A 144,179-nucleotide genomic window follows, 5' to 3' on the forward strand; every position below is an offset into this window, starting at 1 on the left:
ATTAATATTTGAGTAGGCCTTTTTAAACATTATCTTTAAATTTGTACGTTTTCCTAATACAACTTTGCACCTGAGACTAATATTAACACAAAGTGAAGCTCCTTCATTGATTAAAAGAGAAAGTAAAAGTGTAGTTAATTTGAAAAACAATTAAAAAAATGTAAAAGTTAAATATGTTTCTCTGTCAAACCAGTTTCAGTTGTTTTCTTTCATACAGAAAGAAAGTGCAAGAAACTCTAAAATATGGAGATGCCATAAATCAGTTGCCTTGAAATTTATTGCGTTCACAAACACTCAGGCATCGTACATTCACAGAAAATGTGTGACGGATTGTTTTAACGTACGTTCAAAAGAGAAGTGAAATAAAGCTTATCTGTGGCTCGTGTTACCAACAAACTGCGCGTGCAGAAGGTTGATTTGGCCCTACTACCTATCTAAGTTTCATTTTACTTACAGCACTGGTATTCACATTCTGTTCGAATGAATATAGGAAAATTGTATAATTTATTAGATTTTGTGAATACCTTTTAATATCATTGTTCGGCTTGAATTTACGCATAGGGTCAGTTAAATTTATGAAAAGTGGAAAAGATGTTTAAAAGAAATGAAAGTGTACGAATGGTTACATAAAAAAGTGTTTTAAAAGGAAGGAATAAGCATGGTGTAATAAAAGTTTCTTTGTACAACTTAACGGTGGAACGTGTCCCACATCGTGTCTTTGCCAATCTTCGTTTATTTTACCAGTTGTGAAAACATTAAGTCATATGAATTAAACTTATTAAACGTTCTTTTGCTTGTCATATAATGATTAGAGACTCCTCGAATTCGAAATTTTGGAGGCAGTACGTGTACTATAAGTTATATTTATACGACGCTTGAAGAACGAGACATTCGTGAAGAGTCGTAACTTCTGGTCTCTTCTCTTGTAATGGCGTGAAAAGTCAACAGGATTTCGTACGTTAGCTTTGTAGGTGAATTAAAATGCGGTGAATAACACCCATAGTGTTTTCAGTGTTTAAACATCGTCGCTTAGTTACTGTCCTTTCAAAATTAGAAATATCACAGAAACACTTTTGTATGCACCCGTAAACAGTGTAATATCATGAACCCAGAAAAGCAAAGAAGGCATAGAGCGGCTATTGGACGAATTCACGTGTGAGGTTGTACATAGGAAGCTTTATTACAAAATGCCTTTTCCCACTTTAATTCCTCAATTTGTGATGCACTCATTCCTACACTTTCAATTTCTTTACATATTTTGTTCTCATTGTCTTGAGCTGTCTTCATACCGAGCCCAACGATTTATGCGTTTTCAATCGTTTGTTTCCGTATACAATATGTATAACATTATTGTGGGTGTGCGTCGTAATTTTACGTTACGTGCAAATAGCAGCGTGTTTGAGAACATATTCTTCGCTTATGGTGTGTGTGCATATTTGAAGTGTGCACGTGTGCTGTAAATGGGATGAAAAGTCAATGGATGATGTATTTTTCGTTGTGGTTTGTTAACTACCAGTGGTTGATAAATAATGTAATAAACTTTTTTACGGTAGCATTATCATGTAATTCGTCTATTTGGTGCACTTGAGACTTTGGTGAGTTTCATCGCTAGGAGCTCTTATCAAAGTCGGACAGTCAGTTTTTGTGAATATTTAGTATATGCTCGCTTGATGTTTTCAATTGGCTTTCTGACTTGTTGTTTGGTTCGTGTGTCTTTATCACCTTCTGGTGTATCTCAAATCCGTTTGAAGATTTTATATTTGGTTCTTTAATGTGTATAAGAGTTTGTGTTGCAAGTTTTGTGTATCCGCCCCATTCCTACGCTAATTAGTAGTGAACTAATGACATCGTTTCAAACCACAGGACCACCTGATACAGAAATATGTGTAACTCAATTGGACGTTAATCGTTATTAAAACAACACGATAACTAGACATATTTAAGTAATAACACAACCGAAGAAATATGTTCAAAAACGTAATGTCGAATTTGACAGCGTCTTTCTTTTTCGTTGAAAATGCTTTGTTGCATCTTGTTTAACGTGTATTTCATTTTGGAAATTAACAGTAAATGGTTAATGAACTTCGTTTTCGTTTATCACCTACATTTCTATAAAAGTATCTCCGAACGTGCGACGAGGATGGGATTCGAACCCACGCGGGCATTGCCCAATGGATTAGCAGTCCATCGCCTTAACCTCTCGGCCACCTCGTCCTCCTTCACCATTTTTAATAATAGTTACTTATTATTTACCTTCCTTCTCTTATCTGGTATTTTACACTTTCTTAAAATGTGATGCTTTTGTGTTTGTGAAAGAGATAATAAGTAAGTGAATAATAAGAAACAAAATTTCTATTCATCCTTAGCTACGTGCAGCAAACGAAGCTCATGTTCTCATACTTTCTCCGACAGGAAATTTTCAAATAATCACTAGGAACGTTTTACTCGCAGACTTTTATTAAAAACATTAAGAGTATGTTACTACCCCTACGCATTAAAGCTTGTATTCAATATTCATTTTATTTCCTGTACCTGGTCGTTAAAATTCCAGATCGTTCTTTGATTAAAGTTCACTAAGAAAGAGAAACATTCTCGATTTGTAGAGAAAACTCACTAAGAAACGTAACTCGTTACGTGTCTTCCAATACTGATGTCGTAGACGTTTCACCACAGCAAATCACTTCCTCGTAGGAGCACTGAGAGAGCTAAAGTCTCTCCTTTAACACTTTAAATACACTTAGAGAGAGACGCGTTTACAAATGACAATTTAGAATCAGCTGAATCCAACGGGTTCACTTATTGTCCAAATAGAAATCAAGATAAATTTTATTCGTTCATAACGGCTCACTGTTTTTAAGTAATTATGACATAATCATATTTCTATGTACACCTTCCTATGATAGTCAACAATTTGTAATATAACAGTGACCAACTACACACATATGTTGAACCTGAAATAATATTATTTAATAGAGCATCTTTCAAACAAAATAGATATCAGTTAACTCCACCAAAATACGGAAATACATTTATCAGGCTCCGTTTGTAAACACTAAACACGCGGCCTCTCTGCCGAAGGACTGAATATGTGACGTAATTTTCTTATCAGTGATTTTAATGTGGGTTACAGTTTTGTGAAATTTTGAATTCATAACTGTACGTCCCACATTAAACCGCTTTTGGGTGTTTCTTGGTCGGTACTTATTTCACACATAAGGTCTTTTCGATTATATATCTCGACTTTTTTGTCAGTTATCACCAACAAATCACAATAAAAAATGAGAAAGTGATACTCGCTAGCAACACACATTAGCTTTAAATTCGCAACGATTTTATACGGAACACACCTAACTTTACAATACCAACAAGATTCTTTAAAATGTATGATGGTAGATATTTCTTTCTCAAACAGTGCTTGCTACTTTCTTTCTAAAACCGTCAAGAAATTTATATTTTTCTTGTCATCATTCCGACATCAAGAATCGTTATTTATGCCAGTAGCTTAAGATGATATGACGTGACGTTAAACGCTCTTCGGTTAGGATATTTTCATGAAATTTATTAAATATCTCTTGAAAAGTTTGCAAAGAAAAACCGTCCACTCTTACGATTGTTTTAAAAACTTCAGCTAGAAACTTCAAGTGTTGTTTGCTTAGTCTAACCAATACTGATGCAACGGCAACTCTTTTCTCTTAATAGTTTTGTTATTTATAAATCTGCTGTCTTTATATCAGAATGGGAATATCTTACAATGTTCGGGCTTACTCCTACTTCGAGTTGTAGTGAAAACGTAAGACCGACAGTTCACATTAATATTTGAGTAGGCCTTTTTTAAACATTATCTTTAAATTTGTACGTTTTCCTAATACAACTTTGCACCTGAGACTAATATTAACACAAAGTGAAGCTCCTTCATTGATTAAAAGAAAAAGTAAAAGTGTAGTTAATTTGAAAAGGAATTTAAAAAATGTTTAGGTTAAATATGTTTCTCTGTCAAACACAGTTTCAGTTGTTTTCTTTCATACAGAAAGAAAGCGCAAGAAACTCTGGTTAATTCTGGTCATGTGGGTGGGATAATTTATATTGAAATGAACCATAAAATGTTATCTTATCTTCCGTTTACTTGGAGGAATAAAATAGAAAATAAATAACTTTTTAGAAACTTCAAGTGTAATTTCGGTGCGGTGCAGAAGATTAACTTTGACAAAAGACTTAAGAAAAATTAAAAGTTTAATTACAAAGTTTAAACATTATAATGTTGGGAAAAATGAGACTCTGGAAGAGTACAATCTAATGTTGTTGAACGACTAGGACACAGGGTTGTATGTTGTGATAATAATATGTTTCTTTCACTAAAGAAGTTCATTAAGATTTGAAAATTTTATAATACATACATAATTTTTAAATTTAACACTCATATATATGCTATAATGATAATCGCCCTAAAATTCACTTAATCGATCTTACAAATGATATAAAACCCTTTTAAAATGTCTTATTCTGTACAAACATCCTAAAAATTTTTTTCATGCAACATGTGCAATTTGTGACTCATTTTCATTTCTGCTTATCTATATAAATATCAGCTCAACTAAAACCCAAATAAAATGAGATATATAACCATATGTCTTAAAATACTGTAAACTTTGTTTTTCTTAGAGTTGCTTTGATGGTTTACAAAACAAATCTCGCAGAGTAACATTTATTTCAAAACTTACTATTTTACAAAATGTTAATTTGTAATGCTCCTATTAATTAAGAAGAACTGATCTTTCCTAAGATTTATGATGCAACTCTTAAAGGAATACGATGTAATGATTATTATTAAAAATATTTCCTTAAAAAATCTGTAAGTGTAAAAGATCAGAGATGTGTAGTAAAACGAGTAGTAAGTAACTACTCTTAATATCCTATTAATATTGTGTCAGAACATTTTGTATGAAATATTAAAGTATGTCAGGCCTGGTATAAACTGAAAAAAACCTGGAGTTAAAGTTAAAATTCAAATTAATTACATTACTATCAATGGAAAGTTTAGAAATGCGGCACAATAATTTAAAATTGACACACGGGATTAGCCATTCTTCAGTAGTATGCACCATCAAAATAAAGTTGTGGGACGGTAAGAAGTCAAAAAGCAACAAAGAGCCTAATATTTATTATTCCATTTGTTTAGTTATTTTCTACGTAATGAATAAAATTCAGAGCAGGAGTTTTTCTGATGGATTGCAGAAAGCAAAACAAATGAATGACAGGATAATATTTAATCAAAACATACAGCAAATATTTAATTTCAATGTATGGCTCTATCAAGAGGTAGACACCTTACTATACAAAAGTCCAGTCTTAACAGGCTATACTGTCATGATTGGGCTTGTATTAGTTTGGGTTTCTACATATCGCCAGGGTCTTGAAATGAAACACTGCAAGAAAAAAAAATTCACTGGATACTGGCTGTTTCTTTTCATTAAATATGTTTAACTCCAGTGTCCACAATGCTATCTGAATCATATTGGTATGAACATCATCTTAGATGTATGTTACAGGCCATGCAGGGATAAAACGAGTTGATGAGCTAACCAACTCACATGAAAAGCCCTTTATCAAATCCAGAACAATTATACTGGCAGAATTCTTATCTCCTCTGTATCAGCAAGATAAAGGCAGCAACCATGGAATGTACTTGTTGGCATTAAGGGTGGTAATCATTAAGGGAATACATAGCTAGAAGACCACTGATAACATCAGTAAAGGAACTCTTCTTTACCTTTATTTCCTTTGTGCACAAAAGGAGTCAGGACTCAATGGTGCAACCCTAGGATTTTCGCATAGTATTTAACTCTACTATGTTCTTCAAGACTTTTTTCCAGTTTTTCCAATTCAAACAAGGTGATTTTCCAGACTGAATAAATTTCGCGTTACTTATTTCAGTTGATTATGTCAGGCCTGCTTAGAGCAACTAACATTAGCCACGTGACTAGACATTCTCATTCAAACATTAAGAGTGACTGTAACCTTAGAATATCACCTGATCTGTATGTGGAGGACTTTGCTATAGACCTTCTTGTACAAGTTATATCTTCACAAATATTTCTGCACAGATAGACATTACCTCCATGGAATGACAAAGGCTAAAACAATTAGAATGAAATCAGTTTGACTTTTGATCATGTGTTATCCAAAGGCTATATGTCCTCAGAAAAAAAAAAAATCAATGTATATATGCATATGCATTAAAATGGGAAGGTATAAAATGCTTTATATACCTGAATACCTCAAAGTGTTAAGACCTGTCTTTTGTCATATTTTGAAGCTAACCTTTTCATTTTGAGGTGCAAATGTACACCATGCAAAAGAATAATCCACTGAGTAAATCAACTGTTATGTTATATATACCATATTTATCAGCTAATGAAATCGCAAATTGTTTAGCAAAGCCATTCGTATGGTTGTAAAACATTTTGCAATGAAATTGAGACACTTTTGAAATTATGGAATCAATAATAATTTACCACAATTGTTGTTAGCGAGACACCAATCAGTCATGCTAAAGAAACACAAAAATGTCATATGCTAAGTGAAGTATTGGTCTAAGGTAAAAAACGTGCAGGGAAAGAATACATAATGATACATTATAACTACCATCAATAGTACAATTAATCCATACACTGTGTACCTGGTTATTCCCACTCCAGATGACAATAAAACTGGTGGAAATGAACCATGGTATGCTCCTTCTCCGCATTACACTCCTTATGTATTTTCAAGTAAGTCAGATCGTCGAACCAATTGTATTACTGGTTTATATTTTCTACTATTATGTGCTCATAATATTTGAAAGAACTAATCAAGAAATCCAAAGCAGTAATTAAGATCCCAGATATTGAAACTTCTGATAAAATTAAGATAACATAGATACTAAGTAACTAAAGACTAATTACTAATAAATAAATAACTGCAGCTAAATATCAGTTCTTAACCATACATAACAGAACTTAAATTCTGTCCCCGCAGTCATTCAGGCCAACTTTGTGTCAAGTGAAGAAGTCAAGAGAATATTTGTTCAAAATGTAAGGGCTCATTTTAAAGCAAGATCTGAAGTATGTGTCATACGTGGTATTTTCATCACTGCTGGATTCCAGTACTGTAAGAATACACATCTAGAGAGATAACAGCTTGTGCCTGATTCTTACTAGTAGTCTTTTACCAAAATTTATTTATCAAGCTCTCCTATTTTATTTTGATGTGATTTTAGACACAGTTGCAAATACAGATGATAATGTAACAATCCTAATAACTACGTTTAATTTTCAGTGACGTCGAGAAAATCCACTTGTAGAGAAATATATATGTAAAGACGGCTCGTTTGGGATGAGAATTTTTTTTTATGTAGAAGAGCGAACAAAGGAGAAGGTCGAAACGTTGTTCGCTCCTCCACGTAAAAAAAAATAAAAAAATTCTCAACCCAAACGAGCCGTCTTTACATGTATATTTTACGTTTAATTTTAGTTTGTTGCTAAACGCAAAGGGCTATTTGTGATGCAACCATTGTGGGTACAGAAACCTGGTTTGAAACGTTACAAGCCTTTAGAATTGCCGCTAAGCCTCCAGGAGTAGGGCAGTTTATAAATGATTATAAATTATTACAAAAACTAAATTTATAAGAAATTTGGTAAATTAATGTCTTCGTACGCAAAATGATAGAAGAAAGAGTATCTATATCTACATGTAAATATTAAAAGAAATCCACAAATTGAATATCAATTGACAACTGCTTTTTGACCAAACAATAGTAAGCACATGTATCAGAAACAAATTTCGGTACTAGTACCGTTTTAAAAATAAGTTCCAGCACTCATTGAGCAATGTTATGCTATCTTGAATTTGGGTATACCTGCCATAATAAATGACATCTAGACATCCATGTCCTCTTTTTACGAGTTTTTATATAAAAAGCATTTGTTTGTTTTGAATCTTATGTGAAGCTACACGCAAGCCGTCCCTAATTTACTTGTGAATGACAAGAGGAGAGGCAACTTGTCATCAACATCCACTGTCAACCTTGAGCTACTCTTTTACTAACGAATAGAGGGTTGGCTATGAATTACAATACCGTCATGTCTGAAATATTAAGTATGTTTGCTGTGATAGAGACTTGAACCTGCAACTATCAAGTTGCAAGTTAAGTATCATAACCACCTTGTCACATAGAAAAAGTGATGGCGCTCTAATCCCAGTTTTAGATGGCAAGATGCACTTATGTACAGAAACAAGGAAATGCTAAGTATGCACAAGCACCGGAACTTGTCAAATGAATAATTGTTGTATCCAGTGATAGGTGCATTGTGTCAGTCTTTATTCTATTGATGGATAAAACAATGAAGCACCAATTATTTATCACGTATTCCAAAACACATGACATTACTGTCGTGCGTTGACGAACAAGGATGTGAAATCTCAAATGTCATTCATTCTGCAAATGGACTGTAACTATACTGAAGAACTTAATCTTTCAACGCTTATTACAAACATTGTTGAGCGGTAAATATTAAATAGTTGCATGAAACAATGGAAGTTATTAGGCCTGGTATTCAATAAATTTCAAATTCCTCTTTATATAAGTATATAATTAAAACGTGTTACTGTACTTTGCAACTACTAATGATCTCTGCTCTGATATTAAAAAAGGGAATCGTCTGTAGCCGCTATTGTATTAAATCTTAAAACGGTCAAGAAATGAAGCTACAAGCTCAAAATTTGTCCTTAAAAGTCATGCGTGGAGTAGGGCATAAAACAAAATTTATTTTATTAGTCATCTCGACCTCTACCAGTCTCGCTTCAAATTGAAATTCTTTCAGGCAGGATTAAAGTAAATTAATCTACAAGACCTTTGATGTGGTCAAACATGTCAGTCGAAAGGGTTTGACCTCTCATGTTTACAAGTGAATTAGTTCTCAAATTAGTGAAGGAAAAACAGAACTATGAGCTAAAAATTTCTATTTGAAAAACTTAAAACCTTTCTATGAGCAGTTAAAAATAATGGGATCTGTTGTATGATACTCATTGAAATAATCTATTCCAATTGGTTTTCGAGGTCGATAGAGAAAGAGAGAAACAGCTTTGGTCTTTTCTTTTTTTTTTAATTTATGGTAACTAATACCAGTACGAATACTAGCTGATACAAATATCTTTGATATTAGGCTAACTGATGAGCGAATCATTAGTGAAAGGATGATTTTCTCTTTGTAAAAATTTAGTCTTGCCATGTTTCAAGATGTACCTACTAGATTCAGCACAACAATAATGATTGTTGCTACATCCTGTATACCTTCGGTCATTGACACTGGACTTTTACTTCTGTATCATTTCAATCACACCAACTGTACTACTAACAGTATGTCTAACAGTTTACTACACCTGCACAACCCTAGACAATAACTGAATGTGAAATGTTGACATCTTAATGTGTAAACTATGCGAAACCTAGTATTTTCTTTATGGATAAACTACGGATAAAATTGATTTTCTGCCAGATTTTTTGGTTTTTAATATTTATGAGACAATATGAATCCAATATGTAAAAAGTGGTATAATTTATTATAATATCTTTTTCTTTTATCTCTACACTGTGCATAAACAAGAAACTAACGTATTTTAAATTTAAAACACGCCGCTTCTTTTTCTACAGGGTTTTCAAAACTTCATACTATTTTAAGGTAAAACAAATGCATAAAAAGCAGATTTAGTTTACTTAATTAAGTAAACACAACCATTTTTAGCCGAAGTCACTGATGAATGTTCTTGAATTTTTTTTAGGCAATTGATGAGAATTGGACTCCAGGTGTCTTGAATTTCTTATTTTGATTTTGTTTTTTTTTTTAAAACAACATGGTAACACACACTGTTAACACATTATTTTTCTTGGTCGATTTTTTTTTTTTTGGAATTTCGCACAAAGCTACTCGAGGGCTATCTGTGCTAGCCGTCCCTAATTTAGCAGTGTAAGACTAGAGGGAAGGCAGCTAGTCATCACCACCCACCGCCAACTCTTGGGTTACTCTTCTACCAACGAAAAGTGGGATTGACCGTCACATTATAACGCCCCCACGGCTGGGAGGGCGAGCATGTTTGGCGCGAACCCGCGACCCTCAGATTACGAAGCGCACGTCTTAACGCGATAGGCCATGCCAGGCCTTCTTGGTCGACTTCAATACGAGTAGTTTCCTAAGCTCTGTAGCAAGACAGCTTAGATTTACATTCGCTGCTCAGTGAAATAAGCTTAAGATACATCTGAGTTGGTAAGCTTACGTGTTTTTTTGTACCATTTAAGTTGCATCCTTTGATTATTATTTTAATGTCCAGTTTTTTATAATTTTGTTTTGCACAAAATTCCTCCTGAGATGGTCCTCTGTGTAAAAACTTGTACATGATATCTTAGTTCATCATAAACTGTCCACCAAGTAGAGTTGTGTACCATAGAATATTTTATGTACTTTTCACAAAGAAAATAATAACTCTTAATAAATAGGTGATTTTTTAATGTTATCATAGAAAATTCCCAAATGTGTGCAATGCTATTTGATATTACACCATAGTAAATCAGCCAGAACATTACATCTAAAAGCTACATGCTCCAGTTTTTAAAAACTATTGTCAGTTCTGACATTCTATAAGTTTATACTGAACACCTTTTGCTTAAAAGACTAGATAGTGGTCTCAGATTTATCCACGGTAGTGTACAGACTAAAACTGAGTCAATTAGTTCAAATGATGATGCATTATCAACGTTTCCATTTTATTCAATTTTTAAAAGAGCTTATGTAGTGTTAAACGTCAGCTTTCAGGCTTCATACACTTTTCAAAATTACTTTAAAACTTTCACGAGCAGTTAGTTATAACGTTCAAAGTTGGTTGATGAATTAATGCATAAAACTTAACAATTCCCAGAAGTTAAAACTCTTATATAAAACATTTATCATTATATCTGTCATCCCTTCCAACATGTTAAAATTTAAAATTCTCACAAAAATATCGTTTGTATCAAGGGCAAAATAATTATTTTACAGTCAAACTTAACTCGTTTAAATAAGACATAGTATTAAAGCATTTCCTTATTCACTTTTTGAAATGCCAAAAATAAAAGCGTTCTGAAATATACACCCATGAAAAGAAATCTAATAATGACTTTCATACAAAGCTATAATAGGTTATTTGTGCGAAACTGATTTTGGACTAATAAATTAGAGAGAAAACAGCTAGATAACATTACCAACAACCAATTCTTAAGATACTAATATCTGATTGACTAGTGGGATTTGGACATCACTTTTATAGTGCACTCAAAGCCTACTTACCACACACCCTGGATTCACAGAACCAAGAACGAAATTATTTGGTTATAAATGTTTTTCAATGATGGATGCTAACAAAAAAAAATTACTAGCTGAACTTTACACTGATAAATAGATATTTTATCATTGGTAAATCTAGAAATTAATCACTGCTACAGTATTTCACCTTACCCATAAATTCAAACGTTTCAAGTTTTTCTCGTTTTTATTTTTTAGCAAACTTTATAAACGACAAGTAATTTTGTACACTTTAAAAATGTGGTGATATTGGTATTGGTTATTTTCACAGATACAGTGTAACACAAAACAATTCTTAGTAAATAATATAAGACAATGTTTTCTAAATTATTGTGATTTGCTAATCCCAATGTTTCTTTACATTACACACCACAGACCTCAATTGAAAGCCATTTATAGCTTACATATTCTACCACTATGTGCACGTACTATCCAATAAAAAAAACTATCAAGGAATTCTGCACTTAAAACAAATTTCTCCAACATAAAACTTGCCAACCATTGTTAGTCCATGTAAATTCAGGTATTATGATTTCATCTAGGGAAATCTCTATAAAAAATGAAGATAATACACCACCTAGATACTGTAAAATAACGGACATTTTGGTTTTATTTCTAATTTGAATGTTAAAACCAAAAATAATTAAGAATGTAAACAAACTACTATGTAAACTCAAGGAATAACATTTACCGATTTTATTCAAAAAACTATTCAGTCAGTTGTTTTGCCTTTTCCTATATAATAATTTCTTTCAATTAAAATGCTTATTCAAAATATACCAGTGTCTACTTATGGCCCTGAATTGAAAACAATTATAATTAAATCACTAAAATGTATTTCAAGATAACTGCTATGGGTGTTAAAACTTTTTTTAAAGTAAAGAACAATGTTTTGACCTTAGGTTTTGCACTAAACAGGTGAGCCTGAAGATGACCTAAGAAGGTTGAAATACTGTTCTCTACTTTATTTTAATAAAAGTTTTAATACTAATACCAACCATCTTAAAATACATTTTTACTTCAAGTGGGTTTCTCATCATCATGAATTACATCACAAACTCCAATTAAAGTTTTTGTCGTTTAGTAATAGAAACTACTTATCTGATTTAAATTATAGGAAAGTAAAATAATACTCTGACAAAGAAAACTTGAAACTAAATTACAATGAATGATTGTGCTATAAATAGTTTTTTTTTACAATAATAATACAGCTGAAAGCATTATTTCAAGATATACATTTGAACATTGTCTCATTCACGTTGGAAGAGTTTTCAACCACAACCACTTTTCTTTTTATCCATAGATGTGATTCAATAAGTGTACCTACACAAGGAATATAATGAAAAAAATGAATTACACCTCTGCAAGCAAACAGTGGTCTAAACAGTGTAGTGTTGGGAAAAGAATGAGATTTCAGTTTAAATATAAAAACTGTTGAAGAGAATACTACTGGTGGAATACTACAATCTAAAGTTGTTTAATGACATGGACTAGCACACTGGGTTGTGTTCTGTGATACGAATGTTTCTAGTACTAAATAAGTTCATTAAGATTTGAACATTTTATAACACATACACAGTTCTTAAATATAACATTTATATATGTGTTATAATGTCTGGTTGTTTCTGCTAGTAGATATATATCCATAGAAAAATAATTTAGAAAAAGTGAACATTAAAAAAAAAAAGATTTATTTCTGGGAAGTACTGCACCTGAAAAGTGTTCTGATTGTGGTCGTGATCATATGCACATAATTGCATTGAAATGATTCAATGTACGTAGCTAAAAATTTCATAAATTCTACTGGTATAAACTGTAACATTTTATACATTAAAAGGGGGACCACTTATTGAAAAAATAATAATTTAAGAACTCCAGTTTCTAAGTGTTACATTTAAAAATTACATCATAAAATAAAACTGAGTTCAACTATAAATAAATAATTGTTGCACATACCATTTACTTTTATAATCATCTGAATCTTGAATACCAAAAGCATGACATTTTTTTTTTTAGAGTTTTGTTTGTGGTGTTATTCAATAGACAGTGCAGGAGTTTTGGTTACATACATAGATACTGACATACATGCTACATTTATTATAGTAAGATCATTTCTTGAAATAGTAGCAAAACTCTCACTGCTTTAGCTCATCTTAAGCACACTGGAACTCATTACTGAATATTTAATTGACTGTTTAATTAATGATAGTTTACTTTAATTGGATACACTAACTATTGTTTGTGGATTTGACATAAACCATCATATAATTTACTTACAGTAATATATATGTTTTTGTTTATAATGCAAACTTGGCATTCATAATAATATGACTATTTTGAAAAAAATGAACCTACTGACTTTATTTCAGAGTAAGCTTTTAAGAGCACTTTCTTCAATCCTGTTTGTTAATATGAACAATACAAGTAAAAAAGGTAATGTTCTCAACAAATTAATTTGCTACAGTGAAATTTTCTAGAAGGTCCTTAACAACTTACTTTATGATGCCAGACAGAATTTTATTTAGAAAGTAAATATTTCAACATTGTAAACAAGATTTTCATTTTGCATCTCACATACTTATATTTTATTTCAAAACTGAAGTCATCAAGTTGTTTAAAATTATTGTTTTAAATCTATATGAAATGCTACACCTTTGGTGTTATTTATACTCAAAATAAATTGCATGTCATGCTAATTTATCTTCATCATCAGAAAAGTTGATCTGATGTGCTAAACAACCTCTCCATGCTATATGTTACTGCTTGCAAAAACATTATATTTTATGTCCTGAAACGTTTAAAGTTCCCATCCTGGGAAATTCAGTCACTATCACTAGCACTTCCAAAGATCTCTTCCTCATCACGACGTTTCTTGGCTTCTTCTTCTTCAGCTTCACTTTCACTAGAAGACTTGTCACTTTCACTGCTGCTACTACTGCTACTGCTGCTACTACTGCTGCTACTGGCCTTAGATTTGACATCATTCTCCTCTTCACTTTCTTCATTCTCCTTTTGTTTCTCTTCTTCCTCCTCTTCACTTTCATGTTTTTGTTCATCCTCATTTTTCTCAGCTTCCTCTTCTTCCTGTTCTTCATGTTCACTCTGGTCTTTCTCTTCACCTGAAAAAAAAAAAAAAGTCCATAAATATTACATTCAACCTATAATTACAAGAGAAAAAGTTGAAACAACAAATAATCTATTAAAAACATTAATAAACAAATAAACCATACACCTGCAAACAATGGCAATAATTATGTTAATTTCTAACATTCATCCAAAACCAACTCTCAGAACTATACTGAGTAACTAATTAGACACGTGAGAAAACTAAAAACTTCCTATCATAAATGTAATATAAGACCTTCTTTTTAAGATGGAAATTTTGCCAATTAAATTTTAAGAGTTTTTAAAAGTATATTTAACAGACAATATTTATCAACCTTCTTCTTCCTCTTCAGCTTCCTCTTCTTCTTTCGGAGGTTCCAGCTGTGTCATCCTTATCTCCTATTAAAAAACAGATTTAAGTTGGCAGTTACATTTAATAGACAACATATTCATAAAAATCACTGATATACTATCAATACCAGCCTAATTTCAAAATTTCTCCAGTATAATCAAATCAAAGGATATTCATACTTAAGAATTTGTTTTGGTTGACTGTTTATTTCGTACAATCTTATTTTGATAAACCTATCTGAAGTTTTTAAAAACATTTTAAGCAACAATCATCACTAGGTGCTGCAAGTACTTTTTTAAAAGTAAATAACAGTAAATAACTTATTGCTTTTTACAGTACATTATACCAAACATTTACAATTAAGATAACTAATGTTACTTTCTTCCTATACATATGTAAAATAAATATATGAAATACAAATAACAGAGCTTTTAAATGACAAGAAATGGGTAAATATTTTAAAATTATTAAGTTTTATCCCTTAAATATGACTGACTTAAATAACAAAACATTTATGAAATGCAACTCTCTTGCAAAGACGTGCTTAAGAAAGATGATTAACATTTATCAAAGGTTAAATATATTATTCAAAAAGTACCACATTAAACAAAGTAGTAAAGTATGGTTTATGAATAGTAATGTACAATAGATTAGAAAAGCAGATAAACTTAATAAAACAAGTGTATGCTATTTGCAAATATACATTATTCCAAACCACAGTGAAATTTTGCTCTAGTTTGTGAAAATTTAAATACAACTTGATCTCAAGATACTAAATATTTTTGCAAAATCTATACACACATTACTCTAGACAGATCACTGTTGAGTTTTCCAGTACACCATAAAGTTTTTTTGTGAGCAAACTTCATAATTTACCTGAGTCTTCATCTCTGTTTCATTGAGTGGACGGTGTTGTACAACCAACCTTGACTTGCTGGGCTGAGTACCAGGCTTAAGTCTTCTTTTACTTAGACGAACCCTGTAAAGTATATTTTAACTAATTAATTGTCAGTTCTTAGAAATATATCACTTTTACTTGATGTCTCTTTTAAGTTCAATTTTTAAAAATATTGGTGAAAAAAACCAACAAAAAACAAGTACATCTCTTACAGAAATTATCTATTTAAGAAGCATACATTTGAATATAGATTTTTCAAATAATGTGGGTTGTTCACTATAAAAAAACAAATGGTTGTGGTATCCATGTAAACTACTGTCTTAGAGGCAATGAATACAGTAACTATCCATAATATGCATCAGAATCAGTAAGTGTTTTGAAAAAGAATAAAATGAACCTGAATGACAAAGAAAAATGACAAGTGAATGTAGAATGGGCTATTCAACAAAATGTCCAATTTTGATGTGTTCTAACAGAAATACTGTGGTTGCTGGAATCGAAACAGGGGAGATATTTATATCAGAAAAGAAGGTAGCAAAAACCTGTTTTGTCACACTGTTTCAAATATATCATACAAACTTAGATTATCTACATTAACAATAATGCTATTTCACATATTCATAAATTCCCAAATCACATCAATTTACAAAAATAAGTATGATCAACTTCCAAAGGTAAAAATAAGTATGATTTACTTTCAAAGGTAAAATTAAGTATGATCAACTTCCAAAGGTAAAAATAAGTATGATCAACTTCCAAAGGTAATGATGATACAGAATTAGGATTAAACGTTTAATCTTCTACAATGGCTAACCAAAGGATTACAACCTTACACACCATATTTAACGAAACATCAACTAAGTGAATAGCATCTGGACAAACATTTTCACAAATTTAACTGAATAAAGATATATTCTTTACGAATTATAAGAGGATGAAATATCAATTTTTTTCAACTGCAACAACTTCCCCTTTCCTTACCTCTAGCCCTGACTCAAAACAAAATATGAAAGGAAAAAATACAGATATTACGTTCTGGTACTTGCACATATACAACAAAATCAAACCTGATTATGCCTATAGACACTAGCAATCAGTGAAACAAAATTAAATTACTAAAATAAATCAAAATAACAAACTGTGTACCAAATCAAAACAAAAAGTAAAATAAAGCAGATTCAAAGTGAAAACAAATTAAAGAATTAATAATATATAAAAACTGTAGAAAATACAAAGATAAATGAAACAGAACTAAAATAAATGATATACAATCAGAACAAAATGAAAGAGAGAATGTATGAACAGTCAGTTACTCTTTCAATAAAAATGTAAAATTAAAAACAGAGAATAACAATGATATACAAGTAATAAATGAATATAAGTTATAAGGAACTAGCAGAAAGACTGTCTTATGGGCAGCTGCTTGGTTAGAATCTCTGTTAGCAATTTTCAATTTGATTCTGGCTTCTTTGCACTTAATTTTGGCTCATAAGTTGGTAAGAAAGTCTCTTTCTTTCTGTAACTTGTATCATGACATTTCATTTACTTTCTCAATGTTTCAGACTTCCTTTGTTCAGCAACTTTAGGCATCATGATTTTCAATGTTGTTGATCCCTTTAGACTTATACTAAAGTAAAAAATGTGTAACTTTAAATATCTAGTTACTACAACATTTCTTAATGTTTCTATGCAACAAACTCGGTATTGAGGACTTCTGATTCCTTCAGTTACATAACAATTCAGTTCATAGCATACATTTGGAACTGATACAGAAAATAATCAAAGTAATACAAACATGAAGCTCAAACATAACACTAATCAAACTATGAAATGCAAGAGTAATTAAGAAAATATAATACAGAAAATTGGATAAATTCAAACAAAAACAAATAATGACCTAGATGTAAAAATAAAATGCTGTTAATTCATTAACATATTGAATGAATAGCATACTTCACTTACAGACACAGAAACACTAACTGTTAAAGTATCTTAAATAAATATTGTTTGTTGTTGAAGAGCGTAACACACCCATATGACCATGTATGAACAAAACATTTCATAATCCTTCCTAAAAAACACCTTTTGATGATGAAAATCCACTAAACAGCTACAAAACATTTACATTCAGCCTCTAGAAAGTTGTGTGGGGTCCTGGAGACCCTGTAGCACTTTGAAGTCTACCACCTTCTTCTGGAGTCAGGAGTTCTGAGCCAGCTGTTCTTTTTCACTATTTGTGGCTGTTCTCTGCAAGATACGGCAATTGTTAATTTCCTAGAGCAAACATGCTGAGTTTTTTGCCTTTTGGGATTATGGATAATGTTTCACTAGGCTGTTACTGACCACAGTGATTTGCACTGGAGACTACAACTGGTCTGATTCATTCAAAAGACTTCAATTTTCTTCTTGACTTGCATAGGCAGAATAGACTGAAGACATTTCACAGATGAAGGATCTTATGGATGTGGACATCTTAAAGGTGTCTTTGTTTAGCCCCCTCAACAGAGCACTGGTACTAATACCACTTCTAGGTGTCAACATTTATTGATGTTGGACCTAAGATAGTAAATAAAGCCAAAGTCATGGTATATACTTCCACTGTTTTGCACCCTTCCAACAACATGGGTTTTGCTACATGCTGCACAACCAGGTTGAGCAATGCCACTCTGATAGGCACCAGACAGGTTTTTTCTCACTAGTGTTACAAGCATCAAGAGTAGATTTTCATTCTAACCTGACAGGTAATCTTCCAGGTTAAAAAGTTATGAGTTTAAGGTTTCTTTCTGGTCATGATGTAGTTACAAAATAGCAACATTTTAGAATTTTGGCTTCATACAGAAAATGTCATGACTGCTAACTTATCAAAAGTCCAATTAACAATGTAGGGATGAAGGTCAAAGCCACTTAGACCTAATCTTATCCAGATAGAAGCTGTCAAGTAGGAGGTACCACATAAGTTTCATATTAAATTAGGAATGAAAATTTCAAAGTCACAAAATTTTCCATCACAAACATTAATGAAAACAATGAGTCCTCCACATTTTTCACTTAGTGTGGTGTAGATTATCCTAGCAACCTTTTGTTTATTTCTAAGAGTAAAAACATTTGATTATGATAATGAATATTTTGAAATACGAGAGATACAATATTTATCTTTTAATTCAGTATTAACTGACCACTGTGGCCTTTAACAAGTACACACACATCTCAGTATCTACACAAGTTCTTCATTTGTCATAAAATTGTGCACTGGTATACTTTAATTTTGTGCAATTAATCACGTATAAGAAAGTTGTTCATATCCAACATATATTAACATACACACACACACACCTTTCTTGAGATCACATATCAATCAAGACAGAGTTGCAGAACATAATATCACTATGCACCAGCGATCCTAACAGCGACAATTTATACCAATATCATTAACATTTTCCACACCTATAGAATTCCTACTGAGGTAATATACATCATATTCAGAACTTACAAAGTATATGCACATACAAATTAATTAGCTGATAATCTTGTGTTGGCAGTTACAAAATATATGCATATAAAAAAATCACATTTTGAGTTGACAGATACAAAATATTTGCTTACACAAATAATCTAGTTACTTATCCTGTTATAAAACAGCACTCAGCCCAACTTTAAATGCTTTTCATGCTACCATAATACCACTAGGGATTACAAAAAACATCTTTCCATATGTATGTATGTTGTAGCTGTCAATGCAAAATATAATTTGTATTATTATAACAAGAATGGTGATTTTTACTCAATTCTATACATAGCTACTTTTATTTTGTTGAAAACTTTTGAACTGAAGTTATTTTAAATAAATACACACAAAAATATTTCAGACAAAAACCTTCAGAAAGACTTTTGAAACACTGTCCACTACATTTGAACTACACAAGCAACCAATAAATTTCTACAAGTTTCTATAATGGGCAGTTGCCATCCATTTCACAGTCAACATCTTGTATCTTTCTGCATAAAATATTAAAGATATCAGAAGGCTTTTCCAAAACACAAGGAAAAAAAAGTAAAACACATCAAGTTAGAGCAATAAAGGATTCAGGTAACTTTGATAAATAAGATCACAAAAACTTGAAAACCTATTTATCAAGAACAACTGATTTTCATTTTCGATAAAAAAAAATATTATTTTGTCATAAAGTTAGAAATACAAAACAGAATTATAATATTACTAAGCAAATAAGAAAAACCAAATTGAGTAAAAAGTATGTTATGTTTTGCATAGTTGACCTTACCTTGTTTCTAATTCATTATAGTAAGCTTCAGAATCACGAAATACAAAGAAATAATTCTCTTCATAGCCTCTTGAGGCTTTGTTTTTCACATTCCAGTTATACTCTCTAGCCATTCTGTAGTCATATCTAAAAAAAAAAAGAGGAAAATTTAAGATATTTAATTTCACAGACAAGGTAGCAAAGATGGTTTTAAGAGAGATACTAGTTTCATAGTTAAACTCTCCAATTACTTATCTTAAACTTGAGAAATGTCTCTGATGTAAATTATGTACGGAAAAGATGCAGAATGTTTAATAACTAGACTGTTTTGTTTTTATACATAAAATTCAACCATGACTGGTTTCAAAAAAACATTTATGTCATGTGTATTAAGTATGGATCACATTGAAACAAAACAAAGACTATAAAACCCACCCTTAAAATATTTGAATATTAACAATGACTATTTCCTATTTAACAGTGTCTGCTGAACAAAAATAAAGCTTATTGTTCTTAAAAAGCCACCTGCTGGTGCACAAAAATAACTAATAAACAGGAAACAAGTATAACAATAAATGTATCTCTATATGGCTCAGACTAACATAATTACAGTGATTTACCAGAGTAAAGACAAACATTTTTAAATTATAGATAACTCAGATTTCTTATTTTTGACATTTAGTTTCAAAACTTTTTAATGTTAAGACTTTCTACATTACTATAGCTAGCTGGGTTGTGGGTATGTCAATCACTAATTGTCGTTATGAAATTGACAATTTTGCTATAGTTGTTTTTTCCTAAACATTTTTTATTTTGTTATGAAAATTATGTTCACATTAAATTATGCACAAATGAAATTCTTTATCAAAGCACATTAGTGCTTATGAATGTTTATGCATATATTATTAGTTTTTTTCACAAATATTTACTTTTCAGTTATTTTTGTTAAAAGACAAAACAGTAAGTAAGAAGGAATATATAGCAAAATTATTTCTACTACTTACAATATTACAAAATTGATGTGCATATCTTTCATACTTTCCTGACAAATGGTGCAATATTTAATTATTTTGTTTTATGCCTTTATTAGTGGCATAATAATGGAATAAATGTTGAAAATGTTCATATAGATTTGGATTCTATTTTTGCTAAACAATGTAACATTTAGATTTTTATGAAAGGTACTTTCAAAATCTGCCTTACATTTACTATTAAGAATTTTATTTTAGTTTTCATGGATTTTTTTCATTATTGTAAAACATTGTTCACTTTTACCTACACACTTTTAAAGCAGGTAACATACTTTGAATATTTTCAATTATATACACGTAAGTGCAATACTGGAAACATGAAATAAAAAAGTATGAAATAAAAATATTAAAAATTGTTTCCCACCCACTGTATGCTAATGAACTGCACTAGTTCCTTTACATCCTCAACTGGTTTACCACTGGTCTACTGCTACAGACATGTTACTTTAAAAATTATACCTGTTACACTTTCCTAGCAAATAGCATCCTATCAAAAACACCTTAGATGTGAAAAAAAAAAAAAGATGTGACCAAGAAAGGATTCAATGTGAAAACATAAAGGATTGGACTCAAAAGTAGTCAAAATTAAAGCTACACTTATAAGCATTGATATGAATTTTACTACAAATATTCATTCATTAGTTAGCTAGGCCACATTTTTTTTACAGTTTGTGTTAAAATGGTGGGTAAAACAAAGTATGCAGTCCAGCTAACTAATTAATGAATATTTGCTGTAAAAACCTTGTCAAAGATATAACTACCAGTCTTGCCACCAAGTTTGATTTTATTTCTTTAAACTGCACACTCGCTCCTTTTTTGGCTGCACATTTTTTCACACTTAAGGTGTTTTTGATTAGATATGTGTTTTTGTCTATACACACCAATAAACCATAGCAAGTAAGAAAGTCATACATGATAATTACCCACATTAGCTTTAAGACTGCAATCATATTATTTGGAACAGACCATTACTGAATCAACCAGATTACTTAAAATATAGTGGTAGTTTTACCTCATTAAAACAGTGTTAAGAGGTTCCTTTATAGTTATGCCACGGAATATATATCAACAGTTTCTTGTCATCACTACTGTGCCCTTGGCACAGCTGTATCAAGCCTCATTATTCATGCCAATTGTTTAAGCTAATATTTTGTGATGCCCTACACTCTTTAATTATGATAATTTCATAAAATTTAGCAAATGCACTGAAAAGTTGGCAATGAATAATAACATTCTACCCACATTATTCTTTTGAAAATTTTAACTTGAAACTGTTAATCATTTTGTTTGTCCAAACCAATACTTATTTATCTTCATATCCTGTCAGCTTATAGTTTTACTGCTTTAAATCAGCCATATTTAATCGAAATGACAAAAACTTAAAAAAGTCCACTTTTACTCTTAGTTGAAGCTGTAGTAAAAATGTCAGGCTGATAGCTTGCTTAACTTTTAGGTAGGTGTGAGCAAAAATCCTTATCAAATCTGAGTAGTTTTTGTTGAATCACTTTACACATGTGGCTTATATTTAAACTGAATGAGACTCCTAATTGTTGGTTGAAAAGTTCTATCAGTGTACCAAATTAAAAAAATAAATCCACAAAAGTTAAGAATGTTTTTTTTGGTGCAAAGAAAAAAAGGAATAAATTCAATAAAACTTGAAGATGCTATGTCTCAGATATTTCTTGATGATTTTACTTCTTTGAAAATACTTTTTGAAACAGTTGAAACACCTAACAAGTACAAAATACTAGTGCATTATATAACTTTACACTCTTCTTTTGTAATTTCTGAGGGTATATATTGTACCAGTGATAATTTTGTCATTTAGTTGAATATACTTACTGTTTGTGACTCGTACATCACTTCAGTTTGTATAACTATTTCCAATACTGTAATATATTATGAAATAGCAAGAAGGAATGTTTAAACTTCTGTATAGCTAGAATAATTTTCTTATTTTAGGTACATCTAATACAACTTTAAGGATGTATCCAACACTATTCATTTTCTAGCACAATTCAAGACAGTCTGTTGTAAAACCCTCTATCCTAAAAATCCCATTTATCCACTACTTGTATTTAAAAATGGTGTAGCTACAAAAAGTAATTTTTATTTTCATCTGAAATCTAACAGAAGTAAGAATTGTTAAAAGTAATGTGATGATAAATGTTTCACTATTTATTTACCAGTGACAAACTACTGTTATGGAAAAGTGCCTTTTTACAACCTTTAACATCATGAATGATATAATTTCAATGATGTCCTGTACTTTTTTTGCATATAATCATGATGTTAAACAACCTGAATGATGATGAATTTGATAGAAATCATGAGCCAAGGACTAGAAAAGTTTATAAAGACATTGCTGATATTCAACTATTTGGCTTAAATAGTAACTGAAATGTATCAGATAGGAAGTAAGAATAACCTGAGTAACATGTACTAATAATATACTTCATTACAGTCACAGTTTGACTAGAAGTTAATGAAAGAGTTAATTAAAACTTCAAAAAATAAAAGCCAATCCATGATTTTTTAACACAGTTTATAACAGAGTAATAACTTTAACAACTTAATATTTCACAAATCCCAATTTGTTGGTATAATGAAACATGGCTGTGTTTTGCAGAATAATTGTTCTCTAAATGCATATTAGGTCTGAATGTTCATGTTTTATTTGTGAGTAAAATAGTCGACTAATAATTATATGTTCAAATGGCTCAACATAGTAAATATCCTTTCAAGATGTAGCAGGTTTGGATGCCATAAAATTATAATTCATTGATTGATATGCACTATTTTACTTGTCAAGTTAATTGCATAATATAATTTTTTCTTTTGTTTTTTTAATACCAACCACATATATCAAAGAAATGCAGTTTATTTTCATTTTATGAAATACTGATATACCTACTACATATGAAAATATCAATTATTTTTGATTTCAGATGTATTAGTAACAAGAAGCATGATATATAGATGATAATGGTAAGTAGTTTCTTTGCCAACAACTTTTTATTACATATCACTCAATAGAACAGATTCCCAAATTCTCAAATATCTTCTGTTTAATTATGAGCACTTGTAACATTATATTAATTAGCTTCCTTTCTGTATAGCTATGAAAAATGTTCTAGATGATTTTAATAAAATAGATTCAGGCTTTTGTCATCAATTAAAGACACAACACTAAAAAGATACTATACGAGTGTAGAAGTATGTTATGCAAAGAAATAAAGCTTATTATTCAGTAATATACTTATCCTTCATGAGCCTGAAATACTGTGAAAAGGACAAATAGATATTCAAAATTATTTAAAATTAAATACTAATTATGCAGTAGTGCCTGAAAAATGAAGACAGCTGATTTTATTGAATTGTATAGAAGTCTACTGTGTTATATTTTATAATTTCAGAAGGGTATGCAGGTTCAATAAGTGTTGATATAAATGATAAACACCCTCTAACCTGTGTGTTTTTTGAAAAGTGGAACTTTTCATTTCAGGGGCAAACTGGGAATGGTGTATTTAAATAAGTGATATATATAAAGGGAGTTGGCCAATGTCATGAAGGTCATTTTGTCTTCCAGGAAACATTTTAGTACATTTTCCATGTACTGTTATAATGGTGTCTCACTACCAGTTCAATGTGGTTGGCAACAACGTTACATAAAAAGACGTTAGGGATATTTTGCTTTAGAGACAGTTAAAAAAAAACAAAAAACTAAACTTAAGTGTTTAAGTAAAATAAAGATGACTCCTGGCAATTGATTGAGAAAAGTGATGTTAATATAATTAACCTATATAAACAGGTATGAAAAATTATCTTAAATAATATGTTTAAAAAAAATTAGGATTCACACTACATGAAAGAGGCATGCAAAGAATAAACATTATTTTTCTGACAGGGATGAAACCAGTGATTCCAAGATCTAGATTAATTCCAAAAGTGTTTAGATCAGTGATCCAATAAGCTTCTTTTATTTCTCTATCAGCTTTAGTTTTGAATCCTGTTTCAATGCTGATTAGAGTAACATTATTAATGAAATGACTATGTTGGATAAGGTGTTGAACAACAGGAAGATCTTTTTCACTGCTAAGAGAGGATTTATAGTCATGAAATGTTCTATAAGAGTTGTTTTTGTATGTGCTGCATATTGTTGATTGCATTTGTAGTTGAGTTATTAAAAAGATAGCCAACCCATAACAGTTACAAACTTTAAGGTCTAATAATAGCATTATAAATCATACTAGACTGCAGATGCATTTTTTTTACATACTACTCTTAACTAATCCATTACAAGTTTCAAATTATAGTAATGTAAGAAGAGCACCTTATAACTATTTTTCATATGCCTAGAAAGCCTTTTGTTTAGTATCAGAAATTTTCAGTATTTTAAACAGATTTACCCTTCCAGAATGTCCAACCCATACGATGAAGAATGGAAACTCTACTTCAGGAGACACGTTCTATTGATCTACTCCATAGTGGCTCATTTTAATATCATGTTGGTTTCATTTTATTTTTTTAATTCTTTCTAAGCAGCCATCTTTCCACAAATGTCTACAGACAATGAAAGGTAGCACAGATGTAAGACAAAGTGGCCTTGATCATTTACATTAACATGTTATGCATGCACATTTGGGTGAAATCTGACGTATTGTGTGTCCATAATGCTTTGCACGTCCTAATTCTTCTGATACCTACAACTTAAAATATACATATATAGTTTATAAGTTAGTGTTGCCCTTCCTTGTTCATTTCTTTAGACACAATTTTCATAACTTACTCAGAAATATGTATAATTCATATTTTAATTCTACCTCAAAGACTTACTCATCATCATCCACATAATCAACACCATCATCTTCATCTCTTTTCCTTTTCCTTGTTGTCTCTTCCGTTGGAAGGAAATAAGCTACAAACTGTTCCCCACTCTCATCCATTACTCCCCTAAAAATAATTAAAAAGAAAAACATCTTCATCTACTCGTATAAATAAGTAAAATATTAATGTACATGGTAAAAGAAATAACTTGATGAAAAGAACTAAAAAAACTTATTTGGTTCATAATACAATGAAGGTAGCATATGGTTCAAATCTAAATTGTATTAATGTTTTTAGTATCACAGTAAAGAAATCATGATGACTGAATGCTTCATACAAAATATAATTCTTTAGTAAAACACAAAACAAGGATGTTTGCATAGAAATAGGCTATAATAGTGTATGTAAAGTCGTTGTCTTACAGTAAGTTTTTCCACTACTTAGTACTTTAATTTCCAGAAAAATTGAAAATTGAAACCTGCTACTTTACAAAGCTATTTGCAAATATATAGATACATTTTAAAATTTAAAAATAAAATATAAATTTACATAAACAAAATAGCATTATATTGGATTACTTTTTAGTTTGTAAGTTTTTATCAAGTCAATTCAAATGGTTAACCTACAATGAGAAGTTATTTTTCTCTAGTTTTCTTGTGCAAAGCTACATAACAGGCTACCTGCACTCTGTTCAGAACCAAACCCAAAACCTGGAAACTTACTCATAATGAGATAAAACATGTTTTATCAAATCTCTGTTGACATAATCACTTATGAAAGTTTCATAAGGTTACTTTACCTTTAAAACACATGCCTGTTAAAGAGTGCATATATGACAAGAAAAATGAGCAAAATACCAAAATCAGACCATGATATACCAGTAGAATCACATATTAGTCAACTGATATTAGTACCTCTAGTTACAATATCTACCTGTGGATTTTTTTCACATGTTTCATTATTTATTAAGAGCCATAATATTTGACACCAGTGATGCAGTGTAAAAAAATAAAACTTAATATGAACATATGTCAGACCCACTTGTAATATTTTAACATTACCCTCAAATTGCCAATTTGCTTTCATATGATTCACTACCAATGGAGTTGACAAACTGTCAGATTTTATGTAATTTTCCTTTTTTGCACATTATAACACTCATGGCAAAGAACTGAAAAAAAAGCAATCTCCCTCATTTTCTTTACAACTTCCATATGGAATTGCAGCAGTAATTAGTAGAATTAAACTGCAATATTGATTACATACAAATGCAGTTCTAAAAGACAAGAGGTTCTATACAACTCCATTAGTACTTGTTGGTCTATTCAATCCAATGTTACAAGTCATTCACAGCTCAACAAGCATAAAGTAACCAATAAAGAAAAAGCTACCATATGTGACAAACATGTTATTTTTATTTGTACTTCCATAAATCCTTTATAAAAAAGTTACTTATAAGGAAAGAGAAGCACTGGGCTGAAGAAACTTTACCTGCAAGTTTTAAACTATACTTTTCAATAAAAGAAACGCAAAAGGCAAAATTTGAAACATATTGTTAACAAATTTATTCCGGGTAGTTCTGTATGACATGTGTGAAACTTTGCACATTCACTGCTGAACATCCAATGTCTGCAAAGGCGAAGTCCACGCTCACTAGTTGATGTTTAACGTCACTCAACGTCAATAATGAGAATGCCCCCCGTGAGCATCAATAACTGCTTGGCATCTCCTGCCCATTGAAGCGATGAGATGACGAATCACATCCTGTGGAATGGCTGTCCACTCAGCCTGCAAAGCTGCTGCAAGCTGAGGTAGAGTCTGTGGTTGAGGTTGTCGCCGTTGCAGACGTCGGTCCAACTCGTCCCAAAGATGTTCGATGGGGTTTAAATCTGGTGATCTGGAGGGCCAGGAAAGAATGTTGATGTTGTGGTGTCTCAAGAAGACAGTGGTGAGTCGGGCTGTGTGAGGTCGGGCGTTGTCATGTTGAAAAACGCCGTTGACGTTCACCATGATGGGTTTCACATGGGGCCTAAGAATCTTGTCGACGGTTGCATACGGTCTGATCAGAAATCCTACGCAGCCCTGGTATGGTTGAGGCAGTAGACGTCGCAGTGGTGATCCTATCCCGAAGGTGACGTAACCGGATGTAGCAATCTTGTGCGGGCGTGGTCACACGAGGTCTGCCAGATCGTGGACGGTCACAAGTTGATCCATGTTGTTGGTGACGATTCTATAGCCTTGTGAGGGTGCTTGGGTGGACATTCACAGCTCTGGCAACATCTGATCAAGATTCGCCTGCTTCCAAGCGACCAATGGCGTTGTTATGTTGTGCTTCAGTCAGTCTTGGCGTAACTGTATTGCGTGTCGGTGGTTTAACACTGAGCTATGGAAACCGAGAACCCGTCACTTTTATAGGGATTTTGCACACGTTGCACTTGCAGAACATGCAGATCTCTCAAACAAATTTATTGGACACGGATGCGTTTTGGCAAAAATCCGATGTTTTCTTCCGTTTTCAAAGTGCACAACTTTTATTGTCATTTTGGTCTGACAATCAGTGCCTTAACACGTGTAACATCACATACTCTGAGCTTGTAATGTTATTACATATACTTCTCTTTAAAATAACAAAAATAGCCCTTTTGCATTTCTTTTTTTGAAGAGTATATTATTCATGATGATGAGAAACCCACTTGAAGTAAAAACATGTCTCAGGATGGCTGATATGAGTATTATCACTTTTACTAATAAAACAGAGAACAATGTTTTGACCTTTTTAGATCATCTTCAGGTTAACAAAGTTTGCAAACCAGCCATCCTGAGATATATTTTTAGAGGTGTTATTTTTTTAATTGTGGGAAAAACCTAAAATATTTATTGAATGACAGTAATGTTAGGAATAAATTTATAGTATTTCATTAATTATCTTAAAATAAGTTCTTAGTTTTGTTAAAACATTTGAAAAACCTTGTAGAAAGTATATACAACATCTAAACTAATATACTGTAGAGATTATGTTACATGTTATAGTTTTTCTTGAATACACACTATAAGTGGTACCTGATTTGTTTGTAGTAGTATACAATACTACTAATCAAATCATAAAGGAAAAGTATAAATGTTTTTTTTGTTTGGTATAGTATAGGGCAATAGTTTTAAACATAATATACATTGCAAATGGAACCTTTGTTTTTCTTATATAACATTCTTAAACAAATAATCAGTAAAAGTTGTATGAGTTTTCCTGTTTATTGTAATATATTGCTATATTTTAGAGCACACAGGTAGTTAAAGTGTCAGAATCGACTAACCTGATCATTGCTTGTGACATTTCTTCTAGTTGGCTGATTGGAACAGGATCTGAATCAAATGTCACTTGGGCAAATGGGAACTTCCATAACTACAACAGAGCATAATCACATTAATTTAAGCACACATAAGATGTTTCTTAAAAACTGAACATATGCCAAAGACATATTACTGAAAATTAATACTGATATTCCACAAAAGATGACTTCAATATCTATAGCATAAACAACATTCTGCAAACATAATTCTACTTTTTTACCATAAGGAAAAATCTTGTTTCATAATGATACAGGTAAGATCCTACTCACATAAATCCAAAATTTAAATTTCAAGCATACCATCTTTAAAATATATGCATAAATTCTCACCAAAGTTTTTATTTTTGTAATTTTAAGTTTTAAAACATGGATTATATATATTATGATCTATGATTAATTTATAGATTCTATGAATAAGGAAACCTGTCAAAAGCATAATGAAAATTATAATCTGTTGAAGTGTGTTCTGACTTTACTGGATAAAAGTCATTTTAATCATTTTTACAACTTCATTAACAATATATTTATAAAAAAAATTAATGCTTCTATTATTAAAACCTACATAAAATACATTACAACAAAATAACAATTATTCATAACATCTTTCCTGAAATAGTAAGTTCAGGTTTTTACATTATTTTAAAGAAACTTTAATATTGCACATTGATGTCATTTCAAAATTTTATTGTAATCACCCCTTTCAAGACAACAACTCTAAGTTCTATCTTGAAATCTTAAAACATGTTATTTTACCTACATAGTAGTTGGATCATTTGTTAAGCCTTAATATGCTGTGCTCATAGATTATTAATTGAAAAATAACTTGTATGAAGTTTTAACATACTATAAAACATTTAGCCTTTCTTTACCATGTTTACATTCTATAATCTACGATATCAAAACTTCATCAGAGGTCAGTAGACTTAAAAGATGTCATATACTTGTGGTTTCCATTTACATGTTATCTCAGTAAAATATGTTATATAGATCATAAAATTACTGTGAAGTAGCCCATAGAAATTTCAAATCATCATTGTCTAATTCAATGGATAATATTATATTTGAATTAAATTAAGAGTTTACACAGTACATAATTTTATCAAATAAATTTTGATAATAAATAAAAGACATAGTCCAAATGGCTACTTGCAATAATCATGTTTGTGCTTGAAATAATAAAAAAATATATTTGTATCTCTGACGTCTACCAATAGTTTGAGTATGGTGCTTCTCCATACTGGGTACATGGGGGAATTCACAGTTACATCATCAGTGCTTGTCAGCCAATCAGCACTCATATAAATTGGTATTTCTATTGGCAAAGAAACACCAATGTGATCGTTCACAAGATAAAAAAAAAAAAAAAAAGAGGCCTCGCTCACCAGATTGTCTTGTTTCTGGAAAATCTAAAAGGACTAAAACTGTGAATCAAAAATTTAGGAAAGGGTATAGTGCAAAATATTCGGTCATTGCATCAAAAGTCAGTGACAGTTATGCATTTTGTACAGTTTGCCATATCGATTTTTCTGTGGCACATACAAAATCAGCATCTCACCAACAAAAGGCTGAGGTGAAGACAAAAACGATGCAGATAAAGACATTTATGAGTAAAAATTCAGAATATGAAATCATAAATACAGAAGTGATGTTCATGCAATTCGACATTGCTCATAATTTACCCTTAGATGTAGCCGATCATGCAGGACATCTATTCAGAAAAATGTTCCTAGACTGATATAGTGAAAAATATGGTTGTGCTAGAACTAAAACTACAGCCATTGTACAAATGTTTGGTTGTGAAGATGACAAAATGATTTCAAGCATACTTACTAACAGTGTTTACAGTTTAGCCACAGATGGATCCACAGATATGGATGACTAAAACTGTATCCAGTGGCTGTATGATATCTTGACCCTTTGCTTGGAAAAATTGTTTGTTCTCTTTTGACAATGGTGGAATGGAAAGAAGCTTCAACGGGAAAGAATATTTAAGCTTTTGGACCATGAATTGACAAAGAGGAAAATTCCATGGGAAATCTTTCTCAGTTTTTCTTCAGACAATGGCTCAGTTATGTCTGGTACAGGTAAAGGTGTGATGGGACACATCTCAAGACGACAGCCTAGCATTTACTTCATGGGCTGTGCCTGTCACCTCATGAATATTGCTGCCCAGAAAGCATCCAGAGAACTGCCCTGCCCAGTTTCTGATATATTGATATATATCTACTATTTTCTGGACAAATTGCTAGCAGAAAACAACATTTCAAAGAGTTTCAAGGATTGTATGACAAAGAAACAAGAAAAATTCTACTATCACTTGGGGTGTGCCTCAACAGAACACTGGGCATGTGAAAGCAATTGAAGAAGTATTTTCACTGTGAAAAGGAAAAACTAGATTTGAAAGGAGCTAAGCATGCAGCTCAGTCAGGCAGCAAGACTAACAGTCAGGATATCCTCTCAGCCACACAGGGACACAGTCAAGACACCTTCTCAGCCACACAGGGACACAAGACACACAGTCAGTCTCCAAAATAGACAAAGAAACATTTGATATCACTCAATATATGTTTAGGCAGTCTGACCTTGAACAAAAGAAGAGACAATCAATGAAAAAAGAGAGAAAAAACGAAAGCTAGCAAGGAAGTAACCAAGAAAAGTTATGTGCAGAGCAAGTTAGATAAGTTGACAGTTTTCTTGGACAACAAAACACACTTGTTATTTTGTCTTTTTCTTCAGTCTGCAATTCCTCTATTTGAGAAAGCCAATTTGATAATGCAAAGAAGAACTTTGCATACACATTATGCATAGAACTCTGATTACACAAATTAAAAATATACTTGTCAGATACATCAAGCCAGTGAAGGCAACATCACTGAACTTGATTACAACAATGAATCCTTACACAAATCTGATGAGGCAGTTTCTATTGAGAATGCTACCAAGGAATACATTGTTAAATATGAAAAGGACCTGAACCTGATCAGCTTCTACACCAGTGTCAAGAAATACTATATTGCAGCTACAAATTACATGATGAAACATTTCCCTCTAAATGATGAACTTCTGATTCATGCAGAGGTTGCTGATCCAAAACTGAAAGTCAGCAAAGATTTCTCTTCTCTGCACTTCTTCACAGACAGGTATTCTGTTCTTTAAGTACACATGAGCACGACACTATTGACAAGTTGGAAGGGCAATATTTGAACTATCAAATTGATATTTTCTCAGAAACTGTCCTTCAGTTGAATGTTGACAAGTTTTGGGTTCAGCTGTCTACAGTTAAGGATGGAAATGGCAACTAGAAGTATGACTTTCTGTGTAGGGTTATGCTTGGAATTCTTACAAATCTTCCATTCTAATGCTGACAGTGAAAGGATATTTAGTTTAGTGACTGAAAACAAAAGCAAATTCAGACCAAACTTGAGCACCTCAGTTTTGAGCAGTATTATAACACACAAGATGTGTATGCAGTCAAATGGACAATGTTGTTATAACTCCCAACCATCCAGAGACATTCTCATGAAAGCAAAGGCTGCAACAGCTGCAAAACTATTACAATAGGTGTCATAAACATGATATAAACTAGTCCTTACACAAAGGCTTTTTCTGCTTACTGTTTGTGCATGTTCAATGTTGTTTTACCAGTATGTTTGTTACTCTGAACTAAATAAAAGATATAATTTCAAAATAATGTTTTTATATTTATTTATTAAATACACAAAACACAGTCATAAATGAGCAATCTATAGCAGTAATAAATAATAATAGTTATAATAATAATATAATAATAAACAGCTTAGAGACATTGGTCAGGCCTAGTAGCCACAAATGATAAAGGGCTCTGTCTACAATCATTACGCTCAGTCATTTGAAATAGTTGGCATCTCTGTGATTGTACTTTAATGTGAGAATGCTTTCTAATGATTTACATTTGAAATTGTGACTGTTGAAATTACATGGAAGCAAAAAAAAACTACTAATTTGTTCATAAGTAAAGGTTTAAAACAGGATTTGTGGCATTAAACTTTGAATAAAGAGTGATAAAAAGAAAAGGCTGTAAAATAAAAAATTAACCAATATGCACAACAATTCTTAGGCAAGATTTGCCTATTGTCATCTGACAGAATAGTGGGGTTTGAAAACCAACATTACAGCACATCAGCAACCCCAAAATGCAAGACATTTCTGTTGCAACAAAATGTAAAACACAAGCCCTCAGATTAACAATATGTCATATTACCAAAATGACCCCAAGCTCAGATAAAATTAACACCCCAGTGTAACCCTTTATAATCTGGTGGGTAGTATAATGCCACCTTTAGCCTTGGATTGTAAGAGTCAATAAGTAATAAAAGTCACAGTAACTAAAATACAGAAACTTCAAACATACCTTGCTCACTTTGAGATATTTTAAATTATAATTTTGATTTTTTTAGTTAAATGATGATTTGTAATACAATAAAAATAACTATATAACTATTTAGTATGTAGCTATGCACACAGGCGTAGATTTTTTATACCCAATGGGGGATGATTTTTGCAACCACTTATGTGGACTGTTCAATTTGCAAATTGGTAATCTCTGATTACGTGAACCTAAAAGCTGTAAACATGCAATTACAGAGTAATCTTGTTGCCATGATACTTGCATGTATACTTAGGTCTACTGACTGATACTTATGAACTATCGCTTAGATTGAAAAGCTTAGAAGCATGCCTATATTAAAGATGTGCATTTCGGCTACTGAAAAAGCCTACATCTAGGCCTAATTATGTAATTCAATTGGTAAGAACACAAGAATCACAAGAACAAACACATAACTTGTAGGCCTATGGTGCAATAAAACAATTCAACAGACCAAACTGAAGGGGGGATGATTGTATGCACTATACCCCCTACCTAAAATGAAGGGGGGATGTATACCCTCCATCCCCCCAGGATCTACACTCCTGGCTATGCATGACCTACAAAACTGTTGACCTGAAAGCCAATTTTTGTACATATACTATTGCATGCCTAGTGACATCACACTCTAGGCTATTTTGTTGAAATATCTGGATGTTTGTAATTAACCACAGAGCTACATAATGGAATATCTGTGCCATGCCCACAATAAGTACTGAAACCCAGTTTTTAGAATTTCACATTTGCAGATATAAGATTGAGTCACTGGGAGACATTGTTGAAAGAACTGCAGTGAAAAAAACTGTCTAAAACATTAAAACCAATTTAAATACAGTATTCACTTCACTATTTTAAAATGTAAAAGTTATCTATGTCCTCTTTTTCAAACTTTATGTACATGTTTAAAGTAGACCTCATAATATTTATCTTTGTTCAAAGCCAAATTTTACAATATCCTTATTCACAATGGCCTTGAAATATATAACAGTTATTTTAAATGGAAAAAACGCCCATGACAGTTACTTTTATGATGGGTCATGGGTCAAAGGATGTCACATATATATATATATATATATATATATATATAAAAAAAACAACAACTTTGTTTAATATCTTCCACATTCAAAATTTTAAAAAGCTTAGCGACCTATGTCCAGCAGCAACAAATTTCAAGTCTTAGCAACAACAGACAATTGTATGCTTTATTTCTTGACTTATTGTTCTATATTTCAATAAAAATAAGTTTAATAATTTATTCCTAAATAGTAATAATTTATATATATATAATGTACAGTAATTGAAATGTGACTGTATATTACAAAATACTACTCCACTAAAACACAGCCAAGACAGAGAAGACTAAAAGTCAATTTTATATTATTGAATACATAGCATGAGTGCACTTGCACCTCATTAATGCAATTTATGTAATGTTAGCTAGGCATGACTGGAAGGATCAACATAATACAAAATATTAAATATATACCATTATGAGACTTAATCTACTTAAACTAAACATTTGTATTTTTCTGTTATATTATGCAATCATTCCAGCATGAAAACAAAAATAATTTATATTTCCTAATTTTTTTTATGATGGTTGTGATGTTGGTCAGTTCATTGACCCCACAAATGGTATAGAAAAGAACATAAAATGTCAAATCTTACTAAAAACAAACATTTGAAGTGTATTTAGGAGGTTCTAGAGATTAAGCAAATAATATCCAAGATTTTTACAATGAAAAATAGTTTTCTTAATTATAACACAAAACCCCTTTGTACTTAGACTAGTAACAAAACAAACTATTTTCATAAACAAATATTTAGTAAAAAACATTTAATTAGAAATCTGATTTTCTGTGTACAAAAACTTCTAATTTTTTCCTAAAGTTTACCAAATTTTGTGAAGACACATGCTGTATCAAAAGGTATAGTGCAAATACTTAACACGTGCAAGTATGTGGATTAACTCATGTATATTATATTGAGTCTGTAGTGAGATTTAATAAAATAAATAAATAAACAATGAGGGAAACTCTGTTAAGTTACTACTTTTTCATGGCATAAAAATAATAAATTTTCAATAAGTTATAAGACAAAAACCCTGCTTAACTTTGAGATGTCTCAAAATGTATTTAGAAATTTGAAAATTGCAAAAGAAAACGTGGAATAGTTGCCTTTTAGAGTTTTTGACATCATCAAATTCTCTGCTTTCAAATTATATGAACTAAGATAGCCTTAAACAAATATAAAATTACTAGATTTTTGGCTTAAAGTCTTTTACTAACAAATTGCACTTGCATAGGTGTGAAATTTAATACGTACCACCAACAATATAATTATAATGGGAAAAAAATTAGGGCTAACACTTTCTATTCATTTTTAAGTACTTCATCTGAAACAAATGTTAATAAAACTTAAAATCAAATAAATAATTAAAATATCAGAATATCATTTACAGTTTTATTTTGGAGGTAATTTGAGGCTCTAAATGACAATTTTTGAAATCTTGATGTTGACATTTTGCACACTAATTTTAGGCATTGGGTATGAAGGGTTAAATAAGGGTAAGTTTCCATTCTTGTGGCTAAGATCATTATTATTTTATAAATACTTCCTATTGGTTTAGGTAATACAATTATTAATAATAATAGGGATAACTTACAGACTCTTGAATAAAGCTATTATTGATACTAACCTCAAAGTCAGGAAATAGAGGCAATACTTCCAGTGGATAGACTCCAGGTTTGCTGTAATGTTTTTCAATCTAACAAAAAAAAAAATATATATATATATATATTGCCACTGTTTGTATAGATAGTATATGCTGCATAAAATTCTATTTACTCTGAACTGTAAAACAATTTTCTATTGTATAGGTAAATGGTTTGATTCAGTGTGCTGTTTTCAAGACATACACTACAAATCAGCATTATATGATGTCCCAGTCTTATTTTTCTATTTACCCATCCCCAGAAATCAATCAAAAATGGTTTATTTTAGTGGCAAGTAAAAAATATTACATGATAAACTAGATTTACTTTTCTTCTTGGTAAATTTTATAATTTAAATATGCAAAAAAAAAGTACATAAAGTTATGAACTACAAATCAGCTGTATATCTATAGTATTATATCTTTATGCCAGATGTGGTAGAGGTTGCATTATTATGAGGGTGTCACAGGTGTTACTTGTGTCCTTAAAGTTGCACATTTACAACCCATACTAAAGTGGGTTCATACTGACACTTGTATAAAAATAAGTATAAAATACCACACAAATTAGGAATATTATGAAAAGTTTTAATCCAAATAACTGAACATGTCACAAAAGAACTACTTATATAACTTGATCTTGACAGCCATTTCACAATTTCATTTTTAATACATGAAACTGAAACCAAGTAAAAATAATATTTCTGTCCATGCACAGCAAGGATAACTGCTATTTGCCTGTATTCACAGCAGACCTGCACAAGCACACAATCCCACTGTTATCATAAAGCTTATGAAATAAATATTGTACAATACACAGGTATATTTGCTAAATTAATATAGTATTCATCAGTACTAATTAAACCATCAGGTAAAACCATGTTTCTTGTTAATGTAATGTAAGCCAACAATGTAACAAAAAACACTTTATAAACACCAAAGAAAATGCTAGGTAATACCATATCTTCCTACCAAGGCATGCTAACAAGTTAAGAATCACAGTTCTGTTTTATAAACATACACTGCAACATTTTGAAAAAATATTTTTACTGTCCAAAAAATTGTGTTCTGTATATGTATTTGATGTTAACCACAAAGCTACATAACGAACTCTCTATGTTGTGCCCATCATGAGTGCCTAATATGGTTTTTAATAGTGTGAGCCCTCTGATTTACCACTCGAGGGGTGACAAAATATTTAAACAGGTTCTTGTAAAACTACAACAAATGTAACATCACACATACAAATTAATATACCTCTTATACGTATTTAACACCCACATATATCAAGAGTACACATCACACTGCTCAAAAACCTATTTACAGTAACCATGACATCCTAACCCACAACTCCTGCCGTCTACCCTGAGAGCTGCACTAAGCATTCATTACCAATCTACTATGCTGCAGTCTACAACCTGACAAACTGAACACTTTCAGAATTAATAAAAGTAAAAATAGGCAGAATTCAGCTAAACTAAGACTTTTCAGCTAGAACTCACAATGTGTGGATTAGCATTCAAGTTCTCTACTACAGCATAACATCAACATATGAACAAGATGATGCAGGTGAAACATAATAGCCAATAACCACAGTACAGCAAGTAGTTTACTGTTCTAGATCCACATATGACCACCACCATCTGAGTTAATAACGTCACCACAAGTGCCATCAGAAGGAAAAAAAGTGAGGGCAAGTATCTAATAAAAGTCTTCAGTATGATATATAATTTAATATAGCATAAAATGTTAAATCTGTGCTTAGGATAATGCTTTTTCCCTAATATGATGTGACAAAATATATTAAGAAAGTAAAACACTACAAGTCACATCTGTGAGCCATGTCCATGTTCAAAAATAAACTTATTTGAATAATAACCAACTGAGCATTGCTATTATTCTATACACCAAAACAATAATATCAGTTGGTTATCTCAATCATTTCAACCAATATTCAATAATGTTGGAAGCATACACTTGATAGCATGAATGTCGCATTCTGAAAGACATTGGGCAGCACATAACACTGTTATGGTTGTTAAAACTGAGTCACTGAACCATCTGGTTGCTCAAAATTATGTTTTCCACTAATCAGCAAGAGACTGTGTTGAAGTGACAAAACTGACTCATTAACATAGTAACTGATAAAAACTGTGCATACTAATCTCTTTTATTCATTTCCAGTAAAAAACTATTTATATCTATTTTCTATAAAGTTGACCATACAACTCTAACAAGGAGTTTAAACTCTCTTGTAATACCTTAATGCAGGTGTAGCTTGAAAAATTAGTTCCATACATTGGCACAACTAACGGCTTTCAGTTTTTGCATCAAACAGAGTATCTCCTACCTCAGAATTCTGGGGACCAGTAGTTACATCACAGTTTCAAAACCACTACTCTATAGTATGCACTACCTGCATTTGTAATTGCTCATATAATGGTATGGGAACCAAGACTATGGTCTTCAATGTTTAATAGTTACCCTTCTTATTGTTGCATGACAAGTAACACTCAAGTTAGATCACAATCTTTGGAAAGCTCCTGCCAGATCTCTAATGTGTCATCTGTGAAGTACAACCACAAGGAAATCATCATAAAGTATATGGTTGTTGTCACTGCTGCTGCAATGTATTTCAGAATCTGGAAATTCACTATTTTGTTAGACAATCCATCTGCTTTACCCAGTGAAAATGTACAAGGTTGTCCTCATACAGCATTGCAATTCTAAATGTGGATATCTCTTACACATTATTGAAATTCATAAGCCATTTAAATTATATATGGTTCATTTGAATGGTAAACTTTATACCATACAATCAGTGATACTATGGTTTGACAAATACAAGATGACAGTAGTTAATTCTTTGTATACACAGGATAACATGTTATACTCCAGCCTGACAATGCTGCTATGATTAACTAGAATATTTGTTAACAATGAAATCCCATTAGATTGACTGAACAGTTTGGATAGTTAACCTAAAATTTACTTCAGCTGGAGAAATTGTACAATATTCTCTCACAAGATGGAGCTGTTATTGACTGTTATGATCCGTAAACATTCCAACATCCCTCAAAATGTGACTGAGAAATTCAAAGAGTACATATAAGCACACACTAACTATTCTGATATGTACTTCAAGCATGCTTGAATTGATTGTATACTGTAGTCTACAAAAAAACACTAAAATGTTATCCATATAAATGAGACATTTATCCAACTCTAATCCTCTCTGTCAAACTCTCAAAAATGGCAAGTACATTATGCAACCCAAATAGTACAACAAAAAGTTTATAGAAAAACTTTTTTAATCTGGAAGTAGTTTTACATCTGCTCTTGTTTCACTAGCAAGTTCCTGGAAGCAAGGTGTAATGCATTAGACAAGTGGACATCTTCCAGTGTGTACATGAATACCCTATTTTTGACCAGACTTTTATGAACAGACACACACTAAAGAGTTTACCACATACACTTCCTTTCAGCACTAGATACACACATACTGTTTACACTTACTTAGATACATCTATTGACTATGTAGCACATGTTACTGATATTGGATTCAGTTGGCTATAAGATCCGACATACATGTTGGAAAATTTATTCAATATTTACTATGTTCTTGTTACTACAATGAGTCCAAATTATCTGTACAATTCTCAAATAGTGATGTCAGATGTTTAGGTACCCATGAATCTGTCCTTGGTCACAGTGCATCTGAAGCAACACTAGCAACAGTTTATTCTAGTAATTTCCATTGCATTCAATGAGCTGATAATTAGTTTAGCAGCAAGATGAATAGCCATTTCCCTGTAATTACAGATTAGTACTGACACAAAGCAAGCCTTTGGTGTTGTGACTATTTGAACAAATGCAGCTTTATTTATGGACAAAAACAATGTGTTTCACATATTGGTTCCACTACCACATCAAACAGCAACTACATACTAAACTGGCTTTTTAAAAGAATCTGAAATACTACTTATAGATTGAGAAGTAATAGTGCTCCTTTCTGAAGATATTTATGTTAACATGTTGGCACTGGATTGTTTCATTAAAAGTCCAAAGCTTATTTTCACAGGTCATGCTGATTTTAATTTCCACAACAGGTCTAAACCTTAAATACAAGTGCCTAATTTTAGATTATAGACAACTATATTCATCTCTTAGAGTAGTGGTTTTACTTGAAGTACCTGATAGAAAGAAGAAACAACTAGAGTTCTGGAGGATCCTACACCAACCAAAAATTCACTTTCTACCAGTGTAATTTTATCATCATATAATAAATGCCATTCAGTCCTTTATGAAACAAACTGATCATCATATTTTAGAATTTGAATGGACTCCTATACTCCCCAACTCAATACCCAAACAACAACATGGACATCATTAATGCATGCTGTGGCTTTATATATCACCCTCCTGTGACTGTTGTGGGATTCTATAGAATTGCATGTTCTCTCTCTCTTACCTGTACACAAGTTTACAAATAATTCCTCTCAAAATGTGCATTTAGTTTACTGTCAAAGCATGGACTTCATCCCTCTTGTTCAAAAAGTCACCTGGAGATGTGGAGAAGAAACACTTCATGCTGCTATGAAACAACTAATCATAGAGGCTCTGAAAAGACCAGAGTTAAAATTCAGATGGTATTGGTGGAAGAAAAGTCTGTTTGAGTTCAAGCATTTTGAGATACTGGCATTTCTAATGGTTAATTTGGCTAAAGGAATATTAGCAAAGCTACTAATGGATACTTTTTTCTCAAGCATGGCATCCCATGGTTTTATCTGATGGATTCTCAATGAAATGGTCCATGAGTACACCCTTGAGATGTAAAGCTGGTATAGTGGATCTCTTTGGTGCTTGGCATAGTCATGACTGATCCACAGATAGCTGTGATCTCTGAAAATTATTCTGGTTGAATTCGTACCACTGAAACTACTGATGTAGGCTTCTTCCTTACATGTGAAAAGCTTGATATAACTACTGCAAATCTAGTTGACACAGAAATGGTAATTAGTGCAAGTAAAGCTATATGAATATCCCCATACAGTAAAGGAGGGTGACCCTTAAATAGCTTATAGAAAATGATATCATTGACACTTGCAGCTTCCATAGTGAAACATGTAATCCAGTTAGGAAGTGCAAGTCATCCATAAAAACAGTCAACTTTCTTGAAGTTTTTGCTTTTGAGTTCTGAACTTGATTTGAATGATGGTTCATTTCTTTATGAAGCCAAAATGTTGGGACAACAGAGCTAAAATTACCACAGTTAGTCATTAGGCTACTTATCTTCTAAATGTCTAGTTTGATCAATAGCTGGACTGTTTAGGCACAACACAAAGCATTTCTAATTTGTCCATTTAAATGGTGACCTCCTTGAAATGTTTTCCCTTTCTATACTGAAAAAATATAACTGATATCCTTGTCCTTCACTTTTTACAATGAAATATTTAGTTAAGTTGCATGAGAACAGTATAAAGTTCTATGTATAAAGATTCTGCATGCAACAAACCATATAATTTACTTCTTAGTAGTATTTTTTTGTTTTTTAAAAATTTCAGAACTTTTATTGTGAGACATTATTTTGAAAAACAATTAAAATACTTCCCCTTTACTTCAATTTTCAAATTCTTTAATTGTTGTTCTGAAAGTTCCAATTTATAAAGTAGCAAACAAAATATTTTTTTAAAAATTAAGTATAGTGCAGAGATGGCAGTGCTAGAAAGTACAGAAACAAGGTACGGTTGAATACAAAAAAAACATACAAAACTTCCTACACAAGTAGCTATGAGTTAATATTACAACCCTCCCTTGTTTGTGTATTTCCTAGCATTGCCACCTTACCTTGTACATCATACTTAATTTTTGTAATTTCAGTTTTACTTTTCCAATTTAAAACAAAGATAAAATATACATTTTTATATAATAAATACTTTACAAAATGTTTTATAAGAATGTAGAATACTTAAGCAAAAAATATTACAATGAAATCTTCTTGAAATTTCAAAGCTGCAAATTCAAATATATCACATATAAAAACAAGATATTCAAGAAAGATAAATTTCACCCAACACTTTTTTTTTATTATTTATTGACATACGTTGCAGAAGTCATTTCATAGGATATTAACCAGTTACTCTGATTTAAAATCAGTTTTTAACATATGATGCTCAAAGATCCTTGATAAAAAGCACCAGTTGAAATGTTGAGTAAAAAATATATTTTACTAAACTTGTTTCTCATCATTCTGAAATGTGGTTTCCATCCTTCAGTCAGCACTGATAACTTCAAAAATGAACAAAAAATATTTTAGTTGCAGAAGCTATACAACCTATAGAAAGTAATTCTGAAATTCCAAAGTATTTCCCCTAGAAGTTTGTTTTTGTTGTTTGTTTTTTTTTGTAATGCAATTTAACAACAGGTACATCAAAGCAGTTCACAAAAATCTCATTGAGTTAAAGTACATTAAAGTATTGTAAATATCTTGAGAAAATATGAATAAATGTAGACAAACAGTTAGAAAATGACCTTTATGATGACTTATGTCCTGAGAGAGGATGCCTCCCACAGTGCAAGTGTCCAATGGACAGTGGAACACATGCCAAAGACTTGTGTATCATCCACCATCTTGAAAACATGAGAATTCTGATCATGGATAAAATTCTGCTGGTAATAAGAACCAGATTATTTTTTTAAGGTGTTCTAGTACTGGGATTTACATCAGATGTGTGTGCATTCTATTGTTCTAACAGAAAGCTCAGAACTGTCAGAAATCAAACAACTGTTTAAAATAGCAACCAATAACCTTAAATCTCAGCAACAGGATCGTGAAAAGTTATTTGGCAGATTTGATGCCAAACATTACCAAACTAATCATTCTGCCCTATAGGGTAGAGGACTGTATATTTTATATAGGCTGTCTAATACTTTCACTTTGTCAGTGCCAACACAAAAAAAAGCAAATGGAACAGTTAAAGACAAAACTGTCATTAGGTAATTACAGTATTATGAAATGTTTTAATTTATTGTACTGATTAAATATTGCTTTTTTTGAATATTTTTATCACATTTGAATCCATTGTATTCAAACAATTCACAGAAATAAACTTATTATTTATTAAAAACTTTATTTGTTAAATATAAGCTGAATTTGACCATGAATATTGTTAGTAAAAATTACAAGTGATGTCATTTAGAAAGGTGAGATCCAAGGTCATCAATAGATCTTTGTCAAATTTTCTGATTTTTCTTGTGACTTATAGCTAAGAGTAATGACTACTGCAATTAGTAAAGTATCAAAAGAAGTATGTAAATGAATGTTAATCAATTGGACAGATGTAGAGTACATATTGAAAAATATTAAATAAGGTGTTTTAATGTTATTTCAAAACAACATCTCACAAAATTTTGAAAACTTCCCAACCTGTAAAAACCATAAAAATAAGATATAAAAATTAAATTATACATTATTTAAGCAGAAATAAGATATAATTTAGTAAGTTTGTGCTAGGTTCTTTGCATTTTGTCAAGTACTCTCATTGAGACAGGACAAAAATCAGGTGATATTAACAACATACAGAAAAGTAGAAGGATAAATACATTTACTTTTATGTGCTTGTTGACTATTTTCACACATGCACACACATATATTAATGTATTAGGAGAGTTACTAAAATGTTATTATACTACTTACAGGTTTCTGGGCATCTTCAAAAGTTTTATTAATAGCATTAATTTGACTTTCTCTGTCCATATAAAGGTTTTCTTCTTTGAACAATTTCTTGACATTGTATCCAACTCTGCAGAAAGGTAGGTGAAATAAACAATAATTGAAATACAAATGTAAAATGTGAGCCTAATGAGTGTATTGTATGACTGATCAGTAACTACAGTTAAACCTATGTTTAGAGATATTATAGAATAAGAAAACTCTTCAAGAATGTCGTTTTTTAAATCAGAGTAAAATTTAATTTAATAGCTATTTTCACAAATGTTAAAAGACAATTAACTAAACATTAAGAAGAAACAGTAAAGTAGCATATACTAAAAGTATAATTAAGTAAAAACTGCAAGACAGGTATCTCAAAACTCTGATAATACCTATTTAAATTTAACTAATAATCAATATGTTTGGAAAAACATACTTCAAAAGAAAAAGAATATACTTTAATTTCAAGAATATGCTTTTCTAATGGTTACATTAAGATGGTAAACTGTGTAAAACATTTCAGTTCAATTTCAAATACCAGAAATAGTCTAAGTCCTATGTACTGTATAACCACTTTCAAAAATTATACTGTCTGACAACTGAGAACATTTGAAGTTGAATATTTTTAGACTACATGAGGCAAGAACATAAAGTGAGCATAACAGATCAGAGAAATACCAACCAATTAAATCACTGTTTATATATACTGGTGTGTCTCATTCAGAGCTACTTACAATGAAAACATTTCAGTGTATTTGCTGATCAAGATTCAAGAATATTATCAGAAATTGAAAACATGTCAAAAGGCATGTACAGGACATACAAATTTTCTTGGTTGAAATTTACAAGTTTGCTCATTAACCAATTTAATACATAATCCTTTTACATGTGGGTGCACATATTTTCAGCTTGCAGCTCTTGTTAGACATATATAAAATGGATGTAGTTCAAAAGACAGTGACACTTCATGCTAGAACAATACATGTATATGCTAACTGTTATGACCTAAATGTTAGCCCTATTCAACATTTTAAGCTGCTATACTTTCATTACATTTTTTTAAAGTTTATGAATGATTAATCAGATGATAAATGTTAAAACTGCTATAAGATAAAATTTGGCAGACTTTTAGTAATGTAATGCAATCATGTTACCGTATCCAATAATATAAAATTGGTCCATTCTTGGTTGTGTTTTAGTGGACTAATATTTTGTATTATACAGTAACATTTAAACTATTAAACACACACACACACACATTATTACTATTTAGAGACAAGTTTTGAAACTTTTCTTAAAATATAGAACAATAACTAAAGAAGTAAAGCAAACAATTATCTCTCCCAGTTATGACCTTTGAACTTGGTTGCTGCTGGTCATAGATTGCTAAGTTTTTTTTTAAAATTTCTGATGTGGGTGATACCAAACAAAATTTTTGTAAGGTTTTATATAAACAGTTGAATAACCAACAAATCATAAATAACTATACTGATGCAATGCCAGTCAACAGCCAAAAGTGAAGACCCAGGTAAGTAATATATTTCTTATTTTTCATGAGTATTCTTTATCTATTATTATAAAAGTAACTAAAATGTATAAAAATTAGAAACTTATTAGATCAGGCAAGATTAGGTAAGATAATGAAGCAAAAACATAAAAATTCTACACAGGGTATGCTAGCAGGCAGCTCATGCATTAAATAATTTGATACCAGTATAATGGGAGCTGTTTGTTAATGGAATAATTTAAAACTTATTTGACAGAATTATTAGTAAGACATGATTCAAATATCAATAAAACAGTAAAATATATAAATTGGTGTATACAGTTATTAATTTTAAGATATTTAGAATAAACAAATACAGTTTCCTGTTACAACCTGCAGTCACTCAAGAAAGAAAAAAAGTAATTTAGATTTATTTCCTGATTTTTATTGTGGTTATGAGGTTGGTCAAATTGATCAACCCAGTTTAAAGCTAGGGTAGAGAAATTAACAGCTAAAATATAATGATTTCCTTAAAAAAAAAAAGCATACCTATTTATGAGGTTTCACAAATTATGCAAACCAAATATGACAATTCTGGGATGCATAAAAGTATTTTTAACCCTAACATAAAACTCACTTTGAACTCAGAGCAGTCAACACTGACTACACATGTTCCTGGAGAAATTTATTTTAAAAGTACTTAATTAAAAACTCTGACTTTTATCTCCAAAAGACTCATAAAATGCACTAATAGTACATGAAATTTAATGAATATATGCTTACATTATCAAAAGTTATTGCATCACTAATCTCTTGGTTACTTTGATGGTCAGAAGTTAAGTGCAGTACACCTAGCCCATATCAAAAGCTAAGTAGTTAAAAACAGATTGAGGACTAGCTCAGAAAGTAGTAATGTAAAACATTTAGTACAGCTGTCTAAAGAAGGAAAATATCTGTTACCTTACACATTTGTTTAATGAATCCAGTGAAAAAAGATCAGAAAAAAAATGGAACACTGTGTTAACGTTACAACAGCTCAAAGTTTTATAAAAACATAATGAAACATAATACATATACCTAACTGGTATGTAAATAAGCTTTTAAGCTTTAGCTTTTTAAATAACAACTGACTGTTGTAGATGAAACTTCAGTACGAAAGTTGTAATTATACATGCATTCTGATGTACAGAATAATGATCTTGAAGTAACAGAACTTGCTTTTGTATTTAATAATAATACCAGAAGCTAATACTTTTAAAATGCCAAAAAAAGTAAAGACATTAATTTCATTATACATGGAAAAGCAACAGTCAAAGTTACAAATAATATAAATGTACATAAACAGAATACTAAAAGCATTATATTACACTCTAATTTTTCTTAAGCACAAGTAAATATACCCCATTTTCAGGACTCTAAGACAGTGTGTATACTTACTTTGTTTCAGTTTTGTCATTAGAAACTCCATATCTGTTGAACTCTGTAGAAATGTACTCAGTTTTCTTCAGCCAAGGTACAGCTTTGTTGTGATGTCGTGATCTAGGCACACAATAAATTATCTTAATACCTTTGACTAAATTCTTTCAGAAAATGAACAGTAAGGTTATATTTCAATAATCATTCAGTTTTATCTTTTTACTTAACTTCAGAAAACAAAAATTCCAACTTTTGTCAGGTCTTACTAAAACAACAAAAATTCATATTATTACTTGTAGTAATGAAGAAAATATGCAACTGATGGTATCACATGCAAATGTGTTGTTATCACATGATAAAACATGATGTTGTTTTTTACATGATATACCAATGAACCTATATAACAAAGATACTTAAACCAGTTTGTCGATGAACAAAACAAACCTTTTGGAATCTTGTGGTCCAAGGTTGTCTTCTTCAAGAAGCTTTTCATCCTCAAGGTCTAATGATGCTGAAAAAAACAATAAAGTTATGGTTATCACTACTGAAAATAAAAATTATGATGGCTTTTCACCAGTATTTACTAGACACATTTTATACAAATTCAAAATTGAGATATTAATAAGGTGAAAAAAAGAGCTTCTTGTACCATTTCACACATTTACAAAGGCAACCAATTTATACAATTTGCATGTCACTTTTGTCAACTAGCCTCATTTTGATAGTATAATCTAAAACCACATCAGGTTTAGTTATTGGTTGTTTAGTTTTGTAATCATCCTTTCCACTGTATTTCATTTCACCTTCATGTATTGTAATAAGCAAAGTAACACGACATTTGTCTTTCCATTGAATTGCTAAAATATTTCCTTTCTTCTTAATATCTCCCTTTTTCAGAGGCATGTCTTACTTTCAAAGAGAATGTTGCATAATTCCAGACTTGTGTAATAATTATCAATATATATGACCTTTCCATAATATAATCAGTCATTTGCATTTGGTTTTTTGTTATTTCAAAATGCAAATATCTAAGAATCTTCATGAATCAATCTCAAGTAATGTATTTTGGAAAAACTGGAGTTCCTACAAGAGGTCATTCTTCCAATAATCAACTAACACATGCTTTTTTAAATGGGAAATAAGCATCAACAAAGCAAAAAAAAGTGTAAATTTCCTCAATACTTTGTATCTTCCCATGTCTTACTTCATGAAGTAAAGGGAGTGTTACTTTCACTTTCTTCAGAATTCAAGGATCTCTAAAACTCATAATATGTGTTTCTCACAAAATATGACATTATATTTTGATCAAATATAGCAGTAAAAAAAAAATTCATATTCTTTAGATTCATCCATGAGACTAAATTTATCTGTGAGTCCAGCATTTATACCATCAAAAGAATGAATAAATGGATCCAAATCATGACAATTTACCCATTGGGAACCAATGGATTTTGATTCACTATTTAAATTGCATTTAAAGCTTTACATTATTATATTTGATGATTATGAAAACTTTTCTTCTTCATTTGAATAGTTACACTATGAAACACAAATTTTGTTCCTGGATAGTATGGGTTATATCTTAATTGCTTATGTTGTAAAAGTACAGAAAATGGCCATTATTCCCTTCAAACTTTGCTTCAGTGACCTAGATAATGAAATTTAGAAATTAACCTATCTTCTATGTAATAATGGGCAAACTTGCACATTTTAATTTACATAACGTCTGAATAAAACAACATATGAATCAAGATTTCCATGTATTTATACTAAAGTTATATAAAAATGTTTAGAAGCAAGTAGTTTTTCGAGATTTGCAACTATAATGTAAATCCCTTTCACATACCAGCCCCCAAATATAGTTTCCCATCATGTTTTCGTTATATGCTTCCAGGTTACAAAAGCAAAGTTTGAAGAGAAAAATAGGTCTTTTCCATTTACTTTAGGCATAAGCAATTGGGAAATAACACTTTCTGCCAAGGAACAAGAAAAACTAAAAATTTTGTTACACAGTGTTATCACATGCTAATACTTCAATTTCATCTTTTGATGAAAAAAATGTTTTTGCTTCATTCCTTAGCTGGCATACCCTTCCTTTCCTGCTCCATGACTTACACTGAAAAAATGAATAAATGCAATGCTTTGAGTGGGTATGATGGGGGTTGCCAACTAATGTTTTTAACCTGTATCATCAATTAACAATAGATGTACTGAATGTAAAACATGAAATCATCAACTGATGGTGGCCATCTTTTTCTAGGAAAACATCAATTGGTGATGGCTGCTGTTTAAGGGTTAATAAGCAAAAACTTGCCAAATTTGTGGTATTCAAGTCATCAACAAGATATCTATCTTAATCTATTTGATTTAGATTTAGGTAAAAACTGCAAATATAATACAAAAAAATAGAAAATTATTTTGTCAAAACAAATATCAATGAGTTATTCTTTAAAACAAATCAACATTTAAAAAGATACATTTTAAAACACTTAACATTAAATGGAACAGATGCAAGTACCTATAAATGATATGACCTACAAACATACTGTACATACATATTAATATGATAATACTTGTGCTCAATACAGGGTTTGCTTAAGAGAAAGTTTCAGATAACTTCAAATGTTATTGATAATGTAAAACAGAGTGAGGTGATTGAACAAACATTAACTTGTAACAACCACAAGAAAGTCAAATTTGGTGTCTTAATGCATGTATTTTTAGCTTATTAAATGGCTACATAACTACAACTACTAGGGCAAAGAAAGTTAACTAATGATGTTTTTCATTTGTTTATCTGTATAGTATGCAAGTCAGCTCTTTTAATCCAAATATGAAATACACTTCTGGTCACATTAAAAAAAATATTAATATATTTTGCTAATAGTTTTCATAACAAAAAGACATATCATTAAGTTTTTTTCAGAAACTTCTCATACATATTACTGGCCATAGATGCTCTATTTATCATACACCTTAAAAAAGTAATTATTTTAAGAAAAGAGCCACCAGAAGCCCACTTTTATTCCCTAAATCAGATTATGAAATATAAGAATTTGCTAGTAATTTTATATTTTACTTTTCTGTTGAATGTATTATAACCTATTTAATAATCTACATACAGCAAAAATGCATGAAAAATTAAAAACACCCAAATGAAAGTATTATTCTATTTGGGCATTCTGTCAGCTACAAAGTAACAACAGTAACATAAGGTTTATTACTGAATGGAAGAAAGTCTTAAAAAGGTCAATTCACAGAATTATGAATAAACTGAGACCATAATTAGAAATCATTTTATGGAGGCTCAGAAATTTTGTTTTAATGGCTTAAAAATAATGCAAAATCTTGTTACTGAGGTTTAATACATACCATTCAAATCCACAGCATATGTATTTGGGTTTATTAGGTCAATAACAACACCCATATCATGTTCTGTCAAAAGGTCATGCTTGTAGTTTCTTTCTAAAGATGTCGGTTTGTATTCCACAAACCTACAAATACAATTTATAATAAGAAATAAAGACAATGTGACAATTACCTTTACAAGAATTTAACTCTTTAAACCCATAATTTTTTATGCATTTTGCCAAAATTATTTTCATAATGTTCTTATAATTATCACCCTCCCTAAGAAATTCAACTTTCTTAATTTTGTGGATAACATGTCTTGGATTAGTTTTCAGACAAAAAAACATGTCATCAGATGCCATCACTAATGATGGGTAAATTGGGATTTTTGGCCAAACAATGGCAGCATCTGCTCAGGTTTAAGGAGTTAAGAGAAAGATTTATGCACAAATGTGTGTGTGTGTGTGTGTATTTAATTGTATATTACAAAAATATTTTGCTGAAAAATATTTCAATTTTAAAATTATTAATAACAATAACAATAAAAACCTACTTTCATACTAATAACTATTTTCTAGATCTACATAAATTTACTTTAGATCTATAAGAACACAAGTACCATGTAATGATTAAAATATTTCATAACTTTAATCTTTTGGTACTTGAGCCATCATCAGCCAATTTTTTTATTTCCTATAATTTTCTACTAACAAACAATTGATGCTTTCCATTTCAATACATAGACTCAAGACTACACCTGGTACAATACATTAAGCTCGGTTTAATAAGTATAAATTAGATATAAGATTATGAAATACCATTTCAAAATTATAAACACAAAAACAAAATCATAACTGCATGCATTTAATTCTAACAGGGTCCTTATCAAGTACAAATTATTATCATATTATATTATAGTGTGAGCAAAATTTCCATGTGATGTTTAAATAAATGAAATTAATAAACACAAATATCACAGTTAGTTCAAAATGTAGAAATAACTACTGGACAATATCATTTGAATGCATTTGGTTATTTTTACAAACCATAGACCATTATGTTTGGATGAAGCCATTAAAACAATCATCTTGTTTAGTAGTTGGTGAAAATGAAGGTCAATTAAAATTATACTAAAGACAGCGACCAAGAAAAATATTTGTCAGTGGTAAACCAAAGTAAGAAACAGTCTGAAACACATTTTAAAATAAAAACTTTCTTTGGTCATTGGCAAATGTTCAACAGTTACTTCAAAAAGTATTCACATGAAAAAACAAATTTATGAGTTGCATGCCCTTCGGTAATGTCAAAAGTCATTAGAAATTAATTTCCAAGAGGTTTCGTGCTCTTAATTTCTTCTTTTATTAATAGTTTGTTTTCAAATTATATTTTTAATAATGAATAAGAAACAGGATATAAACAAAAATCAAAATAACACTTGAACATTTTGTTTACACATTCTGATTTAAATTTGGGAATCCATAATAAAAATGTGTGAGAATAATATGCAATAAAATAGTGAAAAAGACTTCTTTAGTTATTGTAGTTTGTTTTTCTCTCAAAATGGTGTGCTTGTAGATAGCTTTATTTTTTTAAATATGCTAATTATTATTTTCAAACAAATGCTAGTGCCCATTGGAAGACACTGACTAAATAATAGCACCAACTAGCTTTTTTTATTTTCTGCCAACGAACTACCACTAACTTCAGGCTATGAATGCAACTATTATTGTTTTTAGGATAAATGACTGAGCTAATCAATATTTTTGCCTTATATGTTTCTTGTAAACATTTAACAATAAAGTAAAAAGCCCCATGTCATTATTTTTCTAAAATGTAGCAAAAGAAACATAACAGGGAGAAAGGATGGGACTGTGTACAGAGGTGAGTATTCATCTGAAACACATTTTCAGGTATGAAAATATTAATCTTTGAAATGATAGCTCACCTTTACAGATAATTTTGCTAGAATTCCATGTTAAAGTAATGGAGAGACAAGTTCAAATCTACCTAGATAAACATCTTTTAGACAGCTTCCAAAGGAAGCCCATTGGTGCAACACCTGATGGCACAGGCTCTATAGAGACACACCCATAAGAGACTATTTCGTCTCATCCAGGATTTCACTCTTTACTCATAAAGGAAGAGGAAAAAGGCAAAAAAGCCATATATGTCAGAGGGACAGATGGAATGTGGTTGGTTGGTTGATTGATTTAGTGTTTTATGGCACAAAGCATCTAGGCTATCTGTGCCAAACATCCAGTAAAAAGGTAAAATTAAAGTAAATTTAGTAAAAATTCATAAAAGGAAATTAAGGTAAAACAAAGTTTAAAAAAACATAAATAACATAAAACCAATGTTTACATCTAGTTTACAACGTTCAGGAAAAAACTACAGTAATAGAAGTCATAAAGGACTTTCTGTACCATAACTGTAATTATCATAACCTGCCAGGAAGAATAACAGGTAAGTACAAAAACCACCGTCAGTTACACAAAGTTGGCCGTTCCAGTGCTGGTTCCAAGTAATTTAACATTATGGCCATTTTCAAAAAGTAAAGTAATAAAAGTTTTAAAAGACATGTAGCAAAATTTTAATAACTCATCAGGATGACTAATGGGTAGTTTAAACAGCAGTGTAAGTCACCTGAAGTTGGCTGTTCCAGTCCTGATTTCGAGTTATTTAACGTTACGGCCATTTTCTAAGTTCAAATTGAACTAGATGGACTTTGATTCTTAAAAGGGAATCACATTAAAAAAGATCTAATGTATAAATTAAAAAACTTAAATGGCATTAAAAAGATTAATAGCCTTTAAAAAACTAAAAACTTTACCAAGGTGGATAGTGTCACCATCACCAATAACATTGTAATGTTATGGACAAACCTTGGGACAGAACATGTATAAAATGGTGCCGTCGTTGAGAGTTGTAACAAGGGAAAAAAAGTAAATTGTGGCATATTGTGATGTGAGTGTTACACAGAATACACATTGGTGCATCAGTTCCAGATAAAAGAAAACGATGAGTTAGAAAACTGTGATCAATGCACAGTCTAGATAGAACAACTTCTTCTTTCCAAGCCTTACTGAAGCAAGATGGCCAAAGTCCAATATAGGGTTTTATTTTATTTGGAAAAGCTTGTTTCCACTTTGCTCACTCAAAATTGACTGCCAGCTGGCATGGAGCCAAGCCTTGAATACAGAACCATAGTCCATGTATGGAACAGGCAGAGCAGTGCAGATAGATTTAGCTGCGGTGTCAGCAAGCTAGCTTCCGCAAATACCAACGTAACCCAGTATCCAGAAAAACTGGATAGAAGTAGATGTTAAGAAGATATGGGCCAGTCAGTTCTGATTATCAGCAAGAACAGGTTATGAATCAATATGAAGCAATTCCATGGCCAGTAGAGAACTAAGCGAGTCAGTATAAATAGTGGCATTTGAGTATTACTTAGCTTCTATCTGATCCAGGGCAAGAGAAATGGCATACAGTTCAGCAGCAAACACAAAAGCTATAGAGGGGATTTTGCATGCAACCACCAAATCACAACAAACCATGGCAGAGCCCACAGAGTCACCTGATTTTGAACCAACGTGACCCAGTATCCAGAAAAACTGGATAGAAGTAGATGTTAAGGAGAAATGGGCCAGTCAGTTCTGATTATCAGCGAGAACAGGTTATGAATCAATATGAAGCGATTCCATGGCCAGTTGAGAACTAAGCGAGTCAGTATAAATAGTGGTGTTTGAGTATTGCTTAGCCTCTATTTGATCCAGGGCAAGAGAAATGGCATACAGTTCAGCAGTAAACACAGAAGCTATAGAGGGGATTTTGCATGCAACCACCAAATCACAACAAACCATGGCAGAGCCCACAGAGTCACCTGATTTTGAACTATCCGTATAAATAGGAATGGAAAAATGGTTTGAAAGATGTTCACCAAATAAATACGGTACTTCCAATCTGGAGTATCTGCTTTTCTCAGATGACTTACAGAAAGGTCACATTTGGGGACTGTGGAATGGGCTGACCAGTGGATAGAGCAATGTTATCCAAGGACAGACCCAATTCATCCAACTGCACCTGAATACGAAGGCCAATAGAAGCATTGGCATACCATCTGTTCTGAAAAAATACGGCCCACCAAGAAAGGAAAATACAACCCCATGCAGGATGCTTTGGTAAGGAACGAAATTTCGAAGCATATAGTAAGAACACTTGCAAACAGTGGAGGTGCAAAGAAGGTTCATAAACTCTAAACTGGGGAAGTGTAGAAAGTCCCAGTGCAGAGCCGAAGTCCTTGTTGATGAATAGGGTTCAGCATCTTTAATACCATGGATTTGGCAGAGCCATAGACCAGTGATCTATAGTCAAGTTTCAATTGAATAAGAGCACAATATATCTTTAACATAGAACATCAATATGCTCCCCCAGTGGTGGTAGAATGGACACAGAGGATGTTCAGTGCTATTGTACATTTGACCCATAGCTGCTTGATGTGTAGTACAAAGGCCAGCTTATGGTCAAAGATAAGCCCCAAGAACTTTGTCTCAAGGACAACAGGCAGCACAACTTCACCAATAGAGTTCAGGATCAGGGTGAATACCCAAGTTGGCAGCAAAAGTGCATGCAAATGGTTTTAGAGAGAAAGAAATTAAAGCCGTTTATTGTGGTCCACTTGAGTAAACGATGGAGGGTAGTCTGTAGCTGCTGCTCAATATACCTTAGAAATACACTGGGCAGCTGCTTGTATAATACAGTCAGTTACTCTGCCATACAGTTGTTTATTGATGGCTTACAGACGATGGCAAGATGAAGCTCTGTGAGAGCAGTGAAAGAGGGCCAGTTTGCCTGATCCAGCTTCCACTAGGGCACACGGATCTGGTGGCATTGACCACAACCAGTATCTCTCAAAATTATAGAAAAATGATCACTGCCTCGTGGATTATTGTCAACCCTGCATGAAAAATGGGAGAATAGTGAAGGGGAAGCAAATTGAGAGATTAATAACAGTAAAGGACTGACTAGGTGCATGAAAAGAAGTACAAGAACCAGTATTGAAAACAGAAAGGTTGTGTTCAGAGAGCATACACTCTACAGAGCAGCCTCTCCTATCAATATCAGCACTTTCCCAGAGGGGATATGTCCATTAGAGTCCCCCAGGATTAAAAAGGGAGATGGCAACTGTTTGATTAGAACAGCAAGGTCTAATTGATCATAAGTCTCTCCAGTTGACAGGTAAAGAGAACAAACAGTAATGGTATGATCCAAGGAAACAAAAATAGCTACGGCCTCCAAGGGTGTGTTAAGTGGCCAAGATAGGGTGAGCACATGCTGATCAACCAACAGTGCCACCCCTCCATGCACTCGTTCATCACACAATATGTCATTTCTATACAAAGAAAACTACCAAAAGATGACTGTATCAGCAGGTTTCAGAAATGTTTCCTGTAAGGAAAGACATACAGGATGGTAGGAAGCAACCAGTGTTTTGATGTCATCCAGATTAGAACGTAAACCTCGACAGTTCCATTGTATCAAGGTGGCCATTTTTATTTATGTGCAGGCAAAATGGGTGGAGAACCCTTCTGGTTATGACCATGTTTTTTCCTTTACTGTCCTTATTTGAGGGAGATCTATCGACCTCCATGTATTCTGCCCTGAGTCAATTGGGCAGGTCTTTGCTGTTAGAAGAGGATTCCAGTGATTGAGGACATGAACGAATGATTGTTTTGCATCTTGGGGTGGGAGAAGATGTATCCAAGGAAATGCCTGTACTCAGAACCAAAGGATATGAATCCTGGGATTTGTTGGAATGTATGTAAATGACAGAGATGGGTGTTGAAGTTGATTCATAAACTTTTTTAACCATGGAGGTCAAAATACTTTTCATTTGTTTTGAGAATGATTCTTTTGGAGGTACAGAGAGATCTGTCTGCACTCCCACTGTAGTAGTGGAATGAAGTACATCATCATACATCTGAGATGAAGTGGTGGAGAGCAACTTTCGAGCCTCAGGATAAGTAATGTTATGAATCGTTTTCAAATGCTGTACTTCTTTTTCTTCCAACCATTTACAACAAAAATAGGATGGGTGAAAGCCATTGCAACTGATGCAATGAGGGTCTGTTTCATGTTCATAGGCATCTTGGTCCTTGCCACCTCAATGAGCACACGTCAAGGAACCACAACATGACGTCTTCGAGTGACAGAACCACTGATACTGGAAACATTGGAGAGGGTTTGGAATGTATGGCCGTACCCTGCAATTAAGATAACCTGCCTTGATGGTGGCAGGTAGATGTGGTGATGTAAATGTAAGAATAAGGATATTGGTTGGCATCGTAATTCCATCTTTGCAAGTGGAGATACACCTCACTGCAGAAACTCTTTGAGTGGAGAAACCAGTGAGAATTTCTGACTAAAGGATGTTCTTCAAATCCCTCTCAACAATAACTCCTTATGATGAATTCAAAGTAGAATGAGGTGTAGCCTTAATAAATATATCCCCAATTGCCTCTGAATGCAAGAGAAGTTCACTGTGTTCAGATCTGGATGTTTCCACCAATATGTCACCAGATTGAAGCTTCTTTACTGACTTTGGAGAGCCAGAAAGTCTTTCTACTCCCTTCTGAATGAAAAAGGGAGACAGTTGCCCTAAAGGTTTGTCTGAAAGAGAATGTAGGATAAGAAAATGAGGTACAACAGGTGGTACAGATGTTGAAGACTACTGCTCAAAATCTTCAAAACATTGTTTACCTATGGACTGTTTTTTCACTATTTTATTTAAGTGTTTACTTGGAAGATCCATTATAAAAAAAGCAATATTTCAGTGTCCACTGACCCCATCCACCATGGATCCCTATAAGGGGATATTCTATGATGTCAAACAAGGACAATGCAGCAGCACCAGGGTTTTGTAAGCACCATACCCAAACATCAGCATCAGATATAATGTCCACAATATCTGTGGAGAACATCCAACACTGATACTTGGTTGACCCTAGCTCAAGTGGGCCAGCTGGCTGAGTCAAGGAGGGCCATCACAAGGCTACCCATCTACAGGAATTTAAGGCCAAAGTGGCATATTAGGGTTGGACCCCTCAACCACCAGGATCATCTCCTCCCCTTAACAGGTCGCCACGCACGGCAAACATGTGGGTGAATGTTTAGATCCCAGAGAAGGTAAACTGAAAAAACAGAACCTTCCCTGGAAGGTCCCCTCACCATGTACAGGAATCCACACTGAGAGAGACACTAGCAGAAGGCTACTGACCCAAAAACAGGCCCATAGTCTTCTAGATTTGTCTGAGAGTTCTACAACACTGTACTCACAACATGCCATTCAATAATAATGTTAACCATCCATGAGAAAAATATTTTAATGATATTTTAACTTAAAATGGATTATTATCATTGCATTACATCACAGATTAGATTTTATTGAAGTATTTCTTTGTAGATGAACTTATCAATGAAAGTGCCTTGCTTTTCTGTTGCAACTTCGTGAGATTTTAACTAAAGAAAGACATTTTTTTCAAGTTTGATTTTGATTATTTTATATTTGAAACTTACTCCTTTTCGTTTGTAATTTTCATCAAATATGAAATATATTTGTTGTAGAAATTTCAAATGTTTTATTTTTATTTCTCAATTATAAAAAATATTTCCTAGTTAAAAAAATATTACCCAGTTATGTTTAATAATAATTAGTTTGGTAGTTTCAAGATCTGAGTTTTGGATGTATACATTGCAAGCTTCATTATAATAAGATAATAGCTCAAAATACTGTTAAAAATTCAAGCTGTAAAAATGATTTATAACTACATGGGTTTTAAAATTTAATTTTGTTCCTACAAGTGTATTTTAATCTCCTGTGTATTTAGCAAATTATCCACAATTTAAAGTCTTTCTAGTACACACCTAAATAATCTTTAATCTTCAAATGGAAAGAGAGCATAAAGCATACATTAATCTACTTGTACATGGGTAAAATATAAACTATAATGGGACTGTGATATAACACACATCTGTTTTAGTTAGTCCTGTTTTAAAAAACTTTAAATGTATATCAAATCATTATCAGTTACTGTGTTTTTAACATAATTGTAAGGTATTAGTAATTAATTTTTATTTTTATTTACATGTATTTTTGTCAACTATATGGCTTGTGTAATTTTGAAAACCACACATACAAACATTGTGATTAACAAATAATTACAATGCATTTAATGTATTAAGCAAATACAGGTATAATTATATTAATTTCATAGCAGTCTTCTGCAACAAATATAAGTATTTACATACAATATAGCTACACAAACAGTACATAACCTACACATTTCAATTTTAGAAGAGTTAATAAATGCTTACCTATTTGACTCAAAAGGGTATGTGATGAACTTTGGATCAAAGGGAATATCAGGCAAAGTATTACAAAATTTCATACGACATACTAATTCAGACCTGAAAAAAGTTTAATAATATATTAGCAATAAAGATAAAAGATACCTGTTAAATTTACAAGAAAGCTAAGCATGTAATTTATACCCTAAGAATCCAAACTCAGAACCTAAAGTTGTCATTGTAAACTATTCCACTATCTAAATTTTCTAGTACATAAATAATTCTGTCTAAAATCATATCTGTCTCTAAACATCCTTGTTATTTGTCTACCATTTGAAAGCATTCAAGTTTTGGATCTTTTGAAATTCACTGCATCTTTTGATTGTTTGAACTAAATTTTTCTCAGACATTAATAACTGTATTCTTAAAGGCTGTATAAGCAAGCTCAGATCTAGTAAAGGGGCCCAAAGAGGACTCTAATTTATTGTTTAAGAAATTAATAACAATGTTATTTGACATTGTATCATCAGGCATGGATTTAGGAGAGGAATGCATGGGTTATAGAGGAGGGGTCTAAGGGAGTGATCTTCTCACCCCATTCCTCCCTTCCCCCCTTTTTTGTGTCTTTAAGAAATTAATTAAAAACAGCCAATAATATCAAAAATAAACATGTCAATTTTTATTTTTGGTCTATTAATTTATATAAAAAAATTTTCTGAAATTAACACAACTGGAGTATAAAACAATCTGATTACAACCTCAGTCAAATACTATTCCTAAGTAAATACAACAATATGAAATCCAATTAAACCCTTCCATGGTACATTTTCATGCCTTGGTGCCTTTGCTTGTTCCAGACACTAACATTGCATATGTGCTCTAGACCTTAGATTTATTTTTTATCAAAGTTATAGTTTTTGTTATTTGCTTTTTTAAAACTTGCAGTATATACTGAAGGGATTTAGAAATTTTGGTAATAAAGTTATTAAAAACAAAAAAGAGCTTTACTCTCCAGATTATAATAAACCTTTATTTCAACCAATGTTATGATACTGCAGCATCATCAGAAGTTAAGTATGAGAACTGTTTATAATTAGCACTTCTCAGGACACCTGTAGTTCTTTTAACATATACTTATTACAAAATTGGTTTTTCATTGTTTGAAAGTTGTAATACTTGCAAGAATGATGATTTTGTATTGTCAATATCCTAATAAACAAAAATGCAAATACTATGACAGTGTAAGTTGACTTAAAAAAACCAACAGAAATCCTGTTTACAAACACAAAATATGAATTTAGGTGTAGACATTATAATTTTATTCTATATTATAAATACTTAATTTTAATTACAAAATTTGAAATGTTTGTGTTTAACTGCTCTTATTTTCATATAAATCACATAATTAGAAATAAAGATATATGCAATGAAGCCATTAAACATATTCCAACTGAGCTACTCAAAATTATTTTATATGCTTTACTACTAACTTTAGTAATAAAGTCAGTTACAATGTGCAGCTAAAATAAATAAATAATGAAAGTAACATGTTTTTATCAGTAGTATTTGTACAGATATAGATGGACTCTCCCCCTTAAAGTATTCTGGATTGCCTCCATCTTGACTAACAGTTTCTCAAAATATGGACCTCTAATGTGATTTGAAACATTCATAAATCATACATTTAAAAAATGTTCAATGTTTGCACTCCATCTACAGAACATTGACATTTCTCTATCTTATTTTTCTTTACGAACATCATTATTGTTTGTCATATATTGTGAACTGATTTCTTCACATTGTGAAAAATAATTTAATTTTCAACAGTGAAAGAGTAATCAATTAATTTACACACAACGTAGGCATATAGCTGAAGTTCACTGTATTTTTTGTTGTTTTTTTAATTGAAAAAATTCATGAGAACTCATTTGCAAATATCACAAAGTAACATACTTATTTTCATCAATAAAAATTCAGTGGTTTTTAAAGGCTGTAGAAAGAAACCCACAAAATACAACTAATGGTATTTTCATGTTGTTACAGGTTTTGTTAACGTTGTATTACATTGCATGTAAAATACATTTTCATCTATAACAGATTAGGATAAACAAAATAACTTTCTCAAAAATTATTGTACCCAAAGACAGGACTTCCTCTAGCTTTTCATATATTTTTGTTAGAAATTTTGAAGACAATTTTATATTTTTCTTGTAAGTATTTAAACAATTTTAATTCCAAAATATTTTAAAATCAATATTTTGCCCCATGTTGATTTTTAGTACAATTTCTGAAGAAAAAGAAGTTTATATTTACATTTCTGCACAGGTACAAAGAATTTTACCTATAGAGAAACTATCTACATTTTTTTTCAGAAATTTTCTTCCAGTCCCAAATAATAACTATTTTAACTAAGAACCTATTATATTTTGAGAATATATTCTCCATTTCTTGATATTCAAGCATTTGCCTTACTTTTTATATGTGCTTTAGTTTAAAAATTACAACATTTAAATTTTAATATATACATTACTGTTGTATTGAGTTACAATGTTTGTAAACAAAAGAATTTTATGATGTTCATCAAATAAAATAAAACTGTCATGAAATCAAGTATGTTTACTGTTTAATGAACATGATAGAAGAATGAAAAATATTGTGATGACTCAAATCATTGCTGGATATTGTTTTTATGCAAATCATATTTAAACAATGTATATAAATACACTGTCTTACTGACTACTTAATTATTAATAATTGTAATTGTGACATGTTTTAAATAAAAACATCATTTCCCTTATCATAATAGTAAAACATGTTTTCATCATTTAATTATCAATTTATTTGATTTACAGAAGATCAGTGTGGGTGTACTTGGTGTACTTTAGTTTTATCCCAACAAATGCTTCTCTTCTTTGCTGATCTCAGCATTAGTATGATTTCAGGGGTAGGCAGGGAGGGCAAAGTTCCTTAATGCTTTACTCATCATAGTCCACGGAGTAGCAACCCAATATTGTATATTTGGTGTGGAACCATTTTTAACCTGCCACTCTGCACCTTGTATTTTCCAAATTATTCACAAGGACAAAAATTTCTATGGATCTCTTTCTCTTGTCATCAGTGGTATCTTCCAGATGTTTAGAGGAATGCTTCACTTCCTCCTTTGCACCAGTGAGATTCAAGCTAATCTTATGTGAAGAAGTAAGTACCCTACTGGTTTGATTGATTGATTGATTTAGTGTTTTATGGCACAAAGCAGCTAGGCTATCTGCGCCAAACCTCCAGTAAAAAGGTAAAAATAAAGTAAATGTAGTAAAATACATAAAAGGAAATGAAGGTAAAACAAAAAAGTATAAAACCAATGTTGACACCTAGTCTACAACGTTAAGAGAGAAGACAGAGTATAAGAAGTTGTAAGGTATTTACTATAGCAAAATGGTAATGATCATAACCCGCCAGGAAGACTAACAGATAAGTTCAAGAACTACCGTCAGTCACCTGAAGTTGGTCTTTCCAGTCCTGGTTCCGGTTATGTGTCATTATGGCCAGTACGAAAAGGTAAAATAGTAAAAGTGTGAAATGATATGCAGCAAAAAGTGTAATAACAACTCGCCAGGACGACTAACGAGTAGTTCAAACGGATCGTTCAAACAGCAGGGTTAGTCACCTGAAGTTGGCCTTTCCAGTCCTGGTGTCGAGTTATTTAATGTTCTGGCCATTTGCCAATGTCAAATTGAACGAGAGAGAATAAAACTGTAAAAAAAGAACCACAATAAAAAAGGTGTAATGAATAAATATGCAACACTTAAATGAGATTAAAAAGATTAATGGCCATTAACAAATTAAAAACGTTATCAAGGTGGACAGTGTCACTATCACCAATAACACTGTCCAATGTCACAGATATACCCTGGGAAAAATATGTTTAAAATATTGCCGTCGTTGAGAATTGTAACGATGGCAAGAAAGTAAAGCGTGGCTGATAGTGAGTTGAGTGTCACACAAACTACACATTGGTGCATCAGTTCCAGATAAAAGAAAACGATGAGTTAAAAAACTGTGACCAATGCGTAGTCTAGTTAGAACAACTTCCTCCTTCCGAACTTTACGAAAGCTAGATGGCCAAAGTCCAATATAGGGTTTAATTTGAAAAAGCTTGTTGTCGCGTTGCTCACTCCAAGTGGACTGCCAGCTGGCACAGAGCCGAGCCTTGAAGACAAGACCATAGTCCATGTATGGAATAGGCACAGGGGTGATAGTGCCGGAGCAGATAGATTTAGCTGCCATGTCTGCAAGCTCGTTCCTGCGAATACCAACATGGCCTGGTATCCAGAAAAACTGGATAGAAGTAGCTGTTAATGAGAAATGGGCCAGTTGGTTTTGAATATCAGCAAAAACAGGATGTGAGCCAACGTGAAGCGATTCCAGGGCCAGAAAAGAACTAAGCGAATCAGTATAAATAGTGCAGTTGGAGTACTGCTCAGCTGCAATATGATCCAGGGCAAGAGATATGGCATACAGTTCAGCAGTGAACACAGAAGCTGTAGAGTGGATTCTGCGTGCAACTACTGAACCACAGCAAACCATAGCAGAGCCCACTGAATTACCTGATTTGGACCCATCTGTATAAATGGGAACTGAATGAGTGTTCGAAAGATGTTCATTAAATAAAAGACGGTACTTGCAATCTGGAATATCTGCCTTTTTTAGATGACTGAAAGAAAGGTCACATTTGGGGGCTGTAATACGCCATGGTGGGATGGGCTGACCTGTGGAATCTGCAATGTTATCCAAGGACAGACCCAATTCATCCAACTGTGCCCGGATGCGAAGGCCAAACGGAGCAATGACAGATCGTCTGTTCTGAAAAATTACGGCCCACCAAGGAAGGAAAACACATCCCCAAGTGGGATGCTTTGTTAAGGAACGAAGTAGTGAAGTATATTGTAAAGATAGTTGCAAACGGCAAAGGTGCAGAGAAGGTTCATGAAATTCAACGTATAAGCTTTGAACTTATTAGTGTTGAATGGGGTCCAGCATCTTCAAGGAGGAGGGTCTGGCAGACCCGAAGACCATTGATCCATAGTCAAGTTTTGATCGAATAAGAGCATGATATACCTTTAGCATTGAACATCGATCTGCTCCCCAATTGGTAGAAGAGAGGACACGGAGGATGTTCAGTGCTCTTGTGCATTTGACCCGAAGCTGCTTTAAGTGTGGTATAAAGGTCAGTTTACGATCAAAGCCCCAAGAACTTGGTCTCTGGGACCACTGGCAGCAAAATTTCACTGATGTGAAGTTCAGGATCAGGGTGGATACCCCGTTGATGGCAAAATTGCATGCATACAATTTTAGAGAGAGAGAAATTAAAGCCGTTCGCCATAGTCCACTTCAGTACACGATTGAGGGCAGTTTGTAGTTGCCGCTCAATATATCTCATGTTCGACGACTGACATGAGATGTGAAAGTCGTCGACATACAGCCCATTCGCAATAGTAAGAGGGAGTTGTTCAGTGATGGCATTTATTTTTACTCTGAAAAGTGTGACACTCAAAACACAGCCTTGAGGGACTCCAAGTTCCTGTACAAAAGAACAGGAAAGTGTCGAACCCACACGAACTTGGAATCTCCTGTCCATTAAAAAATTTTTCCAACTTAATCCAAGATTCCTTCTTGCTTTGACGTCTTACCCACCTAGCATGTGCACAGGCCCGTTGGAAAGCAACAGGGTTTGAAAGTGTGGGATATCTACGAAAAGTATCCCAGGCCCGTTTTTGAGCCTTCCGTGCTAAGTCGCAAGCAGGATTCCACCACGGACGAGAATATCATGGAAAACGTGTCGAGGTTTTAGGAATACACTGAGCAGCTGCTTGTAGAATACAGACAGTTACTGCTGCCACACAGTCGTCTATTGATGGCTGATTTACGATGGCAGGATCAAGTTCTGCGAGAGCAGTGAAAGTGGACTAGTCTGCCTGATCCAGCACCTACCATGGAGCCCTACAAGGGGACGCACTACAAAGTCAAGCAATGACAATGCAGCAACACCAGGGTTTCATGAGCACTATACCCAAACACCAGCATCAGGCACAATGTCCACAACACCCGTTGAGAACTTCCAACACTGGTACTTGGTTGACTCTAGCCCAAGTGGACCAGCCGACTGACCCAAGGGGGGCCACCCAAAGGCTGCCCGTCTACAGGAATTCAAGGCCAAAGTGGTGTGTTAGGGTTGGACCCCTCAACCACCAAGATCCTCTCCTCCCCTTCACGGGTCGCCACGCACGGCAAACACGTGGGTGGATGTTTAGATCCCAGTGAAGGTAACCAGACAGAACAGAACCTTCCCTGGGAGGTCCCCTCACCACGAACAGGATACTCTATTGGAAGTTATAATTTTCCTGCACTGAAAATATATTTCTGATGAGTATCTACCTTCTTTCACACTTCCCACTCTTCCTCCACACTTTTTTTAGTGCTCACTCCTGCCAAACTTTAAAGTGAGGGTTTGGTAATGAAGTGTAGATAGAGCCACATACATCATGTGAGCACGTCATGCTCCTATTGGTTAATTAATGATACATGATTTGCACAAGAGTAGACATTGGAATCTTCTAATTCCAACGAGGGCAGTGAAGCAGAAGGCTTGTGGTATGTATAAAGAAAAAAAGTTCACATATAGAAAGCAGCACTTAATGATAATAGCTAATCTTGTGAGAAGAGGTAAGCACTGTATCAGAAGATAGATATCTGTTGCTATGTTACCTTACTATGCTGACATCTATGAATCAAACTATACACACATCACAAAATAAACAAAAACTGGTGGAATAACTTCACTTTGAAGAAATCACATTCTTTAGTGTATTGGAAAGGATCTTGTGGTATGCTTCATTAAGCTCCTGCCAACTGGCTAAATGAACAAAGTGACTCACACAAAGCGTTGAACATTTCACATCAGAAAACTACTCAAAAGATAAAAAAACAGAGGTTGAAAAGTCATTTCAGTTGAGGTTCCATACTTGAAACCATCATTTTCAGATGTGCAAGCTGTTGATGGGCTAGGTAATACATTACACCTACTAATACCAGCCATCTTAACCCTATTGAGATAGGTCTTCCTTTGGTTACAGGTCAAACTTCATGTCATAATGTTTGTTTATAAATTTTGTATCAAATTGTAAAATATAATTCTAGTATTACACATTAGTTAATTTCTTAATTTAAAAGTAAATATTAAAAAAACACCTAAATATTGATATTTATGTGTCACATGATATGATGAATGCAGCACTAGTTCAAATTATATTTTTGTGATGTAAAAATTTAGTTTCACACAAATTAGGAACTCAACTTACCAATACTGAAAAGCTAGAATATCAAATAAGAACCTTTTATCTTTTCTATTTGTTGACATATTTCTCCTGTATTGAATCAGACAATAGCCCCACTCACTTCTTTCCATTTTCAGAAATGCTCCCTTTTATACATGCAAATGAGGCTAAAGTATAAGGTTACCAACATATGAAAATGTAAATAACCAACTAGAAGCTCAGAATGTCCCCTTGTGGCTTTCTCAGCCATTTTCAAGTGTCATCATTTCCTTCTTTTAAAACAGGACTCAAGAAGGTAGTTTGAGTTTTTAATCTGCTTGAAACTGATACTTTTGTGAACTCCACTCAACCCCTAATGGAAGGGTTTACAGTGGAAATCAAGTAGATCTCATCCAATAGTTCATGAATCTCTCATATTAAAACTTCTCAATGTTACAATGTAAGGGTTGTAAACTTGTGAAATCCTTTCAGTTCAACTGTTTTTACAACCAGCAAACTGCTAACTCTAGGTAGATACATAGTAATCATACAATTAGTGCATATATTTTACCATACAACACTATCCAACAGCTTGGAGAGAAAAGAGTGCAATGTTCTACGAGTTTTTGAACTCCTATTTATCATATTCAATTGCAAAAGTCGTTGACACATGACGCATTAAATTTACTGGCACCAGCTATCCTAACTCAGCAGTTTAAAATGTAATGAACACTAGTTTCTTTCAGTCATTTAATCAAATTACTATCCTAGCTGTTGGTACAGTTAACTCCAGTTGTGTATAAAAGGAGACACTTACAAGTAGCTCAAACAATGGTTGGAACTATTTCTTGCTTCTAGATCCTTCATTTCCTCATTTAAACCATCATGAAAAATCAAGTAAACTCTCTTTTTTCCACCTTATCCAAACACTAGATTAAATTAAATTCTGAACCACAGATTCCATACAGTGATTTGTTGGAAATGATTAAAAAAGCAGTCCAAGCCTTCCTTGGCTTCACCGTTTAATGTTGAGGAGAAATATGCTTGGCCCTTGAGGGTGTCATAAGATTATCAGATTTTCGACCAACACCAAGCTAATAAAACCTGTTCCTGGAGCACTGTAATAATTACATTCAAGTAGGCTTGATAACAATGTAAAAAGGTATACTCTTGCTGTAAGGAAGCAAAAAGATAATCTGTGTTTAACAGTTTATCTCCTGGCTCTATGCAAACTTAGGTTTCTCTGTCATCTATATGGTCATCCTTACAGGATACATGTGGACTTAGACTCAAGGCTCCTACTGGTCGACATCCTCCTGCAATGGCACAGTCCCTCTTGGTTAGTCTTGGGTACAGTCTGTGCAGGACTCTGAGCCTGTCACCAACTAGAATAATACAACTTCAGCTTTTGTCAGTATTGTATGGTGGATGAAGTATGCTAATCAGAGCTATTTCTCTGGCAGATCAAACAGTACTCATCAGCAAAGACTGAAATATGGGAAAATAAAAAGCACTTTTCAACCTACTGTTGCTCTGAATGAGGTACAAACTCATCTAAGAGTCAGATCCTAAGGAAACTCCTGCTGACCCATACCCATAAAGTTAGCTACCCAACGACTACCACCACAGATACCCATCTATGAAGCAAAGCAGATTTTGTCCTTAATGTTCAAAGGTGTAATAAAAGAAGATGTAAATCATTTTCTGACATATTTCAAGTAGTTAGTACATGGAATGGCTAGTCTCAGGAGCAGCAAGAATAATGTATGATGATAAACTTGAAGGTCCAGCCCTGGATTCCATCACCTAACTAAGAAAGATGCACCTAAAAGACATTTATTTATATACAATTATGGTTACATATATATATATATCCACTTTGTATATCAATACATACATTGGTAGCTTGAAACAGACTACTTCCACCTTACTCTCAAGTTACTTTGGTAACCTACATTTATCTCCAAAGCTAGTTAATCAGTTTGAGCCCAAGAGCAATGGATTGCATGACTGTACGTAGCACAGAGATTAACAGTACCTCTGTATACACAAGTGGTGTTTAATTGTTTACTAACACTAAGTCAATTGCACTGATGTCATGTAACATGGTTACAGAAACCACATGTGAAATGAACTTTTCACACCCAGAAATTAAGCAGCATTAGCTCAGGCAATTGCCTGTTTGAAGAAGGATGAATTTTGTTGTTCTGTTATAGTGGGCAATCCGATAACTAATTTAATACTGTAATGCCCATCAAAACAGTATGTGAAAAGGATGCAACCAAGTCTGGCTGTAATACTAAGGTTTCACTCCTCTAACTTCAGTCAGAAGCCAGTGTGAGGTTACCAACATTGTTGATTGAGGACTGTGCAAACAGTTCAGATGATTTAATGAAAAAAACCAAATAACTTATATTTATGGGAACAGATAGTTGAAAGAGTTGAACAACAGTGATCTGCCATAACATATATACATGTGCAACACCTATCCAAATAAACTACTGCCAGAACTGTTTCCCTGGAACACAAGAGATGTATCCAGAGCCAAGGTACAATTAATATTAAATAATCAGATTATGAAACCATTAGACAGTGCTTGATCATCTCCAGTAGTAACTAGTAGGATAAAAAGAAAGTATACCAAGTTTCTGCAATTTTAGTTGGGTAAACACAAAACTCCCTCTGACACTTTTCACTTGGTGCAAACAGAAGAGCATATGGTCCTATTAGAAGTTCCCAACTGTTCAAAACCTTAGTTCTGGTATCTAGACAGACGAAAAGAGCAGACCTAAGATTTTTTTGGTTTGAAGGACAGCTTATATACGAAATATGTCATGCCATTCAGCCAGTGTCACATGCCAACCTATTCTAAATGCCAATGAAGCTCACACTGAAAGGTCTGTCATGGAAAAGCTGTCTGATCAACACTGATGATAATTTCATGTTTAGCTGCACTTTTGAGTCTGCAGTTGAAAATTCATGAATTGTATTCTACCATATAAAGAAAACAAGCTTGAAAATTAAACCAAGAAAATGCATGTACAGAAAAGTGGTAATTCAAGGTGATATTGTACAAAGAGACATCTGCAGTTTCTTTGGTTTGTAGCCAAGCTTTCCAAGATATCAACACCACTGTTCTCGTTATAACCGATATGAATGGTGTAAGGAATATGAACAAGCATTCAACTCCCTGAAACTTGCTTTAATGAGCTCCAGAGCTAGCATATTCATACTAAAATAATGAATTCCTGCTAGACACTGGCACCAACAATAATGATATCAGAGCTGTTTTATTATAGTTGCAGAATAGAAGAGATGATAAGCACTTGGATTACACCATTGCATTTATCATGATGTACCTCCTGGGTGCACAACATGGAAATGCAGATGAATTTTCTAATTTCACAGCAAGATCCTGTCAATTCATGGAATGTCTGGGTCCTGGACACTGTGGAAGGTGAAGCCATTTCCATCATAGCAATGTCCAGCCATACAGCTGGAGATTGTACTAGTGGTTGGGTGCCATAATTGAAAATTCAAGAGCTCCATGAATAACACCTGAAGAACAAAGTTCCAGCATGGGAATCCTACCTCAAAGTGGACCTAGGTTTATCCATTAATTAATACATTGACACAACCTGTATCTGTTATATTGACTGAACACTGAATAGCACAATTTAAAACACCAATATATATTCACACACAAAGCAGGAAGTTAATCTAAACAATAAATTGTACATCAAATTGTTTAAAGTAATAAATGCGGTGAAGATATGCATTTACTCTAATCACTCCTAATCTAATGTTAATACAAATTTCCAAGCATACGCATGCCTAGTTTGTTAATTCCAGCCAAACCACCTGGAATGAGCACTTATCTTACATTATTATGGCATACAGAGTAACGGAACAGAAGTTTACAGACTATTCATTAAACATGTTCATGCAGGAGTTTGCCCATCATTAAGTAAACAAACATAAGAAGCATTACAAGAAGACATAATTTCACTGGAGGAGATACCTGTCAAATACTAGATGACAGCTACCTAGGATGGCCAAATGATAGAACAATCATTGGCTGAAAGAACATTGGGATCCTTGCTTTCCAAGATAAAAAATAAATTATTGGATTCTCTAATGATTCAAGAGAATCATTCATCTGATCCAGTTGACTGAAAAGTATGGTAGCACACTTTGCTAGGTTTTATCCATATATTTGGAAAAATATGATATCTATATGCAGTGAGAAGTGTATTTCCTTTGAATTTACAATTGTTGACACTTATTATTTATATGTTTTGTTCACTGTTTATATTTAATTTCATATTTTTTTGTGTTGTATTCTGAGAGTAGTAGTACAAAAGGTAATACTTTAAGAATTGGTAAGATCAATGAGCTTCAGTTGATACAGTTTCAATTCTTCAACATATTTGAAACAGACTTTACACCAAAAAGCTTATTACATAAACATGAGTTATAAAAAGTCATTTCCTAACGATATAATAATTGAAAGCACATTGTTATAGCAATGCAAGGAAAAATAATGTTTTGTATATATTAACATGTCCTTTGGCATTTTTCTTTATTGTGCATTTTGATATGTTCTGGTTGTCACTGATGATAATAAGAACCAATAAGTGATAGCAAAGGAAAATATGTTACATGCCAAATACCAACTACACTACACCTGCTTCTTTATTACCAACAAGGCTTTTATCCTAACACCAGTGCTCATCAGACTGCCTGGGAAACAACAAATACAGTAGTATAGACTCTAAACATATATCCATTTTCATGAACAATGACTGTTATGATAAGAACTAAGTTATCTGAATGAATTGTAATCATCAATTTTATTTAAGTAATTTAAAATTCAGATTTTTATGTTAAGAATTCATAACACATTATTATAATCTTAACATACTTAACCTGATGACCAGTTTTATCTGCTTAAAATAACACTTTTGATATACTTTATTACAGAAATTATTTTACAATAATACACATTTTACATAACTCCCAATTGTTAGTTTTCGTAATTTTTCTGTCACAAAGTCAATCTTTCACAACACATTTCATATCTTTGTGGTATGTAGGCATTACATACATTTTCTACCTTTGTATTTTAATATAGGATTTTTCAAAATATGTCAGTTATTCTGGTCTATGCAACATTTTACATATCTTCAAAAAATGTTCATGTCACTATTATTATTTCTGCCTATATTTCTATGTCATACCCCAGTGACAGCACATGGTCTGTCCATGGGAATAATACATATCAATCTGCATCTTGAGTTTTAAAGTAGACAGCTGTTTTTTTCCAACAGTAGATCAGCTGGTATCTTGAAGTTACTGTCTATGTTATTTTCTAATGAAAATTACCAGTCATGTACAGAATATTAGTAGTTATGGGTAGTACTAATGTTACCGATATAACTAAAAAACATGAGGTTTAATCACTCTTGAGAGAAAAAAGAAATTGGATCAATTTCTCCAGCAAAATTCATCTGTCTGGTGGGAGACATAAATAAAACACTGTGTTTTGAATGAAGATTCTTCATTATGTTTTTGTACAATTGTGTCCAGTCTCTTGATTTCTCACAAACTCGAATAGCTCAAAATTACATTGTAATGTATTTTTGAATCTCCTATTATTCTGTAGACCTATCTTGTCACTAAAAGAAAACAGTTAGACCTGAAAATACCATCTTCTTCTTTGTTAAATATCTACAACTGAAGTTAATACTTTCATCTTTCACAATTCTTTCCTACTCCTAGTATAAAAATAATTTCAGTTCTCTACAGCAATCATTTTTAAAGATTGTAAAAATATATAATCATGCTATTTTAATATTATTTTTGCACATTTGTTTCATTTACATCTTCCTACCATTAGATCAATAATATATTATATAATGTCTAACACAAGAAAAAAACTAAATTGGTATTAATATTATTATTCTACTTCATACTTATAACATTGTTATGACACTAACTCATTCTTTATTATTATCATGCTTCACATTAATTAAAATTATTAGTAATTAAAAGCAACGATGTCATGTTGTTCTGTTAAAAAGAAAGGAAGAAAAAGTACTTAGCTAGATAACTTGTGTAATTTTAAGAATTTATGAGTCAAACTGAAAGCAAAGCCGAGTATGTTGCAACTTAATGTACATTATGTAACTTTACTTCCAACTTATCTAGCTAACCTTTTTTCTCCGGGCCTTAGTTTTCTATCTCGTTCTGATGTGCTTGCTTGAGATCCCGTCTGTATTGTAGGAGGCATTACTTGGATGAAAATTTAAAATAAACTAATGACGAGCTAATATACATAAAATAGTTAAGCCTAATATTAAAATACAAACAACACGTCCAACGATAACACTAAGTACTCTCGTTCAAATCAAACTTTCGCATGAAGCCTTCTCACCACTCTGGTGCGAATCTGGTCACCAAAGCTTTTACATGAAAACACCTAGATATCAATAAAAGTTATTCTAAAGCTCGAAACTTACACTAAAAGCGGTATTTTTTGCAGTCTTTATCTTTTTTTAATAAAATATTTTTTATTTAAAATAACTTTGTATGTATATAACGAGCAACTTAGCAGTCTAAGACTAGAGGAAAGGCAGCTAGTCATCACCACCCACCACCAATCCTTGGGCTCTTTTAACCAACAAATAGTAGGATTGACCGTAACATTATAATGCCCCCACGACTGAAAGGGCGATCATGTTTGATGTGAGGGGGATAAGGAGTCGGGTGCCTTAACCACCTGGCCATGCCTGGCCGTTAACACAGACATTATTAAGAAACAACAACATCTGAAAATGTATTTTATTTATCAACGATAAATATTTCTCTCTTTATTTTTTACGCTCCATCTATAACATTTTAAACATCTTTACTGTGAATATTTCTTTTAAGTTAGAGATAATATTTGCAACTGCCCCGTTTTGTTTAAAATATTACTTCTTTCGAAGGAGTCAATATAAATGAAACTTAAATTAAAAAGCTGAACTGTGATCTGTTTAGTGAACTGAATAATCATTAAACAGTTGCTTTCAGAAAACGTAGTGCTAATATAAATTCAAGTAATTTTCTCAAATTAGGTTAGCTGGCCATGAGGCACGGTTAATGCGAAGCATTTGAACTTCCTAAAAACTAAAAGTATCTATATTTTAAGTTATCATGATATATGGGTAGCCCGAATGATTTTTATTTAGCATCAAATCAGATTTTCAACTGGGGTAAAAAACGTTTTATAACATTAAAAGGATTTGGTTTGTTTTGAATTTCGCGCAAAGCTATTCGAGGGCTATCTGCGCTAGTCATCCCTTATTTAGCAATGTAAGATTAGAGGGAAGTCAGCTAGTCATCACTACCCACTTCCAACTCTTTGGCTACTCTTTAATCACCGAATATTGGGATTGATTGTGACATTATAACGCCCCCACGGCTGAAAGAGCAAGCATGTTTGGTGTGATGGGGATTCGAATCCGCGACCCTCATAAGAAGGAATGGTGGCCTGAATTTGGTGGCATTTACTGTTATCTTTAAAAAACACCAAATTATTATACATTTGTTCATAAAAAATTTACGCTGTTTTAATAAAATATATTTCATGATTTGATGAAATTACTCAAACAACCGTTTTGCTCTAAATTTAATCATCATACCCTTATAGAGTGTAATTGCCTTAACACTAGAAACAGTGGTACTCATGGTGTGGACAAGTTGTACACAAATAATTGTATGCGAATAGAGAATGACCTTTGTTAAAGTTTTAAACTTGATCTGGTCACAAACAAAATGTATATGTATCTTGCACATCGAAATCAAATCAAAAGTATCATATGTTCGATAAATTCAAATTAATAAAATTCGAGTTATTAATTAGCTCCAAAGTTTTGTAAATTACTATTTGAAAGTGTTAACAGTTATAGTAGTGTTTTAAGCGCAGGCTCAGGCCCGTACTCAGAATGTTTGAAATGGTGTTCAAAATTAAGCATGTAAAGCGTGTTTATGCTACGCGGATCTGGGAGCTTGCCCCGTCCCCTCCCGAGTATTTGTAAAAAATAAGTGCTGTGAGATTAAATTTCAAATTAATTTTGTATGAAGTATAGCTTAAATAACTGCATGGTTATTCACATAAAATCCACAAACATCAATGAAAGGTCAGCAAATGACCATTCTGTCGTAACACTTCATGGGGAGCTAAATTTAGTTTAGTATCAATATGTATTTTTTATTATAGTAAAGTACAGTACTATCTATATGAAGAGTAGTTGTTAACTGCTAAATTATACTATTAATTTAAACAACTCTGTGCAACAATAGTATATTAGCTATCTCAATCATTAGCTATCAAACACGTACATGTACTACTGAAATAACATATTAGCATGCTCTATTTTTCTGGGGTGCTTCACCATAACTAACTTACAGTTTGAATGTTGATAGTGGTGCCATAATGATTACGTATTAAAACTAGAGCACTCACTCTTACTTCGGTTTGTGTACACCTCAGATAATTATTTAACTGGCAGTTTACAGGACAGTATGGCAAAGTTTCAGTAACATAAAGATATTTAGTACAACGAAGTAGGTTTTTAAGAAGTCAGACAGTATCGGGAGCCTGTCCTGGAGAGAAATAGAAAGCCATCTTGTTTTCCATCAATGAAGTTCTTCATCAAAAAATCTAAGGATTTGACAAATCTTCCCTGTAAAAGTCTATAGCCTTCCTAATACAGAGTTAGAAGTCTCTGATGTGAGTTTTAAAGGTATAAGTTTCTAAATTGATACTGCTTTCTTTACATGTGTATCAAATTTGGAGGAAAAATTACTTATAATGTGGTAAAGAAAAGGAATTGTTACTGTTTTCTAAACGTAATCATCCGTAGAACTATAACTTGCATTTGCACATTTGGTTTCTTACTGACTTAATCATGACATGCTAACATTAATATTAGAATTGTTTGTAATAGTACTGTTGTACTTGAAGATACGATATGAATAATCATCTACGTTCACTCTTAGTAAAGACATTTCTTTACAACATTGTTCTACTGGGAAAACATCAGAAACAATGTCTTGGTTTGGACCTTCCAAATTTACAAAACCTTATTTCAAAGAGAACGTTGTGAAGCTGTTAAACAAAAGTATTTTTCTTATTTTCAGAAGTTCAACTGTCATTAAGTATTTCAAAATTATCATCCCTGTACAAATACTCTCACTTATGTGAAGTAGAATGGAAGATATAAACAGAATTTTTCCAACCTTTAGTATTCTTAAACTAGCGTGTAATGTACATATTGAGTAGAGGAAGAATTTAATGAAGCTGTTTCATTATGGATATACTTTTGATAGGTTGCTTTCAATAGTTCACTACAGTTAAGTGAGGATTTAATTCAATAGCTATTCCTTTAACTTGATCAATACAATTTCGTATTGGTGGAGCTCATTATGAAATTATAATAGAATGGTTAACTGAGTGTATAAAATTTTATTTTACATACTTCGGATTTGTTTTTAAGCACCAGATCTTTCTCTAGCCATGTTGGATGCTCCATCATATTTTTAACAACGCAATTCATTTAGATATAATCCAACATCAGTAAATATCTTTGTAACGTACAATATCTGTTGCTCTGGCCCTTTATAGTTAAACATAACCAACAAGTACTTATCTAGTTTCACAGTTGTCAGGGGACATGTTGTTAAATGTTCCATGTTGAGAAGAGACACTTCAGCAGGTAAAACAAAGTAGAATCCCGCCTTTTTTATTCATCTACAAGTTTAGCGCGAATTATGTATGGCATTTTCTGCCTTAAGTATTTCATCATATTAAGCATAAAGTTTCAACAATACCAGAAAATTGCCAAGATTTTAAAAAATAATTTACATATTTGGTATCGATATGAAATACCAAGCATTATTTTTCTAAATATAAAATGGCACGAGTAATTAGATTAATAATATGATTATTCTGAATTACATTTGATTGAAGGGCACTGTTGATGATAATATTAATTATAAGGAAAGGTAGATGTTAATAATGCTATCTGTCCCTAATTCAACAATGTAAGTCTTGATAAAAGGCAACTAGTCACCACCACCCACTACCAACTTTTGGAATACTCTTTCACCAACGAATAGCGGGAGTGACCGTCACATTATAACCCCCACACCTGAAAGGGCGAGTATGTTTAATTGGACGGGGATTCGAACCCGCGACTCTTGGATTACGACTCGAATGCCTTAACCGCCTGGCCATACCGGCTCGGTCAGAGATTAGGTATAAGCGTTTTGGTAAAGAGTACCTTTATAACTAACATATTTCCATACATTTGGAACGATGGATTAAGTAGCCGTTTCTGGAAATTTCTATTGAAGTCCAAGAACCTTTTCGAGACTACAATAATGTCGTTTAATTAATGTTATATACATCAATTTGTATAATGTTTAAGTGTTATTTATATTGATTTGTAGAAGGCTTAAATGTTACTTGCATTCATTTCTATAATGTTCAAATTTTATTTTTATCTAAGGTGGGTCTAAGATACAGTGTGAAAAATGTAATACGACGTCAATCGAGAATAGAAAACCTAATATAATATGTGATGAAAAGATCATAGACCAAGTTACGAGTTTCGCCTACCTTGAAATAAAAATACGGATATATGAAGGTAGCCATGAAGAAGTAAACTGGTTAAGATAATATCACATTTGGAAGGCTCATAAAGCTATTCAACAATAGAAGTACGAACAACAAAATGACAGTTAGTTTCTAAAATTATTTTGTTTTGTCTGTCCTGCTGCATAGTAGCAAAACAAGACAGATGCACAGAAAATACGAAAAAGTTAAGTGCATTCCATATGTATATTCTGCGTCAAATATTGAAATTACCATGGAAGGATAAAGTATCAAACATTGAGGTGCTGAAGCACGTAGAAGAATGTAACCTGATGAGATTAAGATGAATGTGTTACATCATAAAAATGTATGCCATAAAAATTGTGATGAATTGGAAGGTTGAAGACGGAATTGAAACGAGAAGACAACCAAATCTCACGTGAAAAAGGTGTAATGAGAAAGACATCTGGGAAAGAACTATCATAGGGGAAGAAATGGAAAAGATGGCATTGGATAGATGAAAGTATAATCAATGAATGGCCCAATATATTAGGAGACACAGAATGGACTAACTAATATAAGATTTTGAGTGTTAGTTATGTTTTAATAACGTATGACATTCATAATAAAACAACTAGTTTATTTCAATACAAAAATAATGTACAGTTGTGACAACGTGTGCCAGTGAAACCCTGCTGACCAATTGGGAACAAAAGTTGCTGTATTTTGTTACATTGGAGCATTTGCTGAGTGGAGTAACAATTGAACATGTCCTCGCTGCTTTAGGTCCTAGAGGCTGTTTTGGAGCTGATGTTACAGCCACAGTTACAATTGGTGTTGATTTACTCTTTTCTTTCACTGTGTGGACTGATGTAACCACTTTAAACTGTTTTTCCACTGCAAATGCCTCAGTGAGAAGTGAAATGTTCCCCAATTTCACGTGACTCAACATAGATTATCTTGGTAAACTCTTAATAAACGTGTCGACTACTCATTAATATTCAGAAGACATAGTATGAAATGCCTTTTTATGTAACTTCCTTAATTTCTTACACAAAACTAACCCAGTCTCCTTTGGGTCCCTCGTCTTAAAATTTAGAACTTAGTAATACGGGTTGCCCGGTTCTCACCAGGGTTGAATCTGTTGTGTAACTTAATATAAGCAGTGTTACAGTCATTGAATTGTATCTAATCTGTCCTTGAGTTCATATATTCCAAGCTTTCTTGAACTTGGCAGGTATACCTGTTTTACTTCATCATATAGAGATGCTTTACTGTTGAAATCCGCTCGAGATGTTGTAGAAAGCTTCTTATCTTTTCCATCACGTCTGAAGACATGTATTTTGATTAATATGTAGTCCTTGTGTTAACTCCTCAATATCTTAGTGTCTGTTTATATATATTACAGTGACTTTTATATACAGCTTAGACTTGTATGGCCAAGTTAGTGTATCATCACTCTCAAGTGTAGAGGTGAAACAATAGTTTGCACAAGTTAACATAGGCTGACAGTTAATCTTCTTCTTTCTTTAGATATATGTATATAAAACAAAAATGGTCGTTCATGAAGGCTATTTAGGATTGTAAGATACCGCACGAGGACTTTTGACTATTATATCAATGTAATATGAATGCAATCCTTATGTTTTTGTTTAAAAAACACGCCACGATTTCGTAGTTCTACCATTTACCTTTAGTAGCCAGAGAAGTCATTATAAATATCTAATAGTCAGTCTCAAAAAGAGTGAAGTCCCATCCGATTTTCCTACCGGTAAACAAGCAAAGTTTATTGTGAAGCATTGCTTTACTTTTTCCTTCGAGTCTTTCCTTTGTTGTTCATGTTAAATTTATTCTCGTAAAATATGTACTTAATATATTGTTCGTTACGGATCTTAATACTTGCTTTTTAGCTGTAAAAATAACATAATTAACATGATGAATTGAAACACTTACATTTTAATATAATAATTAAGTACAGTGTAACTTACATAGTGTTCCTACAACCCAAAGAGCCTATTTATATAAATTTCACACTTCATAAATAGGTGGTGAAACACATGTGTATTTACCTCAACCAGTTATTCAATATACCTAACATTAGTTCGTAATTTGAGGGTCGCGGGTTTGAATACTCAACACCGAACATCTTCTCCCTTTCATCCGTAGGGGTGTTATAATGTAACTGTCAATCCCACTATTCGTTGGTAAAAGAGTAGTCCAACAGTTGGCTGTGGATTATTATGACTAGTCACCTTCTCTCTGATCTTACGCTGCTAGATTAAGACGCCTAGCGCAGATAACCCACGTGTAACTTTGAGCGAAATTCAAAAAGCAAACAAACTTTTGGCATATCTTATATGCATTCCTTAATAATCTCTATTTCATTGAATAATTGAACTAACCACATATACGGGCTTCAAGTACTAGTTTCTCAGTCTACTGTTTTCAATAAGCCCCCGAGATCGCAAAACGTATGTTAAACACTAACTTTGCCACTGCCTATAGGGAGTGTTTTTTCAAGACTACATTCCTAGTATAAGGTCTAATGTTATAATTTAGTGATTTGAGATTTAATTTTTTCAACCTAAAATAATAAATTTATTAGTATCTGAAGTACTAAAAATCACCGTTGAAAATTCTTCTTTTGAGGTTCGATGTATATATATATATATATATATATACACACACACACAAATAGCATACTGTGTTTTGTAAACAACACAGAGATACAGATTTCTTCTTCCCACTCTGTAATTTGAAAGCACATCAAACACATTTCACTGTAAATTTTTTGTATAAAAACTAATTAATTCCGACAGATATCTGAACAAAAAAAAAAGGCAAAAAGGAGGCTAACAGGTGGGTGTGATTTCCATTTGAAAATATAGCAGCAATTAGCTTAATGCAATTATTTAGTTTTAAACATTAATCTGTATGATCCCATAATTTTACCTAATTCTACCATTGTTATTTTAAAATATAGCAAAAATATGACATTTTAAATATATCAAAATTTTGAAGGTTATTTTTGTACAAGCTTCGTTGTAGGTTGTACATATAGATTTTTGTGCATGTTATTTTCTTGATGTTTTGAAGGCAATATGTAAATAATCTTGGTGCAAATTTAGGGTATTTGTGCAAATTTTTTTAGATATTTTAAATAAATTTATAACAAATTTAAAGTTAGTATGTGGACATCTATAGTAGTGATATATGATTGTAGAGGGCGGCAAAGCATCAGTAACACACAATAATTAGCATCGTGACAAGCGTTCTATTTTTCAAACAGAAATAAGCAGATCAGCAGGTGGGGCTATTAGCAATCAAAGTCCAATGAGAAATCGTCGTTTTGTTTTAGGAGTGAGAGGCCTTCAGTAATTGCCTAATCTATCTTGTATTACATAAACATAATTTAGTCATTGGTCAGTCAAGGATAAATATCGTTTTGATGATGTCGCATGAATAGGTGCAGAAATAACATCTTACAACTGGTATTTTAATACAATTTTTATTAATATTTGTAAAACACCTAATCTGTAGTAAAATCAAACTATTATGGTTGGCTGAAACAACGAGAATACAAAATTAGTTTACTGGAAAACTAGCATAAAATTTCGATGTGTCAGTTTTACACACGTATTTTTCATAATTTTCACAACATTATGACCATATTTATTTCACACTACTGCTAGTTTTTGAAAGTACTTTCAATATATTATATTTCTGACACAGCCTTATATTGCAAAATAAATAGTATATTACAGTGTATTCAACCTTTTATTTACTTTCAAAGTTGAAAAAGAGTGTTACTCTAGTATCAATAATTATAGTATGGTGTACTAAGACTAATAAAGGCTGTCAAACATAATGTTAGTGTGAAGGTGCTTTGCAGTCACTATGAGAAAAACCTATACATTGGATAAGTGAAGTGAAAGAAAAGTGTCATCTGTCACCGTTCAGTTCTTCACGTCCCTCGCTGGTACAGCGGTAAGTTTACGGATTTACAACTCTAAAATTAGATATTCGATTCCCTTCGGTGGACTCAGCGTATAGCCCTATGTGGCTTTGCTATCATAAAACACACACACGGTTCTTCACATTATATAGTCACTCAACAGCTGTTATAATAAACTTCTATTCTGAAAATTGTTTTATCTCGCAGTTTAAGGTCAAGTTTAATGATCAGAGCGTTATTAGGCTGATTTTCTCTAATTAAACCATGGTTGTTTTTTCTAAATGTATTTATCGAAACATCTCAACTAGCATAAATATGAAATTTGTTATTATTTTAACTTGCACCTCATTAGTGAAATAAATACCGTATAAAACTGAAACAAAAAATCGTAAAATGTAAAAAAGAATTATGAAGTATTTATACAGTGTACATTTTAGAAATAAACTCGTTCACTGTGTGTTACTTTAGCAAATGTGTTTATTCATATCGAAAGATATAACTGCGTCAAATCTTACCTGTGTGGTGGCACTTACGATAAAAATTTATATCTCGCAAATTTACTGACATGAAACTGCTCTACTAATTCAGTGACAATTGTATATACACACATACACATACATATATATAAGTGTGAATTAATTGTTCATTTACATTCAAGAAAGAAGTAAAATATATGTAATACAGAACGTAGCAAATTACGGCATAAAATTGTATATCATATTACAAAGGAAAAACAGATTCACAGAATTACGCAAATGTAGATAATAAATAAATGTTATTAAATAATAAATAAGTTAATTGACATTTTCTTATTACAATTCAAACTATTTTAAAATATGACAGTAGGTTTATACATATATTTCAACTCACATTATTTATATTTCTATGTGTAACTATCATATATATATAGACTTTCTGGTTCCTTTACATGATTTAGCTATTTCTTCTGAGTATTTATGTTTTTATTACTAAACAGTAATATTAGTATATTTAGAATATTATTATAATATTAATATATATTTGCAAAACATTTATGGTTAAATTAATATCTTTATTGTAACAGTGTTTCTTTAAAAACACGATTTCTACGTTATTATTAATAATAAAATTATAATCGTATATACTTTTGTTAGACATGACATTAATTAAGCCATTTTTTTAAGTAGGGTCTATTTTCGATAAAGAGATAAACTAACACTAACTAGTGTACGTTTTTTGCTTTATTTTGTACCTACTACTATCACTAAATAAACTTATAATTTTATTCTACAACATTCTGTTATACTTGTTAAAAGCTTTTATAGGTATTTTGATATGTTGTATAAAATATCCACGAAAGTATGTTTACATCCAATAAAATACGCATTTAGATAATAAGGCGCGCGCGCATTTTCAAAATTTACAAAAAACTGAGTATTATCAAAATAGATATTGGAGCTTGTTGCAAATAACTTTTTCAAAATATATTCGTATTTACTTTTGGAAGTTTAAATTCCCATGCCTCTTAACTTGTATTTGAAAAATTGATAATTTTTGAAATGTAAAATCATGTATACATATTTCATAATGAATTTTTCATTTAAAAATAACAACGTAATTACTATTATTTGTTATAAAATATTAAAAAAACACGGTAATACCAAAAAAACATCTTTAATTACGGATGTTTCAAAATTGCTTCAAATTCATCATCAGCGCTAAGTTCTCAGAAAGTTAGTTCGCGATATTCTAATAACAACAACAATAGAAGTATTAACTATTAAGCAAGTGGTTTCTTTATTCAATCGTAAGTTTAAAAAACAGATTTATGTGAGAAGTACGACGAAACGTGTGACGTACAAATGTTCAATAACATTGTTAAAAGAAAACATTATAAAGAAAGGTTCAAATATAAATATCACATCTTTAAATAATAATAATAATATTCAAATAAATTACTAAAAACACATGGAGAATCCGGAAGTGATTAGATGAATGACAACAGAAAGGAATTGATGTTATTATTTAGTGTTGCGTGTTGTAACGAACGTCAATGGCTGGATAATTTATCTTTTTATTACAAACATATCACATCTTTAAATAATAATAATAATATTTAAATAAATTATTAAAAACACATGGAGAATCCGGAAGTGATTAGATGAATGACAACAGAAAGGAATTGATGTTATTATTTAGTGTTGCGTGTTGTAACGAACGTCAATGGCTGGATAATTTATCTTTTTATTACAAACATATCAGATCTTTAAATAATAATAATAATATTCAAATAAATTATTAAAAACACATGGAGAATCCAGAAGTGATTAGATGAATGACAACAGAAAGGAATTGATGTTATTATTTAGTGTTGGGTGTTGTAACGAACGTCACTGGCTGCATAATTTATCTTTTTATTACAAACCAGTGTTACATAGAAGATACAATGACACCTTTCTAATTTTTCCGACACTGATCACACCAAGAAGTTTCTAGAATATTTAATCTCACAACATCCATGTATAAAGTTACATGTAAGATGGAAGGAAACAATAACTTAGTTTTTTCTAGACGTTTAGATAAACAAAATAAATAATCTCTATATCACATCTGTCAACCATAAGAAAACATTTACTGGCTTATACGCTCGTTTCGATAGTTTCATACCAGACTTCTTCAAACATAGCCTTGTTCTAAACAGAGCATATAATATCTGTTCTGACTTCTTCTGTCTTCATTCAGAATTTTCAAAAATTTATAACATATTAAAAAAATAATGGTTACCTTCTTAATTTTTCACAATCTATCACACAAACATTCTAAATAAATAGAATATAACATACCATGATGTCACACATTGTCTCAAAATATCCATTAGTTCTTACCACTCCTTTCATTAGCAAACAAAGTATTAAACTGAAATCCAATATTCAAAATACAGTCAAGACATATTACCCATTAAAGTAAGTTTAGTACTTAAGTTAATATTTAGAATTTAAAATATATTTAAAACCAAAGATACTCTATCCATTTCCTATGCACTTGTGTGTCATACATAAATACACTTGCGGTAGTTGTAAAGCTACCTGTATGGGTAAAACCACACATCACCTATAAACACGTGAACATTAGTGTATGGGAATTTTAGCTTGGAGAGGATGTAAGGTAAGTAATCCACCCGAGTCTCGTATCCGATTACACAGTTGGAATAACAACCACCCCACAATTCTAGAAAACTTTAAAATTCTCAACTCTAGAACCTCAAACTAAGAACTCATTATGAAGTAAAAATATATTTTTTTCGTTTTCATTTATTATATAACACTAAATAATAACACCAACTCTTCCCTATTATCAATAATTTAATCAGTTCCAGATTATTCATGTGTTTTTAATGTTTTATTTGATTATTACCATTATTGTGTTATTACAGGCGCGGTGTTTATACTTATATTTAGGCGTTTCTTTATAATGTTTTATTTTACCACTGTTATTAATTTGGATTCCCTATGTTTTATCTTACCTTCCATTGTATTTATGGGGTTTCAAGTTATTTTAAATCACTAATAATCGTAACCTAAGTTATTTTAGGTTATTTTATAAGTGATTGAAAAGAACTTAAAAACCCAGTAAATGGTATATACAAATGACCGTTATAAGAGGCCTAACTGTATTTCTTTTGTTTTATAGCCCAAACTATGCTAATGAACCATAACTAGTTGAAACCTTTACAGCAGAGAGTATGGCTAATCAAGGAAAACAATAAGCCTCTATATCACGGGTTCTGTTTTCAATTTAACCTTTGGTGAGAAAGAAGAGAAATCTGTATCAGATACATGTTCCATCATATTATTACGGTTTGAATGTTGTTTTTTTTCTAAACTTCTTGTTTAATACTAAAACTATTCGTTAACAGTAAATGTTATTTTGTAGTTGTGAACTAATTATTTGAAGTTCGAACACCGATTATGAAAGTTGAAGCAGTTCCGAAACATCCGTAATTAAAGACGTTTCTTGGCATTACTGTATTTTTGGTATTTTATTATAAAATACCATTTTCCATCAGATTAGTCACTTATAAAATATTATTTTGTCAATTATTTCTTACGTATATAACAGTGTTATATTTTATCACATTGATTTTTCTCTAACTAGATTTTGCGACAAGATAATGAAAGGTATGAGCTGTATATATTAAGGTACACCTTAGTTAACTTTGAGCAAAGGAACAAGTCTGTTTATTAACAAATCTGAAAATTATTTTATCCCTGTAATTTTACGAAAATTTTACTAACAATAAAATTAGAATTGCTGATAGTGAAATTACGGTATCTCACATTCCGTATCTGCACTTCTTACTGCATATATATCTCGCAAGAGGTATATTTTGATACGTAAATTCAAACAACATTAACATTTGGTGAAAAATAAAAGAAATTTGCATTATATATATATATACATATGATAAATAATCAGAAGTTACAGTTATCATTTAGTTTGACACCAGTTGTCAAAATAATATGAAAAAATAATTCTTCTAACAGGCTAATACATTTTTTGCAAAACGTGTATTATCAGCCATGATAATGATTACAAAGTAACAACAAATCTTTGAATAAGTTAGTCGTGATACTCAATGAAATAACGAATATGGATATAAAATGAAATAGGAAATGAACAACATTTATTATGACAAATCTTAAACACAATGTGTGTATTAGCTTTTATGGTTACAACAGACTTCCACTTTTGACGGATCCTGTCCATCAAACTGTTTACTATTCAAAACTCTATTCCAGACTGACTAGATCTAACGTTTCTCTCATAAGAAGAAACGTCGCATTTGCTCATCCATTGAAACTAGCGTTACAACCTAGTTGGCCATTTTCAACATAGGTGAAACTGTAACCTCCAGATATCACATGAATGACCACTGAAGGAAACTACTGACGACATTCTTGCGCAACCTGCAGTATTATTGTAATAATGTATTATTATTGTATTATTGTAATATTGCCTCCGCATGAATAGTTAACTTTATCTTGCCTCTAAAAATACTTACATACCACTGAGACAGTTCAACCCTTGAACATAAAAAAAAATCCATTGCATAATTAAACGTGGCAAAAATACTCAATAATATGGAAAAACAGTACAGTGAAGCATTTTAATAAGGAAACAAAACACACAATACAGATATAAGCTCTTTAACACTGATGCAAGCACACACTTATATATTATTTAACAATGATGCGTAATTTAATGAAAAACACATTCACATTATTATCACAAATACAAATTAATACAATGCATTACTCAAACTGTGAAAATTAAACCTTTTAATATAAATACAGTTATTTCAATACAGGAAAATAAAACATCTTCTAACAAAGAGAGTAAAGTTTGGTTTGAATTTCATGCAAAGCTACTCTAGGTCTATATGCGCTAACTGTCCCTAATTTAGCAGTTTAAGACAAGAGGGAAGATAGCTAGTCATCATCACCCACCGCCAGCTATTGGGATACTCTTTTATCAACGAATAGTGAGATTGACCGTCACATCATAATGCCCCCACGGCTGAAAGGGCGAGCATATTTGGTGTGACGAGATTAAAAATGACAATCATAAACAAATACAAATGATACAAAACTCAGTGAACTCTTTACTGAAGCAGAATAGCATAAAATAGTATTTCATAACAACTACATAAAAAACAACAAGTCGTAGCCAGTTAAATAAAATATCACAACAAATATACCAAAATATATTTTTTTTTTTTACAAAATAGAAAACATATGAATAAATATATATATGGAACTGTACAAAAACAAAACTGATGATGACCTAAAATTGCCGAAACGTTATATTCTGCTTTATTTGGGTAATAGTGTTAATATCAGCCGTCCTGAGATACAAAGTTGGGCTGATGTTAGTTTGGTGTTTTATCAGTCTGTATGTTGGAACATCCTGCAGGAAATCAAACTCATTTTTCATTGGCCCGGCCAAGCGTGTTAAGACATGTGACTCGTAATCTGAGGGTCGCGGGTTCGCATCCCCGTCGCGCCAAACATGCTCGCCCTTTCAGCCGTGGGGACGTTATAATGTGACAGTCATTCCCGCTATTCGTTGGTAAAAGAGTAGCCCAAGAGTTGGCAGTGGGTGGTGATGACTAGCTGTCTTCCCTCTAGTCTTACACTGCTAAATTAAGGACGGCTTGCGCAGATAGCCCTCGAGTAGCTTTGTGCGAAATTCAAAAACAAACAAACAAATAAACAAACCCTTTTCACTGGCTTCTCGTCAACACCACATTTAATTTATCCATTTCGGATTCAAAATCAGAAGCGTCTTAAAATAGCATTTCAGATCTATCTTTTGTCTCTCACAGATCACTGTCCAAGAGGTCTTTCATTCAGTAACAGAATTTGTCATTTGTGTTTGACGATGAGAGACAAAAGAAATTCTTTGAAACGCTGTTTATTTTGCATTATAATACTTTCAAATTGCTGTTTAAACGTCGATAGTTGGTGAGGCGTTAGAAACAGATTGGACTAAAATGTGTGATAAAAATCTGATAGCCTACAAAAGTTTTTTCAACATTCCTTTTTATTATACTGCTGGTATACCACAATGTTGTAACTGCCTAAGCATTAAGCCTTCTTGGTTGGATAGCTTGTTAAACAATGTACGGGCTTTATGTTATTATTTCTAATTTTTATTTATTAAACCGAACGGACTGATAACAGAGTTTGGAAATAATTACTGGTAAGATTGTTGCAACAATGCTACAATTGATTAACCAGATATTTTAAATTCAGATTCTGAATCATAATATTGTTAATAATATCCTTAGGATTTGAGTTTCTACCTGAAGCTGAAGTAGTTATCCCGTGAACAGATAATCTACTTTCAGCTCCTTAAGTTAAGAGTTAAATATTAGATCTAGTAAGATTGTTCTGAGATTAGTATTTGAGGAGGATAGCTCAAACACGTTAAACAGCTGCCCAGTGAGGAGAACACACCGTATCATTTATCCAGTAAACAAAATTCTTTGTTTTGTATAAGCAAATAGGTTATGGAGGAATCCAGTTCTCAGTTTCCCCTCATGCAGTCTTTTCAAGAGATATGCATAAAAGGTTTAAAGGAAATGAAATTGGAGGCTCATACTTCATCTGTCTCTTTTTCCCGCTGCAGAGAAAATTGTGGGATATGTTTTTGAATGTGTAAATGTTTTAACACAGTTCTAACTTAGTAGAGGCTGATTTTATTTCCCGTAAAACAATTTAAAGAATTATATTTGTTTGCTTATTTTTGAAAATACTTATTATTTACGTTGTCCAGAGAAGAAAATATACACAAAAAATAACAACAATTTGTTTACATTAGATCTACTTTGATAAAATGATGTTTATCAATGCTGTGAAGAGGAAGATGTGGCTACGTGCAAGAGGTCTGTGGCTTAATAGACACTATTGACACAAAAGACGCATAATGTGCTCAAAGTCTCTTCTACTATCTACGCTGCTTACCAAACGTACATCAGTTATACATTCAATTAAGTTTCTTTTATTTTCATTTTCTATTCATTATCACATCCCTACAGTGAGTTCTACTCGCGTGTGCGTGGAACACATTAGAATAATAAGAAATGCTGCTGATATCGTAAAGTTTGCATCTTCGATAGAAACATATTGATTCAACGTGCTTAAATAGAAGGGAGGGACTTTTCTCATGAACATAAATTTAGTTTCTGACGTTTTTGTGTTATATTTTCAAAAGATTCATTGCAACAGACGTCGACGAATTGAACTGAAAATATTAACTATATGGTACAGTTAAGAAAGAGAAGAGAGAGTCAAAGAAAACAATTACCTTGAATGTGAGAGACATAGGTTAGTGTTTTATGTGGAACAGTAGGATATCTCTTACACGAAGAGAGGTGGTCACATACCATAAGTTTGGCGTAATCAGGAAGATCCTAGGGTTGGGACATGTCCACATTTTGTAGGCTCAACTCACACAAGAGGAGACACTCTTTTCTCACCCGTTAGATATTAAGCGAAATTAGCCTATGGTATTACCAGTAAAGAAAGAAACCTTATGTGTGATATGGTTCTCCTTAGGAAATCGGTATGTATAAACCTAATTTGAAACGTTATGTATCCATACCTTTGTACAATAACATGTCGGTATATGATTGAAGAAGCTCTTTAATATATTTTCAAATGTGTGTGTACCGTAAATAGTATGGAAACTGACTTAAGATAAGACATTTCTGAGAAAAATATTTGATAAAACATGTTCTAAGATTCTAGAATGTTTTTCATCAATGAAAATAAACGAATTAAACTTGAATAATGACAGAAGAAAGTTTGCAAATATTTCTTTCTAAAATTTGTATAACTGTAACAGCCAGAATGTTAAAAAAGATTATGTAGTTTATCAATTGTAAAGTTTATTTAAAGTTTTTGTTTTGTTTTAACCGCGTAATTTTGAGTCTTTTGAAGGATCTGAAGTATAACATAATTACTTTTGCTTTCATGCCAGAGTTATCTCAGTGCTGGATATAATTTAAAACATTTATTTAGATTGTAAGTTCAGCTAACACGATACCAATCTTTTATGTGAAGATTTTTTGACACTTCAACAACCATAACTATGACGCTGATCCAATGGAATATTGTTTTCACGTTACTAGTGTAATCAAATTACGTTATTTTTACTAGTACCTTCTGTCTGTTAGCAGCAGCGGAACGATCAGGTAGCAGCAAACCCTAACGGTCTTAGAAGCACAAATTGTGAAGTTTTTGCTTCTTGTGAAACTGAGGAAGAAATGAAAGGAAATAATAGTAAGACAACCACTGGAGTCATATAGAACTTGATTAAAAGGTAGCGCACAATTAATTCCACAATTTTCTAGCTGGCACTTACAGTTAAGGTGAAAGGCTAAAGTGATTAACAAAATGTTTGATGTAAGACTGCGTAAACATTGAGCTTCTGTGACATCACTCGGTCCTTTGCATGTTTAAAACCTAGTTCGATAGAAGACGAAGCATGTTAAGTGATTTTATCTTAATATATATAAAATAAACAACGATATTTATTGGGCTTTTATAAAGTTCTGTTAGTTCTACTTAAAGATAATAACAATTGAATCTATATATTTTCTAAATAGTTTCCAGTTATTTGGAGAATTAGCAATTACGTCTGAGGAGAATTATACGAATTTGATTCTGATCATTGTTAATAGTGTAACTAGCTCACACTTTGACATAGTTAATGTAACCATTATTAAAAAATAAATACATTGATTCACACAAACGTGCTTTACTGATAATGAAAGTTTAATAATCAATAAGTGTAATGATAAGGTTTGGTTGGTTGAATTTCGCGCAGAGCTACACGAGGGTTATCTGCGCTAGCCGTCCCTAATTTAGCAGTGTAAGACTACAGAGAAGGTAACTAGTCATCACCACCAACCGCCATCTTGAGGGCTACTCTTTTACTAACGAATAGTGGAATAAGCCGTAACATTATAACACCCCAAGGCTGAAAGGACGAGTATGTTTGGTGTGACGTGGGTTCGAAACCGCACCCCTCAGATTATGAGTTGAGTACCGTAACCACCTGGCCATGCTGGGACTTGTAACAATAAGATAATGTGTTATTAAAAACCAGCCTGTCTTGTATAATTTGCATATCAATAGAAAAATCCTAAGCCTTACTGTAATGTCTGTAATGATAACAGTAAACTTTCAAGGTGTGCACAGTATTTTCTTTAGACCAAAGTTAATTTTATTCACCTGGCACAAAAGATGTAGCAGATATCGTGTAAAAGTTAGTAAATCATAAAATGAACTCATAATAATAAGGTTTTTCTTACTCTCTCGTGCAAAAGAAAGAGACAATTTCAAGTATATGCAGATTAATACAATATGATAAATATTTTACACATTTTTTGCTTAACCTATTTCATCGTCAAATATAAATAACTGTAGCACATTAACAATCACTTTCATTTCAATCACATCTTTAATATAGTTATATATTTACAATACAACCGATTTTGTCTTACAAACAACCACCTTTGCTTCTGTTATACTTATTATTCGTCACTGATTCCTACGTATTTCTGAAGTGTTTTTAAATTCTCTCCAATCTGCACCCAGCATTGTTGTTATCCCTTATTTACAGTTAACCCTCGTTTCCCAGGTACATTCTAATATCAACTATTGCATTGTCTGCCTAGTTCTTGATGTAAATCATACAGTTTATCTTGATCTTTAAACCAATGTGTTTTTTATTTTATTTCACTTCCACATGTCAACCTTGCAATGAATATTTGATCATTTCACATAAATAATAGTTGTTTCTATTACCTAGTTCCGATTTCTCCACAAATTTTGCTATATTTCGAGTCTTTTATTTTACTTTCTATTAACTGTGAAACTGTTTCTTCTATTATATTACCTACTGTTAATGCCACGTTTAGTCCTCAAAGTTTTCTTTGATGTACCTTCTTCTTATTGTTATAACTTCTCTTTCATTTGATTCTTTTCTCGCCTTTTTTATTCCTTGTATCTCAAACCATCATCTTTCATTCTGCTATTGCATCTTTTAACATTTATATGCTCTTCTACGTATTTATTTTCCGATTATTTCTCTTCTAGTTTGTTCATATAATTGATAGGAGTATTTTTATCCAATCCTAGTAGCCATTTCATATAATTATTTTGTATTTTTAAATTCATATCCTGTCTAGTCCACTTTTATGATTTAATATCGTATATCATAATAGCTTTCTCTATTGTATCAAACATTTTGGCCCGGCATGGCCAAGCGTGTTAAGGCGTTCCACTCGTAATCCGAGGGTCGCGGGTTCGAATCCAGGTCGCACCAAACATGCTCGCCCTCCTAGCCGTGGGGGCGTTATAATGTTACGATCAATACTACTATTCGTTGGTAAAAGAATAGCCCAAGAGTTGGTGGTGGGTGGTGATGACTAGCTGCCTTTCCTCTAGTCCTACACTGCTAAATTAGGGACGGCTAGCGCAGATAGCCCTCGAGTAGGTTTGCGCGAAATTCACAAAAGAAAAAAACAAACAATCAAACATTTTAAAGTTGTTATGAACTCTCTTTCTTCTATAATCTGAATTTAAATTCATAAAGACTAATTCTTGTTGTTTTTTACTTTAGGTGTGTCAAATCCCAAGTGCTAAGAATTTTTTACCCTTCCAAAGCCATCGTTCCTCTAGAATTTGTTTCGTCCTTTTGTAAATATATATGTTTTTATATTTTTGAATTTTAGCGTCAGTTCTCTTTCATCTAAGTAGTTTTGTAGTATCTCTATCATATCTTACATTTTCGCATTAAATTTATGTTCTCATACGCCAGTGAAAAATATGTTTCGTAATACGACCTCTCCTTATTTTGTTGTCGTTCTTCAGTTTCTTCCAAACCTGAAATATATAAATTAAACAACAGCAAATTTAACAAACATCCTTGTCTTACGTCTTTACTCATTCAGATATTTTCTAACATGTTTCAATTTATTTTAGTGCATTAATTGTTTCCTTTGCTTCATTAATAAGACTCATACCAGTTACTATTTTACTCATAACATCAAGTAGGATTCAAAGACAGCTCTCAACTTCACAAAAAATGGCATACAATTTCAATTGTTTCTTCTTTTCATATTTTTACATCAATGTGTTTAGTATATCAGTGCTTGCTGTTGTCTCTCGTTCCTTGGTAAAAGCAGATTCTCGTTTAGGAATAATATTACCAGCTTTACTACATCCATTTATAAAATAAAATTATATATGATAAACCAATAAGAAATATGAAAAATTAGCTGCAGTGTACTATAATAATCAAAGTGAAAATTGTTTAAGGATTAGTAATCTAACAAATCTACTGTGACAAACTAAGAACAATTCTAAATCGTTCTGACGCTAATAACAAAACCAATCATTTAAACAGTAATAACCTAAGATAGATAAATTTAATAATCATTCAAGTGTATCAGCAGACGAACAAAATGAATAAAAATGATACAAACACCAGTTGACCATAATGTTATCTTAACGACAACAGTTTTAAACAATACACCAATGTCTATTTGTTTGTTGTTGATTTTCGTGCAAACTATTCGAGGGCTATCTGCGCTACCCGCCCCTAATTGCGAAATGATAGACTAGATAAAATTTCATTAGTCAGCACTATCCACCACTAACTTATGGACTGTTTGTAATAGACCAATGGGATTTGATAGTCGCTCTTATAGCACATTAAGCTCCTGGAGTACGATCTTACGTTTTTGTTTTGTATTAACGAGTCGCGAACCATGAAACTACAGATCGGCACGCTAAGTTTCAAGCCACCCTAATCCCTATAAAATATAAAAACGTAAACTCAAAGTTTACCATATACCAAACATTAAATCATAAAATATTTCTTAAAGGTGACCAAAATATTTGTTTTAAACGCATTGTATAGCTTTCCATTGTATATATTTCCTCTGTGCTGTATCAGACCACGATTTTTAGCATTATAAACTCTCAAACGTGCCATTAACCCATCGGAGATCGATGAAAAAAACTATACAGTAACAAAAGCAACATAAAGTGAGAGGAATACAAACAGAACAAATGACACTAAAGACAATTTTAGGACAAAGGAAATAATATACTATCCACAATCTGTATACCATGAGGTATCGAACCTCGGGTTTTAGCGTTGTAAGTCCTTAAACTTACCGCTGACCCAACTGAAAGATGGTAAATGAAAGAACCACCTAATTTATACTTATTTTTCGTCATATTGGGGAAATATGTAAAAAAAGTATTTTCTTAATTTAGGCTTTACTCAAATATTGAAGAACAAAAAACTTTTATATAAATTAACATTTCAAGAAAAGTAAAAAAAAAAGTGATTGTAAATTATTGTGTGCGTTTAAAAGGTCGAAGAATGTTAATTATAACACTTTAAGATACATATATAATAAGTTCATTAGAAGTGAATACAACACAAAAGCAAGGATGTGATATGCAATTTTGTAAAAGGATTAGTTAGAATTAGTATATGGGCAATAGTTACATTAAAAACTGTTAAACGTTGATAATAACAGAATATGTTTATTTTACTTATGATAATCAAAATATATTTCTAAATAGGTTAACTTAGAAATAACACTACGTTTTCTACGAGCGTAAAATATTATCGTAACTCAAGAGTTAAATCAAAGGTTTTATTTTATTTTTGAAAATATATTAATGAAAACAACGTGAAAACTGAAATTGTTAACAAAGTTCCACGTAATCCATTCCAGATAAACCTCCGTGACCACACATTTTTCAGGTGTCTTACTAATTTTTTATTGCATCTTCCTGGCGGTCTAGTGAAAGACTTTCCCAAAGTATAGTAAAATTATAAAGAAATAGTGAATCGTATACAAACATATTGTATATTATTTAATTGCTATCTTGTTTTATCTGACAAGTACAGTACAAAAACACGACTAAGGCGCAATTTAAAGGCTAGTCTCCGATTTATGTTGAGGAAATTCTAAACACTTAAGGCAAGATGGAAATTTATAATCTAATTCCAATGTAAAGTTGTCCTTGAGTTCGTTAAGCCTCGAGTATTTCGTTGAGAATATCAGGCAATTAAATTCCACTCAAGCGACAAATTTAATCGCGTTAAATGTTTTCATTTGACTGCTGATCTTAAAAGCTTCAAGTGCATCTAGTAAAGAGTTTCCTTCAGCTGATGATGAGGAACACAGTCAGTTACCTGCGGTGTGTTTAAAGTTTATAAATGTTTCTACAGGTTGTGTTAATGGACTGAAAAACCGAATAAGTCCCGCTGAGCCTAGGATATAAACGAACTCATCGAGTAACTTCTGACTGTAAATTAAAGTATCCCGCTAGGTGGAGCTGATCCGTATCTAATTGAAGACACCAGAAATACAAGTCTCTTACATTCCTGAAGAGGAATTATGGATAAACGGGCGAGAGTAGTTCAGATTTCACGCTGAGAGGTCAACTTTTAAATAATGTGTTAGGGTTAAGGACACTTTGATATTTTCAACAAGACATGGTTCTAAATGTTACCACTAATATAAAGTAGGTGTCAATAACTGACTTCGGTTTTATATATGTTGTAAATTTTCGACCTGGAAACTATTTATTAGTTTCAGATTTTTATAGCGTTTGGATAGTGTAAAGATTCTAAAATTACGAAAAAAACAACAACAAACCAACTATTATTCATTTGCACTAGCTTTTGCACGTTGTTGTATAAGCACTACGATACGAAGAATGATACACAATTGTATTCACTTATTTCATAAATCGTTCCACATTGGTATTCCTGGTCTTCATTTCATCGCTTTGTAATATTGTTATTCGATTACATAAAACATATCTTAAAGGCTTGTCATTAAGAGACATATTTGTAAACTTTTTATTGAAGCTCTATTGAGAATAAACAGAAGAAACACAGTGTAACAAAATCCAGTTAATACTTCTTAAATGGAGTGCAATCAGGAATGGCGCCCTTACACTCACATAATATTTTTGTTTTTATTTCCTTGAAAGGAAAACAGGTTATATAATCGCGTAGCGATGTGCATTTAATCTGTTAAATAAAACAAATGTTGTTTCTTTAGTGCAAAATTACACGAGCTATCTTCACTCTGTCTACTACGAAGAATTGACTTGTTTTGCTTTTTTTTTCTTTAACTAAGCATACAGCTACAAAATGGGTTATGTGTGCTCTTCCTACCACTGGCTGGTTTTTAATGACATATTACCTTACTATTACAAGGCCCAGCATGTTCAGGTGATTAAGGTATTCTACTCGTAATCTGAGGGCCGCGGGTTCGAATCCCCGTCACACCAAACATGCTTGCCTTTTCGGCCTTGGGGGCGTTATAATATGACGGCCAATCCCATTATTCATTGGTAAAAGAGTAGCCCAAGAGTTGGTTATGGGTGGTAATGACTAGTTGCCTTCTCTCTGGTCCTACACTGTTAACTTAGAGATAGCTAACGCAGATAGCCTAGTGTAGCTTGGCGCAAAATTCCAACAGCATTCCATTAATCACTTTAACCTTTTATTTTAACAGAGGGTTAATGACAGCCAGAAAATTGCGGAATTAATTGTTCGCTACGTTTTAATCAAGTTCTATATGACTCTTAGTGGCTTTCTTATTAATATTTATCTTCCATCTCTCTCTCTCTCACTTTCATAAGAAGAAGAACCTACAGTTTTTATTTTTGAAACACAGTCGTAAGAACATTAAGATTTAATGCTACCTGCTCATGTGAATGCCGGTGTCAAACGGAAAGCGTTAGTAAGCAGTGTAATTTGATTACATCAATAAGAAGTATATAACGTTCCAGTGGAGCATGTAATAGTTATGATTGTAGAAGTGTTAGAGATAGAATGGTATTTTTGTCTTTAGTAAAGTGCAAAGGGCATTAAAAGGACAGGGACTCATTAACAATAATAATAATAACAGGGAAAACGCTTTTCAAGCATTGTAAGTCAAGCCTTATCCAAAAATCCTGTACAATGGAATAAGTTTACAGCACCTGGACACGTATTTAACCAAGAATCTTGTATAGCAGGTTAATCTTGCAGCTTGTGGACACGTCTCCTAGTTCTTTTGAGTATCCTAAGGTTTAGTTTTAGTTATAGAATGCAATTACCTATTCACGTGGATATACTAGCCTTCTTTCTCAATAAACTGCGAATCAACATCTCTCACATTCAATCGAATTGGTTTCTTTATCTCTCTCCATTTCTCTCTCTCCCCCTTTTGTAATTGTCGCATTTATTTACTATTTTCATTTCAACTGTACCTCTTACTGTTAACCATGTTGATAACATATGTTTGTTTTATCTAGGTAGATATAATGTAAACAAATTATTATTATTTTTTTTTATTACAGACGATGTATGTATTCTTCTCTAAACAATCTAAATTAATTTTTCAAGGGGTAAGCAAACAAATATAATTCTTAAAATAGTTTTTGTAGGCAACAACATAAACATTTGCTAAGCTAGAACTACTTTAAACTATTCTGTTATTTAAAAATCATCCCACGAATGTTTACAATTTGCTCAATATTTCTGCGTCGGTAAAGACATTGGCAAGCTACGAGCCACCAACTCTATTTCCTTCTAGCTTACCCTCAGGATCCCATAGTAAGACTCTCTGCATGAGAATCATCAAATAACTGGATCCTTCCAGAACATACTTACCTTACGCAAAACGATGCATTCCATTTATCTGATGGCCAAGCGCGTTAAGGCGTGCGACTCGTAATCTGAGGGTCGCGGGTTCGCATCCCCGTCGCGCCAAACATGCTCGCCCTTTCAGCCGTGGGGGCGTTATAATGTGATGGTCAATCCCACTATTCGTTGGTAAAAGAGTAGCCCAAGAGTTGGCGGTGGGTGGTGATGACTAGCTGCCTTCCCTCTAGTCTTACACTGCTAAATTAGGGACGGCTAGCGCAGATAGCCCTCGAGTAGCTTTGTGCGAAATTCCAAAACAAACAAACAAACAAACCAAAACAAGAATCTTTAGGCCTAATGGTTTCTGATGGTTCGCCAACAAATTTAGTAAGATCATCATTCATAAGGTAGCTGTGTAAATTGGCATATCTGTAAAATTGTAAACACTACAAGAAGACGAAGGAAAGTTCAGCTAGATTATATTGTAAAAAAGAAAACTACTTAATTATAGATTTTAAACTTTATATGCTATTCTTTCCTTCTTGAGCTTCATGTCTCCCTGTATTTCTTTAAATTAAAATACTCCTTATGTAAAGTTGTTTGTCAATCTATATATGTACGTAATAACATTAACATATATTTTTATGCCATAATACTAACACCTAAACAAATACTGGACCATTGAAATAGGATTATGTACTATTGTAGTTATCTGACGAAAGACCACTTCACTTAACACATTCACTACCAAAGTTAAATATGTGAAATTTTGCTTTGTTCCAACTTGATTTTTATATCTAATAGTATTTTTTGCCGTATTTAAGGTTATTAGGTATAAATACGGTTTTTATTAATTTAAAAAAAAAAATGATTGACATGGGTTACTATGAAAATCCATTTACTTCCAGGACCATGTCACTCGCGTCATGTTTGTTTTAACGAGAGGAATATTTTATTTTTGTAATAAATAACCCAGTTGAGAAATAAAAAAAACATTATTTTAGACAAGGATTTAAATGTTTGTAATATATATATATATATATATACAGTGGAATTTCTCTAAGTGGCCACCCCTCAGATTCGGTCACCCCTTGAAAGCAGTCGTTCAATCACAGTCCCTTTTTTGTTTACATAATCCCTAATTATGTGCAGTGTAACCCCTCTAACCAGGCCAGTTTGTGCTGAAGGTGGCTGCTTTAATGGGGTTCCACTGTAATCACTTTTTTCGTATTGTGATGTAATACATGTGTATACAAGTAAGTGTTTTTCTGTCTAAGCATTATTTTAAAACCATAATAAAGGCTTAAAATAATCCTTAAGAATCAGGCTCGAATAGCCCCTTACAAATTTAAAGTACTGTGAATCACATTTACATGGCATGAATTTAACATCATATTGTGTGTCATTCATATGTGAGTGACGAGATACATTATTGTAATACCATGTCAATCGTATATATGAGGGAAGCAGGAGCAAAAGTGTTAAAAAATCATGTACATATATCGGCAGTTCAGTGTTTAACATAATTAGGCTCTGCCTTACCAAAATATTAAAAATTTAAGGATTATTTAAAAGGTTTAGTGAATTAAATGTGTTTGGGATCAGCAAATAGTAGAAGACTGTAACAAGAAATGTGACTGTATATTTTTTTCAGTCCTTTTAGACATTTAAACCAAAAGTATTATACAATTAGAAATATTAAATAACTCATGTTTATATGACGGGCCTACTTAACTAGCTTTCAGCTATGATCTGAGGCTCATACATCGAAGATAAATTTTAAAGTGGTGTCACAATTGGAAACGTTACACCAAGAAATACAACAATATTAAAATAACTTTTCGGTGTATACTCGTTGTACAAATTCTACCATTGTTCTTTACACACTTCTAGTAATAACAATATTACTTGCTTCTGCCAGAAAAGTTAAAAAAGTTAGTTTCCATATGATTTATCCGATGTTTTTATAATTATTTTAAAAGTTTTAAATTCATCAAATTTCCGTTGAAAACATTGGTCTTGGAAAGTAAGGCAAAAGGATATCAATCCTTTGTATCACCATTTTGTCAACGTATTTAATATATAAAATATTATATATCATGCATACTTATAAACTTGTATTCTTCAGTGATATATTAATTTCAAAGATGGACAAGGTTTTCCAACGTAGTTACGTCGTAATTTATGTCCTGTAATAAAATGAATGTTTTATGACCAATAGACATTGTATTGCATATGTTTCCAATTACATCACTTACCAAAAATTTTTTGTACCATGATAAATTATCTCGTTTTTTACTAATATAAACAGTTTATTACTTCCGCCACCGAAGATGATTGGAGGTTATGTTTTCACTATTATGTGTTTGTAAGCAAGATTTATCGAAAACAGTTGAATGGATTTGGACTAAAGTTGGTATACATTTGAAATATGACCAAACTCAGAAGACAGTAGCTTTTGATGGGTCCAGGTCAGAGGTTAATGTCAAAGAAATGTCACGAAAATCCAAAAAATCTATTTTTAACTCAGTCGAAAATGATCGGATTTTGATGAAACTTGGTGGACTCGTGTAAAATATTATTTCTCACTATCCTGCAACGATTGATTACTGGTTAAGAAACGTCGTTTATTCAGTTACCAGGTAAGTATCAACTCGTTCTTAGATTTAAAAGAACTATGAAACATTCGTTAGTGTATTACACTATCTCTTAAGCTCTTTCCCATCTTTTAAGCTGCTTCAGGTGTTTTGGTATCTATTGTTTATTTGGTGATTTATAACCTAGAAACAACACATGTTTTTTTGGGAAGGCTCATATTCGATCTAAGTGTATTTAATAAGTACTTTTGTTTTAATTTTCCACATTTCCGCTGGCTAACAGAGGCTAGGAATTAAACCCTGCCCAAATCGTAACTCTCTTGAAAAGGAATGGTGATTTACTGTAATCAGCAGGCGTGCACAACGCGCGTTTAAACACCTAAATGTTGAAGCGACGGAAAGTTCTTGCCTCCCAGAACTGATCCGTTCATGTAAGAACAAGTTTACTGTTACTAGAGCTTGCCGGTGTTCGTTTTGGCTGACAGTTAAAGTGTTGAATTTAGCAAACGCAGTCAGTTAAAGTGTACTTTTTAAGTTGCGTACATTTATTTAACAAAACAATATTTGCTTATTTATTAAAGCAAAACCACATTGAGCTGTCTGTTGTGTTCACTTCCTACGGGGATCACACAAGAAAAATACAATGTACTTCAAAGCACGTTTTATTTTCCGGTTGCTTAGTTCATCACACATCTAGATATTTCAATAAAACTATATAATTAAAACTTTTTAATCAATCTTCTCAAATATAAAACCTTCTGGGATTCGATTTCGCCGGTAGAAAGAGCGCAGATAACTCATTGGCTCTGCGCTAAAATTAATAACCTAAAAATAATTGTAATTTCGTGCTTACTATATGTTCATGGTTAAAATGAGCTTGAATCAAAGATGTTTTAGAATAGTATTTTCTACAAAGTTGTATTTTTACTAAAACGTATCCTATTGTTTGTATTACAACTGTTTATATTCGTCATTTTCCCAAATTATAGATTTAATGCTAAAGACATAACTTTAGACCAGCTGCTAATATAGCTTGGAAATAAAGAAACAACAAACTCAATCTAAAGGTTAATGGTTTATATTTTATTTCTTACCGGAAAATCCGTTTTAGTTACACCGATTTTACAATGAAGCTCAAAACAAAATAGAAACTTGATATACTATTGATTATCTTAATACAATAAAAGTACCGTAGAAATATAAATGAAAAAAAAATAAATGAAGCTTATCTAAAAGAATATAAAGCAGTGAATGCATAGAAATTGTACCATATGGACCTACACCTCCTAAAAGTTCAGAGACAAGTCTGGTGGCTTAAAGCGCCTAAAGCATGTTGTGATAACTGCAGATGGCTAAAGATATGTTAGCTCACTGTGCAGCTTTGCTCTTAATAACAAGCAAAGAAAACAACCATTCATAAGTATGGAAATGAAACGGCCCCAGTGACTCAGTTTCAGTTGTAAGTTTGACGGCTTATAACGCTAAAAATGGCCCGGAATGGCCAAGTGTGTTAAAGCGTTCGACTCGTAATTCGAGGGTCGCGGGTTCGAATCCCGGTCGCACCAAACATGCTCGCCCTTTCAGCCGTAAGGGCGTTATAATGTGACGGTCAATCTCACTATTAGTTGGTAAAAGAGTATCCCAAAGTTGGTGGGTGGTGACGACTAGCTGCCTTCCCTCTAGTCTTACACTGTTAAATTAGGGGTTAGCGCAGACAGCCCTCGAGTAGCTTTGCGCGAAATTAAAAAAAACAAAACATAACGCTAAAAACTGGGTTTCGATACTCGAGTTGGGCACAGCACAAATAGCCTACTATGCAGCTTTGCGCTTATCAACAAACAGAAATCAGTGAAAACAGTAAATGTGTCACTGAGTTAGACACATCTATTAAAATATAAAAAAGTAAAATAATGGATGTCACTGATTTAAACATACCTATCAAGATATAAGCCAGGCAAAACAATAAATGTAGCGACGATTTGACCAATCCAAACGAATATAAAAACATAAACAATGAATGTCGCAATTACTTCACTAAATTTAAAGGAAACTTGTGAAAAGAAACAATGATCATATTTATGCAAATATAGAGTACGAGAAACAATGATTGTGTTAGTTACTTTACCTAATCTATAACAATTTAAATAAACAGGAACAATGCATTTATCATTTTACAACATGTATATAAATACACAAAGGAAATAACTAAAGCACCACTTAGCTCTCTACATTCATAGTTATATATATATATATATATATATATATATATATATATATTGATAAATATCAATAGTAGTTAATTTACTACACGTATAGGTATGTAAATCAAATGACGTAACGGACTTATCATTTAGTTCGCTACTTCATAAGAATACAAAGGAAAACAAACAAAGAATACATCCGTTACTCCGTCAGATAAAAGAAAAAGACAAAAAATAATGCCTTTTAAAAATGTGTTAATTAGTTAAAATTTCTTTATATTTGATAAACTAATAGAAAGATGATTTTATAACTTAGTTCGCCGCTTTTACAGGAATAACAAGTGTGGAAAATATGTTTGTATTCCTGGATCTATGAGTTAGGTTTCTACATTTAGAACGTTACTGAGAGAAAGAATCAAGTAATCTATAAATTACCAACCCAGATTAATAAATAATTAAGACAAGAACAACAACGAACGAGCCATTAACTTATCACATTATAAAAAAAATTAAAATACGATAAACATTGGATGCATGAGTGAGTTCAACAAATCCAAAAATAATAAATCAAGGAAAAAAAACTGACCAACTAATTCTCCACGTATGTAGAACGATTTTAAATATCAAAACATCAACAAGTCACGTGACAATTATAGCAGTTATAAAGTCGCAGACTACACATTAACATTGTTTCGTATTTTGTAGGTAGTGCGAAGTTACCAAAACTTAATTGCTTTTAGGAAGGACATGTAACAGTCGTTCCCGATACAAAATATTCACACACTGAGATTACAAAAATTCACCAGACATGCTCGCCCTTTCAGCCGTGGGGGCATTATAACGTTACGGCCAATCCCACTATTCGTTGGTAAAAGAGTAGCCCAACAGTTGACGGTGGATGGTAATGACTAGCTGTCTTTCCTCTAGTCTTATACTGCAAAATTAAGGACGGCTAGCGCGGATAGTCTTCGTGTAGCTTTGTGCAAAATTCAAAACACAAATAAATTGCAAAGATGTTTATAGATTGGAGAATGAGAATTTTTAAGATCATCTAAAAATACCTGTAACTCGTCGTATCGCAACCCTATTAAGCAAAGTCTTGTAACATTTGAGAATTTACAAAAACAAAGGTCAGTTGTGAGAGCAACTTCGATAGTCGTAGCATAATCATGGAGAATTTCCGTCAATTGTGTATACACAAACTGCTTTTACAACATAGCCAGGAAAGGAAAACCAACTGTAGAAAACTGAGTGACTTGATGATACTAGTGGCATTCGACGAAGCGTATGTACATATAGTAACTGTGAAATATTTAATGTCATTTAGTCCTGGCAAATAGGTAAATAAAATTATAAAAACTTATTAAAATTATAAAATGATGGCATTGCAGAAACAATTTTCGAAGGGATTCGTGAGCATAGCTAGATGATGTGCCAAGGACAGGTTGTAGATTGAGTGAGAGAATACGAAAGTTTGTGTGAAATGTTCTTGCCATTAAACTAATGTTCTGTCACGTTTTTATCACACAAAAATAGTGTCTTTGTAGAGAAGCTAGGCCAATAGGGTGTTGTTTCACCAATATATGACTTCCATTCTTACCTCCCATCGTACTATCGCATACCTTATGTGACTAGAGAATGGAACAGGAATTTATAATATTTCAAAGCAAAATAGTAATACCTAACTTGTCAATGCAGTGTCTATGGTTTTGGTTTTCTGTATGATTGAACTGTTGAAATGGGTGCCAGGAAACCTTCGTCTCCGTATACACACGATAGATCATTGAAATACTGTAAAGAGAAGTGATGTGCTTTAGACATGGCAAATGTACGACCTAGCCTTTACAATAAAAAATATGATGCAGGACTATTGTCAAGATGCACAGTCGTCAGACATGACGACGTGCATTGTAACAAGAGAGTAAGACTCCAAATTTGCTTTAGTATAACTTACTCAACCCTCCGTATTAGAGCTATAAATAAAGGAGTAACAAAGGTTTAATACCTTCATTAAAAACCGTAACCTTGTCTGTAATCATTATGTTCAAAGAGTGAAATTATTAAGGTGATATTATCTTTATAGTGACGTTGTCCTACATAAGATTTTGTACAGATATGGAAAAAAATCAATTACTTTCATTCTAATTCAAGAGAAGTTTATAAGATAAAATTGTCTGTAACGAATTAGATTTAACATGTTGAACCTTCACAATGGAATAAAAACGACCAAGCAATATAAACTCTATAGTGCTCCGACTTCAATATGTAATTAAAGGCAATAACTTAGTTAAGGGAGCTCTCCTCCAACAGAAAGCATGAAAAAACTTGTCTCTAGTACTTTCTCTTGCTCAAATTCAATATATATACATATGTATTTATATTTCCAAAACTTGAAAAGAAAAAACTTGAAATTCTGTAAAGACTAAATAAAGATATCTACGGGGTCAACGGTGTCCACGCTGACAATATATGACGATATCTGATTTGACAAACAAGTTTCGTTCTTTGGAGGATTTGAATTTAAACGTTCGTGAGTTAGGATGATGACGAAGAGAAAACAAAAACTTTACTTGGAACTCCCGACTAGCGCTGGAGGCGAAGATGGAACATGAGAAGGTTGACAGTTGAAACCCTATCAGATAATACAGGATACATCTTACACACGCACAATGGGAAAAGGTCAGAGAAGTCTGGCGAATGTTAAGTATTGGACACCTGACAAGCTTACTCTTGACTTCGTGTATAATTAGTCAGAATTTTACCACGCACTTCATGACGTTCGTCAACTGGATTCTTGACAATAAAGCAAACAGTTTATTCGATCAGCAGTCAACATTATAAAACTCGACGGAAAGAAGTTAATCTTAGCTGGCAATAAGTCATTTCATTGTGATGTATATCTGTACTCTGGGTCAGGTTGAGGTTGTGTATTTGACCTTGAAAATTGTGGTTTCGTGTGCATTTCTTTCGAATTATATTAACTACAAGATGTGCAGTTGCATTCATAAAACTGTAGTTAAAATATTTTCAAATGTTTCTCCCACTTTTTACATTATGTCGTGTTATTTTTACTCAAAATCTCCTACATTTTACTTCTACATCGTGTTAAAATATTTGCTTATGTACTTTTAGTTTTCCTTCCTATATATATGAAAAAAGAATTGTTGTGTGTTTAATTTTTCCCGTTTGATCTATATTCTTACACTTATGGATAAAAGACACATGCACATACATCGAGATAGATAGGTTGTTTTTTCTGGTTTATGTCCATAAAGACATGCTAAATAAACCATCGTATCCATTATCTCCCCCGAGAAGTATTTGTGATATATTGTATATCATAAAGTGTACTTTTTATTACTCTAAAAAAACACGAAACAAAGTCAATGTATTTCTCTGGTATCCGTTTTATTTAAGAATTATACATTTGTTTTTCCACCTGAAAACATAACCTTAAATTTATCATACCAGTATACAATGTTTCTGCCTTTAGCGTATTTGTTACGACTAAGACTTAAAGACTCGCAAGTTGGCTCTATGAGGTAATCGACGAGATAATTATGTAAGAATACAGAGCTGGGGTTGATTTTTGTTTGTCACTGGTTGGAGGCCATCTAGATATTCGGACGAGCTTTCAAATTTCTAAATAATTAAAATAATCACCAATACAAACATTTATAACACTTTATTATTGATAGTTTTATTACTATGTAGATATATATGTGTATATTTGTCAACTTTTTGTAAAAGTTGAGTTCAGTCTAAATCTTTAATTATTTAACCATTTCTAATTTTATGTGATTTGAAGCTGTTAAAGTATTCGTTGTATTTTCTGTTACTTTTCTTTGTTATTATTGTCACCATTCGCATATATATTATTTCTTTTAGTTTATATTTCTATTAGTAACGAGAATTAACCATTTGACCAGAACCATAAGGTCAAAGGGAACTCAAATTTAGATATTTGTTTTTCTACATTTCTTAAGGTTCGCAATTTATTTTTACATGCTTCCAAGTCAGATCAAAACATGACGCACATTCTCAGCTTAAAGCTGCGAATTGCATACAAATTAAATATTCAAATTATGGTTTACTTTTTATTTTGGGCTAATTGACTGTTTTGTTTACATATGTCATCATTCTTCTATTTTTGTTATTGTCAGTGACCTCAAAAGACAGAAATAGTTCGGGCCTTTCTGAACCTCTGTATATAACTGTGGTAAACTAAATTATTTATTTATTGTTTGTCTTGATGCAAGTTGCTGTGTACTTAATGAACGAAACGATATACCTATTAACTAGCTGCGTTTATATTAACCTGCCTGTGGTGAGTGAGATGATACATCCACTGTTTGGTTATACTCTTACACATACTATAATTTACTCAAAGGCTATTTTCGGTAGTTGTCCCTAGAAGGAGGGTGGCTAGACATCACCACCCACCGCCAACTGTTGGGCTACTCTTTTACCAACGAATAAGGGGATTCACTATAACATTGTTAAGCTCCCACAACTGAAAGGACGAGCATGTTCGCTGACGGGAATTCGAACCCACAACACTCAAACTGCGAGTCGAGTACCATAACCACTTGGTCAGACTAGTTGATGCAGGGCTTAGTTTATTTGACTTTAAACATCATAACATTGCGAAGTAAGTGATATATATTGCTAGCCTTTGCATACACTGCTATAGATGTAGTGAAATAATAGATTAATTGTTTATCTTCGTATATAGGGGAGTACGTTGTTAAATAACTATTTCACTTGTACAATAATCTTGCAGATGTGAATAACCAATTTATTTATATAAATGTGTTCTATTGATTTTCATCCATTTTTAGTTTTCAGTAAATAAAGTATTTATTTTCTTCATGGTTAACAAATTGATTTTGTAAAATAAATGTTAAATCCGATATTTCTGGTGATTTACATTCCTACGGGAATAGCAAGTTAATGAATATTCATTGTTTTTGTTTCTTTATATCATTAAATATGTGGTAAGTGAATTAACACATGCATTATTCTCCTTGATTTGTATTCTTCCATGTGATTAATACACCTTACTTTAACGCCGTATAAAATAGAGAAATGAAAGATAACCTCAAAGGCTATTTAAATTTGTGTTCCTCTACATATGATTCGTAAGTAGCTTCTCCAATCTTACATACCTGTGTAAATTACTTGTTACACCTATTGCTTGCATTATGTTAACTGGAATTCATGTAAATCATTTGAAATAAGGGGTTAAACGTCCCTTAGTGGACACAACACAGCTAATAGCCCGATGTGACTTCGCTATAAGAAAACACACAAGTGAAATAAAGCATACATTTACTTTTTCTCTTAGTTTAATTGTGGTTCCAGCTATGTGTTAAAATAATTGATAAATTCTTTATCTCTGCGGTTTTGTAATATTATAGGTATGACGAACAACATGAAATATTCTGTTTTATTTGTCATAAGAATTGTTATTATGTGAAGGACCAGAAAAGTGATTATTCGGTTCCTTAGGGATTTTCAGATGCACTCTTATACTCGAAAAACCCTTAGGAGACCGCATGAAGGAGGTGGTATTTAGAAATATCACAAATATAATACTGGTTTCTTATGATAAATATAATTAATTATATTCACGCTTTACCAGCAAAATATTTTCACACCATATCAAGACGGAATGTTTTATTTTTCTCAATTTATATTTCTATAAATGTTGAAAAGCGATACAAACGGCCTGACATGGACAAGTGGCTAGGGCACCCGACTCGCAATCGGGTTTAATTCTCCGTCCCACCGAACTTGCTCTCCTTTTCAGCTGCGGGGGTGTTGTAGTGTAACGGTCAATCCCACACTTCGTTTGTAAAATAATTAGAGGTGGGTAGTGATAATTAGGTGTCTTCCTCCCAGTCTTACACTGCTAAATTAAGGACAGCTAGCACAGATAGCACTCGTGTAGCTTCACGTGAATTTCCAAATAAACCAACTGAAATTATTGACACGTCGTCATAGTCCATGTTACCACATCTGGCTGTACTGTTGCTGGCGACTATGTATTTTGACAGCAGCTATGGTTAATAGATTCTACTGATAAAAACTTTGACGTAAGTCTGTCCTGTCAACCGTACATTATTTCTACCTATGATCTTGTAATAATACACCGAGTGTATAAGAACAGTAAAGGTTTACTACTTCCCGTTTCAACAGTCCGATCGCCGAGAAATACATAAGTAATGAGTCCGACGAATTGACTGGTTTGCCTTATATGAAATATGGTAAATTCCCGTTCTGTTCTCTAACTGTTTGAGGCATTCGACGTTTAAATGGAAGATATGTCATGAAATGTTATGTTGGTGAAATGACGTTCTATTGGTATCGTTTCCATAGGATGCCTGTAACTGTACGGTACAAAAGGTTCAGAATATAACTGTCATAGTAATCATAGCTTACCTTGACTTTCCTACCTTTACCCTGAAGTAGCATCAAGTGGCATGTCTTTACCACTTCAGAAATTTTCATCACTTGTTGACTGTTGCAAAATGAAATACTTGATACAATTATCAAGACACCATTCATAGTTTTATATAGCTTGTCTTTTTTTTCCTGGATATTTCGTGGAAGCAACTTGTGTCTACGTAACGTGTGTTTCGTTTTCAATCAGAGATCCTTCTTAGTGTACTGTTGCCAGGGCTATGTGGACGGGTTTGCTTCTTTGACCTTTGATCACACACACTTGTCTCTTAGAAGATGCAGCGATACGACTTAATTCAGGTCGAATTTACTAATTCGAGTATATCCACGCTCTTTTGTTTTCAATTCTAATAAGAAAGGGGGACATATTAGTCTTTAGGGGTTTTGGTCAATTTCTTGGCCGTATTTCTGTCAATTTATGTAGGATTTATTACACGGATATTCTTTGCTAATCCCAAACAGAGGTATAAACAATTTAAAAATGGTTATGTTTTGCTCAGTTTTTCAGCGAAGAAAGTATAAGTTTAGGCTTTCGTGAACTATTCATGTGTATTTCAACTAACACTGAATTTGGTATGAAATTACCCTCATGCACTTTTTTTCGAATTTTCTGGTGTTAAAATTGGTCATATTGGAATTACGAGGCGGAGTCATGTTGCATTCGTCCGCGAATGTTGGTTTCTTTAATAAATAATAAAAGCGTTCGAAAATGACCCACTTTCTCGTGGTTCTATATACACTATTATATAAATGTGATTTAAATTTATCTTCATCGTAGCGGTTGAAATCATGTTTTCGCAGAAGCTCGATTAAATCACATTAAGAAAATTAGGTTTTCTCTGAAGGAGTAAGTTACAGTATTACAATGATACTTAGCATATTTTTGAATCCGCTGAAGAGAGGAAATGATTTTATTTGATTTCATATCTTGCAAAACAATCCTCATGGATACTGCAAAATAAAATTATTAATTATTATTTGCTAAAGATGACCCAATTATCTTTATTTGCGTAGATTTCTTGAAGCATGATATACAGAAACACTGTTCTTGTTTCACGTTTATTAAAATAACCAAAACAAACTGCTTAGTCAAACTTCTTATAGAATCGGTAATAAATTTGCTAAAGTGTTGGGTTCGGCAAACTGATGTAACTAAACGCTAAAAAAAAAAATAATTCTCAGTTGACTATATACTGCATAGCCAACTTTAAAAATTTTTCTTAATTACTATCAAAATGTGTTTCTTTCTTAGCTCTAACAATAGTTGAAAGAATAGTGTTAATTATAACAGAGCTGAAAACATTAAAACAAAATAAACTATTTTAGAATCTCCCAGTATAAAAAGTAGTAACCAGAATTTAACTTGCTCCAATGAAAGCTACTATTAAAAATCTAAGGTGGCTAATTGCGTCTAATTGTATTTAGGTCTAACTATAACCAGTTAGATTTGGTTCTGTTTTGTTTTGAATTTCGCGCGAAGCTACTCGTGGGTTATCTGTGCTAGCCGTCCCTAATTTAGCAATGTAAGACTAGAGGGAAGGAAGCTAGTGATCACCATCCACCGCCAACTCTTGGGGTACCGTTTTTACCAGCAACTAGTGGAATTGATCAGAACATTATAACGCCTCCACGGCTGAAAGAGCGAGCATCTTTGGTGTGACGGGGATTCGAACCCGCGATCCTCAGATTACGAGTCAAGTACCTCCTGGCCATGCCGGGCCTGAGTGAGGTTTAAGTGAAAAAGTTTGTGATTTGCGGAAAGCTTGAAATAGAAAAAGTTAATTTATACTACAACACAACAAACATCATCAATTAATCAGTTTATTTTTTTTCATCCTTAGGCCACTGTAGTTTAAATAAAGTATAAGAGGAGTGATACGCATCGGAAAGAGAAATAAAGCTAAAAATACATCTACAAATATGTTGCAAAATATTTATCATAAGGAGTTGAAATACTTTCATTTCGGGTCAGAAGCTCTTACATTAACTTTTCCAATCACATTGTCAACCCAAGCATGCTGCATCTATAAACTATTACTTTTATACCATGACCTTTGATAACAAGCATGCTTAGGTATTTATAATAAAATTAATATTTTAGTATAATTTTCTAAAAAAATTAAAGTATTTCATTTTTTAACAGCATATTCGTAAAACTTAGGAGAAAATATACTAAATCTGCTTACCATCCACAACCGCACTTGCGATTAGATAAACACATACTTCATAAATGTTTAAACGAATGTTGGTTGTAACTTAATGTACATAACCTTAAAAAATATATATACAACTGTACTAGAAATGAAGAGATATGTTTTATGAAACCACATGAAACATATGTTACCCATCCACCAGAAGAAAATGTAATAGATTTGCATCACTCTACATATGTCGACGTATTTTAAAGCGTCATTCTCATGAGCGTAATGTTTCTCAAAATAACATTTATACTATTTCAAAATCACCAGTTTACATATTTAGAAGATTCTCGCCATCCACTGACAACGTTTCTATTTGGTCTGTTATCCAATATTTTATATTTTCTTTTTTTTTATATTTATCTCGACAGATTCACATATACTCTTCAAAACAAGAAACGCAAAAAAGATATTTTTGTTATTTTAAAGAGAAATATATGTAATAACCTTACAAGCTCAGAGTATGTGATGTTACACGTGTTAAGGCACTGATTGTCAGACCAAAATGACAATAAAAGTTGTGCACTTTGAAAACGGAGGAAAACATCGGATTTTTCGCCAAAACGCATGCGTGTCCAATAATTTGTTTGAAAGATCTGCATGTTCTGCAAGTGCAACGTGTGCAAAATCCTTATAAAAGTGACGGGTTCTCGATTTCCATAGCTCAGTGTTCAGCCACCGACACGCAATAAGTTACGCCAAGACTGACTGAAGCACAACGCAAAAACGCCATTGGTCGCTTGGAAGCAGGCGAATCTCGATCAGATGTTGCCAGAGCTGTGAATGTCCACCCAAGCACCCTCACAAGGTAATGGAATCGTCACCAACAACATGGATCAACTCGTGACCGTCCACGATCTGGCAGACCTCGTGTGACCACGCCCGCACAAGATCGCAACATCCGGTTACGTCACCTTCGGGATAGGACCACCACTGCGACGTCTACTGCTTAAATCATACCAGGGATGCGTAGGATTCCCGATCAGATCGTACGCAACCGTCTACGAGATTCTTAGGCCCCATGTGCAACCCATCATGGTGAACGTCAACGACGTTTTTCAACATGACAACGCCCGTCCTCACACAGCCCGACTCACCACTGTCTTCTTGAGACACCACAACATCAACGTTCTTCTCTGGCCCTCCGGTTCACCAGATTTAAACCCCATCGAACATCTTTGGGAGAGTTGGACCGACGTCTGCGACGGCGACAACCTCAACCACAGACTCTACCTCAGCTTGCAGCAGCTTTGCAGGCTGAGTGGACAGCCATTCCACAGGATGTGATTCGTCATCTCATCGCTTCAATGGGCAGGAGATGCCAAGCAGTTATTGATGCTCACGGGGGTCATTCTCGTTATTGACGTTGAGTGACGTTAAACCTCACCTAGTGAGCGTGGACTTCGCCTTTGCAGACTTTGGATGTTCAGCAGTGAATGTGCAAAGTTTCACATATGTCATATAGAACTACCCGGAATAAACTTGTTAACAATTTGTCTCATTTTGCCTTTTGCGTTTCTTTTTTTGAGGAGTATATATTCATACTAATTAAATTTCCAGGTTAAGCTAAAATAACAGTTTCACCCATTGAATTATGTGATTAGCTTCATTAATATGATCTACTAAAGATGAAATAATAATATTATTGTTTTAACATTTCTTTTGTGTTCATTCATTCTTAATTTTAAATTTCTTCTAGTTTATTGCATATAATTTTTTTTCACATTCACATGATATTTTACATATACCAAGTTTTCCGTTAAATCAGTTTTATCTTTAGTTATATTAAGAATTTGGTTAACGTTATTTCTCAAGTTGTATATCAGAAGACTATTTATTTGTTTACTAAAATGTTTCATAACTCGACATGGTAAACCAGGTGTACATGACAGTACTAAACACCCTTTTTCCTTTTTCGAAGAAGTGTTTTTATTTTCTTAGTTTCTTAACAGCTCTGTCAACAATATCAGGACTAAAACCTCTTTCTACTGCTATATGCTTGATTATTAATATAATTCATTATTAATATCATCCTGTATATAACATAATTTTAGTATTCTATCCACATTAAAAGTTAAAAAACAGCAGTTTTCTAGATTTAGTGTGTGTGGTGGAATAATTACAGGTAAAGGTTTTCAATAAATAATAGTTTTCAATTAAAATTTCGTGGTGGTAGGCTATTATAATTTACCTAAATGTACTAACTTACAGTGCATATGTACGTAAGTGATTAACCTATTTAATTGAAATAGTAACGTATGCAAGTATAAGGTATATTTTTTAAACTTCACTAAACCAATAAAAATGGCAATAAGAAGTAGGAAAGAAGGATATTACCAAATGCGACGGTTTAGATTCTAGTATGTATTGCAAAAAAACAAGGTATGTGGGGAATGGATATCATCCCTCAGGAGTCCATCTCAGACAACGTTAAGTTTTTCTTTGTAAACTTCTTTATTTTTATATTAGCACTCACACTACTGATACTACCACCCTGTTAAGTTTAAATGCTTACCTTCTACATCCAGGTTTTGAAAGTGTTTCCTTTCTAGATAAATCGATCGGTTCAACATTTACGATCAGACCATTGAGTTCAAAATGTATTTTGCACTAGAGGTGTATGGTTGGTATCACTTATTGTGATATAGGTTTAATCCACTTATGTTTAAATAGGGATAAACAAGGATCCCTTTGCTTCTTATGGCTTCTTACTAGTTGTGCGTTAGGTACTCTACTGTGCTCACAGCCTTCCATAACACCTCTGTCCTTCATACAGAAAGACTTGTCTTAGGATAATTGAAAAGCGCTTTTTTCTTGTGAATGAGCCCTTGTCTTGTTCATATCTAGGAACTCTAACGTTCACAATTATATGTACCTCACCCGATAAGGATCTATAGGTACATCGATCACCTGCACTTCTGTAATTAGACTAGGAGGTATAAGTATCTCGATCATACGTACTTTAGTGGCTATATCAAGAGTGATATGAAACGGGATTATATTTCATTTTTTTATTTGTTTCCTTTTAAATTTCACGAGGGTTGTATGCTTTAGTCGCCCCTAATTTAACAGTGTAGAGCTAGAGGGAATGTAGCTAGTCATCACCACCCACCGCCAACTCTTTTACAAACGAATAGTAGGATTGACCGTACATTATAACGCCCTCACGGCTGAAAGAGAGAGCATGTTAGGCGTGGCGGGGATTAGAACTCGCGACTCTCAGATTACGAGTCGAACGCCTTAACCACCTGGTCATGCTGGGTCAGAGATTATATTTAATTTAATGACTAGACTAGAAGCTATAAATATCTATATTACGCACGCTTTAGTGACTAAACCAGGTGCTACAGTTACATACTTTAGGGACTAGATCAGGAACTATAAGCACCTCGATTATACGCACTTTAGTGACTAGGTGAAGAGCGATAGGTATCAGGATTACATGTACCTATATCTATAGTTACCGACACTGTACTCACGTCTGTGACAAGAGTATCCTTTATATTAATCTCGACTCCATCCATTTCAGCAACAAGTACGTGTTTGTATTTTCTTATAGCAAAGCCACAGTAAGCTATCTGCTGAGTCCACCGAAAGGAATCGAACCCCTGATTTTAGTGTTGTAAATCCGTAGAGTTACCGCTGTACCAGAGGGAGACTTCAGCGACAAGACCAGCAGCTATACTTATATCAAGTACACGACATTAGCTACGATACCATCAGGTATGTGTGAATTACATCCATTTTAGCAATTTATATTTCATCTGAACTACATCCACTTTGGTGAGTATACAATCGGCTGTATTTGATTCAGCTAAATCCACTTTAACGAAAAGATCAGCAGCTACAGTGATACCATTCATTCGTGCTTCTGTACTAGCAGGTCAAAGTATTTTCTGTATCAACACCTGACTAAACCTTCCACTGTGTTCATCTCAACTAAAATCACTTCAGTGACTATGGGCTCAGCTGTGTTTAACTTATCCACACCTCCTTTAGTAACATATATACTCGTATTATAAAAGTATAAAGTCGCAAAAATAATACGAAATGTTATTTTATTTACCTTGATCGCAAACAGATTCTAATTAACAAATATATATTAAATATCAACTATAAATAGTGAGAAACAATTAGTTATATTTAGTTCAAGTAAACAAAGTAACGTAACTGTACAAGTACACTTCAACATCACACAGTTTTAAAAACAGAGAAATATATATATATATATATATATGTGTGTGTGTGTGTGTGTGTGTGTGTGTGTATATAGATGTGTATATATATATATAGATGTATAGAGAGAAACTATTTTGTAGCAGAAGAAACGTGTAGAAAGGCTGTCATAGAAGAACAATGGTGTAGTAGCAAAGAGGTGTAAACTAACAGTGGCATACGATGTTATAATAAAATAGGATATGTTACATCAGAAGGAAGTTGCAGGGAGGAGACTGTCACCAAATGATTCTGTTGCATAGGAAGAAATATGTAGATAAACTGTCATTAACTATTAATATATGGTGCAGAGGAAGAGAGGTTTAATGATGCTGTCACAAACTAATAATGTTGTAACAACTGAGAAGCGTTAAAAGGCTATCATAAAGTAGCTGTTTGTTAGTAGAAGAAAGTTATAGTGATTATGTTATAGTAAAGTAGCTGTTTGTTAGTAGAAGCAAGTTATAGAGATTATTATAGTAAAGTAGTTGTTTGTTAGTAGAAGAAAGTTATAGAGATTATGTTATAGTAAAGTAGTTGTTTGTTAGTAGAAGAAAGTTATAGAGATTATGTTATAGTAAAGTAGCTGTTTGTTAGTAGAAGAAAGTTACAGAGATTATGTTATAGTAAAGTCGCTGTTTGTTAGTAGAAGAAAGTTATAGTGATTATGTTATAGTAAAGTAGCTGTTTGTTAGTAGAAGAAAGTTATAGAGATTATGTTATAGTAAAGTAGCTGTTTGTTAGTAGAAGCAAGTTATAGAGATTATGTTATAGTAAAGTAGCTGTTTGTTAGTAGAAGCAAGTTATAGAGATTATGTTATAGTAAAGTAGTTGTTTGTTAGTAGAAGAAAGTTACAGAGATTATGTTATAGTAAAGTAGTTGTTTGTTAGTAGAAGAAAGTTACAGAGATTATGTTATAGTAAAGTAGTTGTTTGTTAGTAGAAGAAAGTTACAGAGATTATGTTATAGTAAAGTAGTTGTTTGTTAGTAGAAGAAAGTTATAGAGATTATGTTATAGTAAAGTAGTTGTTTGTTAGTAGAAGAAAGTTATAGAGATTATGTTATAGTAAAGTAGCTGTTTGTTAGTAGAAGAAAGTTATAGAGATTATGTTATAGTAAAGTAGCTGTTTGCTAGTAGAAGAAAGTTATAGAGATTATGTTATAGTAAAGTAGCTGTTTGCTAGTAGAAGAAAGTTATAGAGATTATGTTATAGTAAAGTAGCTGTTTATTAGTAGAAGCAAGTTATAGAGATTATGTTATAGTAAAGTAGCTGTTTATTAGTAGAAGAAAGTTATAGAGATTATGTTATAGTAAAGTCGCTGTTTGTTAGTAGAAGAAAGTTATAGAGATTATGTTATAGTAAAGTCGCTGTTTGCTAGTAGAAGAAAGTTATAGAGATTATGTTATAGTAAAGTAGCTGTTTGCTAGTAGAAGAAAGTTATAGTGATTATGTTATGTTAAAGTAGCTGTTTGTTAGTAGAAGAAAGTTATAGAGATTATGTTATAGTAAAGTAGTTGTTTGTTAGAAGAAGAAAGTTATAGAGATTATGTTATAGTAAAGTAGTTGTTTGTTAGTACAAGAAAGTTACAGAGATTGTTATAGTAAAGTAGTTGTTTGTTGAAGAAAGTTACAGAGATTATGTTATAGTAAAGTCGCTGTTTGTTAGTAGAAGAAAGTTACAGAGATTATGTTATAGTAAAGTAGCTGTTTGTTAGTAGAAGCAAGTTATAGAGATTATGTTATAGTAAAGTAGCTGTTTGTTAGTAGAAGCAAGTTATAGAGATTATGTTATAGTAAAGTAGTTGTTTGTTAGTAGAAGAAAGTTACAGAGATTATGTTATAGTAAAGTAGTTGTTTGTTAGTAGAAAGAAAGTTACAGAGATATGTTATAGTAAAGTAGTTGTTTGTTAGTAGAAGAAAGTTACAGAGATTATGTTATAGTAAAGTAGTTGTTTGTTAGTAGAAGAAAGTTATAGAGATTATGTTATAGTAAAGTAGTTGTTTGTTAGTAGAAGAAAGTTATAGAGATTATGTTATAGTAAAGTAGCTGTTTGTTAGTAGAAGAAAGTTATAGAGATTATGTTATAGTAAAGTAGCTGTTTGCTAGTAGAAGAAAGTTATAGAGATTATGTTATAGTAAAGTAGCTGTTTGCTAGTAGAAGAAAGTTATAGAGATTATGTTATAGTAAAGTAGCTGTTTATTAGTAGAAGCAAGTTATAGAGATTATGTTATAGTAAAGTAGCTGTTTATTAGTAGAAGAAAGTTATAGAGATTATGTTATAGTAAAGTCGCTGTTTGTTAGTAGAAGAAAGTTATAGAGATTATGTTATAGTAAAGTCGCTGTTTGCTAGTAGAAGAAAGTTATAGAGATTATGTTATAGTAAAGTAGCTGTTTGCTAGTAGAAGAAAGTTATAGTGATTATGTTATGTTAAAGTAGCTGTTTGTTAGTAGAAGAAAGTTATAGAGATTATGTTATAGTAAAGTAGTTGTTTGTTAGTACAAGAAAGTTATAGAGATTATGTTATAGTAAAGTAGTTGTTTGTTAGTACAAGAAAGTTACAGAGATTGTTATAGTAAAGTAGTTGTTTGTTGAAGAAAGTTGTAGAGATTATGTTATAGTAAAGTAGTTGTTTGTTAGTAGAAGAAAGTTATAGAGATTATGTTATAGTAAAGTAGTTGTTTGTTAGTACAAGAAAGTTACAGAGATTATGTTATAGTAAAGTAGTTGTTTGTTAGTACAAAAAAGTTATAGAGATTATGTTATAGTAAAGTAGCTGTTTGTTAATAGAAGAAAGCTATGGAGATTATGTTACAGTAAAGTAGATATTTGTTAGTAGAAAGTTCAAACACGCAAAACGTACAATAAGTCCTACAGAAAAAGCTGGAGATACATAAGCACCCAAGGGCTCCTCTCAGGTAAACTCAGCACACTACAGGTTTAACGTTGGTTTAATTTCATTTTTCAGATTCAGCATTGGCTTGAGACTTACAACTGTTATCGTAAGGTACATACACATAAAAATACGTTTTTCTTATGTAGTTTAATACATTATAAAAGAAGGATTCTAAAGCTTCGCTACATTGTTATATTTTACGTTGTCATGTCCCATCATCCTCTGTCTGATGACAGTATCTCGACTATAGCCCTGCAGTATAGTTTTCGTTACAAAAGCTCTGTCGTAAGGCTAGTTGAAGAACATCACCACCTCTTTACTAACTTTCGACAAGTTTATTGTACAAAGACGACGATTTTCTAGCATCAATTTCAATAGTCCGAACGCACAGGAATCCAAGAAGCTGCGTTCTGTGACGTAACCTGTAGGTCTCAGTATGAAAAGATGAATTTTGATTTCATTCTTCACTTGTATTAGGTATGTGACAATATAAGAAACTTGATTTATTTTGCTTTTCCAGAAAGAGATTTTTATTGGTTATTTAGCGAATTAGAGCACGTGGCAAGCTTTAGCTACTGACTTTTGTGTTTGTGGATTTTGTCCTATTAAAAGACATTACATTTGGCTTACCACGGCTAGGATAATTGTTGTGGGTTTCTTTCTCAATACTAATGATTTCCCAAGTTAATCCACATTCCTTTAATTTATAATCCCAGTTATTTTAAATTCTAAATTCCAAATCTGAACACATCAATATGCTCTCAGTGTACGAATCTTTTGTGTCGAAAAGGATTGTTACAACCATTCACAAAAGCAATCAATTATCAGTGGTTATCTAAGTAGTAAAAATAATGTCACAATTGTAGTTCTGATACATCCCGTTTCATTATAACTTTCCATAGGCTCTGTTTTTCTTGTAGCTTGCTCATTTCCAAATCAAATTCGCTTTAATATAACGTATTCAATCTTATATTAAGACGCACAAATGTATAGTAGATTAAATTACTAAAGATAAGCACCTCTAAGTATTTTATCTCAAGTATAAAATAATTATTTTAAGCGCTAACATTTTCTAGTCTCGAGTTGTTTTAGCAAAGGTATAAGTTGGAAAATACTTAAGTGTTAAGTTATGATGAAAACAGAAACATAAATGTATAGCAGTTGTGAAAACGTAATATTCCAATGCAAGATATTTGCTTTTACTTCGTTATTATTCCAAGGCCGCTGCCAATTTATACCGAAACAGAACAACAACATTTCTGTAAATAAAAGACGCGCGAATTGATTCAAATTATTTCCTATATTGACTTAGTAACAGCTAAGTTTATTTTACTTATTTTTACACGTGACTTTATTCAAAGCAAGATAAAGCTTTGTTTTGTTGAAGTATTTGTTTTATGCAAGTATACTTTTAAAATCACGAATAAACCTAAAACCTCAGGTTTAAGTCAACGTAAATGTTCAACTCAAGTGAATAATGTCCAAAGTTTATTCTTCGCTGAGATATAAAACTTCGAAAGCTACAGTTTTGTATGCTTATAGGTATTACTCATAACGAACGTAGGATCATTTAGTTGTAAGAACTGACACTCATATGTAACTAATAATAACGTTGATGAAAGTACAGTTGTGCAAAATCTCGATGTATGAAAGAAAAGTTATGAAGATTGTTTGTTTTTTTAATTTCGCGCAAAGCTACTCGAGGGCTATCTGTGCTAGTCGTCCCTAATTTAGTAGTGTAAGACTAGAGGGAAGGCAGCTAGTCATCACCAACCACCGCTAACTGTTGAACTACTCCTTTATCAACGACTAGTGGATTGACTGTCACATTATAACGCCTCTACAGCTGAAAGGGCTAAAATGTTTGGTGGGACGAGAACTTTCACCATACAGTAATGTCAGGCCCAAAAGCGCTCGGGTAATAGGATTTTTTTATCGATTTAAAATATCGGCAAATATCTTAACAATAATTATTTCTTTTTTACGCTGGTACTTTATTTGTGTGTTGTAAAGCAAAGAAACATGGTGGTTATCTGTTAGTTTAACTGTAGGAATCGAAACCCAGATAGTGTTGTATGTCCGTGGACTTACTGCTGTCTTACTGGTGCACCACGGTTAGTGTAGTTTTATTGATAAATCAAAAGCTTCTTCAATCAAAAACTTGTATATCATAAAATATATGATATACACTTTAATGGCGTTTTAAAATTATTAATAAATTAACTATTACACCTGGTGGATCTCTCTTTTTAGACCTCTCTTGCAAAGAAGGTGTCTGGTTATAGGTTAGTTTATCACATGTAATAAATTAATAATTCCATCTGGTAGATATCTCTTTCTAGATTGTTCTTGATAAAAGAAATGCCAGATTATAGGTTCATTTACTACAGGTAATAAACTGATAATTGAACACTTTACTTCATCTTTCAATTTTTCTTGCTATTATAGTTTCGTGAGCTGCATATGTTCTTGAGAAATAATTTACAAGATGAGTCGTTAAGAATGTTTGTGGAATTTTGGGTTTGTACTGAAATGAGAAACACATCAGGCAATGCATCTAGAAACTATAACTTGTTTAACTGTGCCTTTATCATCATCAACTGTCAACAGTCTGTGAGTTTCAATACCATATTAAACCACTCAAAATCGGTTCTTACTTAGGTAAAATAAAATAACCAAGAACAAAGAAACAAAAATTTAGGTTTTAATCATATTTCAAATTGTTTATATACACATTTTTCATAAAATAAATGAGGCTGGTCTTTGCTGGAATTAACCTAAATTAACCTAAATAAACACCTAATGTGTTTATATAACTCTTTAAGTCTTTAAAATAATAATGAGTATAGATATAATGGAATTAAGAGTTTTCCAGACTGTCACATTAGTTTTTTACACTCGCTCATGAGTGGCACAGTTTGTTAGAAAGAACATCAATCTGGTTCACTAGTACTATATCAATATCCTACTAAACTGGAAGCTATACAATCATCACTTGTTAAGTATCGTTTTTTAATTCCTGTTCCAAGTGTTTTAACACCTTGTTAATGTCATGGTTGTAAATACGGCATCTATGATGACCACTTCGTCATTGTGCTTCTTGCTCTCAGAAGTGTCACGTAATGGGCCGACCTAGCAGGATGCTTTCGGCACAGCCCTAAAATAATTTTCTTCTCGGCCATTTGTTGTGTTTAGGCACGGCTCTTTTGATATTTCCATGCGCCCCCTAGTGAGATACTAAGATTTACGATCACAGATATATTAAGACCAACCCACATCCTGAATAAAATAGTTTGTAGCCCGTATAGTTGGAATTACGTGCAGGGTGTACAGAAAATTCTTTTTTTGTGTCTCAAATCTCTGCTTGGTTGAGTTTCTATGAGCTTAGAAAAGAGCTAAAAATGGCAGAATAAAAGATTTAATTTATATACCTTCGTTCAGAGTTTGAACGTCCTCAGAGTAAGACTCAGATATTTTGACCTTTGTAACACGTAACAAAAACATATAATAACAATGTGCTCTAGTACGTATACTTCGAACAACACAGTATTACTTGATTTCGAGCTGTGAACTTATAGCAGGAAGAAACAATTTCTGTTAGAAAGTTGTGAATGGGCAACATTAAGTTCTAGGTATGTCTCCTTATAATATTCATTAGATTCAGAGATAATTAGAATATAAAAAACGACATCAATATTTGAATTACTTATTTGCTTCATGTTTTTTGTAATTATTTATGCCCCAAGTAAATGCTTGCTTCAAGATTTGGACTAAGATCTACCGTAAGGTAATACTATTGTCCTGAATATCTTTATTTAGGGGTATTTATTAGTTAACACTTTCACTATTGCGACAAACATCTCTGAGTTTCTGACATGTGAAGGCAACAAGAGATTTTACTTATGTTACTTCATAAACTCATTTAATTTTTTTATTTTTTAATTTCCCGTCATTCTTATTGCAAGACTTTCTAATTAAGTACTTTTAATGTAAAGTATCAAGACGCCAAATTACGAAAATTATTTTTCGGACTTATGTCATTATATATTTGCACATAAACGCTTTCAAAATTTAAATTAATTGTGTTTTTTTTGTTTGCCCAGTCTTGTCTTTTTATGCTCAGTAATCTTAAGTTTACCCGCATACTTACTATGCTTTCTTATTTTTCACTATTGTTGTATGTGGTAAACAAACACGTTCTGATGGTTGTAAGATCCTGCACTGACTGAGCAGGCATTGTCTTATGCTAGGCTAGCAGATCTGAGAGAAGTGCCATATCGATTCAGGCCTATCTATACCAAAGCTTCAAATCTCTTTTTACACGAATGGTGAGGACTGTCAGTATGTAGGACGTAATCACTGACTGCATCTTTTAGACTGGTGCAATAACAAAATTCAGTTTACTAATCGTTATAAGAAATAAACATAAACCAAATCAGTTATTATCATTCTCTTCAAATTATTATATTGAAGACAGTTTTTTAATGTCCAGCGTGTCGTCTGCAAAACAAGTAACGTCCCCAGGTGTGACAGCGGTAAGCATGCGAATTTACTGACTTATCACAGAAATATAAAAATATTTAATTGCCTCCATAGAAAATTATCGTACATTCCATTAATATTCGTTCTTTCTAATATTAAAAGTGGATATACACTAAAGTCCTTATTTAATATAGTCTGATAATTCACCATGTAACATCGAGGTAATTAATATAAGCTTCTGATCAAACGAAGCTGCTTACATAAATCGCATTTAAACATATATATCTAATTATAGATCGCTGAACGCAATGTTTAAACTATATTAACAGCAAAGATTATAATGTATTACTTAATCAGTTGGGTTCTCTAGCTGTTAACTACATTTTCGATCGTAAATAGAATAATTTCCTACGAAGTGTGACAAGTTACTAATCTTTGGTTTGTCTCAAATATATATATACATACTAAGCTAATAATGTAGAATAATAACTACAATAAAATGAAATTAAGGTGTATCTGATGAGTACTTAATACTGTAGCATTATACGAGCTACTTAGTTCTTAGCAAAGATAAATCTATGATTTTTCTTGGTCATGTATCTTCACTTTACACGTTAGAGAAATTATAAAGTTAAAATAAATGAGAGATATTCCAACGAACACGGTGTGTCCGCACTGTGGTAAAAGTTTAGCTTGTATAAGCTAACATATAAGTATAAAAATATCACGCCTTCATAAAAGTTATACCTGACTCAGATAGATTATTTCTAAATCAATAAACAAGTATGACAATGTGATCGAATCTTTAGAAAAATAACGAATAAATAATGAAACTTGAAATTAGGTATAGTAAATAAATTACCATGAATATTAAGAAAAGTATCCCTAAAAATGGATAGAGTATGGATTAACTTACTATTGTCTTTGGAATATAAATAATACTCACTGTCTAGTAAATCTGCCAAGGCTGAGTGAACTATCCTCTATCAGAACAGCGTCTTCACTCCAAGATCACGTGCGAAACTCATTTAACTGTAGGTTATTTCATTATAAAATAACTGAGAGATCCTCCAGGTATCACCTGCTTTTCTATTTGTAAAAAAAAATATTGTCCGCTTCCATACTGTAAACTGCGTGTAACACTGACAGGGAATGATCCAGAGCAACAGGCAACTAGAGTGAAAGGAAATTAGACAACTTCTTTAAATCAAACTCGCAACTGTTAAAACTACACACATGCCTGGAATCGTACATACGCTAAAGTTTTGGAAAGTTCCTCTGATTTTAAAAAGTTCACCATACTAGATAGATGTAGGTAATAAATATTATTTGTGTATCTAAATATCACACGCAATAATATTCAAAAATTGCATACAAATAATAATATTTATAAAAGAAAAGAACAAAATGTGGAATACAACAAAATAACTATAGGAAACTAATACAGTTAAACCAATGATTCAACGTTATAGTTACACTAAAGTAAGAACTAGATTATAAAAGTTTTGTCATAAATCCTCCCTTTTTAACGAACTAGAGTATAAAAGTTTTATCATTGTTATCTGTTGTAATTTATCTCAGACGAGTTTCCGATTTATTACGTTATGTACGTTACATATTACAATTTAAAATAGCCGAAGATTTTATATGGTTATATGTTTATATGGTTATGTGTAACAATAATATATATTGTAAAGCTAAATTTTCAACTAGACGAATCCATTATACATAAATTACTAAGTAAGTTTTAAACTGAATTTTCACACGCTTTTGTGAGGTATAACTCCTTTCTTTTGATAATTCTCTCCTTGCATGTACTTACGAACACGGGTATTTCCTGAAGTCACAGGAAATTAGTCTATAAAGAACCACTTTCCAGGTCTTTCTAATTTTTAAAGTGATGCGCACAGAGAAAGTCGCCACTACTCTCGTAAGCGTCACATGTAGCAGTAGTCCATCTTCTTACTTTCAGCATGGCACGCACCCCCACATATCTATCTATCTCACGTGTTATAATGCAAGTTACAATATTTAATCTGTACAAAACGAGCCTTACGATATCGTGTTATAGACTCATAAAAATATTGACATTGTCCTATAAAACGTTTGTATCCTTCTTGTGCTTTCCACAGTTTCTCAGTTGTTAATAAACATTCACAGTCAACAGTTGTGAAATATCATCTGTTGTAATTATAAAGTGCTATGGTTTAAATATTTCATCGTAGATAAGAAACAGCTAGTAGCTTCTTATTCTCGGGCCAGACAGATGTAATGAGTTGAGAAAACCTCAATTGTTAGATAAAACGCACGATGAAATGAGATGAAAGACAAAGTGGAAATAGTTAAGAGACTAAAGTTACATGTATTGTCATCCCTATACTCAAAGTTAATTGTCTTGCTTTATTTTGCCAAATATATTAGATACTGAACAGAATAAGTTGTGTAAAAAATCAATAACAAAGTGGATTTCGGTTACAGTCTGATTGCATCGTCCACTTGTTGCTGGAAGGTCCCGCTTGCACCAATGAGTAAAAATAACTACTTTTGAAAGTTGATCTACTAAAATTCTTAAAAAATCGCAAAAACACTAAAATTTATATATATAATCCCGTGCTTCCGACTCCAAACATGACTTTTCCACACTTATCAAGTTGCTCCAAAATTCTGATCCCACTCCAGAAGAAAATGGCAGTAATCCAGAATCTACAAGAAGTTCCCCACACAAACGTCTTTTAAATATACTAGTTATGATCTAGTCTAATAATATTTCACTTTAGGTTCAATAATGTATTATGTATAGAAAGTGAAAAATAATGAACATTAATAATACTAAAGAAGTATCAGATTTTAATATATTAAAATGGAATTATTTAAAGGTATCCTCGAAGAATTTAAATAGAGATATAACAACTGTGACCAAAAGGTTTTCTCGAGTTAATTGAGTTAATAACTTAGGTAATGTTGTGTCTATATTGTCAAACATCAGAGTAAGTCTTAGTAACGAACATTTACATCTTCAAAACGAAGAACTGAATGATGTAGTATTAATGTTTCAAGATAACCTCGATGATTTTGATATAAATGAAATGTTCAACAGTGCAAGAATAAGGGGTTTACTTGATCTGTGTTATAATGTTTTTGTTTGAGTTCTTTATTCCACACGTACACCTCCTCAGCTTATGTGCCCCGCTCGCGAACGCACGATCTGAATTCCAAATAAATTTCTTTGTAACGAGTTTAAAGTCGAATCCAACGACTAAGCCCACTGCTGTCCATATTCTCATTACAATAAGTTAAAAACAATCAAGTCATTACTTCCCACAGATTATTCATCTGACAGATTAGTCATCATCACTCATCACTAACTATTGGGCTACTACTCTTTACCAAAGAATAGTGGAATTAGTTGTAACATTATAACTTTCCCAAGGTTGAAAGGGCCAGCATGTTCGATGACTGGAAGCTTAGAGAGAGACATTCTGAAAACAACTTAAATGAACGGTTTGAAACCAACGTTAAAAATGAGAGAGAAAAACAGAACAATAACATGAAACAAACATACAAAAATATCTCAACTGTGCTTCAATAATAAAATTAAACTATGAAACAACCAACAGGAGTAAAACTGTAAGTGTCAAACAGGCAGAGAATGGAAGAACAAATGGTGCCTAAGCATGCATAAGATAAAACCAAACTACAACGTATAAGTAAATTGAGGGAAGCCGTTAAAAGGACGTAGAATATTGATTAACATGTAGGTGACGCTTGTGAGTTAACGTGAAAAGTGCAAGTTCTCCTAAAATGATTGGTGCTCATTGTAAAAATTTCTAGACAAAAATAGGTTTGTGAAGTAATTCTCTCAAAACGACTTAACTGATGATGACCAACTCAGTAAGACAATTCAGTGATGTGTGAACATATTCTTTCGTTTAGCTATCAGAAGTTTCAGAAATCATTATTCATGACGATTCAGAAACTAGTTAAAGACATACTCTTTCGATGACCTTGCAGAAGTTTTGAAATAACTGTCTCAAGACGACACTGATATAAGTAAAGACCATACTCTCTTTTCATCTAGCGGAGGTTTGGAAAGTAACTTTTTCAAGACAATTCGAAGATAGGTTAATACTAAACCCACTACATGAGGTATAATATTAATACTTCGGAGGTAACGTCATATCACTGCTTTCGCTTTATACATGATAGGATTTAATAATTCATTGTATTAGAATGATTTAGAGCTGAATGGAGCTAATATCACGGAATACAAGTTTAGATATCTGATAGGCTGAAAGTCGAAAATATAAAGCGCCTATAAATTACATTCATTGATTTGTAATAAAATGAAGACCGGTTTGAGTTCAATAAGTTAACACCATTATATTATCTGTGAAATCTGTTAAGATGTTCGTAACATTGCTTCGTTCATATAGACCATAATTTCTATGGGAAGACTTTTAGCTAAAGGGTTAATGGTCTTCTTAATGCTTTTTTTATACATAGTTTCATGCTGATAGCTACTGTAAAACCGGCAGGTAAAAAATTCAGGCACTCTGGTATTGCTCACTCATTATGTTCTTCAATAAAAGTCTCAAACACGCCTGGACCCCCAGCTGTTGTACGATTCCAGATCAGCAACTTCGTCCGGTGACCAGCAGGTGGTACTTTATAATAAATCAGATTAGACTTGTAAATCCTATCGGCATCTTAATATTTAAGTATCCATCTTTAATACTAGAATTCAGAACTCATTACGACCATGTGTTAAAGCTCGAGCCCACACGTGTATTAAGTTAGTATATGCGACGTTTATAAATCAGGAACTTCTAACGTCCTATTACTGAGGATAAACATGACCTCCTGCATGACTAGGGCAGGTATTCGTATAAATCAAATGTTTTTAAAAGACGATATATGGCTGTCCACCTTCGTGCAATGAGGGCTATTATAGTACAGTCAAGCTGACCTTCAGTGAAGCAGAGCATTCTATAGAAAGCATTCTCTGTATATGATAAAGCCCAGGATGTACAATCACGAGATCCAATGCATCTATTTTAAATGTTACTTTTCACTTAATTACAACCATGTATAGGTTTAAAGTACTATTGTCTGCAACAACGAATATAAATTTTCACACTTCCTGAAGTAAGAACACCAAACTTTCACATGAAAGAATTACGCTTCTCACTCCCGAGAGCTATTTCTTTAAAGTGATTTGTACCCTATGTTTTTGTACTTCGTGTAAAGCTTTTACTGACGAAATAGCATGTAAATAATAAAACGCAAGTAGTAAATTAGTTAATAGAGGTTTGAAAATGGGAGATTTTGTATATTTTTCAGTTCAATCAGTTTATATAGTTAATGAATGTTTAATACCTAAGTTCCTAAAGAACGATTCTTTTAAGAGTAAGAAATAATTATCAATAACATTTAATCAGAGTGAGCTAACTTCAACGATCAGAACTAAAACCCTAAAGTAATGTGGCTACTTCGACAGGGAGGTATAACTAGGTGTACTTACTGTTTAAAACCGGCTTCATATGAAACACTATAGAAAATTTCACTGCTACTTTGATCAACTTTGACCGTTGTTTTCATTCAACCTTTTCCTAACAAGAAATTTGGTAACACATGCGAAACGTGAGCTACTTAGGTAAGTGAGAGTCTCCAAGATTCTGAGATATTTATATTGATTCTGGACTGCTTACTAGTGTTTCACTAATAAGTATTTTCTATTAAACGAATAAAATTATTTTATCTTTAACAAATAAAATCCACTAAGAAATATCCTCAATTTTGAACGGATTGAATTCACTAGTCATAATTTAACTTGATTGAAAAAGTGATCACGTTATAGTTTAGATAAACAACAATATATTTGTGAACCGTCAACGACCCGTAAACCTGACTTAGCTGTGGATCGTCAGTAAACTGTAAACCTGACTTATGACATCCGTGGATTGTCAATAAACTCTAAACATGACTTGTGATATTCTTGGACTATCAGCAGCCTGTAAACCTGACTTGTAACATCCACGAATCATCAGTAGACTGTAAACCTGGCTTGAGATATCCATGAACCACCAATAACTCGTAAACCTGAATTGTGGAATATTTAGTTTTTATATATTTTAATTATGGTAACACATGATTGAATATTGCACTCAGTGTTGATTACCTTCACAAACACTAAACATACGCAACGAAATAATTTCATTTTTTTTTTATCAAAACAAGTGTTTACACACTGCAGTGTACATATTATACAATTAGTGACACCTCACAGCCTTCAAATTTACAGTCGAAGTCTTGGCTTCCAGTGTAGCTGTAACTTCTAACTGGAAGGCACTATTTCACTATCTTATTCAGCTCTATTCTATAGAGAGTCATAATATTATCTATAGACATTATTTCTTGAAGCAAGATGAGTCATGCCCAGGATAGTGCGCGACGCGGTAAGGAGTGAGTATACGATAGATTATCTACTTCCATATAACGCACATAATGATTTACTGATCAGAGATCGTGATTACTACACTGGGCTGTAACTAACCCATCGTGGATTAGTTACTATTCTAGGTATAAAAAGGCACATTCTAGAGAGTAATGACTCTTTTGGTGAGCAGACTAATCGTAGGCAGAGAAAAAGACGAAAATCGATATTTTTTTAGGCCCATTTTCTAGACGTCAAGGAAGGTTGGTCGAACTTTAGAGGCAGTTTTATACTTGATTAGTGAAGGGATTTTCGTCTCTATCTCTTTAGCTGGGCTCTGCCGAAGCCCCGGCCTACCTGCTGCCATAGCCAATGTACAGGCCATCATTTTTAACCGAACCTATCCCTACATAGGAATCACTACAGCGCTCCCTGATGAAGGAGGATCGACACAAAACTACATCCAAATGGCAGATATTAATCTGAGGTATGGACACTGTTATTTCAGTTTTGTTTTGTTTCCAGTAGTCACTAGATTAAAACTAATGAGATAAATAAAGAACCAGAGATACAAGGAACATCTTGTTTTTATTTTTAGTGCAACTGGAACAAACAGCAACACCAAATAAAAGAAAGGGTCTAGTACTACCCAGTTTTTATTGTTTGACGTACCCTTTTTACATTACATCTTTACAAGGCTTGCCCTTTTAGATAAATAAGATTTTTATTCTTTTTGAAATCACATTTTTATATCATGTATTTTATTCTAGCTTGGATATATCTAAGCATAAAATGATTTCATCAAATAACATTCACAGTACAGGATCGACGTACTCTTTGGAAAGATTAACGTATTATAATAATGACACGTAATTCAAATTTCAAAACAATGATGATAGAAACCTATGTTTTGATGATATTGTGAATTTTTAAAAGTTATTTGGTTTTATTATTTTTATCTTTAAAAATAACAGTTGAAGAACAAAACAATAACTATTTTAATAAGATTGGAGATTAAAATAATAAGTATAATCTTGAACATCATAATAATCGCTTGCTTACACGAAGGTGACAGCCATAAGTGAGAGCAACCATATTGTTCAGACGGGTGTAGCCATATTGGATTATGCTATATCCAATAATGGATGTACTTTGATCTCACCTTCAGTCAAACATGTCATGAAAAGTCTGAGTTAACTGACACAAAAGCGATGTATACATACGTAGAGCATATTTTAGCATGTGGATTCATAATCATTATGTATCTTAATTGTAAAACCAAGATTGAAGGATAGTGAAGTGTTTGAGACTCGGATAGTATTTTATGGGATAGATCTTTGGGATATTTTCTGAGTATTGCTGTTCTGATAGTTGTAAGGATGTCATTGGATCTTTCATATCCTTGTATTATATTTTCCTTTAAAGCTATATTGCCATGTCAAGACATCATTATTTGGTATAATTACTCAGCTATTTTATAACTAAACACAAGGAAAGTAACCACTTTCATACTTTGAAATCGTGCTTAGTGCTTCACAGGCAATTTGCAGCTCATATTGGATTTACAAATAATCATCTTGTATGATGTTGCATTCACTTGACTCAATAAATGAAAACATTAAATTACTTAAGATTGGCTTATATTCCTTTACACGTGACTAACTTGGAAATAATAATAACCTCCTATAAGCATGATCATACTGAATGGCGCTGAGAACAGATATACTGGATGACATTATTCATATTCGTAACTTCACTCTGGAGTTCGTATTAAGATCCATGTTACTATTTCATAATTATTAAACATTTAACTAAGCCCTGAAGTACCAACTTCTAACATTAATCCAATTTCACTGAACTCTGTCTATATATAACCACCACCTTACGTAACCATACTGGATGATGTCACATCAAATAAACAAAACATACACAGAGTTCATGACCAAGATATATATATTTGTTTAAGGAGGAATAACGTGCAATTTATTGACTTGGATCAACAATGAGTCAGTGAAAACCTTCAGGAAGGTCAGACGCTTTTACATTAAAGCTATACTGCCATCTCAAGGTATTGTCGTTGACATGATCAATCTGCTTGTGTTGTTTTTATTTTGTGATGGGTTTACTATCATTTTGCTATTTTAATAACAAAGTTTACTTAAGTTAAATTTATATTCAGAAATGTACATAACTTATATTGTTAAAGTCTGTATTATGAAATTACCACTTATCCACTAAAATGGCAAAAGAATTTCGAGTATAAAAATCAACAATATATGTGTGTGTGTACGTGACCACTAGTGTGTCTTCTATATTATTACCTTCTCCGAAGTTTCAAAAAAACTTTTCTCACACCAGGTAGGCGCACTAAAAGACATTATATATTACTGATAATCATGGTAGAGAAACACGATGAACAAAATGGCAACCTTAGATGAGTGAAACTATCTTGGATGACGTCAAATCCATTCGAGTCATGATGCGTAGGAATATTTGACAAGATGTTTTTAGATTGTTTATGTAGGAGTTCAACCCAACTCATTGACTTGAATGAACAGTGATTTAGAGAAGATTCCTTCATGGATGTCAGACACTTTTACTTTAAAGCTATACAACAACGTCAAGGCATCATCCTTTGATATGGCCATCTAGCTTTTGGTTTGTTTGCCAAATATGGGAATAGCTGCCATGCTAATATCCCTAACAATGGTGGCCATTGACAGTGCTTAGTGCTTCACGAGCAATTAAAAGCTCATGTTATTAGTTCACAAATGACTGTAACTCACAACCATTGTTCGTCATTTATAAAAATCGTAATTATACCTTTTTATTTTACTTTATTTTATTTTTTTACATTTGTAGCATTATATTAATCTGGCAATTCTTACACAATGGTCCTGAAAAATTACAAACTCATAAATCAGTAAGCATGTTAGAGTTTGTTTGTATTCACTTACATGAAAACACAATAAAAGGCATTACTGGGAACACTGTTACTTAAGTCTAATAACGAAGCTTGATGTTAAAAGAGATAAAATTCTGAATGAAAACAAATCTTTGGAAAAATGAATTTGTACACGAGTAATTATGAACAGCTGTGGTCAAGATTTCTACACGAAAATGAGCTTAACCTTGTCTCATGGTTTATACTTAATTAAATCAAGGTACTCTGACCCGAGTTGATGAGGCTTGTTTCTAATACAAATATAACGTCCATTGTACAAGTCAATTATTAATCTCTTCTAGATTAATAATATCTACATGTAAACATTTGTAATTTTTTTCCATTTCCTGAGTTAGAACGGTTGACATCTTAACTGGGCGTTTGTATTATCGCATTTTCACACTAACTTAGCTTGTAATAACTCCCGTGTAAATAAAAGGAATATACTAAATAAAACGTAGATGTATCAAGTTGGTTTGGTCTACAATGTTAGCATCCTAAACATCAAGTGTTAAGCGTGTGACTGAATTCGCAGAATTTGACCTAAGGTTTGTTTCATGTTCGTGGAGTGAACTTTGTAATTGAACTATGTGAGCCTCTAATCTCAATTTAAACGGCAAATATCATCTGATTGACTTTGGACTCTCTTGATCATGTCAACAAATTTAACCATAGCAAAACATTTCAAACTATAATTTACTGCACATATTGCTAAAATCAAGTTGTTTGCATATAGCATTAATAGCTATAGGCCGAATCCATAAATGACTTATGAAATCAGTAAGACCAACCTAATCTTTCCTTAATTTAAATGAATTATGGCATCATAAGAATTATTATTAAGCATGAAAATTAATTAAGCTATACTTTGTTTTATCTTCAGTGGTCTCGAATTTTTACAAAACATTCTTAAATAATATACATGATTTTCAAACTGAAGGTGATAGGTGCGTGCAAACATATTTTTGAAATGAGTATAGCAGATGACACTTTACTCTTTTTGTGATTATAAACTCATGAATAGTAGTACAATAGGAATAAGATGCTGATGTAACAGCATTTACAGGGGTTCATGTTTTAACTCGAAAAACTGACAAATCCAATGTGTCAACCTCGAGTAAGCAAGCATCAGTTATTATAACTGTCGCACTACTAGCAATGAGTTTTCAAAAAAAATATACTGGCATTTATATTGATGTGATTGAAATACTTTAAAGGTAATGTGCACCACCAGTTGATAACCAACTGTGATATTCTCTACACAGAGAAGAAGGGAAAATAATTGAACGTTTCACATTTAGAGAACTTTCGTTATCTGGTGTGTTCCGATGTTAAGAAAAGCCTGAAGTCACATTTACCAAACGTTTTGGCAAAGACGGTGATCTGACATCACATGACTACTATTAATGAGTTTGAATATCATCGAAATGCACCAAAAAATTGCAAAAATTTTCATTAACTACCATTCATTCCCAGAAGTTCCCTCACCTCCGCAAGAGACATACAAATCCGAATCAGTGAGAAGCGAATGAAACAAGTAACCATGAATAGAATGGAACTGATCACAATCCCTGGAAGGCAGAGTATTCCCTTAAGAGGTCACAGAGACGACGGTAATAGAAACTTCAGAGAAAAAGAAGGAAGTTTTTAGAATACTCTGATATCATCGCCTAAATATTGGTGAAGCCATCTTACAGGGGTAATTAAGTACTGCTTGACTAAATGTCACACACACATATACTATAGATATATTAAAAAATAACTTAGGACCAGTTGATAAAATGTTACTCTAAAGAAGTTACTCCAGTAAACTTGGGACGAGGAAAGGTTGCTAAATATTAGAACATTATTCTCGATGAAACAGCTGATATGTCACATAAATCTGATAAGTACAGCCTTTTGCTACTGCCATAAAGGTGAAATACGATGGGAGTTCGTAGGGCTTGTCGACGTTCATAATGCTAGATTTGATAGCGAATATACAAACCCTAGGCTTGCTATCAGTGAAAAAGCAACTGGATAGTTGGTTGTGAAGTTTTTGATAGAGTTAGGTTTAAACTTGCAAAGCTGCTTTCGAATTGAAATCGATGGTTGTAATATGCTAATTTTGCACCAATGTAGTGGTGTATTAAAGATACAGAGCGTAAGTATAAATATTTCCATGGCATAAACTTTCACTGTCGTTTGCTTAGAATATCAGAAATGCCATTCTAAAAATAAAGGAAGCTGTCACATTTTTAATGCACCAGCAAAGCGACATTAAGCACTGCCGAAAATTCTTAAAGATAAGTTCATTGGATTTGCAAGATAAGGTGAATTGAGCAGCATGATTCTTTAATGCAGCACATCGACTAGCTTCCTTTGAACCTACAAGTTCTAGATTACATAAGGAATTAGGACGAATGACTTACTGCAACTAATGCCAGGACATTACCCTCTGTGGTAAATTAAATCGATCAGCTCAGTAAAATGTCACTAGAGCTTACGAATTCTAATTGTCTTGCTTTTCTTAACAAGCAGGCTCATTGTAGCCATTCAAAGCCATTCAAAGCAAACAGCATTGCCTCTCGAAATAGGCCTAAAGCAAATGGTGCTAACTTTTAAATTTGCTCTTTTATGCTTTACCCTTAAAATGGTGATTTGCGTATCTTAATTGGAATAAAGAATGTGTCAAGGGAACGGGGCAGAAAGTTCGCAATTATGGGTGTGTTTTTAATTGAGCAGAAACATGGATAAGATGATTTTAAAGTTGTAATGATATATACGCTATTTATTGACCCAGTTAATCACTGAAACCATTCTTAGAACCATTTTACTGTATGTTTAAGTCGGCTAATATAACAAACAGTACAAAATCCAAGATCTATAACTCTTCAAAAATTAGCGCGACTTGAAGAAACAACTCCAATTCCACTTATTAAAACCAATACTACCCTAACCTCTTTTCAGCTCAAAAAAAAAGATTGATGTTGGTGAAAAGACGCTCAAATAGGTTAGCTCGCCTTTGGGGTTGTTTTTGACTTACCCTTGTACGTGTGAGAATATTACTTTACCCGAAACCTAAGCACTGAAGACAGGATGGCTTCTAATAACAAATCTTGGAAGTCCAGTTCCTTCTTCGGTTGGTGAATTTAGAACTGTGGTTGAAACATGTTTCGAAACATTCACGCATTACTTAGCATTTTTTTACACTACCGCTCAGCATTGCTTCTGTTCTGCGAAGGTTTACCACTTTTTACAAGCCGAAAACTTGGCCTCGCCGTGTACACGTCAAGAGATCGAAATTATCACCAACAATATCACAGCAAACATTCGCGGCAAAAGAAAAGTTCAGTTTATCTTATGGAGTTTCTCATTTCTTTTCCGTCGCGCCAAACATGCTCGCCCTTTCAGCCGTGGGGGCGTTATAAAGTGATGGTCCATCCCACAATTCGTTGGTAAAAGAGTAGCCCAAGATTTGGCGGTGGGTGGTGATGACTAGCTGCTTTCCCTCTAGTCTTACACTGAAAAATTAGGGACGGCTAGCACAGATAGCCCTCGAGTAGCTTTGTGCGAAATTCAAAAACAAACAAACAAACTCATTTCTTTTAAATTGCAAAATAACATTCTGATCTCAATTACTTATATAACTACATTATTTTGTGAATAAGAAAACTGAAAGGTGTTTTTGGATGGGGTCTTCGCCTTTTGTGACAAGGTCAGTTTCTGGTTTTATTAGAAATTACCAGTCACCCGTTGGATTCAACCCTTGCCACATTAAGCCGAAATGCGCATACCTATTTAAATTTTATTGATTTACATTAAATACTCACGAATTAAACTTAAGTATGTGAGATGTATCAACATGCAAAAACTTGAAAATAACGTAAACTCAAAAAACATTATGCTATAATTTTAGACGAAACAAAGGTACAGTTCTTCGTTCTAATCAAGTATTTTCATTATAAAACAGTAGCATGGATATTGTTGCATAACAAAGCATGATATTGAAGCTTGGTATCAAATTACATGTAGTTCTGAGAGCTAGTAAACTGTTTTCATGCATCGAATTAAATCATACATTAAAAATATAAAACCTGAGGATAAGGCTTAACTTGAACTTACCTGTTTATACATTCGACCTCACTTACTGTTGCTTACTTTTCTAAGCCTTGTTGCTGTAATTCAATACTAAGTAATAAAAGTATAGCATCAATATTATTTGTCACAATGCAAAATTATCTCGCTAATCGTTTTTTTTTGTACACTTTAAGCACATGAAACAATTAAGTACTTATTTAGTACAACATTACTAAATTAAATAGTCACATCGTTGTATAATGATATTAGGCAAACACAAAATGTTAGGATTACTTTCTTACTCAACGTTGTCTTACGCACATTATACAATATGCATTTATATAGAAAATGAAAAAAATCAAGCCTGTCTTTCAATTCACTTGGCCCGGCATGGCCAAGCGTGTTAAGGCGTGCGACTCGTAATCTGAGGGTCGCGGGTTCGCATCCCCGTCGCGCCAAACATGCTCGCCCTTTCAGCCGTGGGGGCGTTATAATGTGACGGTCAATCCCACTATTCGTTGGTAAAAGAGTAGCCCAACAGTTGGCGGTGGGTGGTGATGATTAGCTGCCTTCCCTCTCTTCTTACACTGCTAAATTAGGGACGGCTAGCACAGATAGCTCTCGAGTAGCTTTGTGCGAAATTCCAAAACAAACAAACAAAATCTATATGTTTCTCTTATATCTTTTAACAACCGCTACGCATAACTTCCTACACTCACAAATTATCACATAGGACGGAATACGGGTACGCAATGAACAAGACAGAAATGAATAAATAACATGATTCGATAGGATATTTGACCTAAGTTATAGTTATTCGTTGTTGTTTTTCAATTTTTTTTTTACATTACAGAGCACTTACAGGGTTTTATTGTAATATATTATACTTACTGTTGAATTTAGCTTTAATTTTAAGCAAAAATATATATCTACAATTTTGACTAAACTGTTTTCAAACATTTATTTAAATCACTATTATGAACTTATAAAAGTTTACAGTAGAATTATATATAAAATTAATTACTAGACAAGTGCTCGATCAAAATCGTTTATTTTCATCAAATTATTCCACAAACACTGAGATATAGCTTACATTCTTCTATAAAATTGTAGACACGCTTGCATAAGCAAATTGAAGATATATACTCTTCTTGAGGTCGCGAGGAGGCTGCAAATTTGAACTTACAAATATTTCGTGACGTAGAGCTTAGTCATCAATGCGTCATCAAAATGAAAACAAAATATAACATACGATTTAGCGTAACCTATGAATAACCAAGAAAGATAATGAGTTACTAGCATGTATCGAGTTAGTTACTTGTGAAAATGATAAAATGAATTACATGTTACTTGTGTAACACTTGCGATAAATGTGATCTCTAATTAACTTGTAAGCAACTAATTTGTGCTCCGAATTGGTCCTGAGCGGAAAACGCGTGCTCCGAAATTTTAGCTTCGCGTATTAATAATGATGAGTCATAAAGTTAACATTTGTACGAAACGATTAACGAGAAAAAATTTGTTTGTAAAGATCTGACAATACCTTTATTGTACTGTCATGTGCCTTGTTATGGGACTCCAACACATTTCCATACAAGATAGCTGAAAGTGGTAAATGGCAATTAACTTAAATATTTAAAAACACCTATTATTATTTCCTTCTAAGAGTCCCAAAGGATAGTTATTAATTTGAACGTCATCGAAGATGTCCCAATCCTAGCGCCATCTTGTCCGGGGAGGCTGCAATTGTCATAGATGGGTTTTCTTTGACTCACAGTGTATTCAAATTGAATGACTTTGATGACCAAATTAAATGCCGCCAGACGTTTGAATAGAAAGAAGAAACACATTTGTCATCAAAGAGTCATTAAAAATTGTAAGTGCAAAACAGCAATTTTATCTTTTTAAACACTTAGTTTGAATATGAGAATTACTTAAGAACATTATGAAACTCTGCAACTGTGAGATATTCCAATGTGTGGAATATTTTGGTGCAAAAGATCAATTTTCATTAAGAAAAATTCAAGTATTTTTATAACTTTAACTTTATAAGCAGTCACAAGGGACATTTAAGCTTTAATTGGATACTTCGAAATCATTATCAGTCAAAATTATAGATACTTAATATATATGTGCATACTAAACTTAAATATTAGTTTAGTGATGAGTATATAACAACAAATTCCCGTATTTGCGACAGGTTCATAAGGGGGAAAACGTAGTCCAGTGACAAACACTGTAACTACATAAGTGATGGATGTTGACGTATTTAATGAAAGTTTCAGAATATATATATATATACGTTCCATCTCTCACATGTTTCTACATGTTACAAATAATCACATGAATTCTAAATAAAATTTTATGTACTGAGTGAAGCATTTTTAAGAGTAATGTTAAGAGTCAAAGTAAAGTTTGTTTGTTTTTTTTTAATTTTGCGCAAAGCTACACGAGGTCTATCTGCGTTAACTGTCCCTAATTTAGCAGTGTAAGACTAGAGGGAAAGCAGCTAGTCATCACCACCCACCGCCAACTCTTGAGTTGCTCTTTTACCAACGAATAATAGGATTGATCGTACCATTATAATGACCCTACTGCAGAAAGAGCGAGCATGTTTGGTGTGACGGGGATTCGAACCCGCGACACTCAGATTACGAGTCAAGTGCCTTAACCACTTAGTCATGCAGGGCCATAAATATAAGAACTCCGATTGGTCAGTCGCAAGTTAACGTACAGTGCTAAAATCTGGAGTTAGATTCTTCACAGTGAATAGAGCTCAGATAGCCAACTTTGTAGCTTTGCACTTAACACAAACAGCCAGTCATGTGGTAAGATGACATATGATTATGGTTGTTTTTTTAAAGAAAAATACAACGTTTAGTACTTAATATTTTAATTTTAGAATGTTTCCAGTTTCACAGTATTTTATATTTATGGGATAAATTATTAAGTAAAATATTTTGTTTGCTTGGAATTAAGCACAAGGCTACACAATTGGCTGTTTGTTCTCTGCTCACCACGGATGTCGAAACCCGGTTTCTAACATTGTGCCACTTGGAGGCATTTTATTTTAAGGTTAAACACACTTCCATTCTTAAATACTTCTTTTTTACGTATCATTAAAACGTTGATTTATTCTTTAAACATCTGTGTTATTTCAAAAACCAGTCACGTAAGTATGTTTTCTAAAAGTGTTCATAATATATATATATTAACTTGATTCCTCGAAAGGGGTTTTTCGTTTCGAAATGTCTCCTTTTTTTAACATCAGGTCTGAATAAGGGTGTTCACAGTAATACCTCTTGTGATGTGTTGTAATGTGAAACGATATAAAAATACTTGTTAAATTTAATATGCTTACTGAATTGCGTGGCTTTTTCATTTTCCCAAACTAGTGTATAGGAAGTGGCATTTAATATAATGTAAGAACTAAATAAGGTGTAACTTGCAGATTTTAATGAACTAATAATGGTTGTGAATCAGAGTCATTTATAAACTAATAACATGATCTTTTAACTGCTTGTTAAGTAATAAACACTATTTATGAATACCGTTTCAGAATAATAAAATGACGTCTGACTCCTATCACTATGTTTTGTAATAACTGTTAGGCATAATAAGTTCACAAAAAGGCCTAAAACATAGTTACATTGTAATTTATATTCAAAAGTTGAATTTACGTCGATATGTATCCGTTTCATGATATTTGCTAACAAAAATTGATACACATAATTTTTCTGTTTTAATACAAATATATTTTAATATACAAAAAAGTAACTCAAATTGTAATAACGGTTATTACAAATAATGATCTAGGAACTAAAGTTTTACAAACTTTCAAACAATATTGATTCCACTATCTAGACTGGAAATTCCTTGATATCTTATAAAGGTTTCACAATGAACAAATTAATTTCAAATTGATTTAGGTACAATTCTTTTAATAATATGAACGTTAGATGTCAGTTATGAATATGAATGACATCATCCAATAAGTTTGCTCTTAGAGCTATCACATGCAAGATTTTTTTTTTAATTTCACGCAAAACTACACGACAGCTATGTGCGCTAGCTGTTCTTAATTTGAAATTGTAAGACTAGAAGGAAGACAGCTAGTCATCACCACCCACCGCCAACTCTTGGACTACTCTTTTACCATTGAATAGTGGGATTGACCGTCACTATATAACGGCTGATACGGTGAGCATGTTTGGTGTGACGAGAACTCGAACCCGCGGCCCTCAGATTACGAGTCGAGTGCCTTAACCACCGGACCATGGAGTGCTTCATGTGCAAAAAGCTGTAATAGTTGTGAAGGAGTCTTTTCTATTTAACGTAGACAGTTAATAACTATCAGTTATGAATGGTAGAATGTAATTATGAATATCAATAATGCCATTGTTTGCTCTCAATTACCGCCGAGAAACTTTTACACTGATCATTTTAGGGCTGTTTGCCTTATAAGAATAACTGATAAATCTCACTATTCAACTAGGGTAGGCCATTTGGCAGTGGGTGGTATTGACTTGATGTCTTCTCTCTAGTCAATCACTTTAAAATTAGGGTTGGCTTATGCAAACAGATCTAAAATAACGTTGTGCGAAATGTAAAAATACAGAGAAAAGTAACATTTTCTTCACTATTCAAGATGGCCGTGCTTATAGGATGCCGCAGTCAAGCAGACAGATGGGACCTCATCGAACGGGACTATGACGTCATGGCTGATCCTGCAAAATGTTGTGACTAAATCCAAGATGGCGATTCCTCTATTGTCCAATATATTGCTTCCACTAGAGTCTTCTATTCTGACAGATGTAGCTACACAGACCAAGATGACGTCTCAGTCAAAAGTCATGTGACATCATAGACTGAGTCACGTCAAGGTCAGATGTAGATATGAGTAGTCTTCACTACTACTACAGCGTAACGCCACGGAGTACCTTCTGTTACTAAGTTTCTTTTATTTGTGTATTTCTGTAAGCATACTCTATGGTATGTTGTAGACAATCTTGTTCATGAAAAGAAATAACGTCATTGCTTCATAACAAAATACTCTGATAATTATTGTTTATTGGCAGTTGTGTATATTATTAAAACTATAAGTGACACACAACGTTAAAATGGGCACACAATCATAAACATTTTTAAATATGACCAATACATGGCCTTCAAAAAATTGATTCTACATGTATTGACGGTTTTTACTCATAGGTTTTATATACTTCCAAACAACACGAAATCCTTAATATCGTCGGTACTTGAAATTTGTTTAAGCAGAATTAGATTAAATTGATCTCTGAGACCTTCCACCCCCCCCCGTTTTATTAGATATATTTTTGTGCTCCAGCAATACCAATCGTATATCACACGTATACCCCATTCGACTTTGTTACCAGCCTACCTTCAAACTGAATTCTTTTTAGGCAGGATTAAAGAAACTTTACCTATGAGACTTAAAATGGTTCGACCGCCTAAATCCAAAACTATAATTAGATCTCAAATCGATCAATAGATAACGGATCTATGAACTAAAACTTTGTACTTGAAAAAAAACAAAAACTTAGACCCATTCTACTTGAATAATGTATGTAGAAGAAACATTATTGGTGCGAAGATATGATAATAAGGCATTAACACTGTTTACCTCCCATTTGAATAGCATTAGAACCATCACTTTAGTTTAACTGTGAAATTGAGAAAAACAATTTTTGCCTTTATCTTGATGTACTGGTAAAAAGGAATTTGCAAGGGTAATTAGAAAACATTTATTTATCGGAAACCATTTTTTAGTTCTTAAGCTACCAAACCAGGAGTCATGTCATACCAAATCATAAAAATGTCTGCGTTTTATACTCGTGTTAAAAGTTTCAAAGATATATTTAAATAAAAAAGCACAAAAAATAAATTGTAACCAACGAAATTATATAATAACTAAAAGGAAATTCTTCCCTATGTTGTAAACAGAACAGTTAAGAATTTCAGTGATATTATAATAATGGATCAGAATATTGCTCTAAAATTTGAAATAAACGGTGAATTTTGCCATATGTTCCAGGTTTGATCACTAGTGTGTTTAAGTTTTTGGAAAACAAATGCTTTAGCAAAATATTTAAACTGATAGGTTACAGTACATTTTAGGTAGTACTAAATATAACATACTTTTAACATAAAAAGCTAGAGTTTATAAAACTGAATGTGGAGGTGAAAATATTGTCATTGCACAGGGATAAGCAACATACAGGGTGGCCTCTAAGTCCCTACCCATCCATATAGCTTATGTACCCAATGTATCTGTGTGTTGTCCCTCATTCTCGCTGCGTAATATTATGCGACGCCATGTTCTGTGAGACATTTTCCTCAACATAGCAGGGGTTATTGTTCCAAATGCCGCGGTAACAGCTGCCTTTAACTCATCATTAGTATTATTGAATATAACATAATAGCATATGGATGGGTAGGGACTTACGGGCCACCCTGTATATAAAATATGAAAATTCGGTCATAACAGAACATGTACATAAAACACGATGCAGCACAGTTTTACGAGAAAAAGTTATATTTGTTCAACCAAAAGATACTAGAGTTAATAATATTCACGAATTGTTGAGAAATAATAAAGTATAAAGAATTATGAATAACTAAGTAGAGACGAATGTCTGGCGAATGTGAGTGACTGTAAACTGATACACAGACAATAAGGCACAGTTAAAGGTAGAAATATGACAAACACTTGCATGCCTTGTAATTCGCTCGTGGTGATGAGGTGATATAGAAACGCGTAAAGTCGACTCTTGGGGTCCTCCCGCTTGTACAGCCGTAAGTCTACGGATTTACAATGCTAAAATCAGGCGTTTGATTTTGACTCGGCAGATAACCTGATGTGGCTTTACTATAAGAAAAACACACATATACACACACTTTACTTCTGAGAGGCCATAGACTGGCCTTAATTTAAAATGTTTTAATTGCTGTAGCCATTTTAATGTTGTGTGTCTTATTTATTCTAACAAAATTTGTACAAGAAACAGCACTAAATGCGTCCCACACCAGCGATGTTCCTTATTCAAGCTGCCACTACCCCGCCAGTAGCACAGCGGTATGTCTGCAGACTCACACTGCTAGAAACCGCGTTTCGATACCCCCGAGGGGCAGAGCAGGGATAGGCCGTTGCGTGGCTTTGTGCTTAATTCTAAGCAAACGATCTGATAATTTTTCATAAATAACGCATTTCTTCTATAAAGACATTTAGGCTTCTTTACCATGGGTGTTAATTTAATAGGACTTGGTCCTTCGTGGAAGTGACTTCAAAGTAAACTATCAGTATTAGAGAGGAGAGAAAACGTATATACTTTAAACTACCTAACGAGTTCAAAAATTGGTGCAATGATAAAATCCCCTTAATGTTTTAGCATTAAAAGTTTTATATATATGTATATATTAAGCTTGACCCCCTGTTTTATTAACACTGGATTGTTTGTTTGTTTTTGGATTTCGCGCAAATCTACACGAAGACTATCTGCGCTAGCCGTCCCTAATTTAGCAGTCTAAGACTAGACGAAAGGCAACTGCTCATCACCACCCACCGCCAACTCTCGAGCTACTCTTTTACCAACGAATAGTGGGATTGACCATCACATTATAACGCTCCCACGGCTGAAAGGGCGAGTATGTTTGGTGCGAAGGGGATTCGAATCCGCGAGTGCTCGTTGGTAAAACAGTAGCCCAAGAGTTGGCGGTGGGTGGTGGTGACAAGTTACCTTCCCTCAGTTTTAAACTGCTAAGTTAAGGGCAGCTAGCGCAGATAGCTCTCGTGTAGCTTTGCGCGAAATTGAAAACAAACCAAACCAAAATCCAGCCATACTTCCAAGTCAACATGTCATTTCCGCCGTAACAAGCGACTACAAACGTGAATTCACACTGTACGTTATACGCTGAGATTAAATAATAGCTGGGAGGAAATGAAAAAACTGAAATGACATGTTCATCAAGTCTGCCCATCTTTAGTGTTTAAACTTTAATTTCAATGTTACTGATATTATATGTAAATCATATTCAAGCTAAAACATTAATTGCTTACAATTTTCACTGCTTTGTAATCATTAGCTCACAAATTCATCGTCAGAAACAATGGTTAAACAATTGTCCTTCTGAATCTATGCTTTTATTATACCATATATTCTGACGGCACTTTTGTTATATTTGAAAATATGATTTATATTTATTTGAGTCTTTTAACTCAGTAAATAATACGCCAAGAAAAAATTACAATGAAAACTGTAAATTAATTTTCTGTATGAATATTAAGACCAGTTTTGATTGTTTGTTTTTTATATAAAGGGTTTTCTGGCAATTTTATAAGCTTTGTGCCTTACTTCGTCTACTACCCCTCTCCAGTAGCACAGTGATATGTTTTCGAACTTATACGCTAGAAACCGGGTTTCGATACCCGTGAAAAACAGAGCGCATATAACCCATTGTGTAATTTTGTGCCTCGCTTTAAAACAAACAATCGCCTAAAAAAACTTAATTCAAATATTATCATTTGTAGCTTTCATCTAAGTAGTGACTCACAGTTTTGATCAGAACTTTCTAATAACAGGCAAGTACTTAAAAAGGGTTTTCAGCACAAAGAAAAAACCCAACAAATACAAATAAACACAAACTCTTGATTAAGGTTTGAAGAAACGAAATTCTATGGTTCTTTTCACTACGAAAAATCATACACACTTTTATTTCTGTAAAAGATCTTGTTCAACTTTTAAGAATTCCACAATTTTTTAAAGAATTTTTGAAGAACTATTAGATTGTTGATCTTTTTTATCGTATAAAAATAAAATTCAAAGCTAATGAAGCCAGTAATTGTCTACAGAAACTTCTATTCTTTGTAGTAAACCACACCAGTACCTCTATACCGTTGTTTTAGTCAAATAATTATCCTAGTAAAC

The 144,179-nt window shown here is 32.6% G+C and overlaps 1 protein-coding gene, 1 long non-coding RNA gene and 1 other non-coding gene across 3 annotated transcripts; 1 reads left to right on the plus strand and 2 right to left on the minus strand.

Annotated features, from left to right (window-relative positions):
- Positions 1-2,132: 2,132 nt before the first annotated feature.
- Positions 2,133-2,214, minus strand: TRNAS-GCU (transfer RNA serine (anticodon GCU)). Its single transcript has one exon. It is a non-coding gene; the product is annotated as a tRNA-Ser (tRNA).
- An 11,489-nt stretch (positions 2,215-13,703) lies between these two features.
- On the minus strand, positions 13,704-72,683 carry atms (RNA polymerase II-associated factor 1-like protein antimeros). Its single transcript, XM_076450210.1, has 13 exons — positions 72,139-72,683; positions 58,641-58,733; positions 50,292-50,413; positions 47,364-47,430; positions 46,941-47,042; positions 44,003-44,108; positions 36,292-36,360; positions 29,153-29,241; positions 25,851-25,967; positions 20,005-20,130; positions 15,703-15,805; positions 14,810-14,873; positions 13,704-14,488 (listed from the first exon to the last, which is right to left on the minus strand). The coding sequence occupies exons 1-13, from the start codon at positions 72,213-72,215 to the stop codon at positions 14,190-14,192; spliced, it is 1,434 nt and encodes a 477-aa protein (XP_076306325.1). The 5' UTR covers positions 72,216-72,683; the 3' UTR covers positions 13,704-14,189.
- A 48,176-nt stretch (positions 72,684-120,859) lies between these two features.
- Positions 120,860-141,196, plus strand: LOC143224221 (uncharacterized). The gene is made up of 3 exons (XR_013013279.1): positions 120,860-120,948; positions 128,562-128,718; positions 139,883-141,196. It is a non-coding gene; the product is annotated as an uncharacterized LOC143224221 (long non-coding RNA).
- Positions 141,197-144,179: the final 2,983 nt, after the last annotated feature.

Source organism: Tachypleus tridentatus, chromosome 8, assembly GCF_004210375.1.
Source record: "Tachypleus tridentatus isolate NWPU-2018 chromosome 8, ASM421037v1, whole genome shotgun sequence".
NCBI classification, from domain to species: domain Eukaryota; kingdom Metazoa; phylum Arthropoda; class Merostomata; order Xiphosura; family Limulidae; genus Tachypleus; species Tachypleus tridentatus.

Coding starts and splice junctions, on each gene's coding strand:
- atms (XM_076450210.1), bottom strand. CDS start 72,215: ATGCCTCCTACAATACAGACGGGATCTCAAGCAAGCACATCAGAACGA. Junction 44,109..46,940: donor AATGACAAAACTGAAACAAA/GTAAGTATACAC, acceptor ACCTTTCTGCAG/AGTTGGATACAATGTCAAGA. Junction 14,874..15,702: donor AAACAGAGATGAAGACTCAG/GTAAATTATGAA, acceptor GTTTTTTAATAG/GAGATAAGGATGACACAGCT.